We start from the raw sequence: 144,179 nt of genomic DNA on the forward strand, positions 1-144,179 counted from the left end.
ACACATGCTACGTTTAACCAGTTAACTGGTTGTAGTTATACACATGCTACGTTTAACCAGTTAACTGGTCGTTGTTATACACATGCTACGTTTAACCAGTTAACTGGTCGTTGTTATACACATGCTACGTTTAACCAGTTAACTGGTCGTTGTTATACACATGCTACGTTCAACCAGTTAACTGGTCGTAGTTATACACATGCTACGTTTAACCAGTTAACTGGTTGTTGTTATACACATGCTACGTTCAACCAGTTAACTGGTCGTAGTTATACACATGCTACGTTTAACCAGTTAACTGGTTGTAGTTATACACATGCTACGTTTAACCAGTTAACTGGTCGTAGTTATACACATGCTACGTTCAACCAGTTAACTGGTCGTAGTTATACACATGCTACGTTCAACCAGTTAACTGGTCGTAGTTATACACATGCTACGTTCAACCAGTTAACTGGTCGTAGTTATACACATGCTACGTTTAACCAGTTAACTGGTCGTAGTTATACACATGCTACGTTCAACCAGTTAACTGGTCGTAGTTATACACATGCTACGTTCAACCAGTTAACTGGTCGTAGTTATACACATGCTACGTTCAACCAGTTAACTGGTCGTAGTTATACACATGCTACGTTTAACCAGTTAACTGGTCGTAGTTATACACATGCTGCGTTCAACCAGTTAACTGGTCGTAGTTATACACATGCTACGTTCAACCAGTTAACTGGTCGTAGTTATACACATGCTACGTTCAACCAGTTAACTGGTTGTAGTTATACACATGCTACGTTCAACCAGTTAACTGGTCGTAGTTATACACATGCTACGTTCAACCAGTTAACTGGTCGTTGTTATACACATGCTACGTTCAACCAGTTAACTGGTTGTAGTTATACACATGCTACGTTCAACCAGTTAACTGGTCGTTGTTATACACATGCTACGTTTAACCAGTTAACTGGTCGTAGTTATACACATGCTACGTTCAACCAGTTAACTGGTCGTTGTTATACACATGCTACGTTCAACCAGTTAACTGGTTGTAGTTATACACATGCTACGTTCAACCAGTTAACTGGTCGTTGTTATACACATGCAGTTAACGTTATACACATTTAACCAGTTAACTGGTCGTAGTTATACACATGCTACGTTCAACCAGTTAACTGGTCGTAGTTATACACATGCTACGTTCAACCAGTTAACTGGTTGTAGTTATACACATGCTACGTTCAACCAGTTAACTGGTCGTAGTTATACACATGCTACGTTCAACCAGTTAACTGGTCGTTGTTATACACATGCTACGTTCAACCAGTTAACTGGTTGTAGTTATACACATGCTACGTTCAACCAGTTAACTGGTCGTTGTTATACACATGCTACGTTCAACCAGTTAACTGGTTGTAGTTATACACATGCTACGTTCAACCAGTTAACTGGTCGTTGTTATACACATGCTACGTTTAACCAGTTAACTGGTCGTAGTTATACACATGCTACGTTCAACCAGTTAACTGGTCGTAGTTATACACATGCTACGTTCAACCAGTTAACTGGTCGTAGTTATACACATGCTACGTTCAACCAGTTAACTGGTCGTTGTTATACACATGCTACGTTCAACCAGTTAACTGGTTGTAGTTATACACATGCTACGTTCAACCAGTTAACTGGTCGTTGTTATACACATGCTACGTTTAACCAGTTAACTGGTTGTAGTTATACACATGCTACGTTCAACCAGTTAACTGGTCGTTGTTATACACATGCTACGTTTAACCAGTTAACTGGTCGTAGTTATACACATACGTTCAACCAGTTAACGTTCAACCAGTTAACTCAACCAGGTCGTAGTTATACACATGCTACGTTTAACCAGTTAACTGGTTGTAGTTATACACATGCTACGTTCAACCAGTTAACTGGTCGTTGTTATACACATGCTACGTTCAACCAGTTAACTGGTCGTAGTTATACACATGCTACGTTTAACCAGTTAACTGGTTGTAGTTATACACATGCTACGTTCAACCAGTTAACTGGTCGTTGTTATACACATGCTACGTTCAACCAGTTAACTGGTCTTTGTTATACACATGCTACGTTTAACCAGTTAACTGGTTGTAGTTATACACATGCTATGTTCAACCAGTTAACTGGTTGTAGTTATACACATGCTACGTTCAACCAGTTAACTGGTCGTTGTTATACACATGCTACGTTCAACCAGTTAACTGGTCGTTGTTATACACATGCTACGTTTAACCAGTTAACTGGTTGTAGTTATACAGATGCTACGTTCAACCAGTTAACTGGTCGTAGTTATACACATGCTACGTTTAACCAGTTAACTGGTCGTAGTTATACACATGCTACGTTCAACCAGTTAACTGGTCATAGTTATACACATGCTACGTTTAACCAGTTAACTGGTCGTAGTTATACACATGCTACGTTCAACCAGTTAACTGGTCGTTGTTATACACATGCTACGTTTAACCCTTTTAACTGGTTGTAGTTATACACATGCTACGTTCAACCAGTTAACTGGTCGTTGTTATACACATGCTACGTTCAACCAGTTAACTGGTCGTTGTTATACACATGCTACGTTCAACCAGTTAACTGGTCGTTGTTATACACATGCTACGTTTAACCAGTTAACTGGTCTTAGTTTTACACATGCTACGTTTAACCAGTTAACTGGTCGTAGTTATACACATGCTACGTTCAACCAGTTAACTGGTCGTTGTTATACACATGCTACGTTTAACCAGTTAACTGGTCGTAGTTATACACATGCTACGTTCAACCAGTTAACTGGTCGTTGTTATACACATGCTACGTTCAACCAGTTAACTGGTCGTAGTTATACATTTACATTACATTTAAGTCATTTAGCAGACGCTCTTATCCAGAGCGACTTACAAATTGGTGCATTCACCTTATGACATCCAGTGGAACAGCCACTTTACAATAGTGCATCTAAATCTTTTAAGGGGGGTGAGAAGGATTACTTTATCCTATCCTAGGTATTCCTTAAAGAGGTGGGGTTTCAGGTGTCTCCGGAAGGTGGTGATTGACTCCGCTGTCCTGGCGTCGTGAGGGAGTGTGTTCCACCATTGGGGAGCCAGAGCAGCGAACAGTTTTGACTGGGCTGAGAGGGAACTGTACTTCCTCAGTGGTAGGGAGGCGAGCAGGCCAGAGGTGAATGAACGCAGTGCCCTTGTTTGGGTGTAAGGCCTGATCAGAGCCTGGAGGTACTGAGGTGCCGTTCCCCTCACAGCTCCGTAGGCAAGCACCATGGTCTTGTAGCGGATGCGAGCTTCAACTGGAAGCCAGTGGAGAGAGCGGAGGAGCGGGGTGACGTATATAGTTAACTGGTTGTAGTTATACACATGCTACGTTCAACCAGTTAACTGGTCGTAGTTATACACATGCTACGTTCAACCAGTTAACTGGTTGTAGTTATACACATGCTACGTTCAACCAGTTAACTGGTTATAGTTATACACATGCTGCGTTCAACCAGTTAGCAAGTCAAACATTTCAGAGTTTTCAAGTTCCGACTAGCATATGAACACGGTATGAACTTCACAACCAGGAACTCACAATTTATAAAACATATGGACCCAGAACTTCATTTTGCAGCTGACCAAATTATACACGAATTTTGTTCTGGGTTAACCGAGATTAGACTGGTCTAAGGAGTGACTGGAATCCACACTTTGGTTTTGGTAGAAAAGTAACGCTTATCTTTGCATTTTCAGACTAAAAACATTATTTTAATCAGCATAGAGTGTGTCTTAAATGACAGATTACACTATTACAATAGTGTGACTGTTTTGGAATAAAAGGCTCAATATATTTTTAACATCCTCTGTATTGTGTGCTTATTGTTTAACCATTGATATGTTCTAGGGGCCATTTTGAGACCCTCCACCCAAAAACGATCTTTTGATATTTGTTTAATTTGTCCATTGTTGTCAGCAATCCATTTTTCAAGATATGTAACTTTCAAAATACATAAATCATCTCCATATGATGCATTTTGGACTATGTCAACAATGGACTAATAAAACAAATACCAAACGATTGTTTTTGGGTGGAGTTTTTCTTTAAGGAGAATAAGGTACTGTAGGCTAATGCTGGCTACTGCTGGCATGTCTACCAATGGCAAGTCCATATTTTTGTGAGGAATTACACAGGTGGCAAAACATTTAGAAAGTATTTCTAGGGTATAAATAGTCCACACGTTAGATGAGGCCACGCAAAAATACTTAACTAATGATTAGTAAATGGTTTATTAGGTCCTATAATAAACATCTTATGAATGATCTTATTAATCATTATGAAATACTTAGAAGGTTGTTTATCAATGTATGAATAAATGGGTTACTGACGTTTACAAATGTGGGAGTAATGATTAATAGATAATGAATAAACTATTTACTAATCCATTATAAATTATTCATTAGGTGGAGTTATTATAAAGTGCTATACCCTAACCTTAACCACACTGCTAACCTTAACCACACTGCTAACCTTATGCCTAACCCTAACCTTAACCACACTGCTAACCGTATGCCTAACCCTAACCACACTGCTAACCTTATGCCTAACCCTAACCTTAACCACACTGCTAAACCTTAATAACCACACTGTTAACAACAACCCTAACCTTAATCACACTGCTAACCTTATGCCTAACCCTAACCACACTGCTAACCTTATGCCTAACCCTAACCTTAACCACACTGCTAACCTTATGCCTAACCCTAACCTTAACCACACTGCAAACCTTATGCCTAACCCTAACCACACTGCTAACCTTATGCCTAACCCTAACCTTAACCACACTGCTAACCTTATGCCTAACCCTAACCTTAACCACACTGCTAACCTTATGCACAACCCTAACCTTAATCACACTGCTAACCTTATGCCTAAACCTAACCACACTGCTAACCTTATGCCTAACCCTAACCTTAACCACACTGCTAACCTTATGCCTAACCCTAACCTTAACTACACTGCGAACCTTATGCCTAACCCTAACCACACTGATAACCTTATGCCTAACCCTAACCTTAACCACACTGCTAACCTTATGCCTAACCCTAACCTTAACCACACTGCTAACCTTATGCACAACCCTAACCTTAATCACACTGCTAACCTTATGCCTAAACCTAACCACACTGCTAACCTTATGCCTAACCCTAACCTTAACCACACTGCTAACCTTATGCCTAAACCTAACCTTAAATGAAGGAAAAAAAGCTAAACAAAATCATGAATTTTTACAATATACAGTATAGCCAAATCTGACTTTGCAGCTGAGCCCATCTAGTGGAAATCGCTTAGCTCTGCCTCCAGGACAAGATTCATCCAAATAAACGTCAACCTGCTTCTACTACAGAGAGACCCAAATACATTTTTTATGATTCTCGGTAGGGGAGAGTGGGGTAAGTTGAGCCATTTTGTACGTTCAGCATCATTCCCTCAAGGGAAATATAGTATTCTTTCTAACACAGTTATCTACATATATTTATGGATTTTGTTCACCCCTAGTAATAATCTGAATTAATGTAAACATTACAGTTTTGAAAATATTGCTTGTCCAAAAAAGAAGCCAACACAGCTACAAGGATGCACTTTCATGCTATGTTTAGGTCATCATATTGAAGCTCATAGACCCAAACTATAGATCAATCGTAAAAGTATCTACTTTGGTTTAGATACAAGCATCATGAAACATCTAACAAAATATGTTTTTTTGGACCTAACTTACCACGTGCTGTTTCTTCCTTCACAGACTCCATGACATGATGACCTATTGCTAAATATTTTGTCAAAATATTATTTTTGTGTATGGTTTCCTAGAAACAAGGGGTGGCTCAACTAACCCTTTGGCTCAACTTACCGTTTGTGCTCAATTTACCCCACTTCCCCTAGCCCCTTTTTCTCTAAGAGTACACATTGTAGGTTTGATTGAACTGAGTCACTTTCATGAAAATTGTGTTTACAAACCTCCAGCCTCAGCCTCTCACTCCTTGTGTTTGTTTTTTTATCACATAGACACACTGCGAGGGGCAGGTAATTACCACATGACAAACACAATGGATTGACAGAAGTCAATGACCTATCTCTGTAGATCTTTGTGTCCTGTATTGATTTGATAGGAGATTAGTATCTCTCTGTGTCCCTCCCTCCAACAGGTCATACTGCAGTCTGTGACCCTGCCAGCAATACAAATGGCAGCACACATCTCCTGTGGAACTCAAAATGTCACCTGTCAAACTGGACATGGTGTGTGGGCAGGGGGTGGTTTAGGGATAACTAGACACACATATGACCTTAACGGTACAGGGCTATGTTTGAAACAATAGCTGTAACACATACCATGTTGACAGCGAGATCCATTTGATCTCATGTTGAAAGAAGACCCGTGTAGCCTATATTTTCAGGAGGAGAGGGTGAAGCGAATCCACAAAGATCAATTGAAGATAATATAATTAATATTTCAAGCTATTTTGGTATAACGCTATGGGGTGCCATTTGTAAAGTTAAACAATCATTTTTTAGCAAAAATGCAGAGGTGGCCCCCTGTAGACAGCTGAGGTGGGCAGACAGACAGACAGCCAGATTGGGAGATCCCTGTCACATATGTCTGTCTGTCTGTCTCTAACACTGACGGCTGCTGACCCTCCCTCCACTGCTCTGGTCATGCCATCCCTGTCTGCAGCCGGCTGTCTCTGACAGGCGACAAGACGCCTGGGACATGGCAGGGCCAACCCACAGACACAGGTAGACACCAGGGTTTACTGTTGTCTGCAAGACAGAGAGAGAGGGTGGGGAGTGAGGGTCAGAGAGAGAGAGAGAGCTGAGTGTCTCAGCATTGCCAAAAGGAACATACTCAGTGAGAGTTCAGTGAGATGAGGAAGCAGAGACATTGATTAAACATTTACAATGAATCATTGAGCAATTTAAAATATTCATGAAACACAATAATACAGTTTGTCACATACATATTGTTGGGACTTCAGCTACGGGTGTGTTATTGTGGTTATTTCATTGTGTAACTCCCTCCTGATGTTGAGACAAAAGAGGCTGCAGGCAGGCAGGGCAGGGCTGCCTCTGCAGTAGTCTGGAGAGAGAATGCTACTGAGACATATGGGCCATGTCATTTATCTAAGTCACCTCATGAAGGAATGAGACAGTCGCTCTGAGTGAACTGGCATGGATCCCTGTAGGGTCAGAGCCTTTGTTTAGCCCTGCACCTGGTGTAGCACTGGTTTGTTATGCGAGAGAGGAAACGATGTGCAGAGCAGTCTCAGAAGGAAAAGGAAACAGGAGAGAGAGAGGTCAGGAAGCTTAAGAGAGATTAAGTAGAGGGGGTTTTCTCCCTCTCCTTTTAGGAACACACAGAACATAACTCTCTCCAGCACAAATTAGGATTGTGCTGTTTCCTCCCATTTCATTAGTTATGAATTAATTATGCTCTCTAATGCGTGTGCGCCCACACACATGCACGTGCACAAACACACACACACTCAAAACTTCCCATTTAGTTTTTGATCAAAAAATATGACTTTACTCCACAAGCTAGACACTAGAAACTATATGGAACAAAACATATAAACAAAACATGTAAAGTGTTGGTCCCATGTTTCATGAGCTGAAATAAAAGATCCCCAAAATGTTTCATACTCACAAAAAAACATATTTCTTTCAAATGTTCTGTACAAATTTGTTTGCATCCTTGTTAGTGAGCATTTCTCCTTGGCCCAGCTAATCCATCCACGTGACAGGTGTGGCATATCAAGAAGCTGATTAATTAAACAGCATGATCATTATACAGGTGCACGTGAAGGGGATAATAAAAGGCCACTCTAAAATGTGTAGTTTGTAGTCACACAACGCAATTCCACAGATGTCTCAAGTTTTGAGGGAGGGTGCAATTAGCATGCTGACTGCAGGAATGTCCACCAGAGCTGTTGCAAGATAATTTAATGTTTTTTTCTCTACTATAAGCTGCCTCCAAAGTCGTTTTAAGAATTTGGCAGTACGTCCAACCGGCCTCAAAAGCGCACACCACGCGGCGGGCTCATCTGAGACCAGCCAACCAGACAGCTGATGAAACTGAGGAGTATTTAAGTCTGTAATAATGCCATTTTGTGGGGGAAAACTCATTTTGATTGGCTGGGCCTGGCTCCCAAGTGGCTGTGACCCTGCCCAGTCATGTGAAATCCATAGATCATGCCTAATGAATTCATTTCAATTGACTGATTTCCATGTACTGTATGAACTTTAACTCAGTAAAATAGTCAAAATTGTTACTTTTTGCCTTTTATATTTTTGTTCAATATTACACAAAGGCATCCGGATAGATAATAATTAGAGTCAAAATAAAGAACAGAGTAGCAGCAGCGTGTAGTGTATGTGAATATGTTTGGGTTTTGTGTGAGATTGTCATTGTAGTGTGTGTGAGTGTGTGTATAGTTTGTATATATAGTCTAGTGAGTGTACGTGGGGTCAGTGAAGATAGTTTGGGTACCATTAATTGACTATTTAGCGTCTGGCTATTTAGCAGTCTTATGGCTTGGGGGTAGAAGCTGTCTCGAAGCCTTTTGCTAGATGGTATCAGAGCGAACAGTCTATGGCTAGGGTGGCTGGAGTTTTTGGCAATTTTTCGGGCCTTCCTCTGACACGTCTGATATAGAGGTCTTGGATGGCAGGGAGCTCGACCCCAGTTATGTACTGGTCTGTCCGCATCACCTTGAGTAGCGCTTTGCGGTCAAGTGCGGTGCATTTGCCATACCAAGCGGTGATACAGCCAATCAAGATGCTGTCGATTGTGCAGCTGTAGAACTTTTTGAGGATCTGAGTGCCCATGCCAAATCTTTTCAGCCTCCTTAGGGGGAAGAGGCGCTGCAGTGCCCTCCTCACGACTGTGCCGGTGTGTGTGGACCATGTTAAGTCCTTAGTAAAGGAACTTGACCAGTTCTACAACAGCACTATCGATGTGGACGCGGGCGTTCTTTCCCCTCTTTCTCATATAGTTCATGATCAGCTCATTGGTCTTACTGACGTTGAGGTAGAGGTTGTTGTCCTGGCACCACACTGGTAAGTCTCTGACCTCCTACTTGTAGGCTGAGTCATCGCCGTCGGTGATCAGGCCTACCACCGTGTCGTCAGCACACTTGATGATGGTGTAAAAGTCGTACATGGCCACGCAGTCGTGGGTGAACAGGGAGTACAGGAGGGGACTAAGCACACATTTTTGAGGGTCCCTAGTGTTGAGGGTTAGCGTGGCAGAGGTGTTGTCGCCTGACCTCAATCACCTGGGGCCGGCCCGTCAGGAAGTCCAGGGTTAAGTCTCAGGGTCCCAAGCTTACTGATGATCTTGGAGGGGACTATAGTGTTGAACGCTGAGCTGTAGTCTATGAACAGCATATCTCCCCTCTTGTCCAGGTGGGAGAGGGCAGTGTAAAGATTGAGATTGTGCCATCTGCAGATCTTTTGGGGCGGTATGTGAATTGGAGTGAGTCCAGGGTGTCTGGGATGATGGTGTTGTGTGTCATGACCAGACTTTCAAAGCACTACATAATTACAGATGTGAGTGCTACATAGTGTCATTTAGGCAGGTTACCTTGTTGACAAAATGTTTAAGTGATCATCAATCAAGAGCAATCGGATTAAGTAATAGTAAAATGTGTTTTAACAGAAAATAATATCATCAAAAGTTATTTGAGCATTGTATTGTGAAAGTCTATTACTTTTTATGAATGTGTATTGCAATGTATTTCTCGATTAAACACTTTTTTGTGAAAGTTTGGTGAAAAAGTGACTGTATGATTGTGTGTGTTGTACTTAGTGTCAATTGAAAATGTGCTTAGCGTTTTTAAAATGGTCTGTTTTGAGTTTTGTACTGAGAGTTGTGAAAATGTACCACATACTTGTGAAAATTGCACCAAAGCGATAAAGAAAACAGTAAAAGCGCCTTTGCTCGGTCAGCATAGTTTTTCTACAGTAATTCATCACGGGGGCTTTGAGCTATTGATGGCCCCAGCATCCGTTAGCAGGAACCTGTCAATGATTCACTCACTAAGCCCATCTGTCAGGCCCAACCGCCTGTCCTCTCCTCCTCTCCTCCCTCCTCTTCCTCCATGACCGATGGCTGTGCTGCGTAACCACAAAATGGTACTTTACGTGAGACAACAGAATGTTTCACTTTCGACGCCAATGTGTTCTTACTGAACTTGACAATATAATATATAATAATAATATATGCCATTTAGCTGACACTTTTATCCAAAGCGACTTACAGTCATGTGTGCATACATTCTACGTATGGGTGGTCCCGGGAATCGAACCCACTACCCTGGCATTACAAGCGCCATGCTCTACCAACTGAGCCACAGAAGGACCACAGAATGACTCACATTCGACATCGACTGACAGACATGGAGCTTATCGACAACACCACTCTGATAATGAATGAACGAATCCGAAGTAATCAAGAAGCGTCGGAAAAAGATCAAATGCAAATACTCTTCTGAGAAATGAGGGGGATATCCAACAGTGGTTTACTACAGAGGTGAACGCTAACTCAGCTAGCCTGAGGAGATACTGTATAATGAATACAAGCTGCTTCTAGAATCAATCAGGCTTGTGGCATTAGACAATCCCAATAACATCGTTGGTACATGTTAGAGCTCAGCCACGCTGGTAAAGTTGGTAATCAGCCACGCTGGTAAAGTTCCCAGAGTGAAGAAAATTGAGGACATCTAGGGAAGCACAGAGCCGTTGTGTGACACTCAGATGTGGATTAGACTGCCATCTGTAGACGTATTGCCAGATATACACACAGGGATACAGTATGACATGACTGTAAAAGTCCCGTATCTGCAGCTCAGATCTACAGTCTGTGGATTACCTTAATCGGTCCTCTTCCATACAAAGCAAATACCCTAAATTCTTATGAAAACTTCTTGATTCTTCTCCTGTGAGAACAAAGGGATGTCAGTCAAGTGCAGCTGGGCCAGTGTACAGCACTGTGTCTCCAGATGGGTTGACATCAGAGTGGCTTTCACTCACCCTCCCAGCATGTCCACCAACCCTTGTGTCTTGTCTGTGAGCCCCTCATATCAAACCTGACTGCTTGTGTTTTGTCTGACTGTCACTGTGTTGTCGTGTAGGCCTTGTCGCTGTGTCGCTCTGTCAGAAGACATGTCCCGCATTTGCAGCCGGCGTTAGCAGGCAGGAGGATGAGTGCATTTGTCAGTAGAGCTGACACACATCCCACGTTTTTGCACGACTGACACAGGGGGCCTTCGTAATGTCACATCCCTGGATCCATAGCCCGGGGATATATGTAAACATTTGCACACACAAACATGCGAGCACACGCACGCACGCACACACACACACACACACACACACACACACACACACACACACACACACACACACACACACACACACACACACACACACACACACACACACACACACACACACACACACACACACACACACACACACACACACAGTGTGATGACACAGGAGTGAGTAGGGGGCACACAGTCTGTGGGAGTGTCTATTGACTGACTGGCTGGGGCTCTGGCTAGGTCACCCCTCATTCCCACAATCTCCAGCTGTCACATCAAGCAGCAGCCCTCCTCTCCCCTCCTCCACTTCCTCACTAACCACTTCCCCTCTCACACGTTTCTCTCTTCTCCCTGTCCATTTTTTACTGAGGCCTCATCATCTTGATAGTCTTGCTGCAGCACATCACCTGAGTGACCAAGATATTGCCCCTTTCTGATGGATCAGATAAACTGTTTTAAGAGATATCCTGGCTTGCATCTAGAGGCCTACAGTCGGGAACGCCACAGATTTATGTTGACGTAAACATTTGGAATGAAACCATTTGGATCTGATACGATGGCTTTAAATATAAAAATATACTTTTGTCTAGACATGTCTTTCTGTACATACATAACTTCAACATTTGGGAGACATATTTTGTCACTCTTACAGGCTTGCTCCTGATCCGGCTGTCTAGTTTATGGACTAGCACTGCCGTGTAGTGGTCAATTGGAGAACTGCATGTGTTGAAGAACAAATTATGAGGACATGTCATTCTAAGAAATTACCACTAGATGGGGGTATAGTAAGAGGCATATTCAAGACTGAACTCAAGACAGAGATGCTGCTTGGTAAAGAAATAGAGGTTACAATGTGTTACAGTAGCAAGGCTTATGTTGTAGCTACATAAGTCTTGGGGATGTTTGAACTTGAAGCCGCTATTTCCGTCTGAATTGTGCTTTTATAATTTGTCTCCAAGGCTTATGGGTCTATGCGTGCTTCAAAGCAAGGCCATTCATTACGTGTGACATCACTGACATGGCTAAGCACTTGTTCCCTGTCTAGATGGCAGATGAAAGGCCTCCTCTAAAGCTCATGCATCCCTAAACAACCTGTTGTTTTAAGCAGGTTGGTACACTTATCAAGAGCAGCACAAAAGTAACAGAATTATAGTTACTCCTGAGGATGCAGTCAAATTGCTGTGGTCTGAGGGGCTTTGGTCCATTTTAGTAATTATATTTCTATGAAAGCAGCACTACTTCCTTCCCCTACGATGAGCCCCACTGCCACTGCCTTTAACTCAAGTCCTGCAGGGCAATTGAGGATTAAAGAGGTCAGTCCGCCGGGAGCTACTTACTTTATAAGTGCATCTCAGAGGATTCCAAAGGGTCAACAAGGTTTGGGTACAGGACATGAATGATTAATTATGGAGCAGGAATGAACTCATCATTATCATTTTTTAAAATATTTTATTTATTTAACTAGGCAAGCCACTTAAGAACAAATTTGTATTTACAATGACGGCTTAGGAACAGTGGGTTAACTGCCTTGTTCAGGGGCAAAACGACAGATTTTTACTCTGTCAGCTCGGGGATTCGTTCTAGCAACCTTTCGGTAACTGGCACAACGCTCTCACCACTAGGCTACCTGCCACCCTATTTTCATAATCATCATCATATTTTAATATACTGTAGCTTGTTGCTAGCCGCTAGAGTCACATGTTGGACATTGGATTCCTTTTCAAACCCTCGGGGTGATGGCACATTAAGTCCCACAACATTGAAGGTGACGTTGTGTGGTGGTTGTGTTTTCTGGGTTCTTACCTTATCCATGTTGTGTTGGATTCTAAACTTCCTTTTATAGCAATGCTAGCAGCTTTTTCAGCTGAATTTCCAACCTGGGTCAACAGCCCGTGTTCATGGTTGAACAGTTTGAGAGACAATAAGCAGGGGATTGAGGTAGTCAGAGTCAAGATATTGGGACACACTGGTCCTGGTTCTCAACCCAAACACTTTCCAGTCTAGACAAGTGGGTTTTAATAGCATATAATATTTAGACAGCGTTATGAATCAGTAAATAAGAGGTGGAGCATAACAAGTCTGTATTGAGGTACTTAACTTGCTGACGAATACAGGCATGCATTTACCCAGCATAGCTTTTGATAAAGAAAATGGGATGGTGAAAAAAAAATATTTGATCAAAAAAAGAAGTTCAAAGATAGTAATTGGCTTAGTTTATCACTAACATGAATTCACAAATCTTTTTTGATTTCTTTAAGGAAACAATCTCATAACTAAAATATTATCAAAGATATTTATTAGAATTAAATCAAAACAAACACATTTTTTTCACAGAATTTATATTACGATAATGATCAACACATACTTTTGCCTTCTTTTACATATGTTTTTGTGAGGCTTTCTGTTCAAAGTTAATGCAGTTTTGGTGTTACCAAAGGGTCAAAAGGTGCTTTCCATATTGAGTATATACAGGGCATTGCCAAGAAAAAGGTTATACTTTTCCAGATTGGTTGTAAAATATATAATATCAAGTTAAAGCATCACATCTTTCCCACAATCCACCCGTAGAATACTTTTCAAAGGGGTTACGGATCAGAAATGTACATTTCTTAAATATTTCTTCTCCTTTGGTTTTTCCCCCAACACCATCATTGGATTAATCGATATAAACATTTCACAACTTCCAATTTTTAAGATGCTGCCTTTGAACATCCTCTCCCCAATATCCTTGAACTCAGTATCCAAGTGTGAATTCCAATCTGCTGTATTCTGACTCCAGTCTCATCCGCTCTTCTCACAGTTGGGCTGCGCCCTGCACTCTCTATCCTTTACTTTGTCCTTCTGTCCCTCTGTGCTCTTGGCGGCAGCAGAGTCCACAGCACCGTCCACTCTGAGTTCACTGGCAACAGCTCGCAGGGCTTTGAGCCTGTCCAGCCGTGGGCTCTGGGATCTCTGACCTTTCAGGCTCTCTTGACCCCCATGAACCCTAACCTCCGACCCCTGACCTTCATCGCTGAGGGAGCTGAGCGAGCGCACGGCCAGCCTGCCACGCTGCGCCTTATTGGACAGGGGACGCAGTGAGGTCATGTAGCCGGGGTTGTCCCCTGTGGAGTGGTCTGTGTCCCTGATGACCTCACACAGGTAGCGGGCCAGGTCCTGACTGGAGAAGGACAGGGACTTGTGGGAACGCCGCATTGCAATGGGAGAGGTGAGGGTGGCTGACCCGGACGGAGGGTGGGCCAGGCGCAGGGCGATTGCTGTGCTGCCGTTTTTGGATCCGTTTGGTCCTTTTGGTTTGGTCCCATTCTTCGTGTCTGGGGGCTTGGTCGTCTGAGGGTAGGATGAGGGTATGATGCATTGTGGGTAGCTGTACCAAAGTGACTGGGCTGGACTGGGCCGCAGAGACCTCTGTAACTCCACCATGTTGAAGGCATTCTGGAGAGTGAGATAGGGAAAGAGACAGAGAGGGTGAGACAAAGACAGAGAGAGAGAGGGAAAGAGAGATGAAGAAGATTAGAGAGAGTTGATTAGAGATGAGCTGCTTATAAAAACGAAGAGATTAATAGAAAACACTCAACAGCAGGACCTGAATTTATAATCATATTTGACTATGAAAAATGCAAGTCTGCTGTGCTTTTGACTGGAGAGGATATTTTATTCTACCTAAGAAAAAAGCATGAGGCCTAAGTGGCAATGTTGGCAGCAACAGCCCCATTGATTGGCCTTGTAATTAATTATCTAATTGCAGTGGGGGGAAAAAGTGCTATTAAAGCAAATACAGGCATTATTAAGGATTATTGGTCTCTGACATCATTTTCCAAATGATTCTGCTAGGATGGTTCATTTCCAAGCCTCTACCAACACCAGTCCACCAGGTTTGGTAGAGCTGCCAGACGAACACTCACTATGTGAACTGTGACTCTGTGAATCTTCCCACGCCTTGCTTGGTTTATATACTGTTTGCTTATCTATGGTTTGTATGGTTTCTCCTGTGTCTGTGAGGTGTGATCCTAATTGCCCTAAGGGAATCGATCAAGTTGTATTCCACTGTATTCTGTATTGTAGTGGTCTTATGACTCATAGGTTATGGAGAGATAATGGTAGTTGTGCTGAAGGACATACTGGGATTCAGAGTCTGTATCTGTACCTGGTCCTGCTCCCCTCCACCCTCCTCGTCATAGTTGAGCACATTCTCTCGGATGTCCTCCCATTCTCCGTGGTGTGCGGATACGTGGTAGATGCCCTCCTTCAGGCCCTTGTGTCTCCTCCAGCAGGAGTAGAGGGACAGGCCCATCATCAGCACTGGGCGGGGACAGAGAGCACGTTGGGAGGTGGGCAGCGGACCGGGGGAGAGGGGTAGAAGGTTTCACCCAATGTTCTATCAGTTAGAAATGTACATAAAAAATGGCAGTGTCCTAGACAGAGTGTGCAATGATATGACATGAAATGGATAGTGAGGCTTGGATTGGAGGGGAGAGAACCAGATAGCCACATTTTGTGCACCAAATTGGCTGCGTTGACACATGCAGCGCTATTAGTCAATCTGATTAGTCAAAATACCAATTAGTGGGAAGAGATTTGGTCTGCCTGTGTAAAAAGATCCGTTGTAGTCCACTTATAGGCCTCGAGCGAGGTGGAGAGAGATACATAGATAGATGGACAGACTGGGGGCAGTGGGATTCAATATCACGCCAACATGTGTGTTATATGTGCTGCATGTGCCAGGCAGCAGCACAGCCCACTAGACCAGCCCCAGGCTCTAGAAAATATTTCTGACACCAAAATGGCCAACATACATACACCGATACAGTAAATTGGATACCCAATAGCACTAAACTGGTCTTGTTTTGTAAAGAAAACATCAGTAAACACATATGATCCTTGTGGAGTAAATTACCACCACATTGTTCTATGCAATAATCCAGTCAGTCTGTCCTTATCAAGACTAATGAGGACCCGGAGCTATAAGACAAAGCAACAGAGACTGAGACACCACGTTCTCCTGTATTTTCTATCCTATATCAAAGACGACACCCCTTACACTTCTCTTCAAAAAACCAACACTCTCTGCATGTCCAAGCCAAAGCCACTGTGGCCAGAGCTCCCAGGAATATCGAGGGAGTGTTGTAGGAATGTTGTAATAGCATTGTGTGAACGCTGCTAGAGCACTGACATCAATCACATCTATGTGTTGAATTATACAGTATGCTGTGCTGACCTTTAAAAGCCATTCATCCCTAACAATATTTCTTCTACTGTCTGCCATCTCCATCTCGCCTCCTTTTCTCCTTTCTTTATCTGTCTCTTTCTCTCCATCTTTCGCTCATTCTTGTTAGTCTCTTTGTGTTTCTTTCCTTCATTCTCCGTGTCTCTTTTGACTCTGCACGGCTTTTATCTCTCACTCTAAAGGTGATGCATCAGAACTCGCCTTTTGGTTGGAAGCATCGGCTCATCCATTTAATAATTGAGGGGTGCATTGCAGCAGTTACATTGGACTTAAGTAATGGTTTACTGAACACATGTGACACCCGTCAAGGTCACTCAACTGAAAAGGTTTTCAAAATCAGCAAAAATACATTTCATATAATTGTGGTTTGAAAATTACTCACGGTCTGTGGCTGGAATTTGACTTTGAATTATTTGTCTCTACTTAAGGCATCCATAAATCGTTAAATATTTATATTCTATATGATTATATTTCTATCATCCAGGTCCATCATGAGGCACCGGAACGCGTTATCTGACTCTTCCTAACTTTGATTTAGCCTGGTTCCAGATCGGTTTATGCTCTCTTGTCAACTTCTGTTGTAATTGTAGCATGACAATGGCCACAGGACCATAGGAATTGGAAAGAGAGCACAAACAGATCTGTAACCAGCTAACATCGACTGCAACAAGTGGAAAAGGTAGACCTCCAGCTATGCCTACTCAGTGTGTGCTGGAGGTAGGTTTATTGTCAGGTTCTATTGATCAGCTAACCTTGCTGCATGCCCCCTCCACTGTGCCATACAGACCCAGAGAAACACGATGGAATCCAGATGAGCTGGGATCCCAGCAGTACTCAGAACTCCCCCCTCAGCCACAATATTACCACCTCCACAGTGCTTACCATTTTCTTTTTTATCCACACACACCTCCAATCACCTGAACCTCACATCAAACACACCTCTCCGGGCCAATCAGTCAACACGCCCAGCAGTGGTGCTTTATCACACGCACAGAGTCAGACGAACACACACACACGCACGCACGCACTCACACACACACAAACACACGCACACAGAAGGACAAACACACACACACCACAGGCGCCCAGTGGCACCTTAATTGGGGAGGACGGCTCATGGTAATGGCTGTAACGGCATACATGGAATAGTACACGAGTTCGATACCATTCACTCTATTCCCGACCTTATTATGACCCCTCCTCCCCTCAGCACCATCCTGTGACACACACACGCTTGCGGATTCACAGATACAGACACGGACAGACAAGGAAAAACACACATGACAGACAAGTGTCCACACAAACACACGCGTGCGCATGCAGACACACACAGACACACAGCTGACAGTGGCTGTGCTGGTGTTGTTATATCTGTAAACATTCAGACACACACAGACACACAGCTGATAGTGCTGGTGTTGTTATATCTGTAAACATTCAGACACACACAGACACACAGCTGACAGTGCTGGTGTTGTTATATCTCTAAACATGCAGACACACAGCTGATAGTGCTGGTGTTGTTATATCTGTAAACATTCAGACACACACAGACACACAGCTGATAGTGCTGGTGTTGTTATATCTGTAAACATTCAGACACACAGCTGACAGTGCTGGTGTTGTTATATCTCTAAACATGCAGACACACAGCTGATAGTGCTGGTGTTGTTATATCTGTAAACATTCAGACACACACAGACACACAGCTGATAGTGCTGGTGTTGTTATATCTCTAAACATGCAGACACACAGCTGACAGTGCTGGTGTTGTTATATCTCTAAACATTCAGACACACAGCTGACAGTGCTGGTGTTGTTATATCTCTAAACACACAGACACACAGCTGAATGTGCTGGTGTTGTTGTATCTGTAAACATTCAGACACACAGCTGAGAGTGCTGGTGTTGTTATATCTCTAAACACACAGACACACAGCTGAATGTGCTGGTGTTGTTATATCTGTAAACATTCAGACACACAGCTGAGAGTGCTGGTGTTGTTATATCTCTAAACATTCAGACACACACAGACACACAGCTGACAGTGCTGGTGTTGTTATATCTCTAAACATTCAGACACACACAGACACACAGCTGACAGTGGCAATGCTGGTGTTGTTATATCTCTAAACATGCAGACACACACAGACACACAGCTCCTATCCATCCTCCATGATGCTGCTTTGAGGTTCGCCACCAACCATGGGGTTCTTTGGATGTTAGGTTAAATGTTTAAAGAAGGATTTTTAATCCTTGAGACAATTGAGACATGGATTTGGTATGTGTGCCATTCAAATCTGAGGGGCTGAGTCACTGGCTTACTAGGGCTCTTTCATACCGTCCCTAGGATGAGTGCGTCACTTAAGTGGGTTGAGTCACTGATGTGATCTACCTGTCTGGGTTGGCGCCCCTCCCCCCCTTGGGTTGTGCCGTGGCGGAGAACTTTGTGGGCTATACTCGGCCTTGTCTCAGGATGGTAAGTTGGTGGTTGAAGATATCCCTCTGTGGGGGCTGTGCTTTGGCAAAGTCGGTGGGGTTATATCCTTCCTATTTGGCCCTGTCCGGGGGTGTTCTCGGATGGAGCCACAGTGACACAGTGACACACTGACCCCTCCTGTCTCAGCCTCCAGTATTTATGCTCCAGTAGTTTATGTGTCGGGGGGCTAGGGTCAGTCTGTTATATCTGGAGTACTTCTCCTGTCCAATCCGGTGTCCTGTGTGAATTTAAGTATGCTCTCTCTAATTCTCTCTTTCTCTCTTTCTTTCTCTCTCTCGGAGGACCTGAGCCCTAGGACCATGCCTCAGGACTACCTGACATGATGGCACCTTGCTGTCCCTAGTCCACCTGGCCGTGCTGCTGCTCCAGTTTCAACTGTTCTGCCTGTGATTATTATTATTTGACCATGCTGGTCATTTATGAACATTTGAACATCTTGGCCATGTTCTGTTACAATCTCCACCTGGCACAGCCAGAAGAGGACTGGCCACCCCACATAGCCTGGTTCCTCTCTAGGTTTCTTCATAGGTTTTGGCCTTTCTAGGGAGTTTTTCCTAGCCACCGTGCTTCTACACCTGCATTGCTTGCTGTTTGGGTTTTTAGGCTGGGTTTCTGTACAACACTTTGAGATATCAGCTGATGTATGAAGGGCTATATAAATACATTTGATTTGATTTGAAATCAAATTAAATTGTATTTGTCACATGTGCCAAATACAACAGTGAAATGCTTACTTACATGCCCTTAACCAACAATGCAGTTTTAAGAAAATACCCCCAAAAGAAGTAAGAGATAGAACGACAAATAATTAAAGAGCAGCAGTAAAAAACAATAGTGGGGCTATATACAGGGGGTACCGGTACAGAGTCAATGTGTCATTGTGTGTTAGTTTGTTGATGATGTGGACGCCAAGGAACTTGAAACTCTCAACCTGCTCCACTGCAGCCGCGTCGATGAGAATGGGGGCGTGCTCGGTCCTCTTTTTCCTGTAGTCCACAATCATCTCCTTTGTCTTGCTCACATTGAGGGAGAGGTTGTTGTCCTGGCACCACATGGTCAGGTGTCTGACCTGCTCCCTATAGGCTGTCTCATCGTTGTTGGTGATCAGGCCTACCACTGTTGTGTCATCAGCAAACGTAATGATGGTGCTGGAGTCGTGCCTGGCTGTGCAGTCATGAGTGAACAGGGAGCACAGGAGGGGACTGAGCACGCACCCCTGAGGGGCCTCCGTGTTGGGGATCAGTGTGGCGGATGTGTTGTTACCTACCCTTACCACCTAGGGGCAGCCCATCAGCAAGTCCAGGATCTAGTTGCAGAGGGAGGTGTTTAGTAACAGGATCCTTAGCTTAGTGATGAGTTTTGAGGGTACTATGGTGTTGAACGCTGAGTTGTAGTCAATGAACAGCATTCTCACATAAGTGTTCCTTTTGTCCAGGTGGGAAAGGACAGTGTGGAGTGCAATAGAGATTGCATCATCTGTGGCTCTGTTGGTGCGGTATGCAAATTGGAGTGAGTCTAGATTTTCTGGGGTAATGGTGTTGATGTGAGCCATGACAAGCCTTTCAAAGCATTTCATGGCTACAGACGTGAGCATTTCAAAATATTTCATGGCTACAGACAAAAGATTTAACTGCCCTTGAACGGGGTATGGTAGTAGCTGCCATGTGCACTGGTTTGTGTCAAGAACTGCAATGCTGCTGGGTTTTTCACGCTCAATAGTTTCCTGTGTGTATCAAGAATGGTCCACCACCAAAAGGACATCCAGCCAACTTGACACAACTGTGGGAAGCATTGTAGTCAACATGGACCAGCATCCCTGTGGAACACTTTCGACACCTTGTAGAGTCCATGCCCTGCCAAATTAAGGCTGTTCTGAGGGCCAAATGGGGTGCAACTCAATATTAGGAAGGCATTTTTTATATCTTGTACACTCAGTGTATAGCAAGATGCAAAAATGTATGTTGACATTGTTGATGCATGTCTGAAAGTAAAGGTTATTACACAACATATAACATGGAGGGAAAATATAAAAGGAGAAACAAAGGACAAGACAAAGACAGATGAGAGAAGGGAAATGCTGTGAGGTTTTATTAAGAAAAGTATGTTCAAAAATACAGTCACTTTAACAACTATTTACCTCCATTCTATATGGAAAGGAAATGTCCTCTTCATTGAATATCAAATCCAACGACACACAGTAAAAATGTCAATGTAATGGACAATAAAGCGTTTCAGTGCTGAATTTGAAACCCATTCAACAGGCCTAATGAAGCATACTTAGATGGCAAATGTTGCCTGTCTCTGGTTCTGTCAGTGGCACATGTTGAACTTGGCAATCAGCCAGTCTGTGAGGGGTTATGTAAATCTGAATTATGGATGATCACTTAAACTTTTATTGGAGTTTGAGGCAGAGGAGAAAAGACGGAGAGTTCCAGTTGAATTAAGCAGCAGGCCATCAGCCCGCCTCAGTGTGTTGTGGGGGATGTGTGTTGTCTGTGACTTTTTGTCCAGGCGTTTGTTTGTCACTTGCGCGCACACACACACAGACAACTCTGTCATCTCCAACATGCCTTGTCTGATGCTGACTCGCTCCCTCAGTTAGGACTTAAAGTAGGAGAACAACTTAAAACCTGAACAGTTATCAAAGGACCTCTAACCGCAGTATCCAGTTACAGACAGCCCAGTCTAAGAACTGTAGCCTTAGTCATGCTAGAGACAGAAGGTGTTGCTTGCTACTGAGCTGTATTTCCCATCACAGAGATGTTTCAAGAAAAGTTCATGTAAACTCTTGGTGACCTCCGATTTCTATTTTGATATATTCAGGAATTCGCCAAATTCAAAAGGTCAAAAGTTCGAGTGCAGGTGATAAATTCCAGGAACTAGAGTAACTACTAGGTACATTAGATGACTGCAACATGCAGTTTCATTTACATATTCAACACATGAATGTCCGTGAGTGATTTCAAGGCCTCCGTTTGGTATCTTTGTAATTATCATATCAAATATTGAAGTATAGCATTTGATCTGTACCTCATGTGGCTGTTGCAATACACCAGCCACATGCCCCGGGGAAGTATTGTGCTGTTGAATTACTTATAGAGGTAGCAGAGACTGTGTGTTGAATCGTCAGACCAATTTATAACCCTGCTTTTGACAGAGAGACTCATAAACAGTATTACAAGTAGCTCTATGGAGAGATGGCCCGCTGCACTGGACACACCAACACACCTTACTATGTGTCAGCAGCAAACATGGACACATTTAGGTTAGATGAAAACGGTAGGAGAAAGTAAATAACAAAGAAATACAGAGGGAGATCAAATCAGACATAAATGGACGTAACAAGACTGGAATGACAAACAGACGAGATAAAAAAAAAGTAAGGGAAAGGAGGATGACAAATAATAGTCTGAATTCACATCACGAACATCAAGAAAGACAAACTACAGGCGGCCATGACTGAGGGGTCCCCAAACTTTTTGAACTGTAACTCAGCGAAAGCTTTGGGTGTTTCATTGTGGCTCATAGAATTATCAAAATCTATGTTTCTAGCCAGGACCCATGCAGCCCCACTGACTGAGGCCACTCACAGCTCATGAGATCCATACTAAGAACACTTGGGGCTCAATTCCATCAAATCCACATTGCAGTATTTACGCAGTAGCTCTTTCCCCATGGCCAAATAAAATCACAGATGGTTTTGGGTACTGCAATAACCTATTACCAGGTAGACACCAGAGGAGGCTGGAGAGAAGAGCTATAGGAGGATGGGCTCATTGTAATGGCTGGAATGGAATAAATGGAATGGAGTCAAACATGTGGTTTCCATATGATGGATGTGTTTGATACTGTTCCATTTACTCCACTCCAGCCATTACAATGAGCCTGTCCTCCTATAGCTCTCTCACCAGCCTCCCCTGGTAGACACACCTCACCAATTGAAGCTTCCAGTTTTCAGAACTAGAAATCTGCGTATCCAGCCAGCTGGGTAGGTTACTTTCTAAATATAATCATTGTAGTTACTAGTTACCTGTCCAAAATTGTAATCAGTAACATCACTTTTGAATTACCCATAAATATAATGTTGCATTTTACTTTATGGGTTGGTTATGTAGGCTTGTTCTAACCCATTGCTTTCTACTACAAATAATAATATGATTAGGCTCTATCTTTACATTTAAAAAAGTCTGTCAGATTTCCAGTCATTACAATTAATTTAATACCTCTTGATCTTCAAGAAAAATAAATGGAAATATGGGAATATAGATTAGCCAAATTGTTTTACCTGAGAATAACCACAAAACGAAGGAGTTATTACTGATTATGATTTTGTTGTCATGGAGGACTGATTGGGCTAATTGCTTTGAGTTGAAAAATAAATGTTGCTCTCGTGAAATGGCATGCTTTGAGCATTACCGAAAAGTACTGTTTGCATCTAGAAAAAAAATTATGTTATATGCTACATTGGTTATTGGCCTATTGTTTACTTTTTTGTTGGTAACACTTTAAATGTTGATAATTTTTGGTGCATGAGGTTAGGCATATGGATACATATTTTTTAATCAGCATTAATTAGATTGAGCAATAAAAACACCACTCGTGGCCTTAAATCAAACTCCTTTTTGACAGTATGGAGTACAATACCATCGAGTTTAGAAGGGAGGAACTGCCTCAAACTTTTATTACATAGGCTGGATCTGCACTATATAGCTGTTGCGAGAGCGCATTTTTCTCTAGCTGTCCACTGGTTGAAAAAACAATGATTGATAGGCAGCTTAAACGTCTTCAATTAAACCATTATTGGGTTAAAATCTCTTTCATAGCACACAACCCCGCAGCCCACGCAAGGCGAGGGGGGCACAAGCTTTGGGGCCCCCCAACCCCTCTAAAATAAAAACATGGTTGGAGGTCGGCCCCCAAGATAGTATATCAACACGTCATTAGCCATGAAATGCCGTTGTCCGGAGCAAATTCTCACAATTTCAAACTCTCCCTAAAAATCCCACAGGGATGCTGCCCCCTGTTGACTCCAATGCTTGCCACAGTTGTGTCATGTTGGCTAGATGTCCTTTGGGTAGTGGGTCATTCTTGATACACACGGGAAACTGTTGGGCGTGAAAAACCCAGCAGTGTTGCAGTTCTTGACACACTCAAACCAGTGCTTCTGGCACCTACTACCATACCCTGTTCAAGGGCACTTCAATATTTTGTCTTGCCCATTCACCCTCTGAATGGCACACATACACAGTCCATGTCTCAATTGTCTCAAGACTTAAAAATCCTTCTTTAAACTGTCTCCTCCCCTTCATCTACACTGATTTAAGTGAATTTACCAGTTACCATCAATAAGGGATCATGTCAAGGAAATGTTGTTTCTAATGGCTTGTACACTCAGTGAAGATTTGTGAACACCCACCCACAACCAAAACCAGATCAAACCAAATCAGAGAGTAAAGGTGAAAGATGGCATTTTCACAGGTAGTAGACAACGTAGTCAATATAGTTACCTAGGAAGGCCAGGACACAGATACTGATGGCAAACGCAGAGCTGAGGCTCAGAGTGTTGTTGTCGTTGTTGTGGTAGAGCGTCAGAGAGACCTCACAGTGGCGCCCACGGTAGCCCTCGGAGCAGTGACACGAGTACTTGGCAGGCGAGTGAGCCACACAGGTGCCGTGGCGACAGGGCCTGCTGACGCACAGCGTGTAGACACACACTTTGCTCGAGTCATTCTCCTTCGTCATGTGACCAGGGGGGCACCTGTGGGGATGCAAATAAGGAAGAGGTTGTGGAGAGTGTGATTCATTCACCTGATCTGGATGGAAATAACTTGTAGTTATAAGGGATAGGAATAGCCGTCCTGGCACTGTGAAACTCTCAGCCAGGTCACCCATGATACAAGTCAGCATTCGATGTGGAAACTGGCTACTAAGTACCCCGAGTGGACATCCCATGGTGATGAAAGGCCTCAGAGATGTTTCACATGCTCTGATCCCAGCTAGGGATGACAGGAAACACTGGAGTCCAGGGGAGTTTAAAGACGCTGCAGCCTAGACACTCCCTGTCACTACGGTTAGCTTTATTTACTCAGGTTGGCACACCGCAAGGATTCTCTAAAGAGATGAGTCATTGCAGGGGTGGGGGGGTGTTCGCTAAGTGCGTTGTTAGGCCATGTGTCGATACTGATAGGATCTAAAGAAAAGCAGCCCTGTTCTTGAATAAGTATTCTCCATCCAAATCTTACCTTAACATTGGAATTATTCCACAAAACTGATGACGATATATTACCCACCTACGGCTGCAAATAGGCTATTGAGGCAGCTTATTACTCGTACCCAATAATTATGTACGAAATCATAGATTGGGCACATCATTGCGCACATGTTGTCACACATCATGAAACACATTGAGGCCAAAAAATTCAGACATTTTTTATCCTTCACTTGTTTGTAACAATTGCAAATACATTGGAAACATTTTATTTTTAGTTAACTTTGTTCTGAGTTTATAGACAGGCAGATTATCAGTCAGACATCTTGATTCTCTGTTTAGCCAAGATTTTCAGTGAATAAAGTGATGTTAACGATGCGCTTTGGCTATATGGTCTTGAACGAAGGCTTTGGGAAACACCTTGGCTACCAAAGATACATCGTTAGAAGGTTATGACGATGATCTTAATGCTGCGAAAGCTTTGGAAATTGTATTTGTCATATAATTCTGAATCAACATGTGTAGACTAACAGTGAATTGTTTACTTAAGGGCCCTTCCCAATAATGCAGAGATTAAATACACAGAGTAATGATAACTTGGCTATATAGTATATTGACACCCTTACATGGACACCCTTTCAAATTAGTGGATTTGGCTATTTCAGCCGCACCCCATGTTGACAGGTGTATAAAATCGAGCACACAGCCACGCAATCTCCATTCATCAACATTGGCAGTAGAATGTCCTTACTGAAGAGCTCAGTGACTTTCAACGTGGCACCGTCATAGGATGCCAACTTTCCAACAAGTCAGTTAGTCAAATTTCTTAGCTGCTAGAGCTACCCCTGTCTACTGTTATTTTGAAGTGGAAACATCTAAGATCAACAACGGCTCAGCCACGAAGTGGTAGGCCACACAAGCACACAGAACGTGACCGCCTAGGGCTGAAGTGTGTAGTGCATAGAAATAGTCTGTCTTCAGTTACAACACTCACTACGAGTTCCAAACTGCCTCTGGAAGCAACGTCAGCTATTCATTGGGAGCTTCATGAAATGGGTTTCCATGGCCGAGCAGCCGTACACAAGCCTGAGATCACCATGCGCAATGTCAAGCGTCGGCTGGAGTGGTGTAAAGCCAACTGCCAACTGTAAAGTTAGGTGGAGGAGGAATAATGGTCTGGGGCTGTTTTTCATGGTTTGGGTTAGGCCCTTTAGTTCTGGTGAAGGGAAATCTTAACACTACAGTATACAATGACATTCTAGACAATGCTGTGCTTCCAACTTTGTGGCAACAGTTTGGGGAAGGCCCCTTTCCTGTTTCAGCATGACAATGCTCCCGTGCACAAAGCAAGATCCATACAAAAATTGTTTGTCGAGATCGGCAAAGAAGAACTTGACTGGCCTGCACAGAGTCCTGACCTCAACCCCATCAAACACCTTTGGGATGAATTAGAATGCAGACTGTGAGCCAGGCCTAATCGCCCAACATCAGTGCCTGACCTCAGTAATGCTTGTGACTGAATGAATGTCTCAGCAGCAATGTTCCAACATCTAGTGGAAAACCTTTCCAGAAGAGTGAAGGCTGTTATAGCAGCAAAAAGGGGACCAAGGCCATATTAATGCCCATGATTTTGGAATGAGAGGTTCATCGAAGAGGTGTCCACATATTTTTAGTCATGTAGTGTATGTACATATAGGTATAGGGATAAAGTGACTAGGCAACAGGATAGATAATTAACAGAAACAGAAGCGTATGTGATAAGTCAAATTAGTTTGTGCGAAGTGGGTCAATTCAGATAGTTAATAGCTACCCGGACCAACTATTTAGCAGTATTATGCCTTGGGGTAGAAGCTGTTCAGGGTCATGTCAGTTCCAGACTCTGTGCATCGGTACCTCTTGCCATGCTGTAGCAGAGTGAACAGTCAGACTTGGGCGGCTTTGACAATTTCTAGGGACTTCCTCTGACACCGCCTGGTATAGAAGTCCTGGATGGCAGGGAGCTCGACCCCAGTGATGTACTGGGCTGTACGCACTATCCTCCGCAGCGTCTTATGGTCAGATGCCAAGCAGTTGCCATACCAAGCGGTGGTGCAGCCAGTCAAGATGCTCTCAATGGTGCAGCCTCATGGGGAGTAATGTGCATTGTCGCGCCCTCTTCATGACTGTGTTGGTGTGTTTGGACCATGATAATTCCTTAATGATGTGGACACAGAGGAACTTGAAGCTTGACCTGCTTCACTACAGCCCCGTCGATGTGTATGGGACTGTGCTCAGCCCTCCATTTCCTGTAATCCATGATCAGCTCCTTTGTCTTGCCGACGTTGTGGGAGAGGTTGTTGTCCTGGCACCACACTTCCAGTTCTCTGACCTCTTCCTTGTAGTCTCATAGTCATCGGTAATCAGGCCTACCACTGTTTGTCGTCAGCAAACTTAATAATGGTGTTGGTGTGGTACGTGGCCACGCATTCATGGGTGAAAAGGGAGTACAGGAGGGGACTAAGCACGCACCCCTGATGGTCCCCCGTGTTGAGCGTCAGCGTGGTGGATGTGCTGTTGCCTATCCTCACCACCTGGGGTGGCCCGTCAGGAAGTTGTTTCATCCCAGGGTCCTTAGTTTTGTGTTGAGCTTGGAGGGGACTATGGTTTTGAACGGTGAGCTCTAGTAAATGAACAGCATTCTCACGTAGGTCTTCCTTTTGTCCACATGGGGAAGGGCACTGTGGCATGTAATGGAGATTGAGTCACCTGTGGATCTCTTGGGGCAGTATGCGAATTGGAGTGTGTCCAGGGTATCTTGGATGATGCTATTGAGCCATGACCACTGATCAGCATTTCAAAGCATTTCATGGCTACAGACGTGAGTGCTATGGGACGATAGTCATTTAGACAGGTTACCTTGGGTGCAGGGACTATAGGGGTCTGCTTGAAACATGTAGGTATTACAGACTGGGTCAGGGAGCGGTTGAAAATGTCAGTGAAGACACTTGCGAGCTGGTCAGCGCCTGCTCTGAGTAGGCATCCCAGTAATCCGTCTGGCCCTGCGGCATTGTGAATGTTATGTCAACCTGTGTTCATGTCTTATTCACATCGGCTACAGAGAGCTTGATCAAACAGTTGTCCAGAACAGCTGGTGTTCTCATGCATGGTTCAGTGTTGCTAGCCTCAAAGCAAGCATAAGAGCTATTTAGCTCTTTTGGTAGGCCAGCGTCACTGTACAAGTCACGGTTGGGTTTCCTGTTATGATCCATGATAGTTTGCAAGCCCTGCCACATCTGACGAGCATCAGAGCCGGTGTAGTAGGATTCGATCTTGGTCCTTATTAATAAAGCCGGTGACTGATGTGGTAAACTCTTCAATGCCATCGGATGAATCTTATGAATCACGGAACATATTCCAGTCTGGTCATCGGACCACTTTCATGTTGAGCGCGTCACTGGTATTTCCTATGTTAAGTTTTTACTTGTAAGCAGGAATCAGGAGGATTCAGATGGTCAGATTTGCCAAATGGATGGTGAGGGAGAGTTTTATATGCGACTCTGTGTGTGGAGTAAAGGTGATCTAGAGTTTTTTTGCCTCTAGTGGCACAGGTGATATGCTGGTAGAAATTAGGTCAAGCGGATTTCAGTCTTGTCAGTTGTCCTGCAAATCGGCCTCTATAGCACCGTCTCTTTCTTATTTGAGTGTCAGGGATTTCAGCCTGGTTCAGGATAATCAATGTCTTTCTTCTCCAACTCATTGAAGTAGAAGTCCTTGTCCAAATCGAGGTTATTGACAGCTGATGTCAGAAGCTTTTTTCAGTCATAGGAAACGATGGTGGAAACATTATGTTTCAAAACAGATAAGATCAGAGCAAAAAAAGACATAAAATAGCAGAATTGGTCAGGGGCCCAAAAAACAGCCGCTATTCCCTTCAGCTCCATTACAACGCCATTATAGCTTATAGCCTAGGGCCCAGAGTTTTTCCTGACAAGATTTCCTGCAATCATTTATGTACCTGCACTCGTGTTTCCTCCAGAGGTCCACACATATGAAGGGGGGATAGCACTGGTGTTTCCTGCAGGCGTCTGAGGGGCAACCTGCGGAGACCCCCTGGGATGTGACCACCTGGAGGCCCTTGGACCCCACGGAGGGCTGCTTTGCCATGGGCATGGGCCTCCCGTTCAGCCTCAGGTCTCGCAGACACCCTGATGGAAAAACACAGAGAGGGAAGGAGATGAGACACAGCAACATAGTGACATTCAGAGACATACACACTAGGCCTGAGGCAAAACCTTTACAGTAAGTTTCATGAAACGATGAAAACACACACACACACACACACACACACACACACACACACACACACACACACACACACACACACACACACACACACACACACACACACACACACACACACACACACACACACACACACACACACACACACACAGATAGCCCAGGGCTTAGCTGTCAGTGCAGCCCTTTGTTTCAGAGGATATTTACTTTGTATGGTTGTCTCGCCATCCTCTGGGAAGGATGTGTAACACATCATTTATACAGACACCTCCCTGCTCCTGAATCATTTATACTGACACCTCCCTGCTCCTGAATCATTTATACAGACACCTCCCTGCTCCTGAATCATTTATACAGACACCTCCCTGCTCCTGAATCATTTATACTGACACCTCCCTGCTCCTGAATCATTTATACAGACACCTCCCTGCTCCTGAATCATTTATACAGACACCTCCCTGCTCCTGAATCATTTATACTGACACATCCCTGCTCTTGAATAATTTATACAGACACCTCCCTGCTGCTGAATCATTTATACAGACACCTCCCTGCTTCTGAATAATTTATACAGACACCTCCCTGCTCCTGAATCATTTATACAGACACCTCCCTGATCCTGAATCATATATACAGACTCATCCCTGCTCCTGAATCAAGTCCTTCACACTTCATCTGCCTCCCAAATCTATAGCCGACCTCCTCAGAGTCTAGATCTAAAACCATTTGAGATAGGAAGGCGGTGGTAGCTAAGGAATCATTCACCTCAGTGATTTAGAAGTGTGAAACACAATGGTGCATCAGTCTTGTGTTGCCAATCACATACAGGTAATACATGATTTTATACCACTTTCGTCCAATCATTTATCTTCCCTCGTGATCCTCTGGCAGTAACAACTCGTGGGAAGTTAGGCGGATAATATTAGTGGTCAGTACCAGGGGGCAGTACCAGATGGTAGTACCAGCATCATACCTAGGAAGCTGTGGTTGTTTCCTGAAGGGAATGAGTTTCCCAGCATCACCACTGTTTGATCGATGACTATCTCCTGACTCTGCCCAGGAGCGGCTGTGACCTCTTGCCTCCCGCCGCCACCATCCAATCGAAGGGTGAACTCTTTGCCATGTCGATCCAGCTCCACCTCGTGCCATTCTCCGTTGTCAAGGCGCTGGAAGGGCAGGGTGAGGTTGTAGAGTCTGTCACCCAGGTTGTAAAAGACAGCCAGTAGCCCTTGAAACACCTGAAATATACAGTGCATATCAATCAATTGAAATGAATCAAAACCGCTGTAAAAATCACAGATCGCACCATTAAAATGTCAAACATTCAATTAAGACCATTGTATTTAATATTTAAACTTTACAAAACTGACACGGGCATTACTTAAAACCGCTGAGATCCCGCTAATGGGATCGATATGACAACAGCCAGTGAAAGTGCAGGGCGCCAAATAAAAAAAAACAGAAATCCCATAATTAAAAATCCTCAAACATACAAGTATTTTACACCATTTTATAGATACACTTCTTGTTAATCCCACCACAGTGTCCGATTTCTAAAGGCTTTACGACGAAAGCAAACCAAACGATTATATTAGGTCAGAGCCAAGTCACAGAAAAACACAGCCATTTTTCTAGCCAAAGAGAGGAGTCACAAAAAGCAGAAATATAGATAAATGAATCACTTACCTTTGATGATCTTCATCAGATGACACTCAAAGGACTTCATGTTTCACAATACATGTATGTTTTGTTCGATAAAGTTAATATTTATATCAAAAAATCTCAGTATACATTGGCGCGTTACGTTCAGTAGTTCCAAAACATCCAGGGATTTTGCAGAGCCACATCAATTTACAGAAATACTCATAATAAACATTGATTAAAGATACAACAATTATGCACGGAATTATAGATACACTTCTCCTTAATGCAACTGCTGTGTCAGATTTCGAAAAAGCACACCATGCTATAATCTGAGTACAGCGCTCAGAGGCCAAAACAACCCAAACAGATATCCGCCATGTTGTGTAGTCAACAGAAGTAAGAAATAGCATTATAAATATTCACTTACCTTTAATGATTACATTACATCATTACATTTAAGTCATTTAGCAGACGCTCTTATCCAGAGCGACTTACAAATTGGTGCATTCACCTTATGACATCCAGTAGAACAGTCACTTTACAATAGTGCATCTAAATCTTAAAGGAGGGGGGGGGGTGAGAAGGATTACTTATCCTATCCTAGGTATTCCTTAAAGAGGAGGGGTTTCAGGTGTCTCCGGAAGGTGGTGATTGACTCCGCTGTCCTGGCGTCGTGAGGGAGTTTGTTCCACCATTGGGGGGCCAGAGCAGCGAACAGTTTTGACTGGGCTGAGCGGGAACTGTACTTCCTCAGTGGTAGGGAGGCGAGCAGGCCAGAGGTGGATGAACGCAGTGCCCTTGTTTGGGTGTAGGGCCTGATCAGAGCCTGGAGGTACTGAGGTGCCGTTCCCCTCACAGCTCCGTAGGCAAGCACCATGGTCTTGTAGCGGATGCGAGCTTCAACTGGAAGCCAGCATTCATCAGAATGCACTCCCAGGAATCCCAGTTCCACAATAAATGTTTGTTTTGTTCGATAATGTCCATCATTTATGTCCAAATACTTCCTTTTTGTTCACGCATTAAGCCCAGTAATCCAAATCCATGACGCGCAATCACTAGGTGCTTGCGTTACAGTCCGTAGAAACATGTCAAACGATGTATAGAATCAATCTTTAGGATGATTTTAACATAAATCTTCAATAATGTTCCAACCGGAGAATTCCTTTGTCTTCAGAAATGCAATGGCGTGGCCAGCTTGTGGCTCTCTGGCAGACCTCTGACTCATTCCCCTCTCATTCGCCCCCACTTCACAGTAGAAGCATCAAACAAGGTTCTAAAGACTGTTGACATCTAGTGGAAGCCTTAGGAAGTGCAATTTGACCCCATAGACACTGTGTATTCGATAGGGAATTAGTTGAAAAACTACAAACCTCAGATTTCCCACTTCTTGGTTGGATATTTTCTCAGGTTTTTGCCTGCCATATGAGTTCTGTTATACTCACAGACATCATTCAAACAGTTTTACAAACTTCAGAGTGTTTTCTATCCAAATCTACTAATACTATGCATATACTGGGCCTGAGTAGCAGACAGTTTACTCTGGGAACCTACTCAATACTGCCCCCAGCAATAACAATCTATAAGGAGAATTTCACAGACAACAATTATCAACAGCAGCTAAGGCTGAACAAACATTCTGGGCTGGAGATGGGGCTGGGAGAGGCTGCTGCCTGCTATAACTGCAGCTTGTACTTGTGTGTCCATCGCTTAATTGGAAACCGTGGGGCTGAGATAAGATAATAGATAATACTGTGTTTTAATGTATGCAGCATGACAGCCCAGATTGTTTTTTGAACTATTGCTCCCTCAGCATGGTCATAAGAGGATAATGCCAACATTCTATTCCCCCTGCCACACTACGAACCGATTAACTATCTATCAAGCCCCTTCCACCCCCCTCCCTCTTGACAGCAGATATATAGGCTCCCAACAATGCATCTAATTGCTTGCAGTCCACACAGCCTAGGCAACCATATGACAATGAGCCCAATTAATCCCAACGTTATACAGAATCCGGCCATAAAACATCCAGCATTACATTTTCAGCATCGCTTAGAAGTACAAACACTTCACTACAAAGTAAAAACTGTCATTGTTTTCACAAGTAAACCTTTTTCTATTTTAATTTTAAAACACTTCATATAAGCATTCATTTCCACCTTTTCGCTAACACTCAACAGAATAATGGGTTGGAAAACACTTTCACTGTTCATTATGTGAACATAAAGATAACATGTTTTTGTCATTGAATATGGCTCCTTGACTCACCTATTACTGCTCATTGGACCCTATGATCACTAGGCTACGCAGCTGATGCCCCCTGGACTGTTTCAATAACAAGGTACCTCATGTTGTTTATCTGTTGGCCCCAGCTTCGAACTCAGGTCCTGTGTGTACCTAACTGACCCGCTCTGCCCATTCATCGCCATTTACCCGTTGTTGTCTTAGCTCTCCATATCAACACATGTGATTGCTTTATGCCTCTCTCTAATGTCAATATGCTTTGCCTACTGCTGTCTTGGCTAGTTCTTATTGTTTTATTGCACTGTAGAGCCCTCAGTCCTGCTCAAAATACCTTAGGTAGCTCTTTTGTCCCACCCCACACACATGCGGAGACCTCACCTGGCTTAACTGGTGCCTCCAGAGACGAAACCTCTCTCATCGTCACTCAACACCTAGGTTTACCTCCACTGTACTCACATCCTACCATACCCTTGTCTGTACATTATGCCCTGAATCTATTCTACCACGCCCAGAAATCTGCTCATTTTACTCTCTGTTCCCAACGCACTAGACAACCAATTCTTATAGCCTTTAGCCGTACCCTTATCCTACTCCTCCTTTGTTCCTCTGGTGATGTAGAGGTTAACCCAGGCCCTGTAGCCCGCAGTACCACACCTATTCCCCAGGCACTGTCATTTGTTGACTTCTATAACCGTAAAAGGCTTGGTGTCATGCATGTTAATATCAGAAGCCTCCTCCCTAAGTTTGTTTCATTCACTGCTTTAGCACACTCTGCCAACCCTGATGTCCTAGCCGTGTCTGAATCCTGGCTTAGGAAGGCCACCAAAAATTCTGAAATTTCCATCCCCATCTAGAACATTTTATGCCAAGATAGAATTGCCAAAGGGGGCGGAGTTGCAATCTACTGCAGGAATAGTCTGCAGAGTTCTGTCATGCTATCCAGGTCTGTGCCCAAACAGTTTGATCTTCTACTTTTAAAAATACACCTTTCCAGAAATAAGTCTCTCACTGTTGCCGCTTTCTATAGACCCCCCTCAGCCCCCAGATGTGCCCTGGACACCATATGTGAATTGATTGCCCCCCATTTATCTTCAGAGTTCGTACTCTTATGTGACCTAAACTGGGATATGCTTATCACCCCGGCCAACCTACAATCTAAGCTAGATGCTTAGGTACAAGGTACAACCAGATACAACCCTAAATCCGAAAACACGGGCACCTTCATTGATATCATCCTGACCAACCTGCCCTCCAACCCCCCGCAATTGTTGCAACCGCTATTACTAGCCTGTTCAACCTTTCTTTCGTATCGTCTGAGATCCCTAAAGATTGGAAAGCTGCCGTGGTCATCCCATCTTCGACGGGGGAGACACGCTAGACCCAAACTATTACAGACCTATATCTTGGTTTCTCAAATGACTGCCTCGCCTGGTTCACTAACTACTTCTCAGAGTTCAGTGTGTCAAATTGGAGGGCCTGTTGTCCGGACCTCTGGCAGTCTCTATGGGGGTGCCACAGGGTTAAATTCTCGGGTCGACTCTTTTCTCTGAATACATAAATGTCACTCTTGCTGCTGGTGATTCTCTGATCCACCTCTACGCAGACGACCCCATTCTGTATACTTCTGGCCCTACTTTAGAAACTGAATTAACAAAACTCCAGACAAGCTTCAATGGCATACAACACTCCTTCTGTGGCCTCCAACTGCTCTTAAATGCTAGTAAATGCATGCTCTTTAACCAATCGCCCGCACCCGCCCGCCTGACCAGCATCACAACTCTGGATGGTTCTGACTTAGAATATGTGGACAACTACAAATACATAGGTGTCTCGTTAGACTGTAAACTCTCCTTCCAGACTCACATTAATCATATCCAATCCAAAATAAAATCTAGAATCGGCTTCCTATTTTGCAACAAAGACTCCTTCACTCATGCTGCCAAACATACCCTCGTAAATCTGACTATCCTACCAAACCTTGACTTCGGCGATGTCATTTACAAAATAGCCTCCAACACTCTACTCAGCAAATTGGATGTAGTCCATCACAGTGCCGTCCGTTTTGTCACCAAAGCCCCATTCTATACTACATACCACTGCGTAGTATATGCTCTCGTTGGCTGGCCCTCGCTTCATATTCGTCGCCAAACCCACTGACTCCAGGTAATCTATAAGTCTTCGCTAGGTAAAGCCTCGCCTTATCTCAGCTCACTGGTCACCATAGCAACACCCACCCGTAGCACACGCTCCAGCAGGTATATTTCACTGGTCACCCCCAAAGCCAATTCCCTTTGGCCACCTCTCCTTCTAGTTCTCTGCTGCCAATGACTAGAACGAATTGCAATAATCACTGAAGCTGGAGCCATATCTCCCTCACTAACTTTAAGCATCAGCTGTCAGAGCAGCTTACCGATCACTGCGCCTGAACACAGCCCATCTGTAAATAGCCCACTGTCATGACGTTGTCCTCTTTGGGTCCAGCAAGCCCCTCTCCCTGCCGGGGCGGCAGCGTAGCCTAGTGGCTAGAGCGTTGGACTAGTAACCGGAAGGTTGCGAGTTCAAACCCCCGAGCTGACAAGGTACAAATCTGTCGTTCTGCCCCTGAACAGGCAGTTAACCCACTGTTCCCAGGCCGTCATCAGAATAACTGACTTGCCTGGTTAAATAAAGGTAAAATTTAAATAAAAAACAACTAGGCTACTGTGATGAGAGAGGTTGTAAATTCCTGGAAGAGATGGTCTCCTCATGGCCACAGTATAGAGACAGAGTGAAGTTTCATAGAGAACAAAGGAATTTCTTCCACCTCACAGAACTTGAGGTCCGAACAACATTTATGTTCCGAAGAAAGTATAAAAGATCAGTGAAGAATCCAGCTATGAACTGGTCCGTTTGTTACAACTTGGTGAAACTCACGGGAGATGGTGCGGCCACATTACCATAACGCTGTTTATTTAATAGCCTCAGACGTGAGGTTTACATCTAATTGTTGTATAAGATGAATGAGTGAGGATGATACTGTTTGTAAAATTGTGTAATGTGATTTTGAACTGTTTAATGAAGGAAACTCCAATTCCCTTTTGAGTTTAACTAAATCAGAGGACCGCCCATGAGCCCAGTTAGGGTCAGGCATCCTGGGACAGGCCCTTTTCTGCAACTCCTGAATAAAACCCCAACTTTGAGAAATTCTCAACAGACCATGTTTTTCTCCATTACGAGAGGACAAAGGTTGCAGACCATTTCTGAATCTATTAACCATACCACGTGGTTAAACTCTTAGACTATCGATACCGACTGCATAAGAACAAGTCTTTGATATTAATTACTAGTCTGCAGCTTGGAATTCGGTATCATTGAACGCGAAGAACGACAACTGCCGAAACATCCATTCTACAACAACATGAATGAATGTCACTCTGAACTACCCACGACAGAGAGAGAGAGAGAGAGGACGGAAACTCTCCAACAGAAACTAACTTTTCAGCAGAGATCCCGACGACACACCTAGTGTAAATATATATATTGATTGCAGTTGTTCCTGAATGAGTGAGCGTTCATGTGCAAAGGATTAGCATTTCAATTGTTATAATTATCAACTGTGCGTTGTCTTCTGAGTCGAGCCCCACTTCCCTTTTGTACAACAAGCCGCCATGCCGGTTTAGCCCACTAGGGCATATTCCCCTATCATTTCTTGTAGCCATTTTTACATTGTTTGTTTGTTTATGCATTTCTGTGAATTACTTAGTTAGTAAATAAATTATTTAAGACAATTGATGTATGGATGACTCATAATGAAGACTGGGTTTGTGCAGATAACCAACAATTTACGATGTTTGGAATGAGACTAACGTGAGGTAAAGTAAATAATTCATTAATTCGAAGACTAAAATAAAGATATAAAATATCTGAAAAGTTATATTAGGTAACTTTGTAATCTGAATATTTTCCTTGGTGCCCCAACTTCCTAGTTAATTACAGTTACATGATTAATCAGTTTAATCGCGTAATACTAATTACAGAGAATCTTAGATAAAAACTAAAAGTCTTCATTTAATGATAGTAAAGACACGACACCACCCAACTACTTCATCCCCATACTGTTATTTATTTTTGCTCTTTTCCATCCCAGTATTTCTACTTGCACATCATCATCTGTACATCTATCACTCAAGTGTTAATGCTGAATTGTAATTATTTTGCCACTATGGCCTATTTATTGCCTTACCTCCCTAATCTTACGACACTTGCACACACTATATATAGATTTGTCTATTGTGTTATTGACTGTATGTTTATCCCATGTGTAACTCTGTGTTTTTGTCGCACTTCTTTGCTTTATCTTGGCAAGGTCGCAGTTGCAAATGAGAACTTGTTCTGAACTGGCCTACCTGGTGAAATAAAGGTGAAATACAAAACAAGAGGTGAAAAAGGTTTCCGAGGCCTAACTCTCACACTTTTATGCAGCAGCCCCCAGTAACCTTGTGAATGTCTTGTTATTCATTCACCATGCGCTCCCTCCTCCCTCTCCATCCCTTCCTACCCATCAGAGCAAACAAGAGAGGCTGAGGTTCTGAGAGACTTGTTGTCTGGATCCACACTCAAGTGTCTCTTGGGGGGGTCTGAGACAGCTTCAGACAGAGTAGCTTGCTTTCGGACAAAAAACAAGCGTTTTATACAGCTCGCTGACTCAATTCTGAAAGATTGTTCACAGAGGTACCTTATATAACCTACTTACATTTGCTGCTGAGATCATACAGAGCCCCAATCCTTTCCTCAGTTTCTTTGTGCTGTTATGTATGGGGCTGGTGGGGAGAAAAGGCTAGAGGGGGGTTGCTACTTCATTGACTCAGACACTCAGACGGGGGCTATAGAAGTGAGACTGCATGCTGGTGCTCTCTCTGACACGTGCTCTGTCAACCTGGTTTGTCACGAGGAAGCTACAGTAGGATGAAAGTGGAAACAGCTGACCTGTGTGGGTAGGTGTTCTTGAGTGACAGATGCTAGCCGAGCAGTCTTCTACCTGGTGCTGTGGACACACTGTCACTCAAAGAGGCCAGAGGCTCCTTTCACCCTAACATCATATTTCCACAGAAATGGTATTCACACTCAGAAATGGTATTCACACTCAGAAATGGTATTCACACTCAGAAATGGTATTCACACTCAGAAATGGTATTCACGCTCAGAAATGGTATTCACACTCAGAAATGGTATTCACACTCAGAAATGGTGTTGTATTTTCCTGGTAAAGCCAGACAGAGAAGAGCCTTGTGAAGTAGAAAACACTATAGGTAAGCTAGGTTGATTGTATATGCCACTTCATATTTTCCAGTTCAAATTGGGTACACAAGTCTAGCAATACGCTGAAAAAGTCCCCTATAAGAGCTTGAAGAAGAAAATACAGAATTGGACCTTTCCACTTAAGAAAGCTCTTACATCCAACTAATAACAGCTACCCACTTCCCTAGACCCTAATACGGAAGGATGTGCTTAAAACTAGACAGACAATAAAATAATCCTGAATGCTGTTCCATAGGCGCATCTCCAAACAACCCAAAGGCAATACAAGTACCCTCCGAACACACATACAGAACTCAGTCACTCAGAGGCCCACTCAGTACCCAATTCCTGTCTTCCAAGCCCGCCATTACTCACTCCATCATTGTTGAAAATGTCGAGCCATCATGACAGTCATTCAAGCAACGTAATAACAACGTTGAGGAGCAGGCTACAGCAGGAGCCAATTAAAGTGCCTCTCTGCAGGCAGAGTGTCGATGACTCACCTCCAGACGCAAGTATTCATTCTGCTCCTGGGAGAGGAGACTGAGGAGGACACCGCTGGGGACGTGGGTTCGCACCTGGAGCTGCACGCTGGTGTGACGGGCCGGGAGAGACCAGCCCACCTGGTACTGGACATGGCTCCTCCTCCCATCGAAGGAGAACTCTGGAACTTCTGTCAGTCGAAGAGAGAAAAACATAGAGCTGCCATGAGGGCTTCAACTCCAGTATATTATTAATGATGTATTATTTATACTGTACCGTCTACTGTGTTGACTCAGTAGCCAATTAAAGACAATTCAAATATGTGACAGAAGCCAAACAGTTAAATTGTGTGAGCCATGCATTTAAAGCCTTAAGACAAATTTCCATTCCACAAGAGCAATAAAAAAAAAGTTGAATCTTGAATCTTATTATAGGTTAAACCTATAATTCAAAGCCAGTGCATTTTGATCGTGTTGGGGGGAAAAAATTACCTCCCATATTAGGATTCTACTATGAAATACAGTCCACTCTACACCCTTTGATACCCACAGACAACACTTGTCCTAACCCGACTGTATGTTCTCTAAGAACGTACCGTCTTCACAGTGGATCCCTGTGTAACCGGGCCCACACTGGCAGCGGAAGGAGTCCCACTGCCCGTTACAGCGCCCCCTGGCGCCACAGGCTGGTACACCCATGTTTACACAGTTCCCATCAGTCAGAGAGCAGCCTGGGGCACTGCTGGAGGACTCTGAGGGATAACCAAGGTCATAGAGCTGGAGCAGAGAGGTAAGAGAGACAGGGGGGTGAAGGAATGAGGGAGCGGGAGAAGGAAGGTGAGTGGGAGAGAGAGAGAGGGAGAAAGAGAGAGGGGGGAGAGAGAAGAGAGAGGAAGAAATAAAAAGAAAGTTAAAAAATGAGGGCAAGAGAGAAATGAATAAGGGAGAGAGAGAGCGAGAGATGCCATGAGGTTTTCAGTATAACCTCAATAATGCACAATTATAACCCTTTCTGAAGCATAAAGTAAAGACGAGAGAAGGTCATAGGCATAAAGGAGAGAAATAACGAAGGAGAATACATCCCGCTAGTACATATAACCTGTCTGACATTAAGGTACTAAGAGAACCTGACTTTTTTAAAATGTATGTTGTTTTTTAAAACTGAGTTGTTGGTTAGGGGCTCGTAAGTAAGCATTTCACTGCAAGGTCTACTACACCTGTTGTATTCGGCGCATGTGATTAATACAATTTGATTTGAAGGGGAATATGATGAGAGAAATACATCAGCATTTAGAAGATACTCCCAGCTTAGCCTTGAGCTCAAATGTACATTCCTCTTGAGCTCATGTCTTAATGAAACCTAGTGAGTCAACTAGACAGGTCAAGGAGTGAGAAAATGTAAGAAATAAAATGCAATGTCCAGAGCCGAGATTGAGTTAGAGGTAAACTTGTTGTTGTTGGGGTGTTAGGGGAGAGCGCTAGACTTTTGTGTCTTACCATACTATCCACAACCAGGTTGCGCAGACATCCACTGAAGTGCTTGTGCTGCAGCTGGGGATACTCATAGGACATGTTTTCGTTGACACCACCCAGCTGCAACACCTGACTCCCATTCAGGTACCTGTGGAAAAGAGGAGACATGTCATTGTCAATGCCTGTCCATCCAAACCATTCATCTGTCTGTCCATTTGTTTGTTTTTCGTCCAACCATCCTTCCAGAATCACACCACTCACTCATGTCAACTCATCTGTATAGTACCTTATCTTAATTGTAACCAACACTGGATGACACAGTGGCTGCTACAAGAATTGGAGTATGCATGGTAGATGGATAGATGTTCGTAGATCTTTTAATGCCTTTCAGAGGAACTATTTTGGCCATCGGCAATGCCTTGACTGGCTGGCAGGTGTGATTGGTGTGATGTCAGAGGGGTGGGATTCTGAGCAGGACAGTACCTGTCCCTATTGGGCGTGACTCCTCTGACTTCACAAGAAGAGCGGTCCTCGGTCATGGCCCAGCTGTCCACTCCCTCTGTCTCCATGACAATGGCACTGGAGCAGCGATCCAGGGTGAAACGCACTTCCTGAAAACCCAAGAGAAGAAGAGGAAGGTAACAATCTCTGCACACACACAAACATACACACACAGGTAAGAACATGGAAGAATGTGTGTTTTCAGGATGCGAATACAGCCATTTAATGGGTCGCTTACTTTACTGTTGCTCCTAACATCTAGACGGTGCCAGCGTTTGTCGGACACAACCACATTTCCCGGCAACTGCAGGACCAGGGTTCCAGACCCATGGTTGATTTTCAGGCTAGGTGTTCCACCAATCAGCTCTGAGGAGAAGAAAGGTCATCAGTACCAGCATCACCATGACATTCCACCTACAGACTTAAAGGGTCAAAGTTCAACTGTGGTGTAGGATGCACTTCTGATGCTCTTGGAGGGATGTTGTTCAGTGTCAAATAGTCAATGCATACACATATACTTATACATGAAACTGTATATTTACTGTACATCCCAAAGGTACGGACCATTATCTACTTTTCATTAACAAGTGAAGTGAACCCATTAACAAGGTTACACTGTTTGAGTGTTTTGTCTCTGTCTGGGCTGTATGACTAAGCAACCTAATTAATCCGAATATCGCAGGATATATCCCACACATTCCATTTGTTATTCAAATCATGCACCTCGGTTGGACTGGAAGGTAGATGCAGTATCCTTGCCTTTGTGTAACAGAGTTGGTTTGGTAAACCACGCTCGAGGGCTGATTAACTTTGCCTGAGACCTAAATACTTACTATACTAAATACTCCCAGTTAATGCCTAGGCTTTAGCTCAGAGGGCTTACGTGATCTCTATGACCTGGGTTCAAATCCTAAGTGGGTAACACATTACCCTACCTATGGCCATGTAGTCCTCTGGGTCTCTGGGAAGCAGGGTGGCCAGGGGCCCACTGTAGAGCAGCAGCCCATCCTCAGCCCCTGTGATGAACTCCAGGGAGAGATGGCTATCAAAGCACGGCCTTATGGGAGGAAACCAGGCATAGCCGTTGCCAAGGAAACTTCGCCTTGTCTGCTGGCACTCAGGACCCTCGTACTGCGGTGGGCACTGGCATCTGTGGTGGCATTGAAAGAAAGCACCCCAAAGAACATTAACAGTGATTTTTCCATATTGAAACATTATGACGGGGCTATATTGTCATATCTGTGTGTAAAGTGCTGTGCAACGTATCTTTATAAATGACAGGCGGGGCTTTCATCTACATACAATAGCTACTTGTGCATTAGGCATGAAACACATCAAGTACATTAAATACTGCATTGAAAGCATTACATAGAAACAGAAGTCCCTCAATCGTTCTATTCATTTTATTATCCTTATAAAATTGTTTAGCCTGTGAGCCGAAACATAGGTTTAGGGGCTGTAGAAATCCTCTTACTTACAACTGCTCAGCAGCACATCAGATCCCTTTGTTCGAGCATGATTAAGAACACGATTCCTACTTTTCTAGGTCCCCTACAGTATCACTGATTCTAAATCTCTCCTTGTTTCAGTCCCATTACTCTGCTGTGCAGATTCCATTGCATGGTGTAGTGTGCGGACTCTCTCAGAAAAAAGGGTACGGTTAGGGTACAGTATTTTTCCCTGGGGTACACAAAGATCTAAATATACATAATGTACCTTCAGAGGTACACATTAGATCTCACAAGATACTGTTCGGTACCTTTTGGGGGACATCTAGTATAATGGTACATTTTTGTACCCAGTCATTGGAGGGGTGGCTAGTGTGGGCGTGGCTTTCAGTTATTATTTGGCACCTTGCAGGGTACCACTACAATGACAATAGCTTGCACTCCTTTCAGTATGTGTGTGCAAGAGTGTCGTGTGTGTGTGTGTGTGTGTGTGTGTGTGTGTGTGTGTGTGTGTGTGTGTGTGTGTGTGTGTGTGTGTGTGTGTGTGTGTGTGTGTGTGTGTGTGTGTGTGTGTGTGTGTGTGTGTGTGTGTGTGTACGCGTGCATGTGTGTGTGCATGTGTGTTATGCAGGCAGAAGCACTCTGACTGATTTCTTTGTGATTACCTCCTTTCCCTTCCTTTGCCTTGATTACAGCTTATAGTGCTTCTATGGACCATTGCTAACTGAATGAAGAACAAAATTAAGCAGAATGAATTGATCGTCTTCATGGCATGCCTCCACTTCTTCATGGCATGCCTCCACTTCTTCATGGCATGCCTCCACTTCTTCATGGAATGTCTCCACTTCTTCATGGAATGTCTCCACTTCTTCATGGAATGTTTCCACTTCTTCATGGAATGTCTCCACTTCTTCATGGCATGCCTCCACTTCTTCATGGAATGTCTCCACTTCTTCATGGAATGTCTCCACTTCTTCATGGAATGTTTCCACTTCTTCATGACATGTCTCCACTTCTTCATGGAATGTCTCCACTTCTTCATGGAATGTCTCCACTTCTTCATGGAATGTCTCCACTTCTTCATGACATGTCTCCACTTCTTCATGGAATGTCTCCACTTCTTCATGGCATGTCTCCACTTCTTCATGGAATGTCTCCACTTCTTCATGGAATGTCTCCACTTCTTCATGGAATGTCTCCACTTCTTCATGGAATGTCTCCACTTCTTCATGGAATGCCTCCACTTCTTCATGGAATGTCTCCACTTCTTCATGGAATGCCTCCACTTCTTCATGGAATGTCTCCACTTCTTCATGGAATGTCTCCACTTCTTCATGGAATGTCTCCACTTCTTCATGGAATGTCTCCACTTCTTCATGGAATGTCTCCACTTCTTCATGGAATGCCTCCACTTCTTCATGGAATGTCTCCACTTCTTCATGGAATGTCTCCACTTCTTCATGGAATGTCTCCACTTCTTCATGGAATGTCTCCACTTCTTCATGGAATGCCTCCACTTCTTCATGGAATGTCTCCACTTCTTCATGGAATGTCTCCACTTCTTCATGACATGTCTCCACTTCTTCACGACAAGTCTCCACTTCTTCATGGAATGCGTCCACTTCTTCACGACATGTCTCGACTTCTTCATGACATGTCTCCACTTCTTCATGGAATGTCTCCACTTCTTCATGGAATGTCTCCACTTCTTCATGGAATGCCTCCACTTCTTCACGACATGTCTCGACTTCTTCATGACATGCCTCCACTTCTTCATGGAATGTCTCCACTTCTTCATGGAATGTCTCCACTTCTTCATGGAATGTCTCCACTTCTTCATGGAATGTCTCCACTTCTTCGTGGAATGTCTCCACTTCTTCACGGCATGTCTCCACTTCTTCATGGAATGTCTCCACTTCTTCATGGAATGTCTCCACTTCTTCACGACATGTCTCGACTTCTTCACGACATGCCTCCACTTCTTCATGGAATGTCTCCACTTCTTCATGGAATGTCTCCACTTCTTCATGGAATGTCTCCACTTCTTCATGGAATGTCTCCACTTCTTCATGGAATGTCTCCACTTCTTCATGGAATGTCTCCACTTCTTCATGGCATGCCTCTACTTCTTCATGGAATGTCTCCACTTCTTCATGGAATGTCTCCACTTCTTCATGGAATGTCTCCACTTCTTCATGGAATGTCTCCACTTCTTCATGGAATGCCTCCACTTCTTCATGGAATGTCTCCACTTCTTCATGGAATGTCTCCACTTCTTCATGGAATGTCTCCACTTCTTCATGGAATGCCTCCACTTCTTCATGGAATGTCTCCACTTCTTCATGGAATGTCTCCACTTCTTCATGGAATGTCTCCACTTCTTCATGGAATGCCTCCACTTCTTCATGGAATGTCTCCACTTCTTCATGGAATGTCTCCACTTCTTCATGGAATGCATCCACTAGTGCATCTGCATGTCTACGGGCCATAAATCTTAATCAAATAAATGACTTGATATTCAATACATGCAGTGAGAAAAACAACACTTTCGATCCAAACAGGGGAGAAGCAGAATATTCTCACATCCCTGGTGAAAAGTGATATGAGGCGAACTGGGCTTGGTAGAGAATGTCACAGCCATCTATTTCCATGCGGCGTCTCTGAGCATATGGCTCTGCTGTGCACTGTTAGGGTCTGTTTTCTCTTTTCTCTCCGTCTCCAACTCTGTTTATTCTGCAGAGGGCCAACACATGTCAGGAATACTGATCCATTTGGAGAGAGACAGGGGGATGGTTCTAGGAAAGACTGTGTGTACACACAGACAGATATGGAAGAAAGAGTGCATGCACGTTTGTGCTTAAGCACACACACACACACACACATGGACAAAAGAACACACTACAGACACGCACACACACACACAAGCACATACCTTCCCAGGCATTTTCCATGTGACTCCAGAGAGCAATGCCAAACCAATCCAGACTCCAGAGCATGTTTCTTCCTCTGTTTCTCCCTTTTGACTGACACTATCTGATAAGGCAATGTCTCAGACTGGCTATTAAGCTCTCTCTACATGGGATGGTGCCCGAAATTGGATTTTTTACGCACATACTGAATACACCTTGGGTTATATAGCAGCATCAATATTCTGACAAGGGCTAGGACTTTCTCTCACAGGACTGCAGACTGCAGCTGATGTGGCAGATAAAAAACAGAGAACGCATGGCTGTGCACCAAATGGCACCCTAGGGCCCGTTGGGCTCTGGTCAGAAGTAGTGCACTATATAAGGAAAAGGATGCCATTTGGGACACAGGCCATGAGTGTAACCCTCATGTTCTAAGGTTTTAAGGCCGACGTGTTATTCGGTATGCACGTCTGTCTGGCAAACTTCACTTTACATGTTCATGTAAATGGTATTAAGTGGGATTGTGAAAAGTTGTCAGCACTTACAAGAGAGGGGTGGGTAGTTATTGTTGTAATCTCACTGGCCTACATTTCTTAAATCCATTAATCCTTATCATCAAATTAGCTCCATCCTGTTTCCTCTGTGATGCGCCCACATGGGGCAATTGTACTGTGTTTTATGGATTTCTGACTGCTGTATATGCTTAGCGTTCAAGGCTCTAGCATTTAATTAGGAGGTCATTCATCATTGAACTGTACATTTTTTTAACCCTTAATTTATTGTCATTCTAGTGTGAAATACATTTTTTCCCAGGTAGCTCGAGTGTCATTTCTGATTCGGATCTCATTTTCTCCACATCACCATCTGTGTGTAGATTTCCTCCTGACTATTTCTATCACCTTGTCTCAGTCATCTCTTAGTTGTGTCCTATGAAAGTATATTTTATCTTGCGTAATAAATTAAATACAATAAAGACAGGATACAATCATGTTCAGTAGAGTTAAATTGGAAGAAAATGGTCAGAATAGCCCTATATCTTGTTTTCAGCTATGTGCCTTAATAAACACAACCCAGTTCACATGGTCCTCAGGTGAGGTGTGTTGCTGTAGTCGTTGCTCTCTGCTCACCTGTACCCGCTGAGGGTGTCCATGCAGGTGCCTCCATTGAAGCAGGGGTTTGTGGGGTAGGAGGAACAGGCCTGGTGGACACGGTCCCTGGCGGTGCAGCCACACACGGCTGAGGAAGTCACTGTCACAGACACCAGGGCCTTGTTGCCAGCATCCACCAGGGTGGGCGTGTCACTGACGCTGAGGTATGTGGAGCAACCCTCACCCGCCCTGCAGTCTGTGTACATACACTCATCCACCTGTACCTGGGACACATTCACCCGCAGCAGAGACTGCAGCTAAGGAAAGAGAGTGAAAGAGAAAGGGAGAGAAGGAAGGAAGGAATGTGATGAGGCAAGTTGATACTCCTTGCATATAGACATATTTACATTCAAATAACCAAGGGTGCAAAATGGCCGATTTATTTTCAATAAATGACTGAGGTCTGAGAAAGACAGACAGAGAAAAGAGGGAAGGAGATGGAATGAGTGAGGGATGGAGGGAAGAAGCGGATGCTAGGATACAGACTGGAGTATTTTCCGGGATTCATTCGATGGGATTGAGAAGTTTATTTACCGAGGCAAGTCAGTTTAGAACAAATTCTTATTTACAATAATGGCCTACTTCGGCCAATCCCGGACAATGCTGGGCCAATTATACGCCGCATAATTATAATTATCAGCCGGTGACTGCTTTGATAAAGGTTAAATAAATAAAAATATATTAAAAAATGTTTAAGTGCATTGACAACGTCATCCCCACAGTGACCGTATGTACATATCCCAAACAGAAGCAACATCCACACTGAGCTGAAGGCTTGAGCTGATGCTTTCAAGGAGTGGGACACTAATCTGGACGCTTATAAGAAATCACACTACGCCCTCCGACGAACCATCAAGCAGCCAAAGCGTCAACACAGGACTAAAATCAAATCCTACTACACCGGCTCTGATGCTCATCGGATGTGGCAGGGCTTGCAAACTATCACAAATTACAAAGTGAAACCCAGGTGCGAGCTGCCCAGCGACGCAATCTACAAGACGAGTTAAATGCCTTCTATGCTCACTTCGAGGCTAGCAACACTGAACCATTTGTGAGAGCACCAGCTGTTCTGGACAACTGTGTGATCATGCTCTCTATAGCCCCTGCAAGACCTTTAAACAGGTTAACATTCACAAGGCCGCACGCCCAGAAGCATTACTAGAACACATACTCAGAACGCTGACCAGCTATCTAGTGTCTTCACTGACATTTTCAACCTCTCCTTGACCCATTCTGTAATACCTACATGTTTCAAGTAGACCACCATAGTCCCTGTGCCCAAGAACGTCAAGCTAACCTGTCTAAATGACCATTGCCCCGTTGCACTCATGTCTGTAGCCATTCAATTATTTGAAAGGCTTGTCATGGCTCACATCAACACCATCATCCCAGACACCCTGGACCCACTCCAATTCGTACACCACCCCAACAGAAACACAGAAGACGCAATCTCTGCTGCAGTCCACACTGCCCTTTCCCACCTGGACAAAAGGAACACCAAAGTTAGATTGCTGTTCATTGAGTGCAGCTCAGAATTCAACACCATAGTGCCCTTTCAAGCTCATCACTAAGCTCAGGACCGCCACGCTGACCCTCAACACCCTTCAGTGGTGCGTGCTTTGTCCCCTCCTGTATTCCCTGTTCAACCACGACTGTGTGGCCGCTCATGACTCCAACATCATCATAAAGTTTGCCGACAAGACAGCCTATAGGCAGGAGGTCAGCGACCTGGCAGTGTGATTCCAGGACAACAACCTCTCGCTCAACGTCAGCAAGGCAAAGGAGCTGATCTTGGACTACAGGAAACAGAAGGCCGAGCACAGCCTCATTCACATCGACAGGGCTGTAGTGGAGCAGGTCAAGAGCTTCAAGTTCCTCTGTGTCCAAATCAGTAAGGAATTATCATGGTCTAAACTCGCCAACACAGTCGTGAAGAGGGCATGACAACGCCTCTTCCCCCTCAGCAGGCGTTATAGATCTGCACCATTGAGAGCATTTTGACTGGCTGCATCCCCACTTGGTATGACAACTGCTTGGCGGCCAACCCCCTTTTTAGTTACACTTTTATTTTACACTGGCTAAATGCACACTCACTGGACTCTACCCACACATTCTACACTGACACTCCAACACACATATATATACTGTAGATGTCACATACGTCGTATAAATCGGACCAAGGCGCTGCGTGGTATGCGTACATTCTTTATTATATTATAAGAATGAACACTGAACAAACGAACCAAAACAACAAACTGTGACGCTATACAAATGAGTGCTGACAGGCAACTACACATAGACAAGAACCCACAAACACCAAATGGAAATGGCTACCTAAATATGATCCCCAATCAGAGACAACGATAAACAGCTGCCTTTGATTGGGAACCATATCAGGCCACCATAAACATAAACATACAAATACCTAGACCTACAAAACCCTAGACATACAAAAACCCTAGACAATACAAAACCCCTAGACAATACAAAAACTAGCGTATCCACCCTAGTCACATCCTGACCTAACCAAAAGATAAAGAAAAAAGAGATATCTCAGGTCAGGGTGTGACAGTAGACTACCTAAGACTACACACGCTCACACACATTTTGACACCACACACACATACACACACTTACACATAGAGACACTTTCACACTCTTCATATACAGTGCTGCTACTCTGTTTATTATTTATCCTGATTGCCTAGTCACCCCTACCTACATGCACATATTACCTAACTACCTCGTACCTCTTCACATTGACTCAATATGGGCACTCCTAGTATATAGTCTCTGTTTTTTTTCATTGTGATTCTTAGCAAATTTGTATTATTTTTGAACATTTTGCCTGGATTAGTGCCTGGATTAGGATCTGCGCCGCTTCCTCTGTGAGGTAGGGTCGCACTCCACAGATGTTGTAGAGGAGTGGTATTCAAAGTCGTGGAACTGCAGTTGGATTGCAAAATGTAAAAAATCGAATATATAAATCAGAGTACAGATTATTGCATGGGACAATATATAAACGTTTGATTTATTTTTAACGTTTATTTAGCTAGATAAGTCAGTTAAGAACAAATTCTTATTTACAATGACGGCCTACCGGGGAACAGTGGGTTAACTGTCTCATTCTGGGGCAGAACGACAGATTTTTACCTTGTCACCCCGGGGATTCGATCCAGCAACCTTTCAATGTAAAAATCAAAAGTTACAGATTTTAAGGTTGTGACATTAGGTTTTGGGTGTGGTAGGGTCGCAAGAAATTCTTTGTGAAAAACATGTAGACCTTAGAAATTCTGTCGCAAAAAAAGTAGGGTCCCCGCTGAAAACGTTTGAATACCATTGTTGTAGAGCATGAACCTGCAGGAGCGAGTCACTGCTTTGATGTTTGCAGAGGACAACCGGGTGTTCCCAGGGTCACACCAAGGTTCTTTGTACTCTGGGATGGGGACACTGTGATGGAGATGTCTTGGAGCGGCCAGGCCTTCCCTGGGGAGGAAGGGCAGCTCTGTCCTGTCAAGGTTGAGCTTGAGTTGCTAGGCCCAAGATATCTGCTAAGCACGCAGAGATCCGTGTCACGACCTGAGTGTCAGAAGGGGGTTGAGTGCCATCTGCATAGCAATGATAGGAGAGACCATTTGTGGATATGACGGAGCCTCGTGACCTGATGCATAGAAAGATGAGGAGATGGCCTAGAACCGAGCCCTGGGGGACACCAGTAGCGAGAGTGTTGTGAAGACACAGATCCTCTCCACGTCGCCTGGTACAATAAGAGCGATCTTATTGTACCCTAACCCAATGCAATCCAAGAGTGTGCAGAGCCTGAGATACCCAGCCTTGAGAGGTTGGAGAGGAGGATATGATGGCTCACTGTGTCAAAAGCAGTGGATAGATCTAGGAGGATGAGAACAGAGGAGAGAGAGTCAGCTATGGCAGTGCAGAGAGCCTCCATGACACAGAGAAGAGAAGTCTCAGTTGAGTGACCCGTCTTGAATCCTGACTACCTAGGGTCAAGAATATAGTTTTGAGAGAGATAGTGGGGGGGTTGGTCAGAGACAGCACACTCAAGTGTTTTGGAAAGAAAATAAAGAAGGGATACTGGTCTGTAGTTTTCAAGTGTTGGTTTCTTGAGGAGGGGATTCCGGCCCGTTTGATGTCAGAGGGGACACAAACAGTGGTCAGGGATTAGTTGATGAGAGAAGTGAGGAATGGGAGAAGGTCTCCAGAGAAGGGAAGAGAGGATTGGGTCGAGCAGCAGGTTGTCGGGCGGCTGGACCTCCACTAGTTGCAGGATTTCATCTGGAGAGAGAGGGGGGAGAGAGGTCAAGGAGTAGGGTAGTTCTGTTTGAGTGGGACCAGTGGACTTAATAGGCTGAGTGAATGAGGAGCGGATGTCGTCAACATTCTTTTCAAAGTAGTTGACAAAGTCATCGGCAGAGAGGGAGGAGGAGAGGGGTGATTAAGGAGGGAAGAGAAGGTGGGTTAGAAGCAGAAGTTTAAGATTTAGAGTGATTGAAAGTGGCTTTAGCAGCGTATACAGAAGAAGAGAGGAGAGAGTAAAAGGATGATAGGTCATCCAGACGTTTAGATTTCCTCCATTTTCGCTTAGCTGCCTGCAGCCCTGTTCTGTATGTTCGCAATGAGTCACTCATCCACGTAGCAGGAGGGGAGGGCCAAGCTGGCTGGGAGGAAAGGGGACAGTGTGAGTCATAGGATGCAGAAAGGGAGGAGAGTATGGTCGAAGAGGCAGAATCAGGAGACAGGAGGGAGACAGATTTAGTATAAGGGAGAGATGATCAGATAGAAGAGGAGAGAGTAGTGAGAGAGAGAGAGAGAGAGAGAGAGAGAGAGAGAGAGAGAGAGAGAGAGAGAGAGAGAGAGAGAGAGAGAGAGAGAGAGAGAGAGAGAGAGAGAGAGAGAGAGAAGATTGCGACAACGCATGACCATCTGGGTAGGGGCTGAGTGGCTAGGGTTGGAGGAGAGGTCGACAGAAAAGGAAACAAGGTAGTGATCAGAGACCTGGATGGGGGGGTTGCAGTGACTGCATTGTTGGGAAAGGGTTCGTAAGTTAGCATTTCTCGGTAAATCGGCACCTGTTGTATTCGGCGCACGTGACAAATAACATTTCATTTGCTTTGATTTAAAAGATAGAGGGAAGTAGTTGGGGAGATATAGAGAGAGGATGAGGAAACAGGTATGAACACACAAGGGGGAGAGTTGGTGTGAACAACATGAATGAAAAGGATATGAATGCACACTGCACCTCTTGGCTGATAAAGGAATTATCTCAAGAACGCCAAGCTCTGCTATGCACCTAGAGATGTATGAGCTAAGATCCCTATCTTCAATAAGGGAAAACTTTGAGGCGTACCTTCTTCTTATGCATCGCAAGGAATCCATGTAGTTTCTCTGGGCGAAGGTAGCTGTCGCTGTGCACAGAGAAGCGCACGTCCAGCGTCTTCAGTCCTACGTCGGTCAGGCTGAATACGTTGATGGCGCCTAAGCTGACGGACAGGTGTTCAGACAGGAAGCCCCTGAACATATCCTGTCGACTCGTCTTGTCCACCTGGGACTCAATAAAATCCCTGGCAGTGATGCCTGCAGAAGGGAGAAATAAAAAACAAACACACACAAAACACACACACACACAGAAAGAGAGAGACACACATACACACGTTCACTGAATGTTCACTACTCACTGACAGGCAGAGTGGATCAAAGTGTTGTCAGTCTTGGTTCTATTATCAAATGACATCTCCAAAACTCCTCTCGATGGACATACGCTGGCTACACGTCAGTTCACTCACCCGTGAGGTAAAACTATTTTACTTACTGTTATTTCATTATTTCCAGCGAGACCAAACTCTTTGTTTCTGGTATAAACCATTTGACGGCCTCACTATTAAATAGATTTAGAGGTCAATGCATTAGCTATGCGTCTCTTCTAATAATATCGGAGAGGGTGGAAAAAGTCATCTTTAATCTATACAAAGTGAAAATGATTCCCTGGTATGCCTAATAGCCTTGTAGTCTATTCATACAATAGATTTTGAAATGTCAAGGACTAACCTGGCAGTTTGAAATTGACCTTAACAATTGGGATATGCCCAGAGAGAGCCACAAGACCAAGACATTAAACTGCATTTGTTTTTGTGAAAAAGGCACCACATGTTTGACACACACTGCTACTTGAAGTGATAGGGACTATTGGTTGTATAGATGTGTGGTAAAGTATATGCCTTACAGCTTGTAAGGGAGACCGTGAGACCCACATTCAACGTCAAATGCCTTGATCTTTAGGAAAAGCTTAAAAAGCAACCTGGATCCATTGGGTTTGCTAGCTCACAGTGGAGCCTCAGGAGGATCAATTCCAGATCCTGAGACTTTAGAACTCATTTCTTCTTCTTTCTCCTGTTTAAGTTCACTGAGCAGACGCTGATTCCACCTTAATTCATTTGACAACCTCATCCACTCTAATGTCTGAGTTTATTCAGTCATAAAAACTTGGCAGTTATTGTCTTTCTCAAAGCAAATACATTTCTTGAAAGCTACACTCTATATCTCTCCAACAAAGGAACGAAAGACAAGGAGAACAAAAAAAACAGTTGCTTGGTGTGGGTGGAAAGACAAGTGACAGAGAGCGAGAGAAAGGAAAACAAATGGACAAAGTAACTCATGTTGACAGGTTCAGACTCCAGATCTGGTATCAACATAAACTTTGTTAGATAATCTTCTCCTATAGAGCAATCCTGCTGTGGAGTAACAGCAGCAGCAGTAGCATCAATATAGTTGCTGAACTGTGAGTGGGTCATGACTTGACTAGGGCCTGAAGCTTTCATTTATCCCGTGACCTGACGGGAGAAACTTTTGGCCCAAACTTTCTCCTGTCAAGTCACGTACTGTAGTCATAAAAAAAACAAGGCTCTGTCTGAAAACTAGCTGCCAAATGATTACTTCTGTTCTTGTTTCCTGAATTCCTCTCCAAGCTCATTGGATGAGGAGGTCCAGAGAGAGACCTTGAGTCCTATCCTCCAATGCGTTTTGAGAGGAATTGAGGAAACAATAAGGATAGAGGAAACAAGGATTTGACAGCTAGTATTCTTTTCAGACACAGCCTTTATCATGAGGGCCCTGTGTTTTTGCTAATCAAGTCACATGACCTGGATTTGAATCATTATTTTAAGCCTTTTCCCAGAAATTAGAATTAGACCAAAAATGAATGAAATTGTCTGAGGATGGTGCTATGACGCAAATGAAAAGGGGACAGTTTGATGAAAAAGCTTTAAATAAAGGTTAAACCAAAACACAAGGCCCTATCATAGACTGTAGATTAGATTAGAACGACACTGCCACGCTGCTGTAGCCTACCTGTGAGACGCAGGGAGGCTGACAAATGGATTGCCTGGTCCTCCAGCTCCCGCACGTGAACTGTGATCCCCGAGACCACGTCCGGCCACACCCCATCCGACACGCCCACTCTGAGATAGTAGCTGCCCGCTAGGGTATTCTGTCTGATGGCCAGGTGACCTGTACTCTTGTCTAAGGTGAAATACCTGTTGGTAGGGCAGGAACGTTGTGGAAAACTTGAATGACCGGGTAGTATTCATTACGGCATGCAATGGAAAATATTAAAACATATATATAAATAAGGAAATAAGTGTCTATTATTGGACAAGGCCAAGTAGTTCCTCCTTGTTCAAGTCCATATGAATGAAACAGGAATGTGTAAAATATGCAATTGGGATTTTTCTTTTACTCCCTGACTGTGATGGATGCTAAATTGTAAACAATCACGGAGAAAACATTCTTGATCTTTTTCCCCCCACAATTCCACCAGTTGACAGGATACAAATGCATCCTCCGATTGCTCTGAATATGATTGCCATGTTCAGCATAGTAGCAATCACTGTTGATTATATTTCTTCATCATTTCAACACATAGGGAACGTTCTTTAGGGGTTGAGGTCATCGGATCAGATGTTCATGTTGAATAAGCACTCGCTGACCAAGTATGAAATGGTGTTGCTTTTATATGATATCCTCCAATCCCTTCCATCTCTATTTGTATATATTATAACTGTTTAACTGATTAACTGTCCTGTACATAGAGATCTCCTGTAACATCTTGTCAACGGTGTCTTCTTACTTATAGACAAACATAACACCTACTTCATTCCTCTTGCATCTAAGGTGTAGGTCTTGTTGTCCCAATCATCAGGATCAGGGGCATAGACCTTGCCCAGTGAAGTAGTCTGCATCTTTCCTGTACAACGCACACAAAGACATTGATTTTTGTCTGAAAACAAACCCAACGTGATAGAGGCCCCAGGTTGCTTATCTTTAGCCCTTTTCTTATTTGCTGTTCTGTGATTCTGCTGTTTCTGTTCTTCCTATTCTGTTCATGAGTGTGAAGTCCCACTGTCTGGGTTGAATAGACTCCCAGTACTTGAGCTGCGAGGAGCACTGAGGGCTTAAGGAAGTCAGGGCTATCTCAGTATGGATTATGTTATTATCGAGTCCCAGCGCCAGGGTACTGCAGCTGGGTAAACAATGGGAGCCTGTATGAATGTATGTGTCATGTTGCTGCAGTGTTTCATACAATTACTGAAAACTAAACTGAAACAGCCAGGTCCATGATCAGAATGTTAATTGGCCTAACAATCCCCCCTGAGGAACACCACAGATATTAATGTTCAGGTCAACATTAGGGCCAGATACAATTAGTAGAGTGGAGAGCGTGTGGGGGGTAGAATGTTGTGAAACCAGAAAGAAGGATTTGCAATCAAGAATCATGAAATGCTGAAAAGAAATTGTAATATTAGCCGCAGGTGTTTCAATTACGCATTCAGACAACAGAATAGATACGCAGAAAGAACCTTTCCTACCTTACTCAACTCTTAGTCCGCATCCTTCCTGCTGTGCAAACTTGGGTAAAATCCTGGACCCATATTCACAAAGCATCTCTAAATTGGAGTGCTAACATATGATAGATTTGACCTTTTAAATCATAATGAATAAAGGGGGGGAAAAAATCTGACCCTAAATAAGCACTCCTTCTCTCAGACTCATTCTCTCAGACACTCCTTCTCTCAGACACTCCTTCTCTCAGACTCCTTTTGTCAGACACTCCTTCTCTCAGACACTCCTTCTCTTAGACTCCTTCTCTCAGACACTCCTTCTCTCAGACACTCCTTCTCTCAGACTCCTTCTCTCAGACACTCCTTCTCTCAGACACTCCTTCTCTCAGACACTCCTTCTCTCAGACACTCCTTCTCTCAGACACTCCTTCTCTCAGACTCCTTCTCTCAGACACTCCTTCTCTCAGACACTCCTTCTCTCAGACACTCCTTCTCTCAGACTCCTACTCTCAGACACTCCTTCTCTCAGACACTCCTTCTCTCAGACACTCCTTCTCTCAGACACTCCTTCTCTCAGACTCCTACTCTCAGACACTCCTTCTCTCAGACTCCTACTCTCAGACATTCCTTCTCTCAGACTCCTACTCTCAGACACTCCTTCTCTCAGACTCCTACTCTCCGACACTCCTAATCTCAGACTCCTACTCTCAGACACTCCTTCTCTCAGACTCCTACTCTCAGACACTCCTACTCTCAGACTCCTTCTCTCAGACACTCCTTCTCTCAGACACTCCTACTCTCAGACTCCTACTCCCAGACACTCCATCTCTCAGACACTCCTTCTCTCAAACACCCCTACTCTCAGACACTCCTTCTCTCAGACACTCCTACTCTCAGACACTCCTACTCCCAGACACTCCTTCTCTCAGACTCCTACTCTCAGACACTCCTTCTCTCAGACTCCTACTCTCAGACACTCATTCTCTCAGACTCCTACTCTCAGACACTCCTACTCTCAGACACTCCTTCTCTCAGACTCCTACTCCCAGACACTCCTACTCTCAGACACTCCTAGTCTCAGACACTCCTTCTCTCAGACTCCTACTCTCAGACATTCCTTCTCTCAGACTCCTACTCTCAGACACTCCTTCTCTCAGACTCCTACTCTCCGACACTCCTAATCTCAGACTCCTACTCTCAGACACTCCTTCTCTCAGACTCCTACTCTCAGACACTCCTACTCTCAGACTCCTTCTCTCAGACACTCCTTCTCTCAGACACTCCTACTCTCAGACTCCTACTCCCAGACACTCCATCTCTCAGACACTCCTTCTCTCAAACACCCCTACTCTCAGACACTCCTTCTCTCAGACACTCCTACTCTCAGACACTCCTACTCCCAGACACTCATTCTCTCAGACACTCCTTCTCTCAGACTCCTACTCTCAGACACTCCTTCTCTCAGACTCCTACTCTCAGACACTCATTCTCTCAGACTCCTACTCTCAGACACTCCTTCTCTCAGACACTCCTTCTCTCAGACTCCTACTCCGAGACACTCCTACTCTCAGACACTCCTAGTCTCAGACACTCCTACTCTCAGACACTCCTTCTCTCAGACACTCCTACTCTCCGACACTCCTACTCTCAGACATTCCTTCTCTCAGACACTCCTACTCTCAGACACTCCTACTCTCAGACACTCCAACTCTCAGACACTCCCAGACACTCCTACTCTCAGACACTCCTTCTCTCAGACTCCTACTCTCAGACACTCCTACTCTCAGACTCCTCTCAGACACTCCTTCTCTTAGACACTCCTTCTCTCAGACACTCCTTCTCTCAGACACTCCTACTCCCAGACACTCCTACTCTCAGACACTCCTAGTCTCAGACACTCCTACTCCCAGACACTCCTTCTCTCAGACACTCCTACTCTCATACACTCCTACTCTCAGACACTCCTACTCTCAGACATTCCTTCTCTCAGACACTCCTACTCTCAGACACTCCAACTCTCAGACACTCCCAGACACTCCTTCTCTCAGACACTCCTTCTATCAGACTCCTTCTGTCAGACACTCCTTCTCTCAGACAATCCTTCTCTTAGACTCCTTCTCTCAGACACTCCTTCTCTCAGACACTCCTTCTCTCAGACACTCCTTCTCTCAGACTCCTTCTCTCAGACACTCCTTCTCTCAGACACTCCTTCTCTCAGACACTCCTTCTCTCAGACACTCCTTCTCTCAGACACTCCTTCTCTCAGACACTCCTTCTCTCAGACTCCTTCTCTCAGACACTCCTTCTCTCAGACACTCCTACTCTCAGACACTCCTTCTCTCAGACTCCTACTCCCAGACACTCCTACTCCCAAACACTCCTTCTCTCAGACACTCCTACTCTCAGACACTCCTACTCCCAGACACTCTTACTCTCAGACAAACCTACTCCCAGACACTCCTACTCCCAGACACTCCGACTCTCAGACACTCGTACTCCCAGACACTCCTACTCTCAGACACTCCTACTCTCAGACACTCCTACTCTCAGACATTCCTACTCCCAGACACTCCTACTCTCAGACACTCCTAGTCTCAGACACTCCTACTCTCAGACACTCCTACTCCCAGACACTCCTTCTCTCAGACACTCCTACTCTCAGACACTCCTACTCTTAAACACTCCTACTCTCAGACATTCCTTCTCTCAGACACTCCTACTCTCAGACACTCCAACTCTCAGACACTCCCAGACACTCCTACTCTCAGACACTCCTTCTCTCAGACACTCCTTCTATCAGACTCCTTCTGTCAGACACTCCTTCTCTCAGACACTCCTTCTCTTAGACTCCTTCTCTCAGACACTCCTTCTCTCAGACACTCCTTCTCTCAGACTCCTTCTCTCAGACACTCCTTCTCTCAGACACTCCTTCTCTCAGACTCCTTCTCTCAGACACTCCTTCTCTCAGACACTCCTTCTCTCAGACACTCCTTCTCTCAGACTCCTTCTCTCAGACACTCCTTCTCTCAGACACTCCTACTCTCAGACACTCCTTCTCTCAGACTCCTACTCCCAGACACTCCTACTCCCAAACACTCCTTCTCTCAGACACTCCTACTCTCAGACACTCCTACTCCCAGACACTCTTACTCTCAGACAAACCTACTCCCAGACACTCCTACTCCCAGACACTCCTACTCTCAGACACTCGTACTCCCAGACACTCCTACTCTCAGACACTCCTACTCTCAGACACTCCTACTCTCAGACATTCCTACTCTCAGACACTCCTACTCTCAGACACTCCTACTCTCAGACACTCCTACTCTCAGACATTCCTTCTCTCAGACACTCCTACTCTCAGACACTCCAACTCTCAGACACTCCCAGACACTCCTACTCTCAGACACTCCTTCTATCAGACACTCCTTCTCTCAGACACTCCTTCTCTCAGACACTCCTTCTCTCAGACACTCCTTCTCTCAGACACTCCTTCTCTCAGACTCCTACTCTCAGACACTCCTTCTCTCAGACACTCCTTCTCTCAGAAACTCCTTCTCTCAGACACTCCTTCTCTCAGACTCCTACTCTCAGACACTCCTTCTCTCAGACTCCTACTCTCAGACATTCCTTCTCTCAGACTCCTACTCTCAGACACTCCTTCTCTCAGACTCCTACTCTCCGACACTCCTAATCTCAGACTCCTACTCTCAGACACTCCTTCTCTCAGACACTCCTACTCTCAGACTCCTTCTCTCAGACACTCCTTCTCTCAGACACTCCTACTCTCAGACTCCTACTCCCAGACACTCCATCTCTCAGACACTCCTTCTCTCAAACACCCCTACTCTCAGACACTCCTTCTCTCAGACACTCCTACTCTCAGACACTCCTACTCCCAGACACTCCTTCTCTCAGACACTCCTACTCTCAGACACTCCTACTCTCAGACACTCCTACTCTCAGACATTCCTCCTCTCAGACACTCCTACTCTCAGACACTCCTACTCTCAAACACTCCAACTCTCAGACACTCCCAGACACTCCTACTCTCAGACACTCCTTCTCTCAGACTCCTACTCTCAGACACTCCTTCTCTCAGACTCCTACTCTCAGACACTCATTCTCTCAGACTCCTCTCAGACACTCCTTCTCTCAGACACTCCTTCTCTCAGACTCCTACTCCCAGACACTCCTTCTCTCAGACACTCCTTCTCTCAGACACGCCTTCTCTCAGACTCCTACTCCCAGACACTCCTACTCTCAGACACTCCTAGTCTCAGACACTCCTACTCTCAGACACTCCTTCTCTCAGACACTCCTACTCTCAGACACTCCCTCAGACATTCTCAGACACTCCTACTCTCAGACACTCCAACCTCAGACACTCTCAGACACTCCTACTCTCAGACACTCCTGCAGACTCTCAGACACTCCTTCTCTTAGACTCCTTCTCTCAGACACTCCTTCTCTCAGACACTCCTTCTCTCAGACACTCCTTCTCTCAGACTCCTTCTCTCAGACACTCCTTCTCTCAGACACTCCTTCTCTCAGACACTCCTTCTCTCAGACTCCTTCTCTCAGACACTCCTACTCTCAGACACTCCTTCTCTCAGACTCCTACTCCCAGACACTCCTACTCCCAAACACTCCTTCTCTCAGACACTCCTACTCTCAGACACTCCTACTCCCAGACACTCTTACTCTCAGACAAACCTACTCCCAGACACTCCTACTCCCAGACACTCCTTCTCTCAGACACTCGTACTCCCAGACACTCCTACTCTCAGACACTCCTACTCTCAGACACTCCTACTCTCAGACATTCCTACTCTCAGACACTCCTACTCTCAGACACTCCTACTCTCAGACACTCCTACTCTCAGACATTCCTTCTCTCAGACACTCCTACTCTCAGACACTCCTACTCTCAGACACTCCAACTCTCAGACACTCCCAGACACACCTACTCTCAGACACTCCTACTCTCAGACACTCCTTCTCTCAGACACTCCTTCTCTCAGACACTCCTTCTCTCAGACTCCTTCTGTCAGACACTCCTTCTCTCAGACACTCCTACTCCCAGACACTCCTCTCAAACATTCTTACTCTCAGACTCTCCTACTCTTAGGCACTTCATGAATACCAAAAGTTGACTGAAAGTTGTCTGACACTTGTCTTAAAGTGAGGAACTCACCCCTCCGGCTGTGGACGTAAATCTCCTTCTCTCCCTCCTGGTGGGCATTGTCGTTTTGGTCGCCCACAGTGACGGTGAGTGTGTTGGTGACCGTCATTGGCGGACGACCACTGTCCGTCATGACCACGGGCAGGAAGAACTCCCTCTGCCGCTCGCGGTCGAAGCGGTGCAGTGCCGTGAGCGTTGCTGTGCCATCGCCATGGTCTTGCAGGTGGAAGTCAGGGGCGTAGAGGCGAGGGAGAGAGAGGGAGAAGGGAGGCCCGTTCTCAAGGGAGTCCCTGTCGATAACGTGGAGCAGGGTGGAGGTCTGATTGAGCCACACCACCTGTGGAGCAGGGCTGTTCTCCCAGAGCACAGGGTTATAGGTCACCTCCAGCTCTGGCCCATTGTCATTTACATCCAGCAAGCTCAGCTGGACCGTGGTGCTACCCGTCAAGGCTGGACTACCCTGGTCTGTCGCTAGGACAACCAGCTGGTACTCTGCCACAATTTCTCTGTCCAGCGGGCAGGTCACGGTCATGATGCCGTTTCCGTCCACTGTGAAATGGCCGTACAGGTCTGACTCTGGGGAGATGCTATAGATTATTTCCCCATTCAGGTCAGAGTCTAAGTCGCTGGCCGTCACCTGGGTGATACTGGTTCCCACTGCAACATCTTCTGGCAGAGGGGCGAGGGTGTAGGAGGTGGGGGCGAACACTGGGACATGGTCATTCTCGTCCACCACCTGGATGATGCAGTGGATGAGGCTGGAGAAGTCGGAGTCCTCCACACGAATGGTGAGGTTGAATTGTTGCTCGCCGGGCCTCTCGTAATCCAGCCTCTTTCTCAGCCTCAGAGTTCCAGACTGCTCTGCTTTGTGGCTCACCATGTAGAACCTCTCCCCCTGGTCCCCTGCCACCACACTGAAGCCCAGCAGGCCATGAGGCCCCGAGTCTGGGTCCACAGCATCCAGCTTCAGCACGGTTGAGTCTGGAGGGCTGCTCTCAGACACACGAGCCCCGCACCACTTGTCTTTGAACCGGGGGGTATGGTCATTCAGGTCCGTGATGATGATAGTGGCGGTAGCCGTGCCCATCATACCCTCTCCATCCTTGGCTTCAACCACCAGCTGGTGCCGCTCTGCCACCTCCCTGTCCAACCCACCGGTTGCAACTGAGATGGTGCCTGTACTGGCGTCAACGGTGAAGAAGTTGGCGGCTCCTGCGTCATGCACGTTCTCGATGATACGGTAGGAGAGGATGGCGTTCTGACCCACCGCCGTGTCATCAAGGTCCGTCGCCGTCATCTCCATGACGAAGGTACCTGGGGGTGAGTTCTCGGCCACGTTGCCTTGACAGCCGTCGGGCACGCAGACGAAGGAAGGTGCATTGTCATTGATGTCCCACACGTTGATGATGACATCAGTGAAGCCGGTGAGCCCCTCCCCTTCCTCGTCTGTGGCCAGGACCACAAAGCGCCACACTGCCCGCTCCTCGCGGTCCAGTGTCTTCTGGGCGTACATTTTCCCTGTGATCTCGTCGATCACAAACTTAGACTCCGATCCCTGACCATGAAGAGAGTAGCGCACGGCGACTTGGTCTGCATCCTTGTCTGGGTCTATGGCTGTAACCTGGAAAGACACACAAAACTCATCAACATCGGTGTGTGTGTGTGCTACTCTTTATAAGCATAAAGCCCATCAATCTATCTTCTCAGCCATTAGTTATGGAGTAGAAAGTAGACTAGTTATGTACATGCATGAAGCATGGATTTGATGTTTATGCTTGATAAAGATTATTCTGGGTACCTGACTGTTTGTGCATTCAAAATGAACCCCTGGCTTGTCAAACAACAAAACTATGTCTTGACTCAAGCAGAAACAGACAGGCACTCAGGCTAGAGACAGAAATATCTTGTATAGTGATATCCATTGTAGTCACCAGCTACGTCTAGCACATGTACAGTATGACATACAGAAGCATACATTTTACATGATTGTGTGAGCCTCGGTACCTGACTGCACAAGCTGAACCAGACTGGCACCCAGGTTAGAGAAAGAACTCTGAGACACACACCTGAAGCACAAAGACCGGTGAGCCATCCAGCTCCTCGGTCACTGAGCCGTAGTACTCATTCATAGAGAAGACTGGAGCCTCGTCGTTCTTGTTGACCACATTGACCACCACAGCGGCGTAGTCCTCCCACTTCCCATCCGATGCCAGCACCAGCAGCTTGTACCTCTTCTGCAGCTCGTAGTCCAGAGGCTGGGCGATGAAGATGGTTCCCACTTCAGGCTCCATGTCAAACACCCCTCCGGTGTTGCCTGATGTGATCTGGTAACGTAGCTTGGCGTTGGCACCTGTGGTGGGACCAGGGAGGGAAGAAATTGACATTCTGGAAGGTGGAGTTCTGGATGCTGTTCTTAGAGTTAGGGCAAGTCTGAAATTGCACCCTATTCCCTGCATAGTGCTCTAAAGTGTACTATATACATACATTTTGGACAAAAGTACGTTAGTAGCTTTGGCAAGAGCCTATCTCCTGTTTCTGTAGCGTGGGGCAGCTTGACGTACTGTACAAGTACACCCCCTGGACAGGATGCTGGTCTAATGCAGGTCCTTTTTGGACATACCTCATTGTTAGCTAGCATTATGTGCCAGACTGTTCCTGCATTCAACAAGTTGATGTTATTGTTACCTTGTTAACAAGACAATGACATGTTGGGTAGAGCAGAAACAGACTCTGCAGTATGTAAACAGGTGGTAGGACTCCATTCCTGTGTAAGGTACACCTGCTAAATTGAACTCCTGCCTATGTCATCTTGAGGGTTTGAGAAATGGACCAATGAGGAAGTAGATATCTGAACTTCTCTGCTGTGTCTCCATGGACACCATCCAGTGGGTTTACGTTACCCAGATAAATGAATCCCCTGTATGTTTCATGGCTCCCCTTTCAATCAGTCTGTTGTGTTAAAGCCCAATGTAAATGCTAGTCTAATCTCTGCTATTAACACAAATCAGTAGACAAAGCGCTCCCTCTGGGCTCTCCAATAAGCTTATACTGCAGTCGAGCCCATGTGTGGATTTTTTAAACAAGACAGATTGGGCTTAGGCTCCTGGGCAGAACTGCTAACTTTCAATGTTGGGGGCTGGTGCTTTCTGGTCATTCATCATGGCTTGGTTGAGGCTAGTGCTACATATACTACAAGCTAAGCCGCACCGACCCCGCTTGCGATAAATGCTTGATTAACAAGCCAAAACATGGCCGATAAAGGGATATTACGCCGAGTGTTGCTGCTGAATCAGGGATGAGCTGGTTTATCACACCAAATCCCACCCTCCTACTGTGTAGGAGTGTGTCTGTCTTTTTAGAACATGTGGTGTGGCATTACTTGACGATTAAATGGCTGAGTCCTGATGTAGCACAGGGTGGCTCAGCTCGTCTCAGCATGATTTAATCAGAACTGAATCCAGATTTTTGAACATTTGTAACCCTTCACTGCCCTCACTGTCTCACTGAGTCCGGCGTTTGGGAAAATGTAATTATTTTATTGACAGTCACTCACCACTGACCAAAGTGTAGTGTCACACCAAGGACAGTTTTGGCCAGGCACAAAATGTGAAAAACATACTTTCCCCCTCAGGTTTCAAAAGTCCCCATGAAATGTTAAACCTGTGCCAGGTTACCTTCCTCACTGCCCCAGTGCCATAACCTGCACTCCCTAGAAAATAGAAATGTTATCAATGTGTAACACTGCCATGACTGCCAATGTGTCATCCCTGGTTTTATCCTCTCTCTTTCTTCCCCTGTCATCTCATCCTTCCTTCCCATACCTTCATCTTCGTCATTAGCTCCGACGGTGACAACAGCCAGGCCGACATCTGCATCCTCGTCAATGCCGACTTCATAGAGACGCTGAGCAAAGACGGGTTTGTTATCGTTCACGTCGCTGATGAAAACCCGCACATATGCTGTGTCTGCAAGAAGAAGGACAAGAGGAAGGAGATTAAACGCCATGGAGCTACAACTCGGTATGTCATCCTCCGCTCTCTCTCTCCTATCATCCTACCACTTCTCTTTCCATCCAATCCCTCTTTACATCAGAGGATGTCGGCAGTCACAGTGTGAGCCAACTACACTTTTGAAGGGGAGAGAAGCACTTAACCCAATGTAAAGTGCCTCACTTGACAAGGGAATCAGAAATAGTGTTATTCTCGATTAGGTGTTTGAAATGACAGAAATTATTCAACCATGGTTTTAGCCGGGTTACATTTAGGCAGAAAACAACAGTGATTAGATAGACCTTCTCAGTAACAGACTTTTCTAAAAGAAAACAGATGAAGAACCTATCCACCTCTCCTCTGGGATGATAAAATATTTATGACTCGACAAGTGTTTACGTCTCTGTCTGTCTGGGTCCATTTTCAGACCTTTATTTTTTAAAACTCAAACATGATTATCTTTCTCTAAAAAGGTTGCTGACATTTTTGTCGTAAGTGGTATGTTTAGAAGGTCATGTAACATGGCCAATGTATACAGATGTGCTTCTATTTCCACCAAATCTCTCTGCTTTTCTCTGCACGCTCTCCCTTCCTCCCTCCCTCTCCCTCTCTCCCTGGCCCTATCCCCATCTACCCCCCCTCTCTTTCTTTTTCCTCCCTCTCCCAACAGACAGGTAGTATTTGCTAAGGAGATGAGCCCTTCTGCTGGTGCAGATATGTGGCAGAAGACAACGCCAACACAGCGCTAAGGCTCATTGGAAATGCTAAGCAGCCCCCTCACATCCCCCGGAGAGGAGGCTTTGCTGTTCCAAACCATCACCCTTACCTCTAATACCTTCTCCACAAACATTTGTTTAAAACAACCTCATTCGTAAAGCAAAGCTTCCTATTACATCACCTGCGATACCGAAACAGAGTTAATTCTGCCATCACGAAGGACCAAGCCAAAAACAAAATTCAGATTTCTGAACAGCAAACTGCGAAATTAGATGTTTTTGTAAAATGATGTACCACAACCCTCAGAGAGTTTCTCTACAGGGAAGAGACAAGAGGCTGTCTGGTTACGCTGTTAGAATGAATGAAATGAAAGATTCTCTTTTCATATGCCCTCGCAGGAGGCAAATGAATAGAATGCTATAGGCATTTATTGTCTATGTAAAACAATGTGCACAGTGCATGAATTCCTTTTGTACTTTGTTTCAGCTGAGCACATTGGGTTTAACAGTCCGAGCTATACACATTACAGTACTTAATGTTATATTTTTGGGCTGCAGATCCAACTTTTCTGACCTATTTTTCTCTGGACTAAAGATCCCGACGCTTCTAAGCATGTGTTTTTGCTCTAATTTACGCACAGTCTCTGTTCTACTTGTAAAAATTAAAAACAGGCTACTTGTCACGCCCTGACCTTACAGATCCTTGTTATTCTCTATGTTTGGTTAGGTCAGGGTGGGATTTGGGTGGACATTCTATGTTCTCTATTTATTTGTGTTTGGCCGAGTGTGGTTCCCAATCAGAGGCAGCTGTCTTTCATGGTCTCTGATTGGGGATCATAGTTAGGCGGCCTTTTTTCCCTCCTTCAGTGTGGGATCTTGTCTTTGTTTGAGTGCATGTAGTTTGCACGACGAAGCTTTTCGTTCGTTGTATTGTTTATTGTTTTTTCTTGGTGGAACATTTAAATAAAATCAGGTACGCCTACCACGCGGCACCTTGGTCTCCTTCCGACGACAAACGTTACACTACTCTGGCGAATGGGGCTCGTTTAATCAAGTTAGATCAAAGCTGAATCAATGTCTGCACAATCACATAATGATAGTATTCTACATAACAGAACTGAATATAATAGCATAGTATAACATTACTGTATGACAAAAACCCCTCTCATGTGGCCAAAACTCAACAGGCAAAATACACAGGTAGGCCACTAGGCAAAATACACAGGAAGGCCACTAGGCAAAATACACAGGTAGGCCACTAGGCAAAATACACAGGTAGGCCACTAGGCAAAATACACAGGAAGGCCACTAGGCAAAATACACAGGAAGGCTATGCTACTTTGTTAACACCATCTGCTTTAAAATCCGTTCACTGCACATAATTTAGAACAACGCTTTAGGCTACTTCCAAACAACACAGTGTAACTCAAGAAGATCTAAATACATATCCTCAGAAAACTGAGATCAAATGGTTGGTATGCAGATGCTGCATGGACGTATCACCGGGAAATGTTGAATAATAATCATTCAAGATTGACAGTGAGAAATGTGAAGGGAAGGAGAGCACACGGGTTTGTGCGGAAAATAGAGGTAAAGAAACACATGCGTAGAACGTGATATGCGCAAAAGCTTCAGGTCCGAGAAAAGTCGACTCCGCAGCCACTGCCTTTTGTGTTTTTACAGGACTGCAGTAGTCAAATCAGGGTCATATTTATAAGATACCAAAACATCATTGCAAACCTTTTTGCTATGTTATGCCCTAATATATACAACCCAGCCCTCACCAAAGTTGGGCTGTTTGTTCCTCCCGGGCCGTGCTGACTCCATGCCGTCTTCAGACTGCACCTCCAGTAGGTAGGATCCCTGTGCCTCGCGGTCAAAAACCGCCTCTGTATAGATGGAGCCTAGCTCTGGATCCACACGAAACAGACGGTGGTCCCCACTACTGTCACTCAGGAGGGTGTAGGTGATCTATAGGACAGGGACAGAGTACAGTTAATTACGGTATCCATATTAGGAGATTTCTGACTTCTGTACGGCATCCATATTAGGAAGTCAGCGGGAGTAATCGTTCTATGTATGAGTCACATGACTGTTCATAGAGACTCGAGTCACTGCAAACACTATCATTATAGTGTTGCATAGCTTCACAGTTGTACGGTCAAAGCCCCACAGGCAGAATAACACATAATCCCAACCGCTTGACCACCACAACTATGTGATGCTAAGTTATGGACGGGTCAATGGATATTTTGTTGTGTTATGTTAGATGTGGATGTGCCACTAACCTGTCCATTGAGACCCAGGTCCTTATCGTGAGCAGACACCTGGAGGACCATGGTCCCCACCTTGGCTCCCTCAGTCACTGATGCCTCATAGATGGAGGAGGTGAAGAAGGGCACATTGTCGTTCACGTCTGAGGGCCAACATATGAGAAATCCTTATTTGAAAATATATTTCTGCACCTATAATCAAAACTGTCATGAGACTATTTCAAGTTAAAAAAAGGGTTCCGTATGGAGTGTTCTCACTGAACTTTGTGCAACTGGATGTATAAAATTACAGCTTTCAAAGAATACGATATATAAAGCTGAGAAGAAGAAAAAGATGAGTCATGAATCAATGTCTATTGAAGACAATAGTGAATGCTTACAGTTCACCCAGGGGCGGCTCTAACTTCCTCTTAAGTCAAATGTTCACTAAGTCTCCCACTGACATCCATGCAAAAAATTTGACATAAGTGGAAGTTAGGATTTGCCCCCTTGTGATGGGGTGTTTGCAGGGTGTCTGAGCTGAGACCTACCTGTGACGTTGACATAGATGGTGGTGAATGCAGCCAGTGGTACTGCCGCCACGTTCTGAGCCCGCACCCTCAGGGAGAAACTGGGTGTGGTCTCATAGTCCAGCGGCTCCGACACCAGGATGGAGGCAGAGCCGTCCTCGCGGTTGGGCGACAGGTAGAACCGCACAGGCATGTTAGTCTCCGGGACCACGCCCTCCTCCAGGTTGTAAGTCACCCTGGGGTCGCCTAGCAACGAGGTTGCTTTGATCGTCTGATGTAAACGGAGAGTAAACAATATTTTTTTGCGAGGGAATTACGACAAAAACATTCAATGGGATTTTCTGTATAATATTACATTTATTCAGTTGTTGAGTAAATTCAATTATAAATTACAGCAGGTTGGTCAAGTCAATTAGTGCTCCTTGACTAAATCTGAGCCTGCAATTGAACAATTCCTCAAATATTTTCCAAACGCTTGAGTAACGTGGGTGCAGCCAGCAAACCGAATGGTCAAAACAAAGACACCCCGAAAGTCCATAATGGGATAGACTTCCCATGCCACCCAGGCTGGTACCCGGACTGTTCCACGCACCACGATGGAAGTGTCCCTGGCTGTGTTCTCTGGGATGACCACGCTGTAGCTGTCCTTTTCCCACTGCGGGGGCTGGTTCTTCACATTGGTAATGGTGACAGACAGCTCCACAGATGTGCTGCGATTCCCCCCATCCGTGGCAACTACTTCCCGTGTGATGTAGGACCTCTGCCATCAAAACAATAGCGAGAGAATAAGATCTGGTTACTGCTAACCCTAACCGTAAGCCTTAATCCCTACACACCCCCCCCCAACCCCCACACCCCATTACCTTAACCAGTTTAAATGTCAACCTCAATGGGGTAGGGACATCCCAGGGATAGTCCCGGATAGCAAGGACCAATACGATTCTGTCTAATATGGTTAATTTAAGCCTGATATATTTCAGTAAGTTAATGACACGGTATTTTACACAGCTCTATCACCCTGCACTGATGATATCTACTGGGATTGAGCAAGAGGCTGGTTGAATGGCTGGTAAACCAACCTGTGATATGGGGTCGTTGACTGTCTGGTTGACTGGCTGGTTGACTAACTGGTTGGCTAACTGGTTGGCTGACCTGTGATTTGGGATGGTTGACTAACTCGTTGACTGACCTGTGATACGGGCTGGTTGACTAGCTGGTTGTCTGACCTGTGATTTAGGATGGTTGACTAACTGGTTGACTAGCTGGTTGTCTGACCTGTGATTTAGGATGGTTGACTAACTGGTTGACTAGCTGGTTGGCTGACCTGTGATACGGGCTGGTTGACTAACTGGTTGGCTGACCTGTGATACGGGCTGGTTGACTAACTGGTTGACTGACCTGTGATTTGGGATGGTTGACTAACTGGTTGACTAACTGGTTGACTGACCTGTGATACGGGCTGGTTGACTAACTGGTTGACTGACCTGTGATTTGGGATGGTTGACTGGCTGGTTGACTAACTGGTTGACTGACCTGTGATACGGGATGGTTGACTAACTGGTTGACTGACTGGTTGACTGACTGGTTGACTGACCTGTGATACGGGCTGGTTGACTAACTGGTTGACTAGCTGGTTGACTGACCTGTGATACGGGCTGGTTGACTAACTGGTTGGCTGACCTGTGATTTGGGATGGTTGACTAACTGGTTGACTAACTGGTTGGCTGACCTGTGATTTGGGATGGTTGACTAACTGGTTGGCTGACCTGTGATTTGGGATGGTTGACTAACTGGTTGACTGACTCGTTGACTGACCTGCGATACGGGCTGGTTGACTAACTGGTTGGCTGACCTGTGATTTGGGATGGTTGACTGGCTGGTTGACTGACTGGTTGACTGACCTGTGATACGGGCTGGTTGACTGTCTGGTTAAATTACCTGTGAAATGGGCTGGTTGACTGGCTGGTTGACTGACTTATTGACTGACATGTGAGATGGGCTGATTGACTGACTGGTATGGTGGAAATGACATGATTATGTTATAATGCTGTTCTTGCATCAAATGGTTGTTTTATGCAGCATAATAAGGGGTTGTTAGAATGCTCATCTGTGTGTGTTCTACTGAGGATGGGCTTCTGGAAGATTTACGATGTCTTAGGGTGATACCGCATTCCAGAGCATGAGTTAATGTTTCTGTTCTTTAAGGTACCAGGGAGAGATGACTCCAGGGACAGACCCTGGTCTCTACACAATGACATACTGTCTGCTGTGAATTCTAAGTATTTTTAATACAAATCTTAACCTTGTGACCCATTCCATACATCTGTTGTTTGTCAAGTAGACTGAAAGAGGATGGACTTTGCTATAAAATGCTGTGGCTCAAACCAGCTGGTTGAGTTCTCAGTGATCACCTCCAGGGGGGATTATAGACCAGCTTGTTGAGTTCTCAGTGATCACCTCCAGGAGTGATTACCGACCAGCTGGTTGAGTTCTTAGTGATCATCTCCAGGGGTGATTACCGACCAGCTCCATTACTGCACTAATTAAATAATCAAGTTTGATGATTTTGAAGAAATCTAAAAGTCTCTCCTTTTGATTTCAATAATTCCACCACACTGGTTATGTGACAGACCTGTGATATGGGCTGGTTGACGTACACCCAGCCGGTAACAGGGTTGACCCTCAGGTACTCAGGCTGCTCCTGGGACATGGAGTAGGTGACGACGGCGTTGGTGCCAAAGTCATCATCGTGCGCCGCCACACGCAGGAAACTGGTGCCGATCATGGTGTCCTCTCTCAGAAAGTCTGTGAGAGACAATATAGACCAAACAATATGCTCCTCACTCTGGAGCAAGGTCACGGTCTGTCACAACTTTGGCGAACAGTATAGACTGAATCAACAGACCACAAATCATTTGTTTAAATGCTTATGTATGTTTATGTATGCTTACATCTTTACGTATGGCAATACATGTAAAGACAATGGATTACGATGACAAATTTTGCCAGATAATTAAGTAAAGAGTTACTATGCATAACGCATAGTACATAAAACCTTTTCTAAGAGCTTTGGTTAATAGTCTATATCATGATAACGAATGGTCAGTCTGCCATCAATCATATGTATTAGTATTATATTATACTTTTATCATATGTATTATTATGTACAACACGACACTCACACTCGTAGCGCAGGTTCTCAAACTTGGGGCTGTTGTCGTTGTGGTCCTGGATGAGGACGTTGAGTTGACAGATCCCTATGAGAGGCTCGTCTGCCCAGTCTGTAGCAGTCACTGTGATGGAGTACTCTCTCTGACGTTCCCGGTCGAACCGCCGTGCCGTCACGATCACACCTGACACAGAGGTCAGAGGCCTAAGGTCATCACTAGGGCCCCTGAGTTTTTCATGAGGTAACTATGTGACCATGAAATTGAGGAAATGCTCTGGGCCCTAGTTTTGTTCTATAATTTTGTTTCCTGAGTGGTCGGGAAAAACTCAAGAACTTAGTCACACCTCGTTAATAGGATAGCTGTATTTGTCATGACATTATTGATTATTGTTATATTTATCCTGGATCCATTTATGATTAAAACAGTACATTGTTATACTGCAAAACGTGATCGATAGGTCGATAAATAGAAATTAAGTATGAGGTGTAATACTTCATTTCAATTGTACAGGTATGTAAAGGGCATTTATTTGACAATACCATTAAAAATATATATTATTAAGAGTATCAAGACTGCATGGGAATTGTTAAACTTGTTACGCATTTACCCCTGGTCTTAAATCCTTATTGTTTCCGTGTTACACATCCTGCTTTGTTATGGCTAATTCAACAAGTACCACCACAGCTAACTGGGATCCTTGCCCTCTGTACCTACCTGTGTCAGGATGGACTCTGAAGGCAGGCATGGCTCTGTCTCTGTGCATCAGGCCATACTTGACCTTCCCATTGGCCCCCTCGTCTGCATCCACCGCGTGCACCTGCAGCACGAAGGTCCCTGTGGGCTGGTTCTCCAACACAGACGCCTGCTCCCTGTACTTCTGACACTGAGAGAGGGAGGGAGGGAAAATAGGGTGTGGGAGAGAGAGACAGAAAGATAATGAAAAAAATAAATGGCAGATGGGGTGGGTTCAGACTGAATCCAGAAATTAGGTTAAAAAATACTCATTGTACTATGTAGACATTTGCACAGTACACGTGATATGATTGAAAATAGAGCAATGCCATTCCTTTCTTTGAAGGTCCACCACCGCATCAAACCACAACTCAACATTGCCCCACCCACCCTGCCTTTCCCTGGTATCATGTCTACCTTAACCTTGATGAGTCTACCCCAGAGACAGAGTCTCCAGTGACTCACTAGAGCTCTGTTAAATTAATACACATACAAGTAAAATACTGTTAGTAGAGAGAGCGAGAGAGCGAGAGAGCGAGAGAGAGAGAGAGAGAGAGAGAGAGAGCGAGAGAGAGAGCGAGAGAGAGAGCGAGAGAGAGAGAGAGAGAGAGAGAGAGAGAGATCAATATGCCCAACAGGAAACTATACAAATCAAATCAAATCCAATTGTATTTGTCACATACACATGGTTAGCAGATGTTAGTGCGAGTGTAGAGAAATGCTTGTGCTTCTAGCTCCGACAATGCAGTAATAACCAACAAGTAATCTAGCTAACAATTCCAAAACTACTACCTTATAGACACAAGTGTAAGGGGATAAAGAATATGTACATAAAGATATATGAATGAGTGATGGTACAGAGCGGCATAGGCAAGATACAGTAGATGGTATTGAGTGCAGTATATACATATGAGATGAGTATGTAAACAAAGTGGCATAGTTAAAGTGGCTAGTGATACATGTATTACATAAGGATGCAGTAGATGATATAGAGTACAGTATATACGTATACATATGAGATGAATAATGTAGGGTATGTAAACATTATATTAGGTAGCATTGTTTAAAGTGGCTGGTGATATATTTTACATCATTTCCCATCAATTCCCATTATTAAAGTGGCTGGAGTTGAGTCAGTGTGTTGGCAGCAGCCACTCAATGTTAGTGGTGGCTGTTTAACAGTCTGATGGCCTTGAGATAGAACCCGTTTTTCAGTCTCTCGGTCCCAGCTTTGATGCACCTGTACTGACCTCGCCTTCTGGATGATAGCGGGGTGGACAGGCAGTGGCTCGGGTGGTTGCTGTCCTTGATGATCTTTATGGCCTTCCTGTGACATCAGGTGGTGTAGGTGTCCTGGAGGGCAGGTAGTTTGCCCCCGGTGATGCGTTGTGCAGACCTCAATACCCTCTGGAGAGCCTTACGGTTGTGGGTGGAGCAGTTGCCGTACCAGGCGGTGATACAGCCCGACAGGATGCTCTCGATTGTGCATCTGTAGAAGTTTGTGAGTGCTTTTGGTGACAAGCCGAATTTCTTCAGCCTCCTGAGGTTGAAGAGGCGCTGCTGCGCCTTCTTCACGATGCTGTCTGTGTGGGTGGACCAATTCAGTTTGTCTGTGATGTGTACGCCGAGGAACTTAAAACTTACTACCCTCTCTACTACTGTTCCATCGATGTGGATAGGGGGTGTTCCCTCTGCTGTTTCCTGAAGTCCACAATCATCTCTCCGAAGTTTTGTTGACGTTGAGTGTGAGGTTATTTTCCTTACACCACACTCCAAGGGCCCTCACCTCCTCCCTGTAGGCCGTCTCGTCGTAGTTGGTAATCAAGCCTACCACTGTGGTGTCGTCCGCAAACTTGATGATTGAGTTGGAGGCGTGCGTGGCCATGCAGTCGTGGGTGAACAGGGAGTACAGGAGAGGGCTCAGAACGCACCCTTGTGGGGCCCCAGTGTTGAGGATCAGCGGGGTGGAGATGTTGTTGCCTACCCTCACCACCTGGGGGCGGCCCGTCAGGAAGTCCAGTACCCAGTTGCACAGGGCAGGGTCGAGACCCAGGGTCTCGAGCTTGATGACGAGCTTGGAGGGCACTATGGTGTTAAATTCCGAGCTGTAGTCGATGAACAGCATTCTCACATAGGTATTCCTCTTGTCCAGATGGGTTAGGGCAGTGTGCAGTGTGGTTGAGATTGCATCGTCTGTGGACCTATTTGGGCGGTAAGCAAATTGGAGTGGGTCTAGGGTGTCAGGTAGGGTGGAGGTGATATGGTCCTTGACTAGTCTCTCAAAGCACTTCATGATGACGGAAGTGAGTGCTAAGGGGCGGTAGTCGTTTAGCTCAGTTACCTTAGCTTTCTTGGGAACAGGAACAATGGTGGCCCTCTTGAAGCATGTGGGAACAACAGACTGGGATAGGGATTGATTGAACATGTCCGTAAACACACCAGCCAGCTGGTCTGCGCATGCTCTGAGGGCGCGGCTGGGGATGCCGTCTGGGCCTGCAGCCTTGTGAGGGTTGACACGTTTAAATGTTTTCCTCACGTCGGCTGCAGTGAAGGAGAGTCTGCATGTTTTAGTTGCGGGCAGTGTCAGTGGCACTGTATTGTCCTCAAAGCGGGCAAAAAAGTTATTTAGTCTGCCTGGGAGCAAGACATCCTGGTCCGTGACAGTGCTGGTTTTCTTTTTGTAGTCCGTGATTGACTGTAGACCCTGCCACATACCTCTTGTGTCTGAGCCGTTGAATTGAGATTCTACTTTGTCTCTATACTGACGCTCAGCTTGTTTGATTGCCTTGCGGAGGGAATAGTTACACTGTTTGTATTCGGTCATGTTTCCAGTCACCTTGCCCTGATTAAAAGCAGTGGTTCGCACTTTCAGTTTCACGCGAATGCTGCCATCAATCCACGGTTTCTGGTTTGGGAATGTTTTAATCGTTGCTATGGGAATGACATCTTCAACGCACGTTCTAATGAACTCGCACACCGAATCAGCGTATTCGTCAATGTTGTCGTCTGATGCAATACGGAACATATCCCAGTCCACGTGATGGAAGCAGTCTTGGAGTGTGGAATCAGATTGGTCGGACCAGCGTTGAACAGACTTCAGCGCGGGAGCTTCTTGTTTTAGTTTCTGTCTGTAGGCAGGGATCAACAAAATGGAGTCGTGGTCAGCTTTTCCGAAAGGATGGCGGGGCAGGGCCTTATATGCGTTGCGGAAGTTGGAATAGCAACGATCCAAGGTTTTTCCCGCCCTGGTTGCGCAATCGATATGCTGATAAAATTTAGGGAGTCTTGTTTTCAGATTAGCCTTGTTAAAATCCCCAGCTACAATGAATGCAGCCTCCGCATAAATGGATTCCAGTTTGCAAAGAGTCAAATAAAGTTCGTTCAGAGCCATCGATGTGTCTGCTTGGGGGGGAATATATACGGCTGTGATTATAATCGAAGGGAATTCCCTTGGTAGATAATACGGTCTACATTTGATTGTGACGAATTCTAAATCAGGTGAACAGAAGGACTTGAGTTCCTGTATGTTGTTTTGGCCACACCACGTCCCGTTAACCATAAAGCATACGCCCCCGCCCCTCTTCTTACCAGAAAGATGTTTATTTCTGTCGGCGCGATGCGTGGAGAAACCAGCTGGCTGCACCGTCTCTGATAGCGTCTCTCCAGTGAGCCATGTTTCCGTGAAGCAAAGAACGTTACAGTCTCTGATGTCCCTCTGGAATGCTACCCTTGCTCGGATTTCATCAACCTTGTTGTCAAGAGACTGGACATTGGCGAGGAGAATGCTAGGGAGTGGTGCACGATGTGCGGAGTCTGACCAGTAGACCGCTTCGTTTTCCCCTTTTTCGAAGTCATTTTTTGGGGTCGCCGGCTGGGATCCATTCCGTTGTCCTGGGTGAAAGGCAGAACACAGGGTCCGCTTCGCGAAAGTCATATTCTTGGTCGTACTGATGGTGAGTTGACGCTGCTCTTATGTTCAGTAGTTCTTCTCGACTGTATGTAATGAAACCTAAGATGACCTGGGGTACCAATGTAAGAAATAACACGTAAAAAAAAAAAAACTGCATAGTTTCCTAGGAACGCGAAGCAAGGCGGCCATCTCTGTCGGCGCCTCGCTTCATATTAGCAATATGAATATCAAAGTACTAAGAACGTACTATATCTGCAAAATTATGTGGACCCTTCAAATTAGTGGATTTGACTATTGCAGCCACACCTGTTGGTGAAACGTGTATAAAATTGAGCACACCGCCATGCAATCTCCATAGACAAACATTGGCTTTAGAATGGCCTTAATGAAGAGCTCAGAGACTTTCAGCACCTAGGATGCCACCTTTCCAACAAGTCAGTTCGTCAAATTTCTGCCCTGCTAGAACTGCCATGCCATGGTGTAGTGTTGCAAAATAAATGTGCAAATCAATATTATTCAAATATTGCACCCTCACTGCTCTCACGCGCCAACGAACGCCTGCGTTGTCAAGGGCTGAAATAGAAGTCAGTTCTCTTTGTGATGCAGATCACGCTGCAAGTCCTGCCTCTCCCATCTCCTCATTGGTTTGTAGAAGCTGGTACCCTCGTGCCATCTCCTCATTGGTTATACCCACGTGGGTGACTGAATGACGAACGACGTCAGTGGCGGTAAGGCACATAATTTATGAAAGTTGCCAATTGCAATATAAAGTCAACATAAGAAAAAGCCTAGGAGGAGAGATGACTAGAAACGATTCAGTTGACCTTTTTACGTGTGGATTAATTGTCAGAGTAGAGGACCTTGTGCTTTTCAGGTAAAATAACAACTCAATGTTTATATCCTAGGATAAATTAGCTAGCAACAGCAAGCTAGCTAAATAGGACAAATTAGCTAGCAAGTGCAAGCAAGCTGGCTAAATTGCCATACATGTTTAATGCTTTTCAACCTGTCCCCAAATTAATGTAATTGGTTCCGTTTGTTTTGATATTTTAATCTGCGTGTCGTGATTGCGCTTGGTGTGGGGGGACAAATTACATTTATGCACGATGGCACACGCGCGCAGCCGGTTTGGGTTCCGTGAAAAGCTCACCGCCATTGGACTGGAGTGAGGAAACACGCAGCTGGACGAATATGGGTTTGGTGGATGCCAGGAGAACGCCACCTGCCCCAATGCATAGTGCCAACTGTAAAGCTTGGTGGAGGAGGTACAATGGTCTGGGGCTGTTTTTCATGGTTCAGGCTATATCCCTTAGTTCCAGTGAAGTGAAATCTTAAAGCTACAGGATACAATGCCATTCTAGAAGATTCATGACAATGCCCCTGTGCCAAAGCGAGGTCCATACAGAAATGGTTTGACAAGATCAGTTTGGAAGAACTTGACTGGCCTGCACAGAGCCTTGACCTCAACCCCATCCAACACCTTTGGGATGAATTGGAACGCCGACTGTGAGCCAGGCCTAACATCAGTGCCTGACCATACTAATGCTCTTGTGGCTGAATGGAAGCAAGTCCCTGCAGCAATGTTCCAGCATCTAGTGGAAAGCCTTCCCAGAAGAGTGGAGGCTGTTATAGCAGCAAAGGGGGGACCAACTCCATATTAATGCCCATGATTTTGTAATGAGATGTACGACGAGCAGGTGTCCACATACTTTTGGTCATCTAGTGTATCACCTCGACACCTTCAAGCCATCCACTGGAACTCATGACTTTATGGACTTTATGAAGACTTCTCAGACCAAGTATACATCATTCCTAATTAAGGAGGACGTTAGTTAGCCAGGTATAGTATATCATGATGATACGTCACTTTTTTCATAAATGAATTAAAATCCCTGTCTTCAAATAGCATGTGCACTAATCAGAGCTCTGGGGGAAACATAAGGGGGATACTGTAGAAAAACAGGGGAAGTAGGAGAGAGAGCAAAAGAGAGAGAGAGAGAGTTGGAAGGTCAGACAGACAGACAGACAGACAGACAGACAGACAGACAGACAGACAGACAGACAGACAGACAGACAGACAGTGCACTACTTTCCTGAATACAGTCCAATGTACTACTGTGTGTATAAAGGGACATCATCCACAATACTTTCCCCTCACCTTCTCAAAGATGGGTTTGTTGTTATTGACGTCATCAACACCTACGATGACCCGGGCAGTTGCAGAGAGTGAGTGTGGCCCCCCGGAGGCGTTGTCGTCCGTAGCCGTCACGTTCAGGACATACTCCAGGCCCTGGAGCTTGGGAGGGGGGGTGGAGCGCAGCCGGATCAACCCTAAAAAGATGAGACGAGAGGACCATTACAACCTTAGCAAGGGACCACTACCTACGATTGAAGACATTAAAACGTTACTTTTTCAAAATGCCAGTTACATTGTTAATGTGACTTACCATGTCGCAGGGTGACGCCAAGCACCAAGTTTGTTAGCAATTAGCTAACTATAACCCATGTATTTCAGTACGTCTCTTAAATATTCCCCTGGTGGTGCAGTTACATTACATGCTTTTTATTGCAGTTTAGTACAGATTCATTTTTTTATGTCCCCAACTGTACTTTCACCCAGCTCAGCTGAGAAGAGGTCCCCATTCCCATGTGAAGGTGACAAGGGCTAAAAGTTAACCAGGCTACATACATGCACGTTAGATGTCCTTGTTTTCTCCTTGTCTTGCCTTTGCATAACAAGGAGGAAAAAAGGATCAACGAAAGGAGAACAGCATCTGAGTCAACTGTTCTCTCTGTAAATACCGACATCAATGGGTTCAGGATGAGCTTCTTGTGATCTGGGGGAAAGTAATTGATGTGTGAGAGAGAGAGACTGAGAGAGAGAGCACAGGGAGTTTTTCCTCTTGTTGTATCACTCATCTCTCACTGCTCCTCCTGATTAAAAACAACAGGCAGGGTTCTGAGTTCTTTCACTCGTCTACTTCTTGCTCACTAATTGTCTGTGGTAGAGGAGGTCTCCACAGTCTAGACACAAAATTATTAACTATAATATACTGTACTTAGCCGGTCTCATGTTGTTTTAGCCATACTGTACAGCAGCCATAGTCAATAGGCGGACCGCGGGCCAGATCCGGACCCAGAATGGGTTCAAACTGTTTTTTCTTCCGTTTTTCATTTTTAGGAATTCAGTCGGGATTCGACTCTTGGTATCATATGAACACACATAAGACATGGAAAATATGCAGAATAGCAGGAAATTAGCTTTAAATGGCTAAATGCTCCCTTCTCTCTATGGCATAATGTTTTGAATTGCAGGAAATTAGCTTTAAAACTGAAAATATTTCTCTCTGTTGGGTTGAGTTGCGAGGTGAGTGTTTGTTACTATGCTTACGAATTACAATATCCATCTACATCTTTGTCACCTACAGTAGGTCATTTTGTGACAGAACCTGCTGTACAGTATATATGTTTTTTAAATTATTATAATTTCTTTGGCAAGTGACTAATTTCCATTAAAAAACGTTCTGTTCTCATATTAACCTACAGTAGCCTGCTCTTTACCCAGGGCTATGCCCTTAAGCAAGATTTGGTTGAGGGCCCCCCACCTCACGGCAAAACATTTTAGTGACCCCCCCTCGACAGTGGAGAGAAACATTCAAGATTAGAGTTAATTTCCTGCAATTTTATACATTGCCATTGGGCATAGAGATAATGTTGCCGTTTTCTGCAATTCTACACATTTTACTATGGGGCAGACAGAACATTTTTCAATTTTATAGCAAATGGCATGCAATTCTACTCATTTTGACACGGGGCAGAGAGAAAATATTTGCATTTTTACAGCTAATGTCCTGCATTTCTACTCATTTTGCCATGTGGCGGAGAGACATTTTTGCAGTTTTCAAGCTAATTTCCTGCAATTCTACCCATTTTGCCATGACTTACGCCATGTTCATATGATATTTCAATTAGAAGGACTAACAAAATCAATGGTTCAGATGGTTCAGATAGCTGGCTAGACTAACTACCAATCATAAAATTGTTGGCATGGCTTATTGAGTGACTTTCAGTGACTGACATAACAAGAGAAAAACTGCTGAAGGACAGCCAAAAATTGCACCTGGTGTATTCTACTATTCTTACTCTCTATAGTAAGTTGAGATCCCAACTGCATTCCTAAAATGTAAAAAAATACAAATAAAATAAAAATGTTTCCCTAGCGACCGCTTATGTCTCTTATCCCTTGGGCAGGCTCGGCGTTTGCCTTATCTTTAAGATGCAAGGGAGGACGGATGAGAGGGGAAAATAGACTCAAGATGGAGGCTGGGAGTGTAGAAGCTGTAGATTGTGAGCTATGATAGAAAAACTAATGTGAAATTGAATTGAAAGGGTTGGTTGACAAATGTCACCCTGTCAGACAAATGTCCTGCTGGTTATGGATCAGAGGGTAAATAAAAAAAAGATAAATTGCACAGCCACAAAATACAGAGTACACAGGCCAGAACTATTTTCTATATGAGAGAATAAACTATGTTAGGGGAACAAAAGAAAAGCCCTGGATATACAGTAATGTAGTTCTTTGTATTTATGACTTCAATAACAAACAGTCTGAGCTTCTTTTGAAATTGTTGCTTTTTCATAAACCTTTGGTGTCAATTAGTATTGACATATCATAAAAGAAGTACAAAGCATTCCACAAATGGTCACCTTTCTGGCTGTCAATGACAAAGTTGCCCTCCTCGTTGCCAGCTGTAAATGAGTACACTATTCCATCACCGTCTGGGTCCTTAGCCAGTACCGTAGCAACTAGTGTGTTTGGGCCAGCGTCCTCGGAGACAAAAGTCCGATAGCTGAGAGGAATAGGAGAAATTCATTATGTGTACACAGACATTAACACAGACATACACGTATATAAAGAGGTTTGTGTGTAGACACACACACACACACACACACACACACACACACACACACACACACACACACACACACACACACACACACACACACACACACACACACTGTGTGTGACTGTATCAATCACATAGTCCAAGCAGCAGCAGACTGATTATGGTTATGAGCCTGGCTTTGCCTGCCACTTTGATTTAGCTACTCTGAGCCGGCCTGGTCAAAGACAAATGCTCATGTCTGCTGGGATGTTGAGCTCATTGAACAAATGGGCCTTCACATAGCCAGCCCACTCTGTGCCATTTGATCAAGTGCCTTTTAAAATGTCAACAGTGATTTGCTTGCTGTGTGGTGCTGGGCACTGGGATACTCAGCCAGGAACAAGAGAGTAATAGACTGGTCGAGTGGGATGATGGGGTAGAGAGGCTTGTTCAATTTGATAGGAGAGGATTGAAAGATGGAGAGAGAAGGGAAGAGAGAAAGACGGGGGGCGGTGTTGGTGGGCAAGACATGCTGGAGGAGGAGTGGGAAATGACACGGTCAATGATATGTGGAAGAAAGACAGGGATAGAGAGACAGAAAGAAAGAGAGCGAGAGGGAGAGAGAGAGACAGAAAGAGAGAGAGAGAGAGAGAGAGAGAGAGAGAGAGTGAGAGAGAGAGAGAGAGAGAGAGAGAGAGCGAGGGAGAGAGAGAGAGAGACAGAAAGAGAGAGAGCGAGAGGGAGAGAGAGAGACAGAAAGAGAGAGAGCGAGAGAGAGAGAGAGGGGGAGAGAGATAAATGATAGACTCGTCAGCAGAATACGGCTGTGTACGTGTGGTTTACAGAAGAACGCTGATGGGTGATTCATCTCCGCCAGCTGTGGCAGTCACCGTGGCAACATGAGTGGCCTGTAATCTGTCACCCGGCTCAAAAGGCTCTTCACGCGCCTCCAGACGGGACCACTCAGGCATCTCTCCACTGAGTATCACTCATGCTATCCTCAATGTATCTCTTCCTCTCGCACACTGATCTAAGTAACCGAGACGAGGCCACACAGAACGTATCTTGTCTGTCTGCCTGTCTGTATGTCTGCATGCATATCCGTCTGTTCCCTGAGGTGACACCTGGAAATGACAGGGCCTCTTAGATGTGCTGGCACTCTATCAAAGGTCTCTGTCACATAACTGGCAGTAAAAGGCCTGAGTCACTCAGAGGAATGAACGCAGCCAGCCCACGTGAACATTGTCAAAACTGTCCCCCACCTTCCCCTCAGCTTTCCAAATAGTCCACACCCTCTATACATGTTTTATTCATTTTGATAGTTATCTGTATGGTGTTACACCATAGAGCAAAGCTTAATTGTCGTTGAGCAAGGCAGCCCCTGAGCAAGGCAGTTAACCCACTGTTCCCAGTTGAATGCATTCAGTTGTACAACTGACTAGGTATCCCCCTTTCCCATTCCCTTAATTGGGAAGGGTGTAATCTGTGTGATGTGTTTTCGATATACAGTGCATTCGGAAAGTATTCAGACCCCTTGACTTTTTCCACATTTTGTTACGTTAGAGCCTTACTCTAAAATGGATTTAATCATTTTTCTCCCTCATCAATCTACACACAGGGCAGCTCAGAACAGCTGAAGATGGATTTTAAAGAATTGAGTTGGTCTCTACTTGACACCAACAAACGCCCCATAATATCTGGCCCTTTGCCCTCCCTAAATCGTGGCATTGAACGTTTCAGCAGACTTTTATCCCTCCATAACTGGCTACGTGACTACTGCAGCGCTGTGGATGTAACATTTATTGACCATTTTGATACCTTCTGGAAACAAAGCTTGTTTTATAAGGAGGATGGGATCCACCCAAATCATTTGGGTTCCTGGATCCCTTCACAGCATTATAAGGCTGCGTTGAGACAATGACTTATCAATGACCCAAACCCAGCTCAGGGAATCCCTACCATTGTGTCACTGAGTCATAATAATACTTTAGCAAATGTACATTATATCAGGTGCGTTGGAAGACACAATGTAAGTAACCTCATTTATGTCCCTCTAACTGCCCTGAATGCCTCTACAGATCTTACAGCTATTGTATGCAGTAATCATGTGCCTATGAACCAGAGTTATACTGTTAGCACAGAGGTGGTGTGCCCTAGCAGGAAGAAACAAGGTTCATGAAATCAATAATTTGCTAGTAACAGATGACATTCATACTCTGACAATGTCTGAAACTCACTTAGATAATACCTTTGATGATACAGTGGTAGCAATATGTGGTTAGAACATCTACTGAAAAGACAGAAATGACAAATGTGGAGATGTGGCTGTTTATATTCAGAAACATATTCCTGTAAAGCTTAGAAAGGATCTCATGTTAAATACTGTTGAAATAATATGGCTACAGGTTCATTATGCCTCACCTGCCCATTCTGGTGGAAAGGTGCTATAGACCACCACGTGCTAACAGTCCGTATCTGGATAGCATGTGTGAAATGCTTGATAATGTATGATTGAATTATTACTGGCTTTCATCAGGCTGCCCACTCAAGAGAAAGCTTCAAACTGTATCTAGTGCCTGCAACCTGGTTCAGGTTATCAAAGTTCCAAAGGCTGGGCCTAATGTAGTGTAAAAGAGGTCATACAAGATGTTTTGTAGCTGGTCCTATGTTGTGGATGTAAATAATATTTGTTGGTCCATGGTGTGTAATGAGGAGCAACTAGACCAGACATGGGCAAACTACGGCCCGCGGGCCACATACGGCCCGTTAGGCTTTTTAATCCGGCCCGCCGAACTTGTCCAAATTATAGTAAAAACCTCCTTTTTTCCCCTTTCCCTGCAATGCCCACGTTTCCCCAATAGATGGCGCACTCAAAACACATTGACCAGTTATTTCTCTTTATTTCACTTTAATTTTCACTTCGTTTCACGTCACCATTAAGCCCTTCTGTGAAAATGAGCGGACCAAAGAGAAGGAAAGTGGACAGCGAATGCCGAGTGTTTAATAAGGAGTGGACAACAAAATACTTCTTCACTGAAGTCCGATCAACGGCTGTATGTCTGATATGCCAAGAAGCTGTTGCGGTTTTCAAAGAGTACAATATCAGCCGTCACTTTGCCACGAAGCATGCAAACTATGCTAGCAAGCAGTCAACACAAGAACGGGCGGCTACTGCTCAGAGGTTGGCAGCTAATTTACAGAGTCAACAGAACTTTTTTCACCGACAAACTGCAATTCAAGAGTCAAGTACCAAGGCAAGTTATTTGCTGGCATTCAAATTAGCAAAGGCTAGCAAGCCTTTCTCCGAAGGCGAGTTTTTGAAAGAGTGCGTCTTTTAATTAAGAGCAATGCGCATTTACGCACAGCAGCGGTACAGTAGCTTAATTAACACGCCGCACATCGCTCTTAATTTAAATTTAAATTTTCAGCTGCAGGTAGGATATTTAATACAGCCTATGTCTGTGTGCTTGGCAACGATACACGTGTACTGTTTGCGCGTGAAGGCGAGGGCGTCCGTGGCGAGTTTGTAGAGCGCGCGGTCAGGACAATCCATCCATGATTTTGCGGAGTTTAACACAAGTAGATATTATTGAGCTTGAGTATTTCGTTGTGTAATAATATGTTTTGAATGTTGAAAGTGATTCCATTTTTCAATAAATGTTGATTTCTTTAACTTTGCACCTTCGATTGAAACTTATTAAAACAGACGCAATCTTGATAAATCACAGTGCGTATGTTATTTTAATCTATTTACATTTCCTCCTCCCAGTATCTGCGAAATAGTATGTAAATGCCATATCTTGCATATTCCTTGAGACAAATTTATTAACTGATAAGGGCTATTTTTCACATTTGAAAGACAGTTAATAAATTGGGTTGTAGTGTTCTTACTGTGCTATGAGGTTTGCACACACTACATTTAATGCTTTAGTATATCCGGCCCAAACACTCCCTCCAAATGCTCCTGGCCCGGCCCCTCTGTCAAATTTTAGAACCCATTGTGGCCCGCGAGTCAAAAAGTTTGCCCACCTCTGAACTAGACGCTGCACTTGACACATTCCTGAAATTGCTTATCACAGTTACTAATAATAAATACACCCACTGCAGGCTCCCAAGTGTCTCGCAGAGTCACTACAGACCCTGGTTCAATCCCGGGCTGTATCACAATCAGCCATGATCAGGTGTACCATAGGGCGGTGCACAATTGGCCCGGCATTGTCATGGTTATGGTTTGGCTGGTGTAGGTTGACATTGTAAATAAGAATTGTTCTTAACTGATATGTCTAGTCAAATAAATTAAGACAATGACTGTAAAAACTGTTAAATCCCTGTGGGTTGATGAGGAATTGAAAAATGGTATGGTTGAGAGGGATGAGGCAAAATAAATGGCAAATAGGTCTATTGGCTCTACAACCGATTGGCAAACCCACTGCAAATTGACAAATAATTTCACTTAACTGAATAAAAAGAAGAAACTACACTATGAAACAAAGATAAATTACATAAAGAATGATAGTAAAAAGCTTTAGAGCACCTTAAATTACATTTTGGTCAAAAACGCAAATTCCGCTCCATCATTCATTGAATCAAATGGCTCATTCATCACAAAACCCAATGATATTGCCAACTACTCTAATGATTCTTTCATTGGCAAGATTAGCAAACTTAGGCATGACATGCCAGCAAACAAACACTGACACTACACATCCAAGTATATCTGACCAAATTATGAAAGACAAGCACTGTAATGTTGAATTCCGTAAAGTAAGTGAGGAACAGGTGAAAAAACTGTTGTTGTCTATCAACAATGACAAGCCACTGGGGTCTGATAACTTGGATGGAAAATTACTGAGGATAATAGCAGACAATATTGCAACTACTATTTGCCATATCTTCAATTTAAGACTACTAGAAAGTGTGTGCCATCAGCCCTGAAAGGAAGCAAAAGTCCTTCCCTGCCTAGGATAGTAAAGCCCCCTTTACTGGCCCAAATAGCCGACCGATCAGCCTGTTACCAACAAACAACAGACTTTCAGCACGCTTATAGGGAAGGACATTCAACAAGCACAGCACTTACAGAAATGACTGATGATTGGCTGAGAGAAATTGATGATAAAAATATTGTGGGGACTGTTTTGTTAGACTTCAGTATGGGTTTTGATATTATCAAACATAGTCTGTTGCTGGGAAAACGTAGGTAGGTGTTGTGGCTTTCCATCCTCTGCTATATTGTGGATAAAGAGTTACCTGTCTAACAGAACACAGTGTTCTTTAATGGAAGCCTTAACAACAAAATCCAGGTAGAATCAGGAATTCTCCAGGGCAGCTGTCTAGGCCCCTTACTTTTTTCAATCTTTACTAACGACATGCCACTGTCTTTGTATGCGGATGGCACAGTATGTATACAGATGACTCAACACTATACACGCCAGCTACCACAGTGACTGAAATGACTGCTACACTTAACAAAGAGCTGCAGTTAGTTTCAGAATGGGTGGAAAGGAATAAATTCATCCTAAATATTTCAAAAACTAAAAGCATTGTATTTGGGACAAATCATTCACTAAACCCTAAACCTCAACAAAATGTCATGAATAATGTGGTAATTGAACATGTTGAGGAGAATAAACTGCTTGGAGTAACCGTGGATTTTAAACTCATACAACAGTTTAAACAACAGTAGCTAGGATGGGGAGAAGTCTGTCCATAAAAAAGCTCTACTCTGCATTCTTAACACAATATCATCAAGGCAGGTTCTACAGTCTCACGACTTCTACCGAAGCTGTTCCCTCTCCTTGTTCAGGCGACGTTCGGTGGTCGACGTCACCGGCTTTCTAGCCGCCACCGATCTCTCTGTACTTTGCTCAATTAATCTTTCCCTCGATCCTGACCAGTCTCCCAGTTCCTGCCTCTGAAAAACATCATAATTCTGCCACCAACATGCTTCACCGTAGGGATGGTGCCAGGTTTCCTCCAGACGTGACGCTTGGCATTCAGGCCAAAGAGTTCAATCTTGATTTCATCAGACCAGAGAATTTTGTTTCTCATGATCTGAGAGTCCTTTAGGTGCCTTGGCAAACTCCAAGCGGGCTGTTATGTGCCTTTTACTGAGGAGTGTGTTCCGTCTGGCCACTCTACCATAAAGGCCTGATTGGTGGAGTGCTGCAGAGATGCTTGTCCTTCTGGAAGATTCTCCCATCTCCACAGAGGAACTATGGAACTCTGTCAGAGTGACCCCGATTAATTTGTTTGGCCGTGTGGCCAGTTCTAGGAAGAGTCTTGGTGGTTCCAAACGTATTCCATTTAAGAATGATGGAGGCCATTGTGTTCTTGGGGACTTTCAATGCTGCAGACATTTTTTGGTACGTTTCCCCAGATCTTTGCTTCGACACAATCCTGTCTCAGAGCTCTATCGACAATTCCTTCGACCTCATGGCTTGGTTTTTGCTCTGACATCAAATCAAATTGTATTTGTCACATGCACCGATTACAACAGGTAGACATTACCGCTTACTTACAAGCCCTTAACCAACAATGCAGGTTTACGAAAAAAGTAAACTTAAACTTAAGGGAAAAAAAGGAAAAAAAAGAAAAGTAACATAATACAATAACAATAATGAGGCTTTATACTGTACAGGGGGTACTGGTACCGAGTCAATATGTGTGTGTACAGGTTACATGTAGGTACGGGTAAATTGACAATGCATAGATAATAAACAGCGAGTAGCAGCAGTGTGAAAACAAAGGGGGAGATAGGGGTCAATGCAAATAGTCCAGGTGGCCATTTGATTAATTGTTCAGCAGTCTTATGGCTTGGGGGTAGAGGCTGTTAAGAAGTCATTTGGACAACGACCCGGTGCTTACGGTCAGATGCCGAGCAGGTGCCATACCAGGTGGTGATGCAACCGGTCCCTATAGGCTGTCTCATTGTTGTCAGTGATTAGGCCTACCCACATTGTGTCATCAGCAAACTTAATGATGTCGTTGGAGTTGTGCTTGGCCACACAGTTTTGGGTGAACAGGCGGTACAGGAGGGTACTAAGCACGCACCCCTGGGGGTCCCCCGTGTTGAGGATCAGCTTGGCAGATGTGTCGTTGCCTACCCTTACCACCTGGGAGTGGCCTGTCAGGAAGTCCAGGATCCAGTTGCAGAGGGAAGTGTTTAGTCCCAGGGTTCTTAGCTTAGTTGTGAGCTTTGTGGGCACCATGGTGTTGAATGCTGAGCTGTAGTCATGGACAGCATTATCACATAGGTGTTCCTTTTGTCCAGGTGGGAAAGGGCAGTGTGGAGTGTGATTGACATAGCGTCATCTGTGGAGCTGTTGGGGCGCTATTCGAATTGGAGTGGGTCAAAGGTTGGTGATGTGAACACTGACCAGTCTTTCAAAGCAGTTCATAGCTATCGATGCTAGTGCTACGTGTGGGGCTATGGTGCTATCGACGCTAGTGCTAAGTCATTTAGGCAGGGACTATGGTGGTCTGCTTGAAACATGTAGGTATTACAGACTCGGTCAGGGAGAGGGTAAAAATGTCAGTGAAGACACTTGCCAGTTGGTCCGCGCATGCTCTGAGTACACATCCTGTTTAAAGGACTTGCTCACATCGGCTAATTAGAGCGTGATCACAGTTGTCCGGAACAGATGGTGCTCTCATGCATGCTTCAGTGTCGCATGCCTTGAAGCGAGCATAAAAGTAATTTAGTCCGTCTGTTAGGCTTGCGTCACTGGGTTTCCCTTTGTAGTCTGTAATAGTTTGCAAGCCCTGCCACATTTGACGAGAGTCTTAGTCCTGTATTGACAGTTTGGTTGTTTGATGGTTCATCTGAGGTCATAGCGGGATTCCTTATAAGTGTCTGGATTAGTGTCCAGCTTCTTGAAAGTGGCCGCTCTAGCCTTTAGCTCGGTGCGGATGTTGCATCTAATTCATTGTTTCGGGTTGGGATATGTACGTACGGTCAGTGTGGGGATAATGTCGTCGATGCACTTATTGATGAAGCCTGTGACTGATGTGGTATACTATTCAATCCCATTGGATTAAATCCGGAACATATTAAAATCTGTGCCATCAAAACAGTCCTGTAGTGTAGCATCCGTGTCATCTGACCACTTCAGTATTGAGCGAGTAACTGGTGCTTCCTGCTTTAGTTTCTGCTTGTACGCAGGAATCAGGAGGACAGAAATATGGTCAGACTTGCCAAATGGAGGGCAAGGGAGAGCTTTGTATGGGTCTCTGTGTGTGGAGTAAAGGTGGTCTAGCGTTTTTTCCCTCTGGTTTCACATGTGACATGCTGGTAGAAATGAGGTAAAACAAATTTTGCCTGCATCAAAGTCCCTGGCCACTATGAGCGCCACTTCTGAATGGCCATTTTCTTGTTTTCTTATGGCTTTACACAACTCGTTGAGTGCGGTCTTAGTGCCAACATCGGTATGTGGTGGTAAATAGATAGCTAAAAAAAATATACATGAAAACTCTCTTGGTAGATAGTGTGGTCTACAGTTTATCATGAGGTACTCTATCTCAGGTGAGCAATACCTCGTGGCTACCTTAATATTAGACATCACGCACCAGCTGTTATTTACAAATAGACACACACCCCCACCCTCGTCTTACCGGACGGACGCAGCTGTTTTGTCCTGCCGATGCGCAGAAAACCTTGGTGAAACATAAGATATTACAGTTTTTAACGTCCTGTTGATAGGATAGTCTCAAACGGAGCTCACCCAGCTTATTCTTTAGTGATTGCATATTGGCCAATAGAACGGATGTTAGAGGTGGGTTATCCACTGGCTGATAAATTGTTACCAGACTCATTAAAGAAAAATCTTCATCCAGTTCAAGGTGAGTAATCACAGTTCTGATATCCAGAAGCTCTTTACGGTCACAAGAGACGGTAGCATCACCATTATGTACCAAATATATATATATGGCATATATATGGCATATATATATATATATATATATATATATATATATATATATATATATATATATATATATATATATATATATATATATATATATATATATATATATATATATATATATATATATATATATATATATATATATATATATATGGTCCTTCTGTAGCTCAGTTGGTAGAGCATGGCGCTTGTAACGCCAGGGTAGTGGGTTCGATTCCCGGGACCACCCATACGTAGAATGTATGCACACATGACTGTAAGTCGCTTTGGATAAAAGCGTCTGATAAATGGCATATATATATATATGTACCAAATAAGTTACAAACAATGCAAAAAAAAAACACAAAATAGCACAATTGTTTTAGGAGCCTGTAAAATGGCACCCCCTCCGGCGCCATTCTTCTTAATGACATGCACTGTCAACTGTGGGACATGATGACTCCTTGCTGTCCCCAGTCCACCTGACTGTGCTGCTGCTCCAGTTTCAACTGTTCTGCCTTGTTATTATTCGACCATGCTGGTCATTTATGAACATTTGAACATCTTGGCCATGTTCTGTTATAATCTCCATCCGGCACAGCCAGAAGAGGACTGGCCACCCCACATAGCCTGGTTCCTCTCTAGGTTTCTTCCTAGGTTTTGGCCTTTCTAGGGAGTTTTTCCTAGCCACCGTGCTTCTACATCTGCATTGCTTGCTGTTTGGGGTTTTAGGCTGGGTTTCTGTACAGCACTTTGAGATATCAGCTGATGTACGAAGGGCTATATAAATACAATTTGATTTGATTTGATTTGATTTATAGAGACAGGTGTGTGCCTTTCCGAATTATGTCTAATCAATTGAATTTACCACAGGTGGATTCCAATCAAGTTGTAGAAACATCTTAAGGATGATCAATGGAAACAGGATGCACCTGAGCTCAATTTCGAGACTCATAGCAAAGGGTCTGAATACTTATGTAAATAATGTTTTTTTATTTTTTATTTTTTTTATACATTTGCTCAAATGTATAAAAACCTGTTTTCGCTTTGTCATTATGGGGCATTGTGTGTGATGAGGAAAACAATAATTGTATCAATTTTAGAATAAGGCTGTAACGTAAAAAAATGTGGAAAAGGGGAAGGGGTCTGAATACTTTCCCGAATGCACTGTAATTATGTGCGGTATATTAGTGACACATCTTGTCAAGTGTATCAATTGATCTTTTACTACTGTCATTGCTACTACTACCAATAGCACTTCAACATGCAGCTGAAATGGGGGGGTGTGAGAGGGATCATAATCCTACTAAACTGGACTGCTGATGGAGGGGAGAGGGGTTGTAGCTCAATAGTATAGTACATACTGGACTAGAGGATAGGGGATCCTGAGTGGCGCAGTGGTCTAACGCACTGTGCTAGAGGCGTCACTACAGACCTGGGTTCGATCCCGGGCTGTATCACAACTGGCTGTGATCAGGTGTCCCTTGGGCTGCGCACATTTGGCCCAGCGTCGTCCGGGTTAGGGAAGGGTTTGGCCTTCATTGTAAATTTAATTGACTTGCCTAGTTAAATAAAAGTTTTAAAAATATATATATAATAAAAAGACTACTGATGTTTGTTGGAGGGGGTTGTAGTTCAATAATATAATATAAACTGGGCTACTGGTGTTGGAGGAGGGGGTTGTAAGTCAATGTTTACGCATCCCTATATGCCGTATCTGTATATGCAATTGACCATTGCCATATATGGATCCATGCCATTCACTTTGAACTGGACTGTGTTAACAGCATGAGTGGTCGCGAGTAGATCCGCTTGTTTTGAGATCAAAGCAAGATCTGCATGAAGCCAGGTGTGTACATTTGTTCATATTCTTTGCTAGTTAGAGATATTTTAGCCCAGTTATAGCTCATTTCTTGTCAGCAATAGGGGAGTGGTTACTTCCTACAAGAGCACAAAACGTGTGCATTTCTAGCCATTTCTAGCCAATGTTATGGGAATAATAAGGAATATTATTTTGTAAAGTGGTTTCTTGCATCAAACAACACAACTTTTTCAGTCACCTCCTTGTCTGAAGGACAAGTGGTTAAACAGGTTCATGTCAATCCCTACATGTTTTTTTCAAAAGTATAATGGAATGTAGGCCTACATTCTACTGTAGGCTGAATGATAGAACAGCATCTCCATGTTAAAATATTATGGGATGCATGTTCTCAATTGTTTTTAATGTTAGGCCAATCTGATAGGCCTACATTACAATCAAAAAGCCACAGTAGCCTACTTGGCCTCTGTTATAACTGTAACGTAAAGCGGGTACAGCCTCAGTGTTCACAGTAAATGCATGCCAGAAGTTGCACAGGAGGGGGTTGTAGTTCAATAGTATAGTAGATACTAGATTACTGATGGAGGGGGTTGTAGTTCAATAGTATAGTAGATACTAGATTACTGATGGAGGGGGTTGTAGTGCAATAGTATACCGGTAGTATGTACTAGGTTACTGATGGAGGGAGTTGTACGCTACTGACGGAGGGGGATGTAGTTCAATAGTATAGTAGATACTAGATTACTGATGGAGGGGGTTGTAGTTCAATAGTATAGTAGATACTAGATTACTGATGGAAGGGGTTGAAGTTCAATAGTATAGTAGATACTAGATTACTGATGGAGGGGGTTGTAGTTCAATAGTATAGTAGATACTAGATTACTGACGGAGGGGGATGTAGTTCAATAGTATAGTAGATACTAGATTACTGACGGAGGGGGATGTAGTTCAATAGTATAGTAGATACTAGATTACTGATGGAGGGGGATGTAGTTCAATAGCATAGTAGATACTAGATTACTGATGGAGGGGAATGTAGTTCAATAGTATACCGGTAGTATGTACTAGGTTACTGGTGGAGGGGGTTGTACTTCAATAGTATACCGGTAGTATGTACTCGGCTACTGATGGAGGGAGTTGTACGGTACTGACGGAGGGGGATGTAGTTCAATAGTATAGTAGATACTATGCTACTGACGGAGGGGGATGTAGTTCAATAGTATAGTAGATACTATGCTGCTGATGGAGGGGGATGTAGTTCAATAGTATAGTAGATACCATGCTACTGACGGAGGGGGATGTAGTTCAATAGTGTAGTAGATACCATGCTACTGACGGAGGGGGATGTAGTTCAATAGTGTAGTAGATACTATGCTACTGACGGAGGGGGATGTAGTTCAATAGTGTAGTAGATACCATGCTACTGACGGAGGGGGATGTAGTTCAATAGTGTAGTAGATACCATGCTACTGACGGAGGGGGATGTAGTTCAATAGTGTAGTAGATACCATGATGTAGTTCAATAGTATAGTAGACGGAGGGGATGTAGTTCAATAGTATAGTAGATACCATGCTACTGACGGAGGGGGATGTAGTTCAATAGTATAGTAGATACCATGCTACTGACGGAGGGGGATGTAGTTCAATAGTATAGTAGATACCATGCTACTGACGGAGGGGGATGTAGTTCAATAGTGTAGTAGATACCATGCTACTGACGGAGGGGGATGTAGTTCAATAGTATAGTAGATACCATGCTACTGACGGAGGGGGATGTAGTTCAATAGTATAGTAGATACCATGCTACTGACGGAGGGGGATGTAGTTCAATAGTGTAGTAGATACCATGCTACTGACGGAGGGGGATGTAGTTCAATAGTATAGTAGATACCATGCTACTGACGGAGGGGGATGTAGTTCAATAGTGTAGTAGATACCATGCTACTGACGGAGGGGATGTAGTTCAATAGTGTAGTAGATACCATGCTACTGACGGAGGGGATGTAGTTCAGGGGATAGTGTAGTAGATACCATGCTACTGACGGAGGGGGATGTAGTTCAATAGTGTAGTAGATACCATGCTACTGACGGAGGGGGATGTAGTTCAATAGTATAGTAGATACCATGCTACTGACGGAGGGGGATGTAGTTCAATAGTATAGTAGATACCATGCTACTGACGGAGGGGGATGTAGTTCAATAGTGTAGTAGATACCATGCTACTGACGGAGGGGGATGTAGTTCAATAGTATAGTAGATACCATGCTACTGACGGAGGGGGATGTAGTTCAATAGTATAGTAGATACCATGCTACTGACGGAGGGGGATGTAGTTCAATAGTGTAGTAGATACCATGCTACTGACGGAGGGGGATGTAGTTCAATAGTGTAGTAGATACCATGCTACTGACGGAGGGGGATGTAGTTCAATAGTGTAGTAGATACATGCTACTGCTAGTTCTGACGGACGGGGGATGTAGTTCAATAGTATAGTAGATACCATGCTACTGACGGAGGGGATGTAGTTCAATAGTATAGTAGATACCATGCTACTGACGGAGGGGATGTAGTTCAATAGTGTAGTAGATACCATGCTACGGAGGGGATGAGTTCGGACTGGGGGATGTAGTTCAATAGTATAGTAGATGCTACGGAGGGGATGTAGTTCATGCTATGCTGACGGAGGGGGATGTAGTTCAATAGTATAGTAGATACCATGCTACTGACGGAGGGGATGTAGTTCAATAGTGTAGTAGATACCATGCTACTGACGGAGGGGGATGTAGTTCAATAGTATAGTAGATACCATGCTACTGACGGAGGGGATGTAGTTCAATAGTGTAGTAGATACCATGCTACTGACGGAGGGGATGCAGTTCAATAGTATAGTAGATACCATGCTACTGACGGAGGGGATGTAGTTCAATAGTGTAGTAGATACTATGCTACTGATAGGCTAGACGGGGATGTAGTTCAATAGTGTAGTAGATACTATGCTACTGACGGAGGGGGATGTAGTTCAATAGTATAGTAGATACCATGGTACTGACGGACGGGGGATGTAGTTCAATAGTGTAGTAGATACCATGCTACTGACGGACGGGGATGTAGTTCAATATTATAGTAGATACCATGCTACTGACGGAGGGGGATGTAGTTCAATAGTATAGTAGATACTATGCTACTGACGGAGGGGGATGTAGTTCAATAGTGTAGTAGATACTAGAATGCTGATGTTGTGCGAGGGCGGGGTTATAGTCTACATCAGTAGATCCACTCACACAGTCTGGGAGAATTCGGGGGACTGGTCGTTGACATTGGCCATGCGGAGGCGGATGGTGGCGGTACCAGAGTGAGGCTCCTCCCCATTATCAACTGCCATCACCACAAACTCATACAGGTGGTTGGGCCTCTCGTAGTCCAGACGGCCCACAGGGAAGATGGTGCCGTGGGCTGAAATGCTGAAGTCTGGGCTTAGAGTGTAGTAAGTGAGTTCTGCATTCAACCCCGAGTCACAGTCACTGGCTAACACTGTGGGAGAGATACAGGATATGAACACATAGGTCATATTCATTAGGCACCAAAAAGAAAAGAAAACTAGCTGAAGCTAGAATACGTTTTCCGTTGCAAAGCATTTTTGCAATGGTGTGCCCTAATGAATACGACCCTGGTCCCTAACAATAAGTTTGATGAATCTGTGTGCATGTGTCAGGATGGGGAGCTTTTTCTGTTGGTATTACAGACAATTGACAAGTCCTAGAGCTGCATATCAGCACCTACTCATTACAGTACAACAGTTCCAGGAACTCAACAGCAACGCAATTAATTGTGACTCATTGTGACCCTATATAATCAATCTAAATGAGAGTAAAGAGGTCACAGAATGCCCCCCCCCCCCCACACACACACACACTAGGAAGACAAAGCTGCATTCTCATCTCACCCTGCAGGAGAGAGGTTGCTGTGGTTACTGTCTCAGGGACCCCATCAACACTGTAGATGGACTGGAGAAATTCTGGGACACAGTCGTTCTCGTCCGTTATCACCACCTGGACCTGCTCAGGGGAGAGGGGAGAGAGAAGAGGGGGATGAGAAGGGAAAGAAAACAGTGAAAGTTGGAAAGGAGAGAGACAAGGGTGGAAAGGAGAGAGAGAGAGAAGAAGGAGAGGAGATGGGGGGGGGGGGGGAGTGGGGAAGAGGGGACATAACCCAAATAATTCTACATCTAGGAGACAGAAGTGGGACTGCTGAAAATGTGTTTTTGCCCGCGCTGCATCAGTCCACTAATTCAGGACTAGTAAAGGCCCAGTGCACTACTTTTGTGAAAATATATAGCTATATTTTTGTCAAATCTTTTTTTTTCCATTTTTGTCTTTTTGTTCATTTTATTTAATTTTTCCATTTTTTTGGGGGGGGGGGGGGGGTGCAGCAGCACCTTCAGCACCCTTACTTCCTGCGCCCATACTTGGAAGTTAACTCAACAGGAATGCTATTGGTCAACAGATATTTTGAATGCAAGCAGGTCAGATGCTTATAAAAGTGTCTTAGCTTCATTGTTTTTTTCTCTATCTTTTTTTGTTGATACACTCTCTCTCTCTTTCTTTCTCTCTCTACCTCAGGGACTCTTGGGGCATGGACTTTCAGGCTATGATTTCTCTCTCTCCTCTCTGATCATGCCTAGAATAATAATAACGCCTTGCAATGCTTGTTAATTCTTTTGTACCTTGAGCATTATGCCTTGTATGTGAATCCATTCATTTTACAAAGTATTTCAATATACTTGTATTTAGAATTCTATTCTCATACATTTCTTGAGTGTCAGTTACTGTAACTCAACTATAGTATCTTGCATATTGTTAAATAAACTTTATGGAGTCAGATTATCAATTTAACAGACTTTGTTAACATATTAATTGCATAGTCTTATTATGGGCCGCATGTGAGGTATACAGTATATTACAGCTTGAACACATATCAAATATTATCCTGAGACTGGTATTTCATCAGGATCATTATAAGATGATAATAAATCCTTCTAAGGTTTTGTTTTTCAAACTCATGACGTCTTACAATGCATTATAACTGCATGGCTTTAAGTAAAGGGTTGCTGAAATGTCATACTGGTAGGAGAAAAACTTGAGCTAAATTGCACTGTAGTTTCTAAAAGTTGCCACCTCAACATTTCCTTTATCTTCCAGCTCATGAGTTCTGCTTTTAAAATAGAAATGTTCCCGGCCTGTCTTTTTGGCTGAGCAAGGCCCTTAGCCCTGCATCTGAAACGCACTCTCCCTCCCTCTCTCTCTCTCTTCCTCTCTCTCTCTCTTCCTCTCTCTCCCTCTCTCTCTCTCTCTCTCTCTCTCTCTCTCTCTCTCTCTCTCTCTCTCTCTCTCTCTCTCTCTTCCTCTCTCTCCCTCTCTCTCCCTCTCTCTCTCTCTCTCTCTCTCTCTTCCTCTCTCTCTCTCTCTCCTCTCTCTCTCTCTCTCTCTCTCTCTCTCTCTCTCTCTCTCTCTCTCTCTCTCTCTCTCTCTCTCTCTTTCTCTCTCTCTCTCTCTCTCTCTCTCTCCTCTCTCCCCCTCTACCCCCCCCCCCTCTCTCCCTGTGTCACCGTCAGAGTGTAAAGTGTGAAGTGACAGCTAAGTAATAGCACTGAAATAGCAGGAATATGTTTCCCTCTAGCCAACACTACACCCAGCAGACTCAGTCAGTCCTAAAGGTCTGTTTTCTAACTGAAATGTGGAGTGTGAAATAAATGTGTGGCATGATAATTGGATGACAAAATCATTAACTAAATAATTTAGAGGGTTGAAATAAATTCTGGCAAGCAGACTGACTTCCAGACAGAATTCTATAGGGAGATGGCTGTCTGATTTAGTCAACCTCATGGTTGTTCTAGCTTTGCTAGACACATCTTTGACATGCCAGTCTTTACTATACATAAAACACTGAGACATAGATAAGAAAGAAATGTTACAAATTGGAGATTTGCCCAGACCGACCATAGTCTCAGAATGCCATCCTTCCAAGTCTTGGTCCTTCCTGGAACCAATGTGAGGGAGTCTGAAAATCTAAGCTAGACCAACCCTGACACACACAAACACAAACATCACAAACATAGTCATACACAAACACACACACACGTTCCTCCTCTGATGCCACACACACACTCCATCACGAACCTCTATGGCGCTGCTGAGGCCCCCTGGCCCCTCGCTGGCCCTGACCATAAGGAGATAACGTCTTTGGTCATTCTCATAGTCTAGCATGCGGGTCAGGCTGATCTCCCCTGTCTCCTGCTGCATTCTGAACAGGCTGCTGGGGTTGATCAGCAGGCTGTAGCTGATTGGCTGCTTCTGGAAGGAGATGGCGAACATCACCAGGAAGCTAGAGGAGACAGAAGTATGTCATTAACAGTATGCTAATAGTTTACTATGCTACAGTTCAACAACAAAAAAAAGTGTACTCCAGTTCTGGACCAACATAAGTTCTGCTGCTGCGTGACTGAGGCTGTTCCCGATGTGTGTGTGTGTGTGTGTGTTCTGACTTGCGTTAACATGTTGAGTGTGTGTCCATCCCGATTGCCACATATCTGTTTGTACTCTTGCCAACTCCATGTTTGGCTTGACAATGAGTAACAAGGAGTTTGCGTGATAGCACGAACAGATCTGGGGCCAGGCTGGTGTACATCCATGTGGTGGGCGTCTACAACTATATATTCCCAGTACTCACGGCTGTCCCTCTGGGGTGTTCTCTGGTATGGAAATGGCGTAGGATGCCTTGGTGAACTGTGGTGTTCTGGGTCCTGCTATGACTGACACCATGGCCGGAGCACTGCGACTGCCCAGCCTGTCAAAGGCCACTACACTCAGCAGATACTCCCTGTCTATCTGCAGGGGGAGACCTGTGGTCAAGATGTGACCACTCTTCTTGTCCACCGCAAAGCAGCCATTACCACCTGTAAGTTACAATCCGTCAAGACATATATTCATTTATTAATCAATTACTCAATCAGATGTATTTGTAAAGCCACTTTTACATCCCAATGTGCATTTAGAATAACCTGTACAGTACAATAGTACATTATTAGTAGAGTATAGCTTTAGTGTTATAGAAGCCTCTACACCACAGTTTAGCTACAGTAGAGTACAGTACAGAACAGTCAAGCAAGGGAGACAGATGGATAGACTGAACATACTGGGGATAATCTACCCATTTTATATGCATTCATATATACAGAAGTACACATGTACATTTGAGTATCAGTAACAGAGTACAGAACAGGACAGTCAAGCAAGGGAGACAGATGAAGAGACTGAACATATACTGAGGATCTTTAAAAAAATAAGTTTAATTAATACACAGTAGCAACATTCTTGTCTTGTCTCGTTGCTCTGTAAAGTGTGTTGTGTCATGGATGTGAAAGGCACATTAGACTAGACTTGATTTTACATGACTAGATGAATAGACTGAAGATAATATTTCCATCCAAATGTATTCACAGTAGCAACATCCTGGTCCTAGTCTTGTCCGACAAATGTAAACCCTGGCACGTACAGTACGGTACAGTAAGTCTACCAACACCCCACTCTATAGAATGAGGTCAAATGGAAGTTAGCAGACCTCGCTGGTGCCCAAGACCCGGGCTATCATCCTCTTTGGATGTAGTTAAACCTATGGGATCATTGAAGGATTAAATACAAAAGCTCATGTTTAAAAAATCTGATGAAAAAAATTCTTAGCAGGTGGTTGTTGATTTCCATTTAGCTTGTACCACTTGGGGATCATGTGATGTCGGTGCTTAGTTACCATTCATCTTCAACATCTGTTTGAGGAGAATGAGGAACAAGAAGGGGGTCAATCCACTCAAAAAGTGGTACTAGTGGGTTTGAATACTGCTGGACCAGGGTTTTATCTGCGTCAGTGGTAGTGCACTGAGTTAATGCAGGTCATAGAAGAGTCGCAGATGGATTGTGATCCTATGGAACAAAGATTAGCCCACCCCACAGTCCCTGATATATCAACAAACCAGACCCCCCCACACACACACACACTCCCCCTCAGCAGGGGCTCCACAGATGTAGCAGATATTTTGGCTGGCCCGCTGTGTGCGTACGTGCGCGCATCTCTTTCTTACCATCAGCCAGGAAGTACTCCACCTCGCCGCTACTGCCCTCATCCCCGTCGAGAGCATAGAGCGGGTACACCAGCTCCCCAGGGGGGGCCTCGGGCGACACCACTGCCAAGTAGGGGTAAGGCTCCATGGCCCACTCGGGGACGTTGTCGTTGACATCTGTCACCCTCAGCTTCACCTTGGTCAGGTACCAGTCAGGCCCTGGGAAGAAGTTAGATAGTGAGTCAATAGAAGAGACTAGACCATAGACATGGAATACTGCCTGTTTCTATGACACAAGGCCAAATTTCTGTAATACCCAAACCAAACAAAGATTCTATGATGTTAGAAAAAGACCAATCACATTAATGAACAATGATGGAAAGCTAATTGCATCCATCTTTGCAGAAAGACTTAAAAAAGGTCTTGATCAAATCATTGATGATACCCAGTCTGGTTTTATGAAGGGCAGATATAAAGTGGGGCAAAAAGTATTTAGTCAGCCACCAATTGTGCAAGTTCTCCCACTTAAAAAGATGAGAGAGGCCTGCAATTTTCATGATAGGTACACTTCAACTATGACAGACAAAATGGGGAGAAAAAATCCAGAAAATCACATTGTAGGATTGTTTATGAATTTATTTTCAAATTATGGTGGAAAATAAGTATTTGGTCACCTACAAACAAGCAAGATTTCTGGCTCTCAAAGACCTGTAACTTTTTCTTTAAGAGGCTCCTCTGTCCTCCACTCGTTACCTGTAATAATAGCTAATAATAGCACCTGTTTGAACTTGTTATCAGTATAAAAGACACCTGTCCATAACCTCAAATAGTCACACTCCAAACTCCACTATGGCCAAGACCAAAGAGCTGTCAAAGGACACCAGAAACAAAATTGTAGACCTGCACCAGGCTGGGAAGACTGAATCTTCAATAGGTAAGCAGCTTGGTTTGAAGAAATCAACTGTGGGAGCAATTATTAGGAAATGGAAGACATACAAGACCACTGATAATCTCCCTCGATCTGGGGCTCCACGCAAGATCTCACCCCGTGGGGTCAAAATGATCACAAGAACGGTGAGCAAAAATCCCAGAAAGACCAGTAACAAAGCCTACCATCAGTAACACACTACGCCGCCAGGGACTCAAATCCTGCAGTGCCAGACGTGTCCCCCTGCTTAAGCCAGTACATGTCCAGGCCCGTCTGAAGTTTTCTAGAGAGCATTTGGATGATCCAGAAGAAGATTGGGAGAATGTCATATGGTCAGAAGAAACCAAGATATAACTTTTTGGTAAAAACTCAACTCGTCGTGTTTGGAGGACAAAGAATGCTGAGTTGCATCCAAATAACACCATACCTACTGTGAAGGATGGTGATGGAAACATCATGCTTTGGGGCTGTTTTTCTGCAAAGGGACCAGGACGACTGATCCGTGTAAAGGAAATAATGAATGGGGCCATGTATCATGAGATTCCATCAGCAAGGGCATTGAAGATGAAACATGGCTGGATCTTTCAGCATGACAATGATCCCAAACACACCGCCCGGGCAATGAAGGAGTGACTTCGTAAGAAGCATTTCAAGGTCCTGGAGTGGCCTAGCCAGTCTCCAGATCTCAACCCCATAGAAAATCTTTGGAGGGAGTTGAAAGTCTGTGTTGCCCAGCAACAGCCCCAAAACATCACTGCTCTAGAGGAGATCTGCATGGAGGAATGGGCCAAAATACCAGCAACAGTGTGTGAAAACCTTGTGAAGACTTACAGAAAACGTTTGACCTCTGTCATTGCCAACAAAGGGTATATAACAAAGTATTAAGATAAACTTTTGTTATTGACCAAATACTTATTTTCCACCATAATTTGCTAATAAATTCATTAAAAATCCTACAATGTGATTTTCAGGATTTTTTTCTCATTTTGTCTGTCATAGTTGAAGTGTACCTATGATGAAAATTACAGGCCTCTCTCATCTTTTTAAGTGGGTGAACTTGCACAATTGGTGGCTGACTAAATACTTTTTTGCCCACTGTATATGTAATAATATTCGACTAGTATTTGACTTGATAGACTACAATGAGCACGTTATGGAATATAGCTTTATTTTATTTGTAGACTTTTACAAGGCTTTTGATAAAGTTGAATATTATTTTCTTTTTGAGACTCTTTGATTTTTTGGTTTTGGTCAATATTTTCAAAGTGTAATTAAGACACTACAATAATAGTAACAGCTCTGTTAAATTATCCCACAGAACTTACAAAGATTTGACATTAGACATGGGATTAAACAAGGATGCACAATTTCTCCTTTCTTATTTTTATTGGTCACAAGTTATGGCACTTCATATAAATAAGGATCGTTTTAGGGGTATTCAGATACAAGACAAAGAGATAAAAGGTTCACAATTGGCTGAAGACACCACCATTTTTTTTGAAAGATCATAATGAAGTCAAGAAAGCTATTGAGTGTATTTGTCAAGCCCTGGTCGTAATATATTGTGTTTGTCTTAATTTATTTGGTTAGGCCAAAGTGTGACATGGGTTTATTGTGGTGTGTTTTGTCTTGGGGTTTTGTGGGGTGTTGGGTGTGTGGCTTAGTGGGGTTATCTAGCAAAGTTTATGGCTGTCTGGAGTGGTTCTCAATCAGAGGCAGGTGTGTATCATTGTCTCTGATTGGGAACCATATTTAGGCAGCCATATTCTTTGAGTGTTTTGTGGGTGATTGTTCCTGTCTTTGTGTTTGCACCAGATAGGGCTGTTTCGGTTGTCACATTTCATTATTTTGTCGTTTCTTCATGTATAGTTTTTTCCTTCATTAAAATATCATGAATCATCATCACGCTGCATTTTGGTCCGACCCTCCTTCTCCACAAGAAAGCCGTTACAGTATTAATGCCTTCTCACATGTATCAGGTTTATCTCTGAATATTAGGAAATGTGAATTATTTGCGTTGAAAAGATGTGACTTAAACTCATTATGTAATATCCCTGTAAAAGATGTGATCACATATCTTGGTATTAAAGTTGGCAAAGATCAGAAAGAAAGGGCCAACTTAAATGTATCTCCTTTTGTAGAGAAAATTGGAAAGAGATTTAACTCCTGGTTATTAAGAGATATTTCTTTATCTGGACGAGTACTTTTATCAAAATCTGAAGGTCTGTCCAGATGAGTTTATACCTCCCTTACCTTGGATGTTCCTCTGTCAGTAACTAAAATGGTTGATACTAAATTATTTAACTTCATACGGAGGAATAAACCTCATTATTTAAGAAAAGCGGTAATATGTAGCACCCAAGGTGAGGGAGGGTAGAATGCTCTGAATTTTAAAACCTCTAATATAATATTTCAGATTAAATGGAAACAAAACTATTTAAGAAATAAGGATTGCATCTGGAATATCATCTCTAATTTAATATTCCAACAAACTGGTGGTCTAGAATTCTTACTCAAATGCAACTTTGATGTGGGTAAAATCCCTATGTACAACCTCATGTACAACACAATTTTCCCCTCATAGGTATACAATCTGGAATAATAAAGACATAAAATACAAAAACAAGTCTTTGTTTCTCCAGAACTGGTTTGACAACAACATGATTTGGTTGAAACAATTATTGAATAATGATGGACAACTAACTATATGATTATCCAGAATTTATGGGAACACACAATGTTACATTCACTCCTGAGGAGTATCAAATATTTGTTAGAGCCATCCCTCAAGGTGATATTCTTCTTTCAGGAGAATATAACAATACTCCAAGTGCAACTGTTGAGGATTTTGTAGCCTCAATACAACTAGAAGGAATTGACATTTTAAACTATAAGTGTAATAACATGTATATAAGGAAACTATGTGAATATGTTACTATTCCCTCTGCTAAAATGTACTGGAATGCAGCCCTGGGACAAGTGAACTGGAACTAAGCTTCGTTGTTATCTGGTAAATATTGTATATCAAATAAGGTGAAAGAAGTATCATACAAACTCATTTATAGAATCTACCCTGTAAAGACCTTTATTATACACAGATTTAAAATAGCTATTGATAACAAATGTGTATTTTGTGACCCATTTATTTTGTGACTGTTCTTATGTCAGAAGATTTTGGTGTGAGTTAGAAGATTTATTTTAAAAGAAACAACAATTAATGTTAATTTGAAAGACTCTGATATTATGTTTTATTTTGAACCAAATGATATGGACCCTGATTTAACTTTCATTGTTAATTTGTTTATCTTTCATGGAAGATTATTTGTCCATAAAATGAGGTGGGTGTCACGTTCTGACCTTAGTTCTGTTATTATATCTTTGTTTTAGTATGGTCAGGGCGTGAGTTGGGTGGGCAGTCTATGTTTGTTTTTCTATGTTGGTTTTTGACGTCGGCCTAGTATGGTTCTCAATCAGATGCAGCTGTCAATTGTTGTCCCTGATTGAGAATCATACTTAGGCAGCCTGTTTTCTCACTATGGGTTGTGGGTAGTTATTTTCTGTTCTGTGTTTTGTTTGCACTGTTCAGGACTGTTCGTTTGTCGTGTATTGTTCTTGTTTAAGTATTCATTCTTTATTAAGTTACAATGAATACTTACCATGCTGCACCTTGGTCCTCTCTTTCTCCCGACGACAGCCGTTACAGTGGGCAGAGAACAAACCCCTCTTCACATTATTTAAGATAGAATTGAAATATTATTTTGAAATGATCATTATGTACTCTTGTTTGTCTATTTCATTTTTTTGTATTTGTTGTGTTCATAATACATTTTAAAAATTAAAGAAAGGGAATACTGTACTTCCTACTTTACTTCCTTATTATGGGTACACTCAAAACAGTCACTAATCCACCCATCATAGAGAAATTGAGGGGGATTCCCATTCCAATCATTCTAAATCTCACCAAAATGAGTGCAGTCTGATTGGGGTTAAATAACAACAATATCACTCATCTCTAAGGGATTGTCACAATCCCACCAGGGTGAGGAGGCTTTTTACCACCCCAGGAGAGATGCCAGCCCAGCAGACTTCCAGACACCCTGCCTCCCCTGGGAGAGTAGCCCAGCCAGGCGACAGATGATCTTCCCTGGCCCAGCAAAGCCTCTGTGATCGCTCAGGAGCATGGAGATAACGCCACATAACCAAATGTGCATTGTCACCTGCACACTGCTACTGCCATGCTCCTGCCACACTGTAGTGAATAAGAAGATTCCTGCAATCCAATTATCACCTGCTCTCTCACCGCAGCAGGGAGGAATACGGAGTGAGTGAGTGAGTGAGAGAGAGAGAGAGAGAGAGAGAGAGAGAGAGAGAGAGAGAGAGAAAGAGAGAGACAGACAGACAGACAGCGAGAGACTGCGAGAGAGAGACACAGAGAGACAGAGAGACAGGCAGAGAGAGTGACAGAGAGAGAGAGAGAGACAGAGAGCGAGAGAGAGAGAGAGAGAGAGAGAGAGAGAGAGAGAGAGAGAGAGAGAGAGAGAGAGAGAGAGAAGCAAGATGCAGATGTGAAGGGGTCTGAAGCAGCTCATTGTTCAGAGCTGAAACTGAGAATAGACAGACCAGCACATTCAAACAACGGGTACGCTGAATATAGAATCAAGGATGCTATGCCATTGTCAGGAAATTCATCTGTTTGAAGGCTCAGCACTTTATACAGATATTGAGATATAAGACTAGGATATTGACATATTGACGGTCTCCTCAGTTGTTCTTTGTTTCACCTTAGCCATGTTAGGTAACTATATTCCCACCAAAGTTTCCTTGACGTCAAAGGAGACAGAGGATTTGGCTAAAACCTATTAACGACACTCCTACAGTATGTCTGACTTCGGGCTATAAATGTGCCTCATGCTCTTTGACAATCTAAACAACTGATGCATTAAGTAAACAGGAAGTAGCTACTGTCTCTCACCATCACTGGTGAAAGTGACAATTAACCATAGTAGTTACACAGAGAGTACAACACATTAAGAACACCTGCTCTTTCCATGACAGACTGACCAGGTGAATCCAGGTGAAAGCTGTCATCCCTTATTGATGCCACTTGTTAAATCCACTTCAATCAGTGTAGATGAAGGGGAGGAGACAGGTTAGGTGCTAAGCGTACCGGTTTGTGTCAAGAACTACAGTTTCCTGTGTGTATCAAGAATGGTCCACCACCCAATGGACATCCAGCCAATTTGACACATCTGTGAGTCAACATGGGCCAGCATCCATGCGGAACGCTTTCGACACCCTGTAGAGTCCATGTCCCGACGAATTGAGGCTGTTCCCGAGAGCAAAACGAGGGAATGCAACTCAATATTAGGAAGGTGTTTTGTACACTCAGTGCATATGTCACCTAAACTGACATATTAGTTATTGTAGTGACATATTAGTTATGTCACTATAATGACATTTCAACTAAGTCTTTTTACTGTATGATCAATTTATATTCTATGATGTCAAATTACAGTGCACCAAAAAACCAATATTTCTTACATTGTAATACACCTTGACATATGAGAGTCAATACGGTTTTATCTGTGGGGTTGCACAAATCAAATAAATGCTGAAAATGTTTTAAAAAACCAATTTCCCATTTCTTTACCAGGCTTAGGTTTAGCTGGCCTGTGTTCTGTGAGAAGCAGAATGCTCTGCACCCCGAGTAGCTAGCTGAGGAGTGTTCTCTACTGAAACACAATAGCTCTAACCTGTGTGACAGCTCATAAACGGATTGTTAGAGGTATAATAGAACAGAGGCGGAGGCTAGAGGAGAGAATTCATCTGGCTTTGCTAGCCTCACTTTGAAGTCTGTTTGTGGGGGAAAGTTCTCGTGGAACAGGCGATAGCTCATTTGGATAACTGGGACAGTGTCATGGGGGCAGAGAAAGTCATCAACGTTCAGATTTCAAGTTTGATTTGGCACATGCACAAGAACAGTGACATGATTAACTTGCAAGCCCTACCAAACAGTGCAGTATTCAATATCAAAATAGTATAACTAATAGACATTTTAAAGTATCTGTGGAAATGTCGACAGAGGCAGTTTGTGCCAGCTACAGCTCTGTAAAAAAAAAAAAAATGTTTTATGTATTTTGAGTTATGATGACAGATATGTATTTGTTATAGAAGGTCTAAGAGGCACTCTATCAAGGACAAATCACTTAAGATTTAGTTCAATAGTGTTATTTTGTGACAAGCGAGGGGAGAAAAGGCCGTGCTCTTGCAGGTTTGTGCCTTTCCCAGTCATGTCTCTTAGCTAATGGCGGTGATGATTTTGCAAGGCCAGTTTAATTAGTTTGTTATGGAGCGTCTAATCAGAGCCAAGGCACATGATTACAGACCATCAGGACTAGAATGGTAATGAAGAGCTTGTCAAAGCCGACGTGTGTGTGAGAGGCTCCTATGATCTATGGAGCTACAAAAGGAGCATTGATAAAAACACACAGGCTGAAACTGGTCTGACAGTGTCACACCTGACTGACACCAAGTGCTTTGATCAAATGAGTGTGAGAGGAATCAATTAAGCCTCCTCTGAATTTAAAAAGCCCATACAAAATATGTATTGTAGGTCAATTTGATGAATACGGTATATTTAAGCAATAAGTCCCGGGGGGGTGTGGTATATGGCCAATATACCACACATACAGCTAAGGCCTGTACCTAGGCACTCCGCGTTGCGTCATGCGTAAGAACAGCCCTTAGCCGTGGTATATTGACCATATACCACACCCCCTCGGGTCTTATTGCTTAAGTATCTAATATCTAATTTAGCATCTGCTAAATGGCTGTAATGAAATGTAATGTGATAAATTGGATAGAAGGAGTCATTGTGTGCTGTTCCCTCCCCTGTATCCCTGCAGGCATGTTGTTGTCACTTTCTGCTGGTAATCCTCTCCTTGGGTAGTAGCTATATAGCATAAAAGCTTGCTGGTATAAAACGTTTTCTCAAGTACTTTTCTCATAGACGGTACGAGAGCATGGGGGGGATAATGTGTGTGTGTGTGTGTGTGTGCGTGTGCGTGTGCGTGTGCGTGTGCGTGTGTGTGTGTGTGTGTGTGTGTGTGTGTGTGTGTGTGTGTGTGTGTGTGTGTGTGTGTGTGTGTGTGTGTGTGTGTGTGTGTGTGTGTGTTCATTTGTGCATATTATGTGCAATGCACGGCAGAGAAGCGTAAGAGAACAGGGCAGTACAAGGGGAACAGTACAGCCTAAGCAGTCTATGGCACTACAGTGGCTACACATAACAAAATACTGCATGACAAAGCCTTCACGCACCAGGGATCTGTGCATAGTACACAATGCAGAACAGCAAATGAGAGAACTGTATTGAGATATAACATCTAATTCATTTAAAAAGCTTTACATAATATGGATCCCACGTGGAATTGCCTGCTGCTTCTTCGAGCCCATTGTGGGAAAATAAGACATGCAACAAGTAAACTGAGTTTACAAAGCATTAGGAACACCTTCTCTTTCCGTGACACTGACCAGGTGGATTCAGGTGAACGCTATGATCTCTTATTGATGTCACCTGTTAAATCCACTTCAAATCAGTGTAGATGAAGGGGAGGAGGAAGGTTAATCTAGGATTTTTAATCCTTGAGACAATTGAGACAAAGATTGTGAGTGTATGCCATTCAGAAAGTGCCTTTGAACAGGGTTTGGTAGCAGGTAGGTGCCAGGCGCACCAGTTTGAGTGTGTCAAGAACTGCAATGCTGCTTAACAGTTTCCCATGTGTATCAAGAATGATCCATCACCCAAAGGATATCCAGCCAGCTTGACACAACTGTGGGAAGCATTGGAGTTAACATGGGCCAGCATCCCTGTGGAATGCTATCGACACCTTGTAGAGTCGAATTGAGGCTGTTCTGAGGGCAAAAAGGGGTTGCAAACGCAATATTAGGAAGGTGTTCCTAATGTTTTGTACACTCCGTCTATTTCAGTTGGGTACCAAATTAATATAAATACCCGATGGCACAACATAACTTTGAGACGTGCTTTTTAGCAGTCCATGGGTCTAAAATGGATTTCAGCACAGCAGGGAGGTATGCAGACATATCCTCCCACTGTGAGCCTAAAGCAAGGTGAGTCCGGACCGGTCAGCATAGGATCAACACACTGAAAGCTGCGATGACTGAAATCTATTAACTGGAAGATCCATCCTCTGCACACTCTGTACTGTAGAGGCTCAAGGCTTCTGAGATTCGGGGACACACAGAGATCCACAGACACATACACACTCACTAACCGTAATCAATTGCACCCATGCACACACACAAACAAACACACATGTACGTATGCACACACACACATACACACACACCAATTAAATGCAATGTACTGCTGACAAGGTGGCAGGGAAGTTAATCTAAATACCTTCACGCTTGTGCTCCCAAGTGGTGCAGCAGTCTAAGACACTGCATCTCATTGCAAGAGGTGTCACTGCAGAACCTGGTTCAAATCAAGGCTGCATTCCATCTGGCTGTGATTGGGAGTCCCATCGGGCGGCACACAATTGGCCCAGCATCGTCTGGGTTTGGTGGGGGAGGCTGTCATTGTAAATAAGAATTTGTTCTTAACTGACTTGCCTAATTAAATATGGAATATATCACTACACTATCCTCTATGAATCTAATGTAAAGTCATAAATATTCTTTAGGCTTATCCTGCTCTCTTTATGTAGGCTGTCTTTACTGTAGTATGTTGAGAGGAGAATGGACACTAGCAGTAAGGCGATAGTAGTACTCCTCAGGCTCTCTCATCCCTCCAGCTGTTAACACCACACTGGGCCTGAGGTGGATTGGGAACAATGGCGAGTTCGTAGAAGCACTATTCAACTCTAAGAAAAGACTCTGAAAACCACTTCCCAACTTCACAACAGAGAGCCACCAGAGGATTGCGGCTATAAGGAGTCATCTCTCTCTCTCTCTTGCGCTAGCTACCCTGCACTCCTCTCGCTCTCTCTCTCTCTCTCCCTCTCTCGCTCTCTCTCTCCCTCTCTCGCTCTCTCTCTCTAGTTTCTCTCCAATTCTCTCGCTCTAGCTTCTCTGCACTCTCTCTCTGTCTCTCTGTCTCTCTCTCTGTCTCTCTCTCTCTCTCTCCTCTTTCTCTCTCTCTCTCTCTCTCTCTCTCTCTCTCTCTCTCTCTCTCTCTCTCTCTCTCTCTCTCTCTCTCTCTAGTTTCTCTCCACTTCTCTTGCTCTCTCTCTCTCTCTCTCTCTCTCTAGTTTCTCTCCACTTATCTCGCTCTCTCTTGCTCTCTCGCTCTCTCCCTCTCTCTTGCTCTCTCTCTCTCTCCCTCTCTCTTTCTCTCTCTCCATATTTCCTGCTAGCTATTCCCCTTTCTAACCAGAACCAGGGGTATTGTTCATATACCCATTCATCTCTATCTGTTGCTGTCAGTTGGTGTTAGAGGCTTTCAGAAGGATCTCGCTCTCTGTGCTGTGGCAGTGCTGCTGTGGTGAAGGGAGGAAGGGGTAATTTCTGTGTTATGATGGTGGTGGTAGCTACAGAAAGATAGTGATGAGTATGGGGCCAATTTGGAGGCTCCACTCTCAGCAGTGTCCTCGGGCCTAGAATGGGATCATATTGGAGAGTAATGGGGTTGCTCGAAAAGCAGATGTGGCCTATCTGGAACTCTCTGGAACTCTCTCACCTCTGAGTCACTGAGGCAGGCTATGCCTCTACCAAACCAACACAACACAACAGGCTCTAGCTAGCATGTTCTGCCTTAATTTCGGAAACCCAGAACCAAAATATTCTGTAAATGCATCAGCTCGTCACAGATGTTGGGAGAGACTTTCCACGTAATTTCAATTAAATGAGATAGATGTTGAATTGACATCTGTGGACAGTGGGTAGTTCTGCTTCTACCTAACCAACACAACAGCTGCTAGCTAGCATGCTCTACCAAACCAAGAAAATGGATTGCTAGCTAATATCTACACCTTTGGACTGTGCCAGGTAGAGAGAAAAGAGCTGTTTAGTCCAACAAGGCCTAAGTAGCTAACTATTAGCTCGTAGCTAACTTGAGCTACGCACCTAACTCAATATTTCCGTAGACATCTCCCACTGACATCAGTGCAAGACTTCTGTTACTCAGAGGTTGTAATTCTGCACACTTGTCTCAAGTTAGGATTTGGGACCTGAGCATGTTCATGGTGACTATCAGATAGATACATCACTTAGAGTCTATCCTGATTCTGTTTGTGCTATTATGCCAACTCCTTGTCATGCCAAACAATGGAGTTGTCATTGGCAAGAGCACCAACAGATCTGGGACCAGGTTACCTCGAATCCTATTAAACTAAGTCAAGTGATGACTATGAGGCCAAACTGTTAAAAGACCCATTTTCTCACTCCTCACCAGAGGGGGCTGCTGAGGGGAGAACGGCTCATAATAATGTCTGGAACGGAGCAAATTGGAATGGAATCAAACACCAGGTTTGATACCATTCCACTCATTCCACTCCAGCCATTACCACGAGCCTGTCCTCCCCAATTAAGGTGTCACCAACCTCCTGTGCTCCTTAATGGTGTGTGAAATTATTTCTGCTTTACTCATTATATGACTTGGAATGCATGATAGCTACACATTTATGGGGGCTGCTAGCGGATTAATTCAATTTCCCATTCACACACGCTCATTATCAAGCCCACTGTAACCCTGCTGAGGAAGACAGTGAGGCTGAGCAACACTCTGTGCCTCAAATGGCACCCTGTTCCCTATATAGTATAATTATTTTTGACCAGAGCTCCAAAAGTAGTGCACTACATAGGGAATAGGCTGCCATTTTAGACGCACACTATAATTATCTTTGACTTAATAATATACACTGAGCATGCAAAACATTAAGGACACCTTTGTCGTGTCTAAGTGATATGGTATGCTATTCCATAAAATAATTAATATTACCTGATTGAGCTAATCATGTAAATGTAATTAACTAGAGAGTTGGGGCACCACGAAATAATATTTATAGGGCTATCTTCCCGAATAAACTCTTAAAGACCTAGTAATATTTTACATCAATAGCAATCAACATTAATCATCACTTTAATTCAGTCTCATCTGAGAGTTGTATGTTCTTGGTTATCGTCACGAACCCTGGCTAACAAGTTTTCAAATCAAATCCAATTTTATTTGTCACATACACATGGTTAGCAGATGTTAATGCGAGTGTAGCGAAATGCTTGTGCTTCTAGTTCCGACAATGCAGTGATAACCAACAAGTAATCTAACTAACAATTCCAAAACTACTGTCTTATACACAGTGTAAGGGGATAAGGAATATGTACATAAGGATATATGAATGAGTGATGGTACAGAGCAGCATACAGTAGATGGTATCGAGTACAGTATATACATATGAGATGAGTGTGTAGACAAAGTAAACAAAGTGGAATAGTTAAAGTGGCTAGTGATACATGTATTACATAAGGATGCAGTCGATGGTGTAGAGTACAGTATATACATATGCATATGAGATGAATAATGTAGGGTAAGTAACATTATATAAGGTAGCATTGTTTAAAGTGGCTAGTGATATATGAATCAGCAATACAAATCAGCAAATCAGCAATACAAAATTGGGTTTAATTATTTATTTACTAAATACCTAACTAATCACACATAATTACACATACACATAATTAATCATAACTTTATTACAAATTATGTCATAAAGGAAAACGTCCCTAGCGGGCAGAACAGATATGACAGCTTGTTACACAAAAGAAAAGGGGCTGGGTTTGAGTGAAAGAGCGGGAAGAATGGGGGAGAAGCTGTGCTATCGTAAATACAGTATCTTATGCATTCTAAATTACCGCCCATTTGGAAAAGGAAAATGCAATAAATATTTACTCTGAGCTTCGGTAGGTTGGTGGTAGATGGAAGGCCATGTTGCCAAACCAAGTCCTTTGTCCTTTGAAGAATGTCTCTGGTTGTCAATTGGATACGTTGTAGTAACGTTGTTGTGTGATAGACGGGATACTCTGTCTGTTCCTTCCTAACCCTCGTTTACAGCTGCTGTTGCTAACTCAATGGCTAGGAGGTATCACTTCTGTAGTGAATAAGAGTTCAAAGTTCATACCATTCGCAACCAAAGCTCATGGTGATGTTGACTTCGTTCTGTAGTTATTATCTGAACCATTCTGACATCGGACCGTCGTCCTCACATCCTCGGAACAGGAGGTTATATTGACGTCAAGGCTTTATATAGGAAGGGAGAAAAGGGGTGTGTTTCATAGTTTACAACCTATGTCTGTTCAGTGGACGGGTCAAGTTGGCTGGATGTCCTTTGGGTGGTGGACCATTCTTGATACATACAGGAAACTGTTGAGCATGAAAAACCCAACAGCATTGCAGTTCTCTACACAAACTGGTGCACCTGGCTCGGGATGGTAAGGTGAGCATATTACTGCCACACCGGCAGTCATGAGTCATGACCGCAGGCAAATTCCTTGTGACTGTTTAGTCACTGTAACTATGCTTCTCTAGGCTCTGATGCTGCTGATGGTCATTAGTAGGCTACCAGACTTGCTAACTGTCTGGTACTCAGCACTCTATTGTCCCTCTAATCATTCTGACATCAATGCAAATGTAATGGAAAATCTAATCAAACACTTCATGAGAGCCCATGAGCTCATGTTGCGCAACATTTCTATAGGCTATTCAATTGTGTGAGAAACAAGAGTTTTGATGGCCTTTATTAAAATAGAAGGATCAGCTTTCTATAGGCAAGGTCTACTTCAGTATATTTATTTCTCAACTTTCCTAATATTAAGCATTTTTTAAACACCTCATGTAGCCTAGCCCATGGGCCTATATGTTTTGATAAGGTTTGTATCTGTCACGAATCTCGCCGAAGATGGTGCCTCTTCCTGTTCGGGCGGCGCTCGGCGGTCGTCGTCGCCGGCCTATTAGCTGCCATCGATTCCCTTTCAGTTTGTTTCTGTTTATTGGGTAATTGGGTACACCTGTTTTGTTTGTAGGCTATTTAAGGGCACTAGGCCCGCTGGGTATTTGTACGGGCTTGTTTTCTGTTATCTGGTGTATGAGTGTAATCAGTATTTTTCCGGACAGTTTAGTCCGTTGTATTTTGGGACGGGTTGTACAGTCTATGGAATAAAATATCCACGAAATGAATTACCTGCTCTCTGCGCTTGACTCCTCCACTCACCATTGTTAGAAGTTGTAACAGTATCACAACTAAAGTGGCCACATAACTTCTTAAAATTAAGCACATGAATCCGCTTTACAAGGGGTGTAGAGCCTAACTGGTATACATACATAAGCAGAGGGTGAATTTCAAATTTGGGGGAAGATAATTGTCACCATAAAAATGCACCTTTTATAATAAAAGCATTACATGCATAATCACATTTGAGGTCACTTTTGAGCATGGTGTTTTCCACTAATGTATTGCATTTTGGAACATTCACGCGTATAGCGTTGTGTGCGCATTGCTGAGATTATAATGTGAAGAAATAGCCTAATAGTTTAGCAACATTTTAAACTAAACGTTCTGATCTGTTGAATCAGCCTCATTGCTGAAATGTTGATGTGAGTGGTTATCTTAATATGGGATCTGTCGCATCCCACAACTGTCCTAGACTATATTTGGAATATTTATTTCTCGCACAGGACAAGTTGACCAATCGAATAGGTCAAATTTTGTACTATGGGGGGTAGTAGATTGACATAGACGAGTGCTTTTACTGTTCGTTAGGCCTACTCATCTAGTTGGCTGACGAAAAGTAAATGTGGACAGTTCTTCCAGTATCTTCAATATGTGCCTTGGAATTGGATAAGTGGGACGAGCACAGTTACGTCCCCAAGATGTCCGTGAGAAGAACACGACCACGTGACAGGCATTTGCTAATAATAATTGAGATACTTGAGAGAACCATGTGAGTGAGAGGTGCTTCAGAACACGCAGCCCTGAGAAAGAAATTATAATTATATTCAGTAAAACGGTCACTGGGTGCAAAAGGCATGTATTTTAGGGTGCATTACAGCCACACTAGGGGCATGCCGACAGGAAATTCGAGGCATTATCAATTGCTTGTCAAATTGTGAATGACAGACTGATGAAGTGTGTGCAGTTCGTGCGAGAAACGAAGCAGAGCTCACCCGTTTCATGAAAAGCTTTTCAAATCATCATTAGAGTCGCATCATGCAGCCATAGAATGTATTAAAAATCCAAACGTACGGTGCCCTTCTGAAAGTGTTCAGATCCCTTGACTTTTTCTACATTTTGTTACGTTACAGCCTTATACTAAAATGGATAACATTTTTTTTTAAATCCTCAGCAATCTACACACAATGCCCCGTGATGGCAAAGCGAAAACAGGTTTTTAGAAATTGTTGCAAATGTATTAAAAATTTAAAACAGAAATACCTTATTTACATAATTATTCAGAGCCTTTGCTATGAGACTACAAAATGAGCTCAGTTGCATCATGTTTCCATTGATCATCCTTGAGCTGTTTCTCAAATCAAATCAAAGTGTATTTGTCACGTGCGGCGAATACAACACCTTCCAGTGAAATGCTTACTTACAGGCTCTAACCAATAGTGCGAAAAAAAGGTATGCGTGTGTGTGTGTGTGTGCGTGGTGTGTGTGTGCGTGTGCGTGTGCATGTGCGTGTGTGTGTAGGTAGGTAAGTAAAGTAAAGAAATAAAACAACAGTAAAAAGACATTTGAAAATAACAGTAGCAAGGCTATATACATACACAGGTTAGTCAGGGTTATTGAGGTAGTATGTACATGTAGGTATGGTTAAAGTGACTATGCATATATGATGAACAGAGAGTAGCAGCTGTGTAAAAGAGGGGTTGTGGGGGGCACACAATGCAAATAGTCCGGGTAACCATTTGATTACCTGTTCAGGAGTCTTATGGCTTGTGGGTAAAAACTGTTGAGAAGCATTTTTGTCCTAGACTTGGCACTCCGGTACCGCATGCGGTAGTAGAGAGAACAGTCTATGACTGGGGTGGCTGGGGACTTTGTCCATTTTTAGGGCCTTCTTCTGACACCGCCTGGTGCCGTACCAGTTGCTGTACCAGGCAGTGATGCAACCGGTCAGGATGCTCTCGATGTTGAAGCTGTAGAACCTTTTGAGGATCTCAGGACCCATTCCAAATCTTTTTAGTTTCCTGAGGGGGAATAGGCTTTGTTGTGCCCTCTTCACGACTGTCTTGGTGTGTTGGACCATGATAGTTTGTTGTTGATGTGGACACCAAGGAACTTGAAGCTCTCAACCTGCTCCACTACAGCCCCTTCGATGAGAATGGGGGTGTGCTCAGTCCTCCTTTTCCTGTAGTCCACAATCATCTCCTTAGTCTTGGTTACGTTGAGGGATAGGTTGTTATTCTGGCACCACCCGGCCAGTTCTCTGACCTCCTCCCTATAGGCTATCTCGTCGTTATCGGTGATCAGGCCTACCACTATCGTGCCGTCTGCAAACGTAATGGTGTTAGGGTCGTGCCTGGCCATGCAGTCGTGGGTGAACAGGGAGTACAGGAGGGGACTGAGCACGCACCTCTGGGGAGCTCCAGTGTTGAGGATCAGCGTGGCAGATGTGTTGCTACCTACCCTCAAACCTGGGGGTGGCCCGTCAGGAAGTCCAGGATCCAGTTGCAGAGGGAGGTGTTTAGTCCCAGGTTCCTTAGCTTAGTGATGAGCTTTGAGGGTACTATGGTGTTGAATACTGAGCTGTAGTCAATTAATTGCATTCTCACACAGGTGTTCCTTTTGTCCAGGTGGGAAAGGGCAGTGTGGAGTGCAGTAGAGAATGCATCATCTGTGGATCTGTTGGGGTGGTATGCAAATTGGAGTGGGTCTAGGATTTCTGGGATAATGGTGTTGATGTGAGCCATTTTACCAGCCTTTCAAAGCACTTCATGGCTACGGACGTGAGTGCTACGGGTCTGTAGTCATTTAGGCAGGTTGCCTTTGTGTTCTTGGGTACAGGGACAATGGTGGTCTGCTTGAAACATGTTGGTATTACAGACTCAATCAGGGACATGTTGAAAATGTCAGTGAAGACACCTGCCAGTTGGTCAGCACATGTCTGGAGCACACGTCCTGGTAATCCGTCTGGCCCCGCAGGATTGTGTATGTTGACCTGTTAAAAGGTCTTACTCATGTCGGCTACGGAGAGTGTGATCACACAGTCGTCCGGAACAGCTGATGCTCTCATGCATGCCTCAGTGTTGCTTGCCTCGAAGCGAGCATAGAAGTGATTTAGCTCGTCTGGTAGGCTCGTGTCACTGGGCACATCGGCTGTGCTGCCCTTTGTAGTCTGTAATAATTTGCAAGCCCTGCCACATCCGACAAGTCTGAGCCGGTGTAGGATGTTTCAATCTCGTCGCAGGGCATAGTGGGATGTCTTGTAAGCTTCCGGGTTAGAGTCCCGCACCTTGAAACCGGCAACTCTACCCTTTAGCTCAGTGCGAATGTTGCCTGTAATCCATGGCTTCTGGTTGGGGTATGTTCGTACAGTCACTGTAGGGACGACGTCCTCGATGCACTTATTGATAAAGCCAGTGACTGACGTGGTGTATTCCTCAATGTCATCGGAAGAATCCCGGAACATGTTCCAGTCTGTGATAGCAAAACAGTCCTGTAGTTTAGCATCTGCTTCATCTGACCACTTTTATAGACCGAGTCACTGGTGCTTCCTGCTTTAGTTTTTGCTTGTAAGCAGGAATCAGGAGGATAGTGTTGTGGTCGGATTTACCAAATGGAGGTCGAGGGAGAGCTTTGTACTCGTCTCTTTGTGTGGAGTACAGGTGATCTAGAATTTTTTCCCTTTGGTTGCACATTTAACATGTTGATAGAGATTTGGCAGAACTGATTTAAGTTTCCCTGCATTAAAGTCTCTGGCCACCAGGAGCGCCGCCTCTGTGTGAATGGTTTCCTGTTTGCTTATTTCCTTATACAATTGACTGAGTGTGGTCTTAGTGCCAGCATCTGTTTGTGGTGGTAAATAAACAACCACGAAAAGTATAGCTGAGAACTCTCTAGGCAAGTAGTGTGGCCTGCAATTTATCACAATATACTCTACTGTATACTCTATATACTATACTCTTCTGGCAAGCAAAATCTAGAGACTTCCTTAGATTTCGTGCACAAGCTGTTGTTTACAAATATGCACAGACCGCCCCCCCTCCTCCTACCGGAGTGTGCTGTTCTATCTTGCCGGTGCAGCGTATATCCCACTAGCTGAATATCCATGTCGTCATTCAGCTACGATTCCGTGAAACATAGAATATGACAGGTTTTGATGTCCCATTGGTAGGATATTCGTGATCTTACCTTGTCTAGTTTATTGTCCAATGATTGCACGTTGGCGAGTAATATTGACGGTAACGGCAGCTTTCCTACTCGCATTCTCTGGGTCCTGACAAGGCATCCGGCTCTTCGTCATCTCTACCTGCATCACTTCCTCTTGCAAATAACTGGGATGTCGGCCCTGCCGGGTGTTTGGAGAATATCATGTGAGTCTTGCTTTTTGTTGAAAAAATCTTTGTCTAATCCGAGGTGAGTGATCTCTGTCCTGATATCCAGAAGCTCTTCTCTGAGGTAAGATACGGTTATAGAAACATTATGTACAAAATAAGTTACAAACAACGCAAAACACCCCCGTACAATTGGTTGGACGCCCGTAAAACTGCTGCCCTTTCTTCCAGCGCCATTTCTACAACTTGATTGGAGTCCACCTGTGGTAAATTCAATTGATTGGACATGATTTGGAAAGGCACACACCTGTCTATGTAAGGTCCCACAGTTGACAGTGCATGTCAGCGCAAAAACCAAGCCATGAGGTCAAAGGAACTGTCCATAAAGCTCTGAGACAGACAGGGTACCAAAACATTTCTGCAGCACTGAAGGTCCCAAAGAACACAGTGGCCTCCATCATTCTTAAATGGAAGACGTTTGGAACCACCAAGACTCTTCCTAGAGCTGGCTGCCCGTCCAAACTGAGCAATTGGGGGAGAAGGGCCTTGGTCAGTGACCAAGAACACAATGGTCACTCTGACAGAGCTCTAGAGTTCCTCTGTGGAGATGGAAGAACCTTCCAGAAGGACAACCATCTCTGCAGCACTCCACCAATTAGACCTTTATAGTTGAGTGGCCAGACCAAAGCCACTCCTCAGTAAAAGGCACATGACAGCCTGCTTGGAATTTGACAAAAGGAACCTTAAGACTCTCAAACCAAGAGAAACAAGCTTCTCTAGTCTGATGAAACCAAGATTGAACTCTTTGGCCTGAATGCCAAAGAATCACATCTGGAGGAAACCTGGCACCATCCCTACGGTGAAGCATGGTGGTGGCAGCATCATGCTTTTGGGATGTTTTTCAGCGGCAGGGACTGTGAGACTAGTCAGGATCGAGTAAAAGATTAACAAAGCAAAGTACAGAGAGATCCTTGATGAAAACCTGCTCCAGAGTACTCAGGACCTCCGACTGGGGCGAAGGTTCACCTTCCAACAGGACAACAACACTAAGCACACAGCCAAGACTGGAGAGACCTGAAAATAGCTGTGCATGAATGCTCCCCATCCAACCTGACAGAGCTTGTGAGGATCTACAGAGAAGAAACTCCCCAAATACAGGTGTGCCAAGCTTGTAGCGTCATACCCAAGAAGACTCAGTGTTTTAATCACTGCCAAAGGTGCTTCAACAAAGTTCTGAGTAAAGGGTCTGAATACTTATGTAAATGTGATATTTGTTTATTTATTTTTTAATAAATTAGCAAATTTTATAGCAAATTTTATAAAACCCTTTTTTTAATTATTTGTCATTATGGAGTATTGTGTGTAGATTCATGAGTGAAAAAAAATATTTTATACATTATAGAACAAGTGTCACGCCCTGGCCTTAGTATTCTGTGTTTTCTTCAAATCAAATCAAATTTTATTTGTCACATACACATGGTTAGCAGATGTTAATGCGAGTGTAGCGAAATGCTTGTGCTTTTAGTTCCGACAATGCAGTAATAACCAACAAGTAATCTAGCTAACAATTCCAAAACTACTACCTTATAGACACAAGTGTAAGGGGATAAAGAATATGTACATAAAGATATATGAGTGAGTGATGGTACAGATCGGCATAGGCAAGATACAGTAGATGGTATTGAGTGCAGTATATACATATGAGATGAGTATGTAAACAAAGTGGCATAGTTAAAGTGGCTAGTGATACATGTATTACATAAAGATGCAGTAGATGATATAGAGTCAGTATATACATATACATATGAGATGAATAATGTAGGGTATGTAAATATTATATTAGGTAGCATTGTTTAAAGTGGCTAGTGATATATTTTACATCATTTCCCATCAATTCCCATTATTAAAGTGGCTGGAGTTGAGTCAGTGTGTTGGCAGCAGCCACTCAATGTTAGTGGTGGCTGTTTAACAGTCTGATGGCCTTGAGATAGAAGCTGTTTTTCAGTCTCTCGGTCCCAGCTTTGTACTGACCTCGCCTTCTGGATGATAGCGGGGTGAACAGGCATTGGCACGGGTGGTTGTTGTCCTTGATGATCTTTATGGCCTTCCTGTGACATCGGGTGGTGTAGGTGTCCTGGAGGGCAGGTAGTTTGCCCCCGGTGATGCGTTGTGCAGACCTCACTACCCTCTGAGAACCTTATGGTTGTGGGCGGAGCAGTTGCCGTACCAGGTGGTGATACAGCCCGACAGGATGCTCTCGATTGTGCATCTGTAGAAGTTTGTGAGTGCTTTTGGTGACAAGCCAAATTTCTTCAGCCTCCTGAGGTTGAAGAGGCGCTGTTGCGCCTTCTTCACGATGCTGTCTGTGTGGGTGGACCAATTCAGTTTGTCTGTGATGTGTACGCCGAGGAACTTAAAACTTACTACCCTCTCCACTACTGTTCCATCAATGTGGCTAGGGGGGTGTTCCCTCTGCTGTTTCCTGAAGTCCACAATCATCTCCTGAGTTTTGTTGACGTTGAGTGTGAGGTTATTTTCCTGACACCACACTCCGAGGGCCCTCACCTCCTCCCTGTAGGCCGTCTCGTCGTTGTTGGTAATCAAGATTACCACTGTTGTGTCGTCTGCAAACTTGATGATTGAGTTGGAGGCGTGCGTGGCCACGCAGTCGTGGGTGAACAGGGAGTACAGGAGAGGGCTCAGAACGCACCCTTCTGGGGCCCCAGTGTTGAGGATCAGCGGGGTGGAAATGTTGTTGCCTACCCTCACCACGTGGGGGGCGGCCCGTCAGGAAGTCCAGTACCCAGTTGCACAGGGTGACCCAGGGTCTCGAGACTTGGAGGGCCAGGGTGTTAAATGCCAAGCTGTAGTCGATGAACAGCATTCTCACATAGGTATTCCTCTTGTCCAGATGGGTTAGGTCAGTGTGCAGTGTGGTTGAGATTGCATCGTCTGTGGACCTATTTGGGCGGTAAGCAAATTGGAGTGGGTCTAGGGTGTCAGGTAGGGTGGAGGTGATATGGTCCTTGACTAGTCTCTCAAAGCACTTCATGATGACGGAAGTGAGTGCTACGGGGCGGTAGTCGTTTAGCTCAGTTACCTTAGCTTTCTTGGGAACAGGAACAATGGTGGCCCTCTTGAAGCATGTGGGAACAACAGACTGGGATAGGGATTGATTGAATATGTCGTGCTTCTACACCTGCATTGCTTGCTGTTTGGGGTTTTAGGCTGGGTTTCTGTACAGCACTTTGAGATATCAGCTGATGTACGAAGGGCTATATTTAAAAATTTTTAATTTTTTAATTTTACCTTTATTTAACCAACCAAGTCAGTTAAGAACATATTCTTATTTTCAATGACGGCCTGGGAACAGTGGGTTAACTGCCTGTTCAGGGGCAGAACGACAGATTTGTACCTTGTCAGCTCGGGGGTTTGAACTCGCAACCTTCCGGTTACTAGTCCAACGCTCTAACCACTAGGCTACGCTGCCGATTTGATTTGATTTGATTTGATTGAATATGTCCGTAAACACACCAGCCAGCTGGTCTGCGCATGCTCTGAGGGTGCGGCTGGGGATGCCGTCTGGGCCTGCAGCCTTGCGAGGGTTGACACGTTTAAATGTTTTCCTCACGTCGGCTGCAGTGAAGGAGAGTCCGCAAGTTTTAGTTGCGGGCCGTGTCAGTGGCACTGTATTGTCCTCAAAGTGGGCAAAAAAGTTATTTAGTCTGCCTGGGAGCAAGACATCCTGGTCTGTGACTGGGCTGGTTTTCTTTTTGTAATCCGTGATTGACTGTAGACCCTGCCACATACCTCTCGTGTCTGAGCCGTTGAATTGAGATTCTACTTTGTCTCTATACTGATGCTTAGCTTGTTTGATTGCCTTACGGAGGGAATAGTTACACTTTTTGTATTCGGTCATGTTTCGGTCACCTTGCCCTGATTAAAAGCAGTGGTTCGGGCTTTCAGTTTCACGCGAATGCTGCCATCAATCCACGGTTTCTGGTTTGGGAATGTTTTAATCGTTGCTATGGGAACGACATCTTCAACGCACGTTCTAATGAACTCGCTCACCGAATCAGCGTATTCGTCAATGTTGTTGTCTGACGCACTACGAAACATATCCCAGTCCCTGTGATGGAAGCAGTCTTGGAGTGTGGAATCAGATTGGTCGGACCAGCGTTGAACAGACCTCAGCGCGGGATCTTCTTGTTTTAGTTTCTGTCTGTAGGCAGGGATCAACAAAATGGAGTCGTGGTCAGCTTTTCCGAAAGGAGGGCGGGGCAGGGCCTTATATGCGTCGCGGAAGTTAGAATAGCAGTGATCCAAGGTTTTTCCAGCCCTGGTTGCGCAATCGATATGCTGATAAAATTTAGGGAGTCTTGTTTTCAGATTAGCCTTGTTAAAATCCCCAGCTACAATGAATGCAGCCTCCGCATAAATGGATTCCAGTTTGCAAAGAGTCAAATAAAGTTCGTTCAGAGCCATCGATGTGTCTGCTTGGGGGAAAATATATACGGCTGTGATTATAATCGAAGAGAATTCCCTTGGTAGATAATGCGGTCGACATTTGATTGTGAGGAATTCTAAATCAGGTGAACAGAAGGACTTGAGTACCTGTATGTTGTTATGATCACACCACGTCACGTTAACCATGAAGCATACGCCCCCGCCCCTCTTCTTACCAGAAAGATGTTTGTTTCTGTCTGCGGGATGTGTGGAGAAACCAGCTGGCTGCACCAATTCCGATAGCGTCTCTCCAGTGAGCCATGTTTCCATGAAGCAAAGAACGTTACAGTCTCTGATGTCCCTCTGGAATGCTACCCTTGCTCGGATTTCATCAACCTTGTTGTCAAGAGACTGGACATTGGCGAGAAGAATGCTAGGGAGTGGTGCACGATGTGCCCGTCTCCGGAGTCTGACCAGAAGACCGCTCCGTTTCCCTCTTTTACGAAGTCGTTTTTTTGGGTCGCCGGCTGGGATCCATTCCGTTGTCCTGGGTGAAAGGCAGAACACAGGATCCGCTTCGCGAAAGTCATATTCTTGGTCGTACTGATGGTGAGTTGACGCTGCCCTTATGTTCAGTAGTTCTTCTCGAACTGTATGTAATGAAACCTAAGATGACCTGGGGTAGTAATGTAAGAAATAACACGTAAAACAACAAAAAACTGCATAGTTTCCTCGGAACGCGAAGCGAGGCGGCCATCTCTGTCGGCGCCGGTTAGGCCAGGGTGTGACATGGGTGATTTATGTGTCTTGTTTTGTCTAGGGGTTTTGTAGTCTATGGGGTTGTGTTCAGTTGAGTGTTCTAGGTAAGTCTATGGTTGCCTGGAGTAGTTCTCAATTAGAGGCAGGTGTTTATCGTTGTCTCTGATTGGGAACCATATTTAGGCAGCCATATTCTTTTTGTTATCTTGTGGGTGATTGTTTCCTGTCTCTGTGTTCTCTGCACCAGTTAGGACTGTTTCGGTTTTGCCACGTTTTCTTATTTTGTATTTGTATAGTGTTTACGTTTTCGTCTTTATTAAAGATGCTTAACAATAACCACGCTGCATTTTGGTCCTCCTCTCCTTCCCAGGAAGAAAACCGTTACAACAAGGCTGTAATGTAACAACATTTGGGAAAAGTCAAGGGGTCTGAATACTTTCCGAAGGCAGTGTACAGCCCAAAGTCTGTATCACAACTAAAGTTGCATAAATAAATAAATTAGGAGGACCTATTTCTATGTTAACCGCTCAACACAAAATAGCTGCATGTGCGCACTTCCTTGGAAAACACTTGGGGAAAATATCCTTTCTATTTTATTCAGCTGTGTTCAATTGTATTCTTCATGATATAAAATAATGCCACGGAATTATAAGCAAATCGTGACTGCTAAATTAACTAGTGTAGCCCACAGCCATATGGCATAGCCAGATCAGGACCTAACATAAGGACAACTCTGAGGATGCTATTCTGTTCTTCTGAAATTGACTACATTCTCTTCATATCATGTTTCTTTAGACCTGTCTAAAATAAATGTATTTGTGAAGGTGTAGGCTATATTACATGGATTTATTCGACTTTTTAAATTGGAGATATTCCAAAGGTCTGCATCAGTGGCTTGTAAGGTATGTGTGGAAGCCAGGAGATGCTAAATGAGTTTGTAAATGAACGGTCAATCACCGTGAGACCGGCAGTTATTTCCTTGACAATCACCGGCTGACAAAATTTCATGACCGTTACAGCCCTACACCTGGCACTTTCCACCATACCTGTTCAAAGGCACTTCAATATTTTGCCTTGCCCATTCACCCTCTGAATGGCACACATACACAATCCATGTCTCAATTTTCTCATGGCTTAATAATCATTCTTTAACCTGTCTCCTCCCCTTCACCTACACTGATTGAAGTGGATTTAACAAGTGACATGAATAAGGGATCATAGCTTTCACCTGGATTCACCTGGTCAGTCTGTCATGGAAAGAGCAGGTGTTCTTAATGTTTTGTACACTCAATGTAGTGCACCACTGCTGGAGCTCTTGCTCCTGTATCCCTCTCTCCATTTCCCAGCATGGTGGTGATTGATGGGGGTGTCTAGGAAGCCCAGTCGCCTCCCCAGCCCAGAGTGTACAGGGCCAGACAGGAGCCACTGAAGAGCCATGCAGGCTTAATGGGAAAACAGTAAGAGTATGGTCCGAGACAGTGTTAATCTATCACCAACACCTGAATCTGGGTTGACGTTGTTGACTGTGCCACGGTAGGAGAGATTCTAAGGACCAATCATTATTGGGCCTGCTGTTGTTGTACTGCATATAAGGAAGGATGTTGATTCCAACACTTCATAGTATATAATGACATGGCACAATTGAATTGATTGGTATGCAAGAGTATACACAGAACTAGAATGTGTCGGAGCTGCGGAATAATGCTGTTGTCCTCTCATTCCTTTCAATGCCTCACATAGCTCAAACACACACACTATCTATACTCCCCTCCCACACACACACACACATTAAGACAGCAGCATGTTTAGAAGTGTTATTAATGGTTAAAGGAGAGGATAAACCTCCCCATTTTCTGAGTGTAATCCAGTGAACAGCCTGTGCTGTGGAACATCATCGCCTCTCACACATCCAAATCTGCATTAGCAGGAAGCCAGCGAGATTAATTCAGATCAATGCTCATCACACAGTGGGAGAGCGAGGAGGAAGTATTAACAACCAACTTTTAACACCCCTGATCACTAACTTGTATGATTACATTAGTGTGACATAAAAAATAAAAATACATCTATGATTATCTTAGTTACATGAAAATATTAATATTGTGAGTTAATTCCCCAAATCTATGATTATCATGTATCTCATAGTACAATATTGATGCACTAACAGGGGTGTGTAATGGACTAAAATGTAAATGCATCTCGTATTTACTTTTTAATATCGACACGTTTAATTATTTTATTAAGGACCATAAAATGTTTACCAACTAAATTAAGGATTTGACTGATGCAGTCAATGCTACGCACCCGAGAAAAACCCATCATAAGCAACTTAACATGTATTCATGCAATTAATGATTCAGATCGGTTGATTAAAACGCAATCGCTCTAGCTTCCTGGGGCACAAAGGACAGAATAATTAAACGCTACACATCTTATGAAATAGTCACAATGCGAAACAATTTCAACCTCTCAACAATGTTGACATAGAGAAAAAGTACATTTAAATGGCTTCTCATGGTTTCTATCCTGAGCTTAGTTGTACTGTGTGTGTGTGTGTGTGTGTGTGTGTGTGTGTGTGTGTGTGTGTGTGTGTGTGTGTGTGTGTGTGACCTCTAGCATTACTAATGACTCCAGCATCATCACTATCCCATTCTCCTTCTCAGTGCACCAGACTGTGTCCTTATTAGTCCACAGCATTAAGCCGGACCCCCACACTGACAATAGGGAGAGGACCACATCCATTAGTTCCATTGAGAAGTTCACATGCGATGAGAACATTGCAGAGACACACGGTTAAACTGGGAACAAAGCACACTGAGGAGGTAGTCGGACCACAGACACGGAAACCATAACAGAAGCATATAATATGTGCTCCAACTGCAGGGACGATACAACAAACGGAATGCTAAGCAGTCAGCCGCGGACACAGATAGTCTTTCAAGCAGCTGCCTTGCTTGTGGGTAGGCTACATCACCATGGTCTCTCCCCTTCCCTCTTGTTCTCTCTGTGCAAACACGCGCACACACTGGTGTAGTGGTGCCAGGAAAATAACCTGTTCCTCAGCGTAAAAAAACTAAGGAGCTGATGGTGGACTACAGGAGACAGAAGTGTGACGTGGTGAGGTTGGACCCAGGTAGAGAGAAGAGACCAGACGAGGAATCAGTGGTTAAGGATAAACATAATAGTTTACTGAGAAATGTTAGCCGCAGGATCACAGTACAGTTGGAAGAAAGACAAAAAACAAACACTAAGTCTCGACAACTCACTCAGGAAACGACCGCACACAGTAAACAATTTAAGCTTCTGCAAAGAAAAACTGAAACACACCTCTTTTAAATGGGAAATCACAATGAGTAGTAGAAAACACCTCTTTTAAAGGGGAAATCACAATGAGTAATAGAAAACACCTCTTTTAAAGGGGAAATCACAATGAGTAGTAGAAAACACCTCTTTTAAAGGGGAAATCACAATGAGTAGTAGAAAACACCTCTTTTAAAGGGGAAATCACAATGAGTAGTAGAAAACACCTCTTTTAAAGGGGAAATCACAATGAGTAATAGAAAACACCCCTTTTAAAGAGGAAATCACAATGAGTAATAGAAAACACCTCTTTTAAAGGGGAAATCACAATGAGTAATAGAACACACCTCTTTTAAACGGGAAATCACAATGAGTAATAGAACACACCTCTTTTGAAGGGGAATCACAATGAGTAATAGAACACACCTCTTTTAAAGGGGAAATCACAATGAGTAATAGAACACACCTCTTTTAAAGGGGAAATCGCAATGAGTAGTAGAAAACACATCTTTTAAAGGGGAAATCACAATGAGTAATAGAACACGCCACTTTTAAACGGGAAATCACAATGAGTAATAGAACACACCTCTTTTAAAGGGGAAATCACAATGAGTAATAGAACACACCACTTTTAAAGGGGAAATCACAATGAGTAATAGAACACGCCTCTTTTAAACGGGAAATCACAATGAGTAATAGAACACACCTCTTTTAAAGGGGAAATCACAATGAGTAATAGAACACACCTCTTTTGAAGGGGAATCACAATGAGTAATAGAACACACCTGAGTGTCATTATTATCTCTAGGATGGTCTCTGCTGCCCTCCGGTGTCAAGTGGAACCATGGCGAGAAGAGGGAGCATGCCCCCATCCACATTGACAGGGCCGCAGTGGAGAGGGTCAAAAGCTTCAAGTTCCTTGGCGTGCACATCAAATCACCGTTTATGTACACAGTTTAGTAAAACGCAGGTGCAGCAAAATGCTAAAGTATATTTCTTCAATAGTGCAGCAATATCTAGCAATAGCAGACCTGAAATTGTGAGGACCTGAGATGGTCCCACCACACCAACAGACACCATTATGAAGAAGGCGCAACAGAGTCTCTACAACCTCAGGCGGCTGAAGAAATTCAGCTTGGCTCCTAAAACCCTAACAAACTCCTACAGCTGCACCATTGAGAGCATTCTGTCGGGCTGGATCACCACCTGGTACGACAACTACACTGCCCTCAACCGAACGGCTCTCCAGAGGCTGGTGCGGAGAGCACGCTGCCTGCCGTCCAGGACTTTTACAGCACCGTATACCACAGGTATGACAAAACATGTATTTTTACTGCTCAAATTACGTTGGTAACCAGTTTATAAAAGCATTAAGGCACCTCAGGGGTTTCTAGATTATATGGCCAATATACCACAAACCCCCTCGTGCCTTATTGCCTAAGAATATATGCATATATTACATTTGTAGTCTTTCTGACATATAGTTTTTTATGATTTGATTATTCGTGTGACATTTTATTGCACTGGGATGAGCTGATAACACAAGCATTTTACTGCACCCACTATAACATCTGCTAAACTGTGTATGTGACCAACAAATGTTGATGTCCTCCTCTCTGATAATATCAATGCCTACACCCTTTGATGGACATGGTTTTAACAACCTCTCATTCAAACTGAGACAAGTTCCCAGTACCTTCATTGTGCTGCCAATAGCTTCTAGTGATGCTTTGTTTTGATAACCAGCCAGACTTTGAGCCAGCTTCAAATATCTCCCTTCAATCTTCAATCAAACTGCCATTTCATCTTTTAACAGAAGTCCCATACAACACAACACAGCACGTTACCCAATTATTGCAATTATATATTTTTTAGCCCTTACTGAAATTCCCATTAAAACTTTTCACGCAGAGATTCTGTCAGCCATTTCTCCGCAGCAACGTCTTTGTCCCACAAACACTAAAACTTCCGGAGCTGTTTCTATACCCTGCGTCGTGTTTCTTTTTTTATCAACTCTTCTCAGGGGCTGAAGGTTGAGCCACAGCCACTGTTATCCTCAGTTAATTGGGTCAGTTGATGGTGCAAAAGGTAGAACAATGCAGCACAATACACTGTAGATACAGTGCCTTCAGAAAGTATTCACACCCCTTGTCTTCTTCTTCTTCTTTCACAAATGTATGAAAAATAAAGCCCTAACATATCTTGATTACGTAAGTATTACATCCCCTGACTCAATATGTCTAAGAAGCACCTTTGGCAGCGATTACAGCTGTGAGTTTTTCTGGGTAAGTCTCTAAGAGCTTTGTACACCTGGATTGTACAATATTTGCGCATGATCATGTTTTCATTCTTCAAGCGCTGTCAAGTTGGTTGATAATCAATGCTAGACAGCCGTCTTGCCATTGATATTCAAGCCGATTTAAGTCAAAACTGTAACTAGGACACTCAGAATATTCAATGTCTTCTTGGTAAGCAACTCCAGTTTATATTCGACCTTGTGTTTAAAGTTATTTTCCTGCTGAAAGGTGAATTTGTCTACCAGTGTCTGTTGGAAAGCCGACTGAACTAGGTTTTCCACCAGAATTTTGTCTGTGCTTAGCTCCATTCCGTTTATTTTTTATCCTTAAAATCACACTAGTCCTTTATATTAATAACATTCCACCCGAGGCCACTAGTCATTTGACTGCAGGAAAGGGCTACAGCGATGTTCGGGATTGGAACATAACAGAAGAATGCTTGCTTAATCAATAGCTGCAAATTGATTCTAGCCTACGGGGGAAACGCCAACAGGAAGTATGTTACCATCACGCTACAGGGGAAACGCTAACAGGGAGTATGTTACAGTGACGCGACAGGGGAAACGCTAACAGGGAGTATGTTACCGTCACGCTACAGGGGAAACGCCAACAGAGAGTATGTTACAGTGACGCTACAGGGGAAACGCCAACAGGGAGTATGTTACAGTGACGCGACAGGGGAAACGCTAACAGGGAGTATGTTACAGTGATGCTACAGGGGAAACGCTAACAGGGAGTATGTTACAGTGACGCGACAGGAGAAAAGCTAACAGGGAGTATGTTACCGTCACGCTACAGGGGAAACGCCAACAGGGAGTATGTTACCGTGACGCTACAGGGGAAACGCTAACAGGGAGTATGTTACCGTCACGCTACAGGGGAAACGCTAACAGGGAGTATGTTACCGTCACGCTACAGGGGAAACGCTAACAGGGAGTATGTTACCGTCACGCTACAGGGGAAACGCCAACAGGGAGTATGTTACAGTGACGCTACAGGGGAAACGCTAACAGGTAGTATGTTACGGTGACGCTACAGGGGAAACGCCAACAGGGAGTATGTTACCGTGACGCTACAGGGGAAACGCCAACAGGGAGTATGTTACAGTCATGCTACAGGGGAAACGGCAATAGGGAGTATGTTACAGTGACGCTACAGGGGAAACGCTAACAGGGAGTATGTTACCGTGACGCTACAGTGGAAACGCTAACAGGGACTATGATACAGTGACGCTACAGGGGAAACGCCAACAGGGAGTATGTTACCGTGACGCTACAGTGGAAACGCCAACAGGGAGTATGTTACAGTGACGCTACAGAGGAAACGCCAACAGGGAGTATGTTACGGTGACGCTACAGGGCAAACGCCAACAGGGAGTATGTTACAGTGACGCTACAGGGGAAACGCCAACAGGGAGTATGTTACCGTGACGCTACAGGGGAAACGCCAACAGGGAGTATGTTACGGTGACGCTACAGGGGAAACGCTAACAGGGAGTATGTTACGGTGACGCTACAGGGGAAACGCCAACAGGGAGTATGTTACCGTCACGCTACAGGGGAAACGCTAACAGGGAGTATGTTACCGTCACGCTACAGGGGAAACGCCAACAGGGAGTATGTTACAGTGACGCTACAGGGGAAACGCTAACAGGTAGTATGTTACGGTGACGCTACAGGGGAAACGCCAACAGGGAGTATGTTACCGTGACGCTACAGGGGAAACGCCAACAGGGAGTATGTTACCGTCATGCTACAGGGGAAACGGCAATAGGGAGTATGTTACAGTGACGCTACAGGGGAAACGCTAACAGGGAGTATGTTACCGTGACGCTACAGTGGAAACGCTAACAGGGACTATGATACAGTGACGCTACAGGGGAAACGCCAACAGGGAGTATGTTACCGTGACGCTACAGTGGAAACGCCAACAGGGAGTATGTTACAGTGACGCTACAGGGGAAACGCCAACAGGGAGTATGTTACGGTGACGCTACAGGGGAAACGCCAACAGGGAGTATGTTACAGTGACGCTACAGGGGAAACGCCAACAGGGAGTATGTTACCGTGACGCTACAGGGGAAACGCCAACAGGGAGTATGTTACAGTGACGCTACAGGGGAAACGCTAACAGGGAGTATGTTACGGTGACGCTACAGGGGAAACGCTAACAGGTAGTATGTTACGGTGACGCTACAGGGGAAACGCCAACAGGGAGTATGTTACCGTGACGCTACAGGGGAAACGCCAACAGGGAGTATGTTACCGTCATGCTACAGGGGAAACGGCAACAGGGAGTATGTTACAGTGACGCTACAGGGGAAACGCTAACAGGAGTATGTTACCGTGACGCTACAGGGAAACGCTAACAGGGACTATGATACAGTCACGCTACAGGGGAAACGCCAACAGGGAGTATGTTACCGTCACGCTACAGTGGAAACGCCAACAGGGAGTATGTTACAGTGACGCTACAGGGGAAACGCTAACAGGGAGTATGTTACGGTGACGCTACAGGGCAAACGCCAACAGGGAGTATGTTACAGTGACGCTACAGGGGAAACGCCAACAGGGAGTATGTTACCGTGACGCTACAGGGGAAACGCCAACAGGGAGTATGTTACGGTGACGCTACAGGGGAAACGCTAACAGGGAGTATGTTACGGTGACGCTACAGGGGAAACGCCAACAGGGAGTATGTTACCGTCACGCTACAGGGGAAACGCTAACAGGGAGTATGTTACCGTCACGCTACAGGGGAAACGCCAACAGGGAGTATGTTACAGTGACGCTACAGGGGAAACGCTAACAGGTAGTATGTTACGGTGACGCTACAGGGGAAACGCCAACAGGGAGTATGTTACCGTGACGCTACAGGGGAAACGCCAACAGGGAGTATGTTACCGTCACGCTACAGGGGAAACGGCAACAGGGAGTATGTTACAGTGACGCTACAGGGGAAACGCTAACAGGGAGTATGTTACCGTGACGCTACAGTGGAAACGCTAACAGGGACTATGATACAGTGACGCTACAGGGGAAACGCCAACAGGGAGTATGTTACCGTGACGCTACAGTGGAAACGCCAACAGGAGTATGTTACAGTGACGCTACAGGGGAAACGCCAACAGGGAGTATGTTACGGTGACGCTACAGGGCAAACGCCAACAGGGAGTATGTTACAGTGACGCTACAGGGGAAACGCTAACAGGAGTATGTTACCGTGACGCTACAGGGAAACGCCAACAGGGAGTATGTTACAGTGACGCTACAGGGGAAACGCTAACAGGGAGTATGTTACCGTGACGCTACAGGGGAAACGCCTAACAGGGAGTATGTTACGGTGATGCTACAGGGGAAACGCCAACAGGGAGTATGTTACCGTCACGCTACAGGGGAAACGCTAACAGGGAGTATGTTACGGTGATGCTACAGGGGAAACGCCAACAGAGAGTATGTTACCGTCACGCGACAGGGGAAACGCCAACAGGGAGTATGTTACAGTGACGCTACAGGGGAAACGCTAACAGGTAGTATGTTACAGTGACGCTACAGGGGAAACACCAACAGGGAGTATGTTACCGTGACGCTACAGGGGAAACGCCAACAGGGAGTATGTTACCGTCACGCTACAGGGGAAACGCCAATAGGGAGTATGTTACAGTGACGCTACAGGGGAAACGCTAACAGGGAGTATGTTACCGTCACGCTACAGGGGAAACGCTAACAGGGAGTATGTTACGTGACGCTACAGGGGAAACGCTAACAGGGAGTATGTTACCGTCACGCTACAGGGGAAACGCCAACAGGGAGTATGTTACTGTGACGCTACAGGGGAAACGCTAACAGGGAGTATGTTACTGTGACGCTACAGGGGAAACGCCAACAGGGAGTATGTTACCGTGACGCTACAGGGGAAACGCCAACAGGGAGTATGTTACCGTGACGCTACAGGGGAAACGCTAACAGGGAGTATGTTACGGTGATGCTACAGGGGAAACGCCAACAGGGAGTATGTTACCGTCACGCTACAGGGGAAACGCCAACAGGGAGTATGTTACAGTGACGCTACAGTGGAAACGCTAACAGGTAGTATGTTACGGTGACGCTACAGGGGAAACACCAACAGGTAGTATGTTACGGTGACGCTACAGGGGAAACGCCAATAGGGAGTATGTTACCGTGACGCTACAGGGGAAACGCTAACAGGGAGTATGTTACCGTGACGCTACAGGGGAAACGCCAACAGGGAGTATGTTACAGTGACGCTACAGGGGAAACGCCAATAGGGAGTATGTTACAGTGACGCTACAGGGGAAACGCTAACAGGGAGTATGTTACCGTCACGCTACAGGGGAAACGCTAACAGGGAGTATGTTACCATCACGCTACAGGGGAAACGCTAACAGGGAGTATGTTACCGTCACGCTACAGGGGAAACGCCAACAGGGAGTATGTTACAGTGACGCTACAGGGGAAACGCTAACAGGTAGTATGTTACGGTGACGCTACAGGGGAAACGCCAACAGGGAGTATGTTACCGTGACGCTACAGGGGAAACGCCAACAGGGAGTATGTTACCGTCATGCTACAGGGGAAACGGCAATAGGGAGTATGTTACAGTGACGCTACAGGGGAAACGCTAACAGGGAGTATGTTACCGTGACGCTACAGTGGAAACGCTAACAGGGACTATGATACAGTGACGCTACAGGGGAAACGCCAACAGGGAGTATGTTACCGTGACGCTACAGTGGAAACGCCAACAGGGAGTATGTTACAGTGACGCTACAGGGGAAACGCCAACAGGGAGTATGTTACGGTGACGCTACAGGGCAAACGCCAACAGGGAGTATGTTACAGTGACGCTACAGGGGAAACGCCAACAGGGAGTATGTTACCGTGACGCTACAGGGGAAACGCCAACAGGGAGTATGTTACAGTGACGCTACAGGGGAAACGCTAACAGGGAGTATGTTACGGTGACGCTACAGGGGAAACGCTAACAGGGAGTATGTTACGGTGATGCTACAGGGGAAACGCCAACAGGGAGTATGTTACCGTCACGCTACAGGGGAAACGCTAACAGGGAGTATGTTACGGTGATGCTACAGGGGAAACGCCAACAGGGAGTATGTTACCGTCACGCTACAGGGGAAACGCCAACAGGGAGTATGTTACAGTGACGCTACAGGGGAAACGCTAACAGGTAGTATGTTACGGTGACGCTACAGGGGAAACACCAACAGGGAGTATGTTACGGTGATGCTACAGGGGAAACGCCAACAGGGAGTATGTTACCGTGACGCTACAGGGGAAACGCTAACAGGGAGTATGTTACGGTGATGCTACAGGGGAAACGCCAACAGGGAGTATGTTACCGTCACGCTACAGGGGAAACGCCAACAGGGAGTATGTTACAGTGACGCTACAGGGGAAACGCTAACAGGTAGTATGTTACGGTGACGCTACAGGGGAAACACCAACAGGGAGTATGTTACCGTGACGCTACAGGGGAAACGCCAACAGGGAGTATGTTACCGTCACGCTACAGGGGAAACGCCAATAGGGAGTATGTTACAGTGACGCTACAGGGGAAACGCTAACAGGGAGTATGTTACCGTGACGCTACAGTGGAAACGCTAACAGGGAGTATGATACAGTGACGCTACAGGGGAAACGCCAACAGGGAGTATGTTACCGTGACGCTACAGTGGAAACGCCAACAGGGAGTATGTTACAGTGACGCTACAGGGGAAACGCTAACAGGGAGTATGTTACCGTCACGCTACAGGGGAAACGCTAACAGGGAGTATGTTACCGTCACGCTACAGGGGAAACGCTAACAGGGAGTATGTTACAGTGAAGCTACAGGGGAAACGCCAATAGGAAGTATGTTACCGTGACGCTACAGGGGAAACGCCAACAGGGAGTATGTTACCGTCACGCTACAGGGGAAACGCTAGCAGGGAGTATGTTACCGTCACGCTACAGGGGAAACGCTAACAGGGAGTATGTTACGGTGACGCTACAGGGGAAACGCTAACAGGGAGTATGTTACGGTGATGCTACAGGGGAAACGCCAACAGGGAGTATGTTACAATGACGCTACAGGCGAAACGCCAACAGGGAGTATGTTACAGTGATGCTACAGGGGAAACGCCAACAGGGAGTATGTTACGGTGATGCTACAGGGGAAACGCTAACAGGGAGTATGTTACCGTGACGCTACAGGGGAAACGCCAACAGGGAGTATGTTACAGTGATGCTACAGGGGAAACGCTAACAGGGAGTATGTTACAGTGATGCTACAGGGGAAACGCCAACAGGGAGTATGTTACCGTGACGCTACAGGGGAAACGCCAACAGGGAGTATGTTACCGTCACGCTACAGGGGAAACGCTAACAGGGAGTATGTTACCGTCACGCTACAGGGGAAACGCTAACAGGGAGTATGTTACAGTGACGCTACAGGGGAAACGCTAACAGGGAGTATGTTACAGTGACGCTACAGGGGAAACGCCAACAGGGAGTATGTTACCGTGACGCTACAGGGGAAACGCCAACAGGGAGTATGTTACAGTGACGCTACAGGGGAAACGCTAACAGGGAGTATGTTACGGTGACGCTACAGGGGAAACGCTAACAGGGAGTATGTTACGGTGATGCTACAGGGGAAACGCCAACAGGGAGTATGTTACCGTCACGCTACAGGGGAAACGCCAACAAGGAGTATGTTACAGTGACGCTACAGGGGAAACGCTAACAGGTAGTATGTTACGGTGACGCTACAGGGGAAACACCAACAGGGAGTATGTTACGGTGATGCTACAGGGGAAACGCCAACAGGGAGTATGTTACCGTGACGCTACAGGGGAAACGCTAACAGGGAGTATGTTACGGTGATGCTACAGGGGAAACGCCAACAGGGAGTATGTTACCGTCACGCTACAGGGGAAACGCCAACAGGGAGTATGTTACAGTGACGCTACAGGGGAAACGCTAACAGGTAGTATGTTACGGTGACGCTACAGGGGAAACACCAACAGGGAGTATGTTACCGTGACGCTACAGGGGAAACGCCAACAGGGAGTATGTTACCGTCACGCTACAGGGGAAACGCCAATAGGGAGTATGTTACAGTGACACTACAGGGGAAACGCTAACAGGGAGTATGTTACCGTGACGCTACAGTGGAACGCTAACAGGGAGTATGATACAGTGACGCTACAGGGGAAACGCCAACAGGGAGTATGTTACCGTGACGCTACAGTGGAAACGCCAACAGGGAGTATGTTACAGTGACGCTACAGGGGAAACGCTAACAGGGAGTATGTTACCGTCACGCTACAGGGGAAACGCTAACAGGGAGTATGTTACCGTCACGCTACAGGGGAAACGCTAACAGGGAGTATGTTACAGTGAAGCTACAGGGGAAACGCCAATAGGAAGTATGTTACCGTGACGCTACAGGGGAAACGCCAACAGGGAGTATGTTACCGTCACGCTACAGGGGAAACGCTAACAGGGAGTATGTTACCGTCACGCTACAGGGGAAACGCTAACAGGGAGTATGTTACGGTGATGCTACAGGGGAAACGCCAACAGGGAGTATGTTACAATGACGCTACAGGGGAAACGCCAACAGGGAGTATGTTACAGTGATGCTACAGGGGAAACGCTAACAGGGAGTATGTTACAGTGATGCTACAGGGGAAACGCCAACAGGGAGTATGTTACCGTGACGCTACAGGGGAAACGCCAACAGGGAGTATGTTACCGTCACGCTACAGGGGAAACGCTAACAGGGAGTATGTTACCGTCACGCTACAGGGGAAACGCTAACAGGGAGTATGTTACAGTGACGCTACAGGGGAAACGCTAACATGGAGTATGTTACAGTGACGCTACAGGGGAAACGCCAACAGGGAGTATGTTACCGTGACGCTACAGGGGAAACGCTAACAGGGAGTATGTTACAGTGACGCTACAGGGGAAACGCCAACAGGGAGTATGTTACCGTGACGCTACAGGGGAAACGCCAACAGGGAGTATGTTACCGTCACGCTACAGGGGAAACGCCAACAGGGAGTATGTTACCGTGACGCTGAGGCGAAACTGATCTAAGTAAACAAAGATATTTCTGGAATGACAGATAGAGGTTGTGGCTCTACAAAGTCTTTCTCATGAATAGTTCACCTCTATCACCTCAATCTGTCAACTGCATTCCACAATAACAGAAGTATAGTATAGCATTAGACAAATCGAACAATAGACAGGATCTTATGAATGCATTGACAATGTACTTCAAGCAGAAAGGACATTTACATTTACATTTAAGTCATTTAGCAGACGCTCTTATCCAGAGCGACTTACAAATTGGAGTTATGAATGTGAAAACTAGGGCCCACCACAGAGAGGTGAACATAAACACGAACACACACGGGCGTGTGCGCACACACGCACTCACACGGCGCACGCACACGCAAACACACACCAGCCGCAGCTGGAGTTTCTTTACAAATTGAATAAATGCAGATGGCATGGTATTCTGAAATTGTTTTCCATATTAAATATACAGCCCCAGATTCACAAATTACACATGAAATAAGATCAGGTCTCATTCCAATTCATTTCACATCACAGGGGGAATATGCTAATGTTTAGTTGGGGGAGAGGGAGTGAGAAAATGGGAAATTGGATTAAATACAGCCTGAGGCAACTAGGGAAGAGGATGACTAGAACTAGAGAACTCGCATTTTCTGACAAACAGGCTGAGCTCAGGTGCCGTACGAATCAAGCATCAAGGAGGATCAGGTCCCTCGCTGTCCATGTAATTTTATTAATTGTGATCTAGAAGGAATTACTGATCCTAAATCAGCACTCTTACTCTGAAACGCTTGATAAATAGGAGCCCGTGTGATTGCTATGAGCTAAAACACAGCTCCACGTCTTCATTCCAAACCACTACCACCCTGCCCACAGATGTAAAAAAAAGACAGGGGAATCACTCCAGTCCAATTTGCTCAATATTTCTGAAATCTCCTGCCCCTTCCAATACGATAAACAGATTTCAACACAGGGGCAGGACAAAGTCCTAGTCAAAGAGAATCAGCTAATACATTCTGTTCTGTGAAACTAAGCTACTAATGCCGATGGCCTTTGTAGAAACCAAATCTTTAGACAGGACTAATGGAGAGTTCCCTTAGCCTCTATCCAACATGACACCTTACCAGTGTCTATCGTGATGACCTAATTCACTGGCTTCTCCTGCAGTCTCCCTCTGCTGATTCCACAGCTGCTAGTGTAGAGGTGACAGAGAGAGAGAGAGAGACTACAGTACCATGGACAGCTCACTCTCTCCTGGATCTCATAGGGCTGTCTGGGGTGTAGACAAGAGGCCACTGGGCCACATGCTAACTTTAGCCACACTGGTCACCTAATTTCCCTATGGGCCTCCATGCCATAATTACTTGTTTCACCACACAGCCATATTGGAAAAAGCAAACCAAAGCAAACCACATGCAGTAGAGAATAGTAAAGTTGAAGGACTGTTGGTGCAAAACACACATCAAATGAAATACAGCAGAAAATGTGTTTAAACACAAAAAGAGGTATGTTTGATGGGTAGTCTGCTTTTGAAAGGATTTTTAAAAAAGACCAGCCCACAAAAGAAGCAGAAAGAACTGTCTGGCAAGCTAGTCATAAGAAATTGATAATTTTTAATCAGGCAGAGACAAGTTGGCAAATGAATAGTCCTCGCCTCACAACATCAATATATAGGAGTATTCATATGTTCTCAAGAAAGAAAGAATTGGGAATTGATTTTCCCAGAAAACATTGGGTTGCATGAACATTATTCATTCCCAAGAAAGAATTGTGATTTTGGTATAAATTTGCATCTGTCATATACATACATACAGACACTTACACATCAATGAACACATGCTGTGCATCGAACAACAATAGGCTATTCTAACAAAATCCCTACAAGTTTTTCACATGAACATCATTGAACACTGGGCACACTGGAAAACTGGCACTACAACCAACATATATTATTATTGGCCCCTGTCCCAACACTGGAAGCAATAAAAGCTCTCACACGCTGCTGTGCATCACAATCAAACACTGGCACTATAAAACCAAAGCAAATCATTGGCCACGGTGCCAAGTTCCAACATCATCTCTGTAAGGGCCCCAACTCTAGGGGCCCTAACACTAGGGGCCACACAACAACTGTCAACACAATTACACTGCAGGGTTTCACATAATTTCTCTCTCCCTCCAAGAATGCCAGAGGTTGTTTCCTGAGTGCGGCATGCAGTGCCTCTCCAAATCCCTGGGAGGGAGTGAGCGAATGAGAGGGGGATTAAAGGTCTAATGCCAGCAGATGAGAAAGAGAGAGTGAGAGAGATGCATGGAGAGATGGGGAGAGAAAGAGAGAGAGAGCGAGAGAGATGGATGGAGAGAATGGGAGAGAAAGCGAGAAAGAGAGAGCGAGAGAGATGGATGGAGAGATGGGGAGAGAAAGAGAGAAAGAGAGAGCGAGAGAGTGAGTGAGAGAGATGGATGGATAGATGGAGAGAGAGAGAAAGAGAGAGAGGGGGAGCGAGAGAGAGAGAGAGAGAGACATCACACTGGATCTCCAATCCAAAAGGATTAATGTTGGAAACAACTTCACAGCCGAGTCTACTTAGAGTATGTCTATGGAGGCCATAACTCTCTGCTGACTATACCCAGCAGTTATTTAGCCATAATTAAAATAGCTGTTAAAAGTTCATATAGCTGTTAGAGTTACACATAAACATGAGGTTCATAATATCAATGTATGAGCATGTCATAATGACAAATAATCTGTGTACATTCCTCACACTGAAGCAGGTAATGTGATACCTTGTCACGTGTACCTGTTGAACGTATTGTAGCTAGTCCGCTCTAAAAGCTTTTTTTCTGACCAGTGTCAGTGTCCTAATGTATATTATGCTCTATTGGGACATTACTGAGGGATGGTGACTGCAGGGAGACTTGTAATTCAGCTATCCAGATGGTCGTAAAATCCTGCGCTATTAAGTGCCATATAATGCATGCGTAATAGCCGTTTTTCCATTACATTATGGAATTACCACTCTTGCACATATCGCACAGGAGACATGCACCCATTTAAGTGCAGATTTAGTACATAGTACACACCTCGTTCATCTTGTATTTTGACAGTGATTTCGATGAACGGTTCAGTCTCCCTGTCCAGGCGCATGGCTATCACGATATCTCCACTCTCCTTGCCCACGTTGATTGGGGTAATATCTTTCTTCGGATAAACCAGCTCAAAGGAGGCTGCCTGAAACCTGGCTGGGCTCAGGCTCATAACGACAGAACCGATGCGTGCATCTTCGGAGACATTGAGGAAGACCATGCTACCAGAGTCCAACAATGCCCTATGCATCCGCCCTGCCCTACCCAGGCTGCCCAACTCCCCTGGCTGGCCTGGGCGCAGTGGGCACCACTGTCGTGGGGTAACCGTGATCTCAACACCCTTACTGATTCTGCAGGGCCAACCATGGTCTTTAGCAAAAACATAGAACTTGATTGCAGATGGGAGGCCCAGTAGGGAGTCCATTAGCAAAACTTCGCCAGTTTTTGGTACCACATAGAAACTGCCGTTTTTGGGAACAGGGAAGTACGTCAACTCTGCGTTCTTTCCACTGTCCGCATCAAGCGCTTCCATCGTGTAAACCACAGACCGGAGTGGAGTCGCGTCATTCAAAGTTAATTTCAAGTCTGCATTGCGAAAAGTGGGTTCGTGGTCGTTGGTGTCCAAAACATCCACTTTCACCGACGCAACCTGAAAGGCAACATGGCCCGCTGAAACGCATGTTTGGCAACACAAACTTACACTCAGTAGGTATTCGAAGCGCTCTTCCCTGTCCAAAATCCTGGAAGTTTTAAGCAATATATTTCCCTGTTTATGGTGGGCAAAGACGTGGAAATCCTCGCTGCCATTCCCATGGAGTTTCAAGTGCATTCCCGATTCTGGACACCATTTTTGCGCGTTGATGCGCTTCACAGGAATGCTTAGTCCATTCACTTTTGATGCCTTCGGCGAGTTCTCAAATACATGCCCATGAAAGAAAGGCAGTCTATCATCCGTTTTATATCCAAAAACAAACAGACAGTAAGTCAATAAAATATACGAAATCATGGTGGTAACAAGTTGTACCACCGAATGGTTCAGGAGTTTCATATGTGACAGCAAATCAATGAAAGGCAAAAATAAAATGCCCCCGGCTGGTAAAATCAAAAAGCTGTCACATATTTGTCCGATGTCTCCTCCGTGAATTGACCTGGGTCTACTGAACTTTCACCTTAGTATCCGGTGAGATCTTCCGACTGTCTGTCGCTGTTCCATGCAGCACTACGTGCAATCCACCGCTGCAGGCAGTTACTGGTTGCTCGCTACCAGCAGCTTTCAGCCCTGGCGTGCTGGACAGCGCCAAGCGCGGGGGCGTGACGCATAGGGACGGAATTCTCGGAGAACCCAACCCCATGTGACCGCCTGGTAGCTGCTTGCATCCTGGGATCTAGTCCGTTCCACTGCGGTTAAGAAGTCTGTGACCAAATAAACTACTTGTGCAAACATGAACCATTGAGCACTCTCAGCTATTGATCTCCACTCTTTAGCCCGAAGACTTAGCGGGAGTCAAATACAGACGGTGAAGCAGTTCTCTCCTGGCACAGTCAATTCCAACTCAGATATTCAATGTATTGTGGAAAGCTAGGAACATGACACATGGTAGAGACAATATGAATGGGCAACATAGTGGCAAATTAGGAGTCAAGGTTAGGCTGTTGTAAATGAGAACTCAAACAAAAATACTTGTATTGTGAGATGTAGCCTTTTAATAGAGTGAGAAAAGGGTTTTGCAAACTGGGCAATAGCTCTGTGCTGCCTGTGTTCTGTGTTCAGCAGAGTGTTAACAATCAATCCATGCCTACCCAGCCACCAGAACACCCCCAACATTGTTATCTTCAAGTGCAACACAAAAATTCTCACAGTAATTTCATGGCTCATGACAATTTGACAACAGCTAAATATGTGGGTACGGACTTAAAATGTGATGTTGCCAAATTGTTTATAGTGTCACATATTAGATAAGAGGGTAGGTAACAACATGATGGAAACTGGATGTTTGGTTTCATCCAGAACTCTCCTGTAACCTCTGAGGTGAGACAGACACTTGCGTTACATCTACATTTTTCACACTTCCCCCAAAACTTGCACACATTGTTAAATCCCCTGTCGTGGGAAGAAGGGGGTCAAGGGCTCCTTTGGCCAGTAAACATTGAATTGTTGTAAGCAATTATTAATGGCTGTGAGGGAGTTGAGAGAGAGAGAGAGCACAAATACCATGTATACATTCCATTGTTAAATCCCTCCATGACGGCAGTGTGCAACACGCTGATCCAAATCAGTGGTTTCAAGAAGAAGGGGGTCAAGGGCTCCTTCCTGGCCAGTACAGAAAGAGGATGCTTCTCTATCCTAATGAGATCTAAGAGGTTACAACTGTGTTAGTTACATCAATTATTAATGAATATGAGTGCATGTTGTTTGTGTATTAACCTCACTTGATGTGAGAGAGAGAGAGCACAAATACCATGTATACATTCCATATTCATAATGATGATCTGAATGTCATAAACAAATGGCACCATTTTTATATATCATATTACATTATGAATGCACTACTGCAACTATCAGTGTAAGAGATGACACGAGCAAGCACAAACTGGCACACCTAAGGGTGTACTTAGTGTGTTTGAAGGTGGCCGAGATTCTGCCTGCAGGGATGAAAACCAACAGGTTGTCAATCACCAATTCTTCCAACACACACACACACACACACACACACACACACACACACACACACACACACACACACACACACACACACACACACACACACACACACACACACACACACACACACACACACACACACACACACACACACACACACACACTACAACAACAAAAAACACGAGGAATACAAAATCTGTGAGAAACCTTTTTTCATCCCTCCTACAGCAGAAATAGGGGATGCCTAGTCAGTTGCACAACTGAACTGAATGCATTAAACCGAAATGTGCCTTCCACAAATAACCCAACCCCTCTGAATCAGAGAAGTGGGGGGTCTGCCTTAATCATCATCATAGCAGTTGGCGGTTAACTCCCTTGCTTAAGGGCAGCACAGCAGATTTCTCCACCTTGCCAGCTCAGGGAAGGCTACCTGCTGCAAGGGTACCATGGGAAAAAAATACTACCCACAGCCCGCAGCTAGCTTCATGCTTACATTTGGCCTGATTCAGACTTAGGAAGTGTATGCCTTTCCTATGCGTTTTGAATTAAGCACTTTTCAGTATTTGGTATTCAGACCAAACTTACACCGGTGAGCAACAAGTTCTTTGAGAGTTGTTCCCTTATGTGTACTGAAAAGGGTGAGTTCCAGACCCACCAGGTAAGGCCCCTCCCTTGCATGCTGCCTGCCTGAACTGGGACAACTTGAGATCCCTGTTTTTCTACAATCAGAAGACTACAATGGCCAAAAGGCTGTTGACAATCAAAGTAACCATTACTGCCGTTGTTTAACATAGCAGTGACCCTTTCTCCTGTAGTCTCAAAATGATTCAACATTTTGCTTCATGTAATAAGGTTTATTTTCTACTTCAAATGGAGCACATGTAACAGAAAAGAAGACTGGTCTCAGCACCAGTGTAACACACGTGATTGTACTTCGTAACACTCTTGTGTTGTGTTTTTAAAGAAAGGACTGTACAGCCAGCAATCCCAGCTGATTGATGATTATTCTGACGATAGACACATGGAAGCACATTAGATATGCAGGACAACGATATGTTGCTGGCCGTAGATTCGGGATTCTTCGCTTGCATGTCAATATCAGACGGGGTACAATGACAAAAATATACTGAACAAAAATATAAACGCAACATACAACAATTTCAGAGATTATACAGAGTTACAGTTCATATAAGGGAATCAGTCGATTGAAATATATTCATTAGGCCCTGCTCTATGGATTTCACATGACTGGGCAGGGATGCAAAACAGAAAGGAAAACGCCACA

The 144,179-nt window shown here is 44.4% G+C and overlaps 2 protein-coding genes across 2 annotated transcripts; both read right to left on the reverse strand.

Moving 5' to 3' along the window:
* Positions 1-13,462: 13,462 nt before the first annotated feature.
* On the reverse strand, positions 13,463-98,059 carry LOC118400827 (neural-cadherin-like). The gene is made up of 30 exons (XM_052474619.1): positions 97,865-98,059; positions 95,632-95,743; positions 94,970-95,219; positions 80,788-80,930; positions 78,239-78,411; positions 72,153-72,321; positions 71,451-71,621; positions 70,901-71,073; positions 68,861-69,028; positions 68,290-68,539; positions 67,775-67,902; positions 67,271-67,457; positions 64,603-64,746; positions 62,848-63,131; positions 60,794-62,402; positions 54,908-55,001; positions 54,107-54,291; positions 52,110-52,336; positions 46,721-46,998; positions 42,172-42,386; positions 41,475-41,602; positions 41,219-41,346; positions 40,760-40,883; positions 39,859-40,039; positions 39,284-39,453; positions 30,589-30,853; positions 29,332-29,521; positions 24,637-24,887; positions 15,550-15,704; positions 13,463-14,837 (listed from the first exon to the last, which is right to left on the reverse strand). Exons 1-30 carry the CDS (start codon positions 98,057-98,059, stop codon positions 14,184-14,186), a joined length of 7,401 nt encoding a protein of 2,466 aa, XP_052330579.1. The 3' UTR covers positions 13,463-14,183.
* Positions 98,060-98,410: 351 nt separating this feature from the next.
* LOC127910566 (cadherin-related family member 1-like) lies at positions 98,411-118,204 on the reverse strand. Its single transcript, XM_052474620.1, has 3 exons — positions 118,162-118,204; positions 99,820-100,017; positions 98,411-98,640 (listed from the first exon to the last, which is right to left on the reverse strand). The coding sequence occupies exons 1-3, from the start codon at positions 118,202-118,204 to the stop codon at positions 98,411-98,413; spliced, it is 471 nt and encodes a 156-aa protein (XP_052330580.1).
* Between the last annotated feature and the right edge of the window lie 25,975 nt (positions 118,205-144,179).

Source organism: Oncorhynchus keta, chromosome 22, assembly GCF_023373465.1.
Source record: "Oncorhynchus keta strain PuntledgeMale-10-30-2019 chromosome 22, Oket_V2, whole genome shotgun sequence".
Taxonomy (NCBI): Eukaryota; Metazoa; Chordata; class Actinopteri; order Salmoniformes; family Salmonidae; genus Oncorhynchus; species Oncorhynchus keta.

Bases quoted from the DNA above. Each gene is read 5' to 3' on its own strand.
- LOC118400827 (XM_052474619.1), bottom strand. From the start codon at position 98,059: ATGTTCGCCATCTCCTTCCAGAAGCAGCCAATCAGCTACAGCCTGCTG. The intron at 68,540-68,860 runs GTGCGTGGAACA...CGTTTACATCAG, and splicing joins CCAGGGACACTTCCATCGTG to ACGATCAAAGCAACCTCGTT. The intron at 67,458-67,774 runs GTTAGTGGCACA...CCTGTCCTATAG, and splicing joins ACCTGGGTCTCAATGGACAG to ATCACCTACACCCTCCTGAG.
- LOC127910566 (XM_052474620.1), bottom strand. From the start codon at position 118,204: ATGACGAAGAGCCGGATGCCTTGTCAGGACCCAGAGAATGCGA. The intron at 100,018-118,161 runs GTAGGAAAGCTG...ACTTCTTCCCAG, and splicing joins TCAGGACCCAGAGAATGCGA to GGCCTGACTGGTACCTGACC. The intron at 98,641-99,819 runs GTAAGAAAGAGA...TGTAACTTACAG, and splicing joins GGAGTACTTCCTGGCTGATG to GTGGTAATGGCTGCTTTGCG.